This window comes from Rhamphochromis sp. 'chilingali', assembly GCF_963969265.1.
Source record: "Rhamphochromis sp. 'chilingali' genome assembly, chromosome: 8".
In the NCBI taxonomy this organism is placed as follows: domain Eukaryota; kingdom Metazoa; phylum Chordata; class Actinopteri; order Cichliformes; family Cichlidae; genus Rhamphochromis; species Rhamphochromis sp. 'chilingali'.
Window position 1 is genome coordinate 14,842,301 of NC_137935.1, and position 144,179 is coordinate 14,986,479.

Genomic DNA, 144,179 nt, shown 5'->3' on the forward strand with positions numbered 1-144,179 from the left:
CCTTGTTTCATCTTCAAAGTTCTCACTGATGGAAGGAGGTTTTGGCTCAAAATCTCATGATACATGGCCCCATTCATTCTGTCCTTAACACGGATCAGTCGTCCTGTCCCCTTGGCAGAAAAACAGCCCCATAGCATGATGTTTCCACCCCCATGCTTCACAGTAGGTATGGTGTTCTTGGGATGCAACTCAGTATTCTTCTTCCTCCAAACACGACGAGTTGAGTTTATACCAAAAAGTTCTACTTTGGTTTCATCTGACCACATGACATTCTCCCAATCCTCTGCTGTATCATCTATGTGCTCTCTGGCAAACTTCAGACGGGCCTGGACATGCACTGGCTTTAGCAGCGGAACACGTCTGGCACTGTGGGATTTGATTCCCTGCCGTTGTAGTGTGTTACTGATGGTGACCTTTGTTACTTTGGTCCCAGCTCTCTGCAGGTCATTCACCAGGTCCCCCCGTGTGGTTCTGGGATCTTTGCTCACCGTTCTCATGATCATTTTGACCCCACGGGATCAGATCTTGCGTGGAGCCCCAGATCGAGGGAGATTATCAGTGGTCTTGTATGTCTTCCATTTTCTGATGATTGCTCCCACAGTGGATTTTTTCACACCAAGCTGCTTGCCTATTGTAGATTCACTCTTCCCAGTCTGGTGCAGGTCTACAATACTTTTCCTGGTGTCCTTCGAAAGCTCTTTGGTCTTGGCCATGGCGGAGTTTGGAGTCTGACTGTTTGAGGCTGTGGACAGGTGTCTTTTATACAGATGATGAGTTCAAACAGGTGCCATTCATACAGGTAACGAGTGGGGGACAGAAAAGCTTCTTACAGAAGACGTTACAGGTCTGTGAGAGCCAGAGACTTTCCTTGTTTGAGGTGACCAAATACTTATTTTCCACCCTAATTTACGAATAAATTCTTTACAAATCCTACCATGTGAATTCATGGATTTTTTTTTCACATTCTGTCTCTCACAGTTGAAGTGTACCTCTGGTGCAAATTACTGACCTCTGTCATCATTTTAAGTGGGGGAACTTGCACAATCGGTGGCTGACTAAATACTTTTTTGCCCCACTGTATTTTAAATGTCCCAATAAATTCGCTGCAGTAGATTCAATTTTTTGAAGCCGTTAGCAACAACAACAACAACAACAACAACAAAAAACTACTCCACTCTCTTCTTAACCTATTATATCACAATAAACACTCCTAAAAAGAATATTTCAACTTTACAACTTTTACAAAACTCGGCAGCTCGTGTGCTGACGAAGACCAGAGGGCGGGCCACATTACACTGGTTTTAGAATCGCTGCATTGGCAGCCCGTGTGTTTCAGGATCGATTTTAAAGTTCTTTTATTGGTTTTTAAATGTCTTAATGGTCTTGGGCCTTCTTATCTCTCAGATCTGCTTTTACCATATTAACCCTGAGGTCCTCTTGTACTGGCCTTTTGATTGTCCCTAAAGTCAGGACACATACTCACGGAGAGGCAGCTTTTCAGTGGTATGGTCCTCATCTGTGGAACAGCCTGCCGGAGGAGCTCAGGGCTGCAGAGAACGTACATGTTTTTAAGAACAGGCTCAAGACCCACCTTTTTAATTTAGGTTTGACTTAACCTTTATGCATTTTATGCTTATTTATTCTATCCTGTTATTCTATTATTAATTTAGGCTTCACCTAATATTTATTGATTTTATTCTTATTCATTTTTTAATCTTCTTACTCTATTTATATTTATATTCATATTGTATCCCGTTCTTATTTGTTTTATCGTTTTACCCTGTATATATCCTATTGTGTCATATCTCCAGTGTTTCCTCGGAGGGCGCTCTCTGCACCGGGGCTGTGATCGACCGTGGCTGCTGGGGCTCTCGGGGTCCTCTCAGCCTGGCTGGGGGGCTTCTTTGCCTCCCTCCTGCTGTGTGCCCAGCCTGGAGGCTGCGGTCTGTGACCGGCTCCCGGTGCAGACGGCTCCCTGTTATAGTGTTTCCTCACTTGGCTCATGCGTACTCAGCCCAATTTTACTCTTTAAGTGTGTGTGTGTGTGGGGGGGATATGTGTGTATTCACATCGTTTATGTTAATGAAAGTGTGGGGAGTGAGTTGGAGGGTGGGGTGGGGTGGACAGCTTTTAACCATGTAAAGCACTTTGTGCTACATTTTTTTTGTATGAAAAGTGCTTTATAAATAAAGATTGATTGATTGATTGATTTATAAACACATGTCTTTTATGTTTGTGGTCAAATAGACCCATCCAACCATCCATCCATCCATCCATCTTCTTCCGCTTTATCTGGGCCCGGGTCGCGGGGGCAGCAGCCTAAGCAGAAAAGCCCAGACCTCCCTCTCCCCAGCCACCTCCTCTAGCTTATCCGGGGGAACAAAAAGGCGTTCCCAGGCCAGCCGAGAGATATAATCTCACCAGCGTGTCCTGGGTCTGCTCCGGGGCCTCCTCCCGGTGGGACATGCCTGGAACACTTCACCCATCCTTGTCAGATACCCGAACCACCTCAGAACTCCCGTAGCACCTGCCACAGGACACCCCAAGGGACACGGTCGAATGCCTTCTCCAAGACCACAAAACACATGTAGACTGGTTGGGCAAACTCCCATTTGCCCTCAAGTATCCTTGAGAGGATAAAGAGCTGGTCCAGTGTTCCGCAATCAGGACGGGAACCGCATTGTTCTTCCTGTATCTGAGGTTCGACTAGCGGACAAACTCTCCTTTCCAGCACCCTGGCATAGACTTTCCCAAGAAGGCTCTGTAGTGTGATCCCCCTGTAGTTGGAGCACACCTTCCGGTATCTTTTATGTTTGCAGTCAAATCGACCCAGGATTCAAAACCTTCCAAACACATTTCCCATATAATTTAAATGAATTAGAAAAATTTTATGATATTTTTTTAAGGAGCAGGTACTTAATATCGCACACAAGGGAATGCAGGTTCATTGTAAATGCATTGAAACAGATCTTTTTTCATGGGCTTGGCTCTGGGGACCCAGGGCTCATGTGCTTCATGGACTTCTGTATATTTGCTGGTCTGTCTTGGGCTGGTGGTCCTCACAGTGTGACCGCAGTGTTTATGCTTTGTGTTCTCGTGTTCCCCATTTTCCTGGTTTGTGTGTGTGTGTGTGTGTTGGGTGTTCTGGTTTCTCTGTGAGTCTGGGACCGAATAATAGTATACCTGCCATGGGGTCTCGCCGCACCTGGAGCGCAAACACATAACTGCAGCTGATTAGTCTCATCTCAGGAGCTTTGTTGTGAGAGAATCTTTAGTTTAGCTCAGAAGCTAATTATTGAAAGTGTTTGTTGTCATGGGTTAATCCTGCTAATCCGTCTCTGGTTTCCTGTTGGATTACAGAAACAGAGGAACGGAGTGGGTGCACCATGAACATTAAACAGAAGAGCGGAACACGGACCACTGTCATGGGAAGGGGACAATACACGGCAATCGGAGGACACACTCACACTCACTTGGAGCATGCACCGAAAATATTCTGCACCTTGTTGTCATTTTTGCTATAAATAAACGCACTGTCTTCATTCAGAAAGTCCAGCGTTTGGGTCCTATATCAGCTTCACTGACACCTTTATGAGACATGTGAGTGCTAGCACTGATAGATGCTCATATTAGAGATTGGAGATTGCTGTGTTTAAGGACCACAGTTCAAATCACCATTATGAGATTAATCATGCAGAGCAGCAAAAGCAACAAGGTCTTCTTACCAAGACCAGCATTCAGGGTTGGTGCACTCGAGACAAAATTTGTGATTTCCCACAAAATTGCAACGAGTTTTTGGTGAACTCTGCAATCTAATTTGCCGTGAGAAAAAAAGAAACATTGAAGACATTTCTGTATTTCCATTTGGCTCTGGATATTTGCTCCTTTGTGGAAGGAGGACCACTGCCAGAGCCCTACCAAATGACCTCCGGGTCATTGGTGTGAATGTCTCTGACCAAAACAATTGGACTTTATGAGGGTGGCTTGAGGGTAGGGATGTGCGGATCGATACTGAAATATCGATTTCTCCGATACCAGTCATTTATGTTGTAGAATCGATTCTCACATTAAAATATCGATATTTTAGTAATTTAGGGTAAATTTGTAGTTTATCATTAACAGGAACTGAGTGGAAAGAAACTATATTATTTGGATTGTCTACATTGGAAGGAACTACTTCCTCTTCTGCCTTTCATAGTCACGTGCAAAATACGGCTGTATAAATATATGGCAGCCCCTTGGCGTGTGCACTCACAACAATGGCTGAGCGTAAATGGAGTCATGTGCAGATGTATTTTACATCCACAAACAGCTGAGACATGGTTTGCGATACATGTGACAAGAAAGTTAGGTGTTGTGGCAACACCACTAACCTTGTCAAACACCTTAGAGTAAATCATATCACAGAATATGACGAGTGTATGTTGAGGCGAACTGAAGAGGAGCAGTGGAAAGGGACAGCTGCTGCTAGGGCGAGACAGACGTCTCTCACGGAGTCCTTTAGTGCTGCAGGCAGGCAAGGTGTTTTGTAAGTTTTTGTACAAAGTATCGGTATCAACTCAGTATCGTCGATACCACCCTGAATTTTACTTGGTATCGAATCGGAAAGGAAATCAGTGGTATCGCACATCACTACTTGAAGGCCCAACGTTCTTTAGTGGCCTGTGTGGTCACTGCCCAGCATCGTGGAGTCTGTTGGGCATTTCCCATATAGTACCAGAATTGGTATGTCCACCATTGGTGCCCTGTGGTTTTCACAGATGAGGTCGGTTCACCATGAGCACATGTGCTATGGGGAATGTTTTGCTGCCTGTAATGTCATTCAACATGACAGGTTTGGTGGTGAGTAAGTGATGGTCTGACAAGGTTATCCCTTTAGGAACTCACAGAGCTCAAATATAAAAATTTGAAAACAGCCTTTCATTTCCAGTATACTGTATTATGCAAAATACTATGCTATTACTATTTTTTTTAACCTCATAGGCATTGCTCAAATTATTGAGCATTATTACCGATTATTTTTTCTCATAGGCTAATAATAAAATGTATTGCTTGTAAATTATTTTTGAACACATTTCAAGATATTGTAAAATACAGATTATAGAACATAATGACTTTCTCAAAGACTGCTGCGTAAGAGCATGTCATAATAAAGACGTAGCACTGCCTTTGAACAACTATATAAATCAGTGAAAACACACCCATAACAGATGCCTGACATCAGGCAGGGATGGAGCTGTCAGCTGTGTTTATTTGTCTGAAATTATATCTGTATTTGGTTGAGCTGAAATCAGCTCTTGCCCTAGATCTATCTCTAGATGGTCTGGATCAAATGCCTACAGAGGCTCAGGATAGATCTGTGGCTTCTTCTGTGAAATGTAAGCTGCAGGGTAGCACTCGTATCCCTGCATTCTCAATGGATGGGGACTATGTTATTGGTGGTGTTTTCTCAATCCACTACTACATGCAAACAGTAAACCATGACTACACTACCATGCCTGAGCCAGTGAGATGCAGTGGGAGGTCAGTAAGTAAAAGGATTGGTTTACAAAACATGTTTGGTTGTGCTGGAATAGTATGACCTGACCTGTATGTTGTCTAATAATTTGTAAAGAATCAATAATTTTTTAATATTAGTGATACTGATACTTTATTTTCTTCAAGAGTGAAATTACACTTTGTAAATTTTCTTATGAATTTTTAACATGAGATAAATGCCTATATTATTATCACTGTTATTATATATTAATAATATGTCATTTTGCTTTGATATCAGTTACTAATCTTGTATGGTGAATTTAAGCCTTATATTTTATCCTCAGATGATTTGCAGTTATTAGTTGTTTGTGGCCCAACTAAACATTTTCCTTACTGTCTTTTTTTCTATTGAAGCTTAAAATATCTGAAATCTATGTAGTTTAAAATCGAATATTGAGTTGATGTTCTTTTTGCAGCATTAATACCCGTGAGCTGCGCTTCTCACGAGCAATGGTTTTTGCCATTGAAGAGATTAACAACAGCACAGAGCTTCTGCCCGGGATAAGGCTTGGGTATCAGATCTATGACTCATGTTCATCAGTGCCTGTGGCAGTGCATGTGGCATTTCAGTTGTTAAATAGCTTGGACACTGTGTTTTACACAGGTGGCAACTGCTCACTATCTGGTATGGTGATGACTATTGTTGGTGAGTCTGGGTCTACACCATCCATCAGCATGTCACGCATCCTTGGGTCTTTTAATATTCCTCAAGTAAATGGCAATCTTTGTATTTCTAATAAGCATGCAAATGAGTTTTTATTGTGCCATCCTTAAAAGAGTTTTGTTTCCTTTTTTTGCTTTAGGTGAGCCATTATGCCACTTGCGCATGTTTGTCTGACAAGCAGCAGTACCCGAATTTTTTCAGAACAATCCCCAGTGATCGTTTCCAAGCTGAAGCGCTAGCCAAGCTGGTAAAGCACTTTGGCTGGACTTGGATAGGTGCTGTTCGTTCGGATTCAGATTATGGAAATAGTGGCATGGCATCTTTTCTAGAAGCAGCACAAAAAGAGGGAATCTGTGTGGAATATTCTGTATCTTTCTATCGGACTCACCCACATAGCAGGATCCAAGAAGTAGCAAGTGTTATCCGCAGGTCTCTACATGACAGGTTTTGCTTAGATTGAGATTTGCTTAAAGAAATCCATCCATCCATTGAATTAGTTCTGCTTATTGTTTTGTGTTTTATTTACTGCTGTCTATTAGATTAAGAAAGTTAAATTAATACTGGATTAACAAAAGTTACAAGAAATTTCTTAATGTATTGCATTCTTTCTTAAGGTCTACAGCAGTGGTTATTGTGGCATTTGTTGCTTCTGGTGACATGAAAATTCTGTTGGAGGAGCTTTCACGTGAGCCTTCCCCACCTCGCCAGTGGATAGGCAGTGAGTCATGGATAACTGATTCAGAATTTAGAAGGTTTAATTTCTGTGCTGGGGCCATTGGATTTGGGATTCAGAAGTCTGTAATCCCCGGTTTCAGAGATTTCCTGCTTAATTTGTCTTCCTCTCAAGTAGCTACATCCCCTATGCTTACTGAGTTCTGGGAGGAATCGTTCAACTGCAAAATGAAAAAAAGTGAGAAAATCCTTTTGATCTTTAGCAACTTTTGTTTTGCTCAAATATAAGGTTAAATATTTTTTTTATTAATTCTTTATGTTCTGATCTCTGGGGTGAGGTTTAGGCACTCAGTTAATGTAGTGATTTTGTCCCATTTTAAAAATGTGATTTGTTGTCTATTAAGGAATTTTATATTAATATGATTTGGTAAATACATGACAAATGAAAATGCATTAATGAAATTTAAAATCTTGCAGTGATGAAACAGTCCCTGTGTCGTCTATTGTTTAGGTCCTGTTGTAGACAAGAAGATATGTAATGGAACTGAAGACATACAGAATCTTCAAATCCCGTATACTGACACATCTCAGCTCAGAATTACTAACATGGTGTACAAGGCTGTGTATGCAATAGCACATGCCATCCATAATACAGTGTGTCAGAGAACCAATGGCATAGCTAAGTGTGACAAACTAACCAAGTTAGAGTCCAAACAGGTCAGCTCAAATGTTTATGCTAATATAGTTTCTTTTGTTACCCCTAATGTATTCTTCATGAAATCAAATATTAGTGTAAGGCCTAATATTTTGGCATATCTTTTCTCTGCCTTCCATTCCTTTCTAACATACAGATCTTAGCAGAGCTGAAGAAAGTAAATTTTTCCCAAAATGGTTATGATGTGTCATTTAATGCTAATGGGGATCCTGTGGCGATTTACGAGTTGGTTAACTGGCAGAAGAGTGAAACTGGAAAAACAGAGTTGGTAACAGTAGGACTTTATGATGCATCACTGCCAATTGGCCAAGAGTTCCAGATTAACCAGAGCATAACCTGGATGGAGGATGGCACCCAAGTAATGAATCAAAAGACAAGAACCACACTGCACTTTGGAGGATTAAGGATTTATATATATATATTAGGGGTGCAACGATATTCGTATCGATATTGAACCGTTCGATACAGTGCTTTCGGTTCGGTACGCATATGTATCGAACAATACAACATTTGTAATTTATTTTATCAATTTTCCTTCTGACGATGCTGTCTGTGTTGAGCGCTCAGTGAATCTGTGTTCGACTACTCCGCCTAGGCTGCACTGTCGAGCGCAGATCCACTGAGCGCTCAACACAGACAGCATAGTCAGAAGGAAGAGCGCAGGGCACCTCCCCCACCCTCATTCAGATCTGGCGTTTGGAATTATTTTGGTTTTCATGTGACGTATGACCCTGAAGGTAAGCGAGTCATGGACTAAGGTAAAAGAGTATGTTGGATGTGCCATGCAATGCTCAATTACATTGGTGTGAACTAGTGTGCTAGCGCAGTTAGCTCGTTAACGTGTTGGCCGTCTAGCCCCATCCACGGAGCGATCGGCGGTAGCTCGTTAACGGAGATTTGCCGTGTTGTGGCGTTAAGGTCATTTCAACGAGATTAACCTGAAAGCACTAGTGGGAACACGACGAATATGACTGCACATTTACGCCGACATCATCCTAGTGCAAAGACAAGTGGAAGCAGACAAAAAAAAGCAAGCATGCTACTAACTTTAGCCGAGTCATTTAGACAGCTGTTAGCACTTGATTCTCCTTATGCTGCTGAGAATATAGCCCAGAAGAAGCGGATAGTATAGCTTTTATTTTGGAAAGAGCCATTTCTCTGTAATAAACTCTCTTTTCCAAAGATGAGTGATTCCTCAATCAGATACAGGGCTTGCAATATCGCTAGCCCGACGTCCCGGAGCTAGCGATTTTTTTCAGTCGGGCTACCAAAATCTATCTCTTCCCTGCCCGTCGGGCTATTGTAGGAAAAATATATGTCAATGGTTTTGCATTCTTTCAGAAATGTAGCTGGGTAATTATGTCATTGGCATTGGTGAGCCACTGTCAATATGTGACATATTGAAGTCGCGTTTGAATTTGCGCTTGTTTTTTTGCTTTCACTTTGCAATCGTGCGAACTGTGTATAGAGAGCGACAGCACTGATCTGTGAGTGATGATAATTTGTGCACCAATTCCTCTGACATCGTCTTATTAATCGTTAGCTTACTATGCAAACATGACAAGTGAAATCTCCCGCAGCAAGCTTAAACATGTGAGAGGTTGATCGCGCAGAGAATCGCTGAGCTTATGTGAGTGCGCGTGTAAAAGCATTTCAGTTCTGCTGAGCCAAATAAGACAGGTCAGGGTGAAGAAGTGACAGCCAAAGAAAAGCTTACCACAAAACGGAGAAGTTATGACAAATCAGACTATAAGGCAAAAAGAAAGTGCAGCTTTATGGTTTCATGGACAAAATAATTTCTGTGGCTGCAATATGACGAGCTAAATAACCAGGGCTGCACATAAGTGGTCCGCAGGTGCGCATTCGCTGTCAAAATAAAAAACACGCACAAGGGTTAGGCTTAAATTTAAAAACTGTACTTTTGAGTTAAAATATATATTTATAATTTTAATAAATGACAAATTAAAAATGCATGAACATTTTTTTGTATCGAAAAAATATCGAACCGTGACACCAAAGTATCGAACCGAACCGAACCGTGAATTTTGTGTATCGTTGCACCCCTAATATATATATATATGTCTTTTGTTTTGGCTTTATCTCTCACAGGTGCCAGTGTCAGTGTGCAGTGCCAGTTGTCCTCCAGGAACTCGTAAAGTGCTGCAGAAAGGAAAACCCATCTGCTGCTATGACTGTATACTGTGTCCTGAAGGAGAGACTAGTAATACAACAGGTAAAATAAAATGATTTTACATATATTCAAAATTATTTTAGTGTGCATAACAGTAGCAGCGGGAATGAAGATCAGCACCTCCAAATCTGAGGCCATGGTTGTCAGCCGGAAAAGGGTGGAGTGCCCACTCGGGGATGAGTTCCTGCCCCAAGTGGAGGAGTTCAAGTATCTCGGAGTCTTGTTTGCGAGTGTTCGGGGGAAGGGAGCTGGAGATCGACAGACGGATTGGTGTTGCGGCCGCAGTCATGCGGACACTGCACCGGTCCGTCGTGGTGAAGCGTAAAGCGTGCTGAGCTTAAAAGCGAAGCTCTCAATTTACCGGTCGATCTACGTCCCTACCCTCACCTATGGCCACGAGCTGTGGGTAGTGACCGGAAGAACGAGATCGCGGACAAAAGCGGCAGAAATGAGCTTCCTCCGAAGGGTGGCTGGACCCACCCTTAGAGATGGGGTGAGAAGTTCAGCCATCCGGGATGGCCTCAGAGTAGAGCCGCTGCTCCTCCACATTGAAAAGAGAGTTGAGGTGGTTCGGTATCTGACAAGGATGCCTCCTGGGTGTCTCCTGGGTGAGGTGTTCCAGGCATGTCCCACCGGGAGGAGGCCCCGGGGCAAACCCAGGACACGCTGGAGAGATTATATCCCTCGTCTTGCCTGGGAATGCCTTTTTGTTCCCCCGGATAAGCTAGAGGAGATGGCTGGGGAGAGGGAGGTCTGGGTTTCTCTGCTTAGACTGCTGCCCCCGCGACCCGGGCCCGGATATAGCAGAAGAAGATGGATGGATGGATGTGCATAACAAAAAAATTAACAAATTAATTGTTGAAGCCTTCTTTATGTCTCTCTTCTTTTTCTTTACATTCAGATTCTGCTGATTGTTTACCCTGCCACAAGGAATTCTGGCCTAATGCAAAGAGAGACACTTGTATCCCTAAGCCTGTAGAGTTTCTTTCATTTGAAGACATCCTTGGAATCATCTTGGCTACACTCTCTGTTCTGGGTGCTTGTCTGGCCATTACCACTGTAGCTATATTTTTTCATCACGGGACATCTCCAATTGTCCGAGCCAACAACTCTGAGCTGAGCTTCCTGCTGCTCATCTCACTGACTCTGTGTTTCTTATGTTCATTAACTTTCATTGGAGCACCATCTGAGTGGTCCTGCATGCTGCGTCACACTGCGTTTGGCATCACCTTTGTACTCTGTATCTCCTGTGTACTTGGGAAAACTATAGTGGTTTTAATGGCTTTTAAAGCAACACTTCCAGGTAGCAATGTGATGAAATGGTTTGGTCCTCCACAACAAAGAATGACTGTTGTGTCTTTCACCTTTATTCAAGTTTTAATATGTACTATTTGGTTGGTACTTAGCCCTCCATTCCCAATTAAAAATCTAACCGCATACAAGGAGAAAATCATACTGGAATGTGCATTAGGCTCTGCTGTTGGCTTCTGGGCTGTGCTCAGTTACATAGGCCTACTTGCTGCCTTTTGCTTTGTTTTAGCTGTTTTAGCCCGCAAATTACCTGACAATTTCAATGAAGCTAAATTTATCACCATCAGCATGCTGATATTCTGTACAGTGTGGATCACCTTTATCCCAGCATATGTCAGCTCTCCTGGGAAATTCACTGTGGCTGTTGAGATTTTTGCCATTCTGTCCTCCAGCTTTGGACTAATAATGTGTATATTTGCTCCAAAATGTTTTATAATTTTGTTTAACCCCGAGAAGAACACCAAGAAATATTTAATGAACAAAAATCCAACTTAGGTTTGTAATTTTTAATATTATAACAGGAAGATCAAATATTAGACACAATGAATTATTTATAACTTTACCTTATTACTTACTCATTTATTTCTCAGTTTTTGAATCTATGCCTATACATATACAGGGTGGTGAAAAAATATTTCTCCCTTTCCCAATTCATAGTTTTTTCACATTTGTCACACTTAAATGTTTCAGATCATTAAATACATTTTGATATAAGATAAAGATAATCCAAATAAATGCAAAATTTAGTTTGTAAATGATTAATTAAATTTAATGAAAATCATAAACCTGTTTAATGTCATGTCAAGCATCTTATTCAAATTTATATCAAGACTTTGACTAGGCCACTCAAATTTTTTAGATATGTTTTCTTTTGTTTGGTCTTTTGAGTCACTCGGGGGTAGACTTGGTGTTGTGTTCATGATCATTGTTCTTTGGTATAGCCTAAGTGAGCTTTTGGGCTTTAGGTCATAAACTCGTGGCCAGACATTCTACAGATTTTCTGGTAGAGAGCAGAATTCACAGTTCCATCAACTACAGTAACAATTACAGGAAATTGTCCTGGTCCTGAAGCATAAAGCAGCCCCAGATGATATTAAGACATAACTTTTTTCCATTAATAAATAAAATCATTATTGAAAAACTGCATTTTGTTTTTCCTAAATATTTTCATCTAATATTAAAGTTTTGTATTATATTTATCTATTTCTTTTCTCTCTCTCTCTCTCTCTCTATATATATATATATATGTATATATATATATATATATATATATATATATATATATATATATAAACACCCAGCACGCCCCTGCGGGCGGTTTATCCTTCAAGCTCGGGTCCTCTACCAGAGGCCTGGGAGCTTGAGGGTCCTGCGCAGTATCTTAGCTGTTCCCAGGACTGCACTCTTCTGGACAGGGAACTCCGATGTTGTTCCCTGGATCTGCTGGAGCCACTCGCCTAGCTTGGGAGTCACCGCACCTAGTGCTCCGATTACCACAGCGACCACTGTTACCTTCACCCTCCACATCCTCTCGAGCTCTTCTCTGAGCCCTTGGTATTTCTCCAGCTTCTCGTGTTCCTTCTTCCTGATATTGCTGTCATTCGGAACCGCTACATCGATCACTACGGCCGTCTTCTTCTGCTTGTCTACCACCACTATGTCCAGTTGGTTAGCCACCACCATTTTGTCCGTCTGTATCTGGAAGTCCCACAGGATCTTAGCTCGGTCATTCTCCACCACCCTTGGGGGCATCTCCCGTTTTGACCTTGGGACTTCCAGGTTATACTCGGCACAGATGTTCCTGTACACTATGCCGGCCACTTGGTTATGGCGTTCCATGTATGCCTTGCCTGCTAGCATCTTGCACCCTGCTGTTATGTGCTGGATTGTCTCTGGGGCATCTTTACACAGCCTGAACCTGGGGTCTTGCCTGGTGTGATAGACCCCAGCCTCTATGGATCTTGTACTCAGAGCTTGTTCTTGTGCTGCCATGATTAGTGCCTCTGTGCTGTCTTTCAGTCCAGCTTTGTCCAGCCACTGGTAGGATTTCTGGATATCAGCCACCTCCTCTATCTGCCAGTGGTACATACCGTGCAGGGCCCTGTCCTTCCATGATGGTTCCTCGTCTCCCTCCTCTTTCTTGGGTTTCTGCTGCCTGAGGTATTCACTGAGCACTCAGTCAGTTGGGGCCATCTTCCCAATGTATTCTTGGATGTTCGTTGTCTCATCCTGGACTGTGGTGCTGACACTCACCAGTCCCCGGCCCCCTTCCTTCCACTTAGCGTACAGCCTCAGGGTGCTGGACTTGGGGTGAAACCCTCCATGCATGGTAAGGAGCTTTCTTGTCTTTATGTCAGTGGCTTTTATCTCCTCCTTTGGCCAGCCTGTTACCCCAGCAGGGTACCTGATCACGGGCAGGGCGTAGGTGTTGATGGCCCGGATATTGTTCTTACCGTTCAGCTGACTCCTCAGGACTTGCCTGACCCTCTGCAGGTACTTGGTGGTTGCAGCCTTTCTAGCGGCCTCTTCATGGTTCCCATTTGCCTGCGGGATCCCCAGGTACTTGTAACTGTATATATATATATATATATATATATATATATATATATATATATATATATATCAAACCAGAGTCAAAGGTACAATAATGTTGACCAGAATGTAAGTATTGTGCAGAATCAACACAGGAAAAAAAAAAAATCAAAGAGTAGACATCTGTCTGATCTGTTACTCGAATGTAGTGGCAGACATCCTATACAGCCATGTTTAGATATAAGATTCCTGTTAAATGCTACCATTCACATCAATGAATATTTTCTATTTGGAATGTGATATCATCAGAGAATGTGGGTAAAACAGAAGTTACCTCGGCTTGGTTTACTTTTACTACATGGCCACTCTTACCTGTTTCTTCTTGCTTTCTCTCCTTTTGCTGTCTTCATCCTCTCTCTCTACTTCTCTCCCTATCTATCCTCTTCTTTCAATGTTTCTGCTGACACCAAAAGGTAAATGTAAGAGTGAAACAAAATTTACAGCCCGATAAGTGACTGGTTTACATCACCTTATAATGAAATTCTAATTGAATATGGGCTGTTGCTGCCCATTGAATTTTGCAGTTTTCACTTGTCTTTGCTAATGTTTCAGGTAAAGTTTGTTTTAACCCTCTTGAGGCAGGCGTTGCCGATTTGCAACAGTTAAAAATTAACAACCTGATTACCCCACATACATATTTTATGAGTTTTTTTCAGAAGTACCACTGCAGGACTTGGTTGTGCATTAGCAACAAAAAGTTTAATTTGAGCCTGAGAGGGTTAATGATCTTCATGACCACTTCACATGAAAGGGTGTAGTAATGTAGCAATACTGAAAAAATTCTAATATTAGAAAAATATGAAAAGGATGCACAAAATACAGAAAGAAAGTAACACAGCTGTTCCAAATAAGTCCAAAGTGCGAATTCACTGTTTTCTAATTTAGTATTAACAGCACTAAATGAATGTTCTTCGACCCGTAAGACTGGAAAAAAGTTTCTATTTAAAAAATGAATATTGAAAAGGGATGATCTGATATCCTCGTGTTGGTGTTGTTCCCAGACCATCATGAAAATGTTGTTCCAGGTTCAACATTGCAAGTGACCAATCACATTGTTGTGACGTTATTCTTTTGCGCGCCAAGCCATTCGTGCATTTATGAAATTCCAATGTTGCAAGGACAATATCAATTCTGCTTATTGTTTATTAAAGGGTTACGGTTAGGGTTAGGGTTAGGGTCAGGGCCCGTTGATCGGCGGACAGAGGCGGTTTCACGCAGCTTTAGTACAGTTTTTTGTTTTACGCCGGTTTTTCCCGAAGTCGCAAAAGTATGACGTCACAACATTCTGATTGGTCACTTGCAATGTTGATCCTGGAACAACATTTAGTATGATGATCTGGGAACAACACCAACACGAGGATATCAGATCAACCATTGAAAAGACAGTTTTATTATTACAGCCACTGCCTTTAACATTCTGAGATTAATTAAAAAATAAATACAAAAACTGATTTCAAAATGTGTTTACATGCAAATTGAATTTAAAATCAGCAACTTCAAAGGGATGCTCTGTTTTAGGCTCATATATTAAGAATTAAGACTTTATATATATGGATTAAGATAACAATAAAATTGTTGTAAATTGTTCCTGTCATGGTCCTGGGCCGTGTTGGCCCAGTATTCTTAGTTCTCTTGTATTTTTGTATTCAGTTCTCTGTTTAGGTTCTGTTTCCTGAGTTGCCCTGTTATGTTGTTCCCTGTGTGCTTTCCCTTTGTGACTCTCACCCCCTGTGTGCCCCTCTATGTATTCATGAGCCCTTGTCCCCTTTCGTGTTTTATTCCATGTTTTCCCCAGCCTGTTATGTCTGTTCTCCCCGTGCTCTCTCCTCCTGTCTGAACCTCTGTGTACTTCCTGTTGGACTCTGCCCGTCTCCCGTCAGTGTTATGTTCACCCCGCCCTGTCTCGTTATGGTTATCTGTGTCAGCTGTGTTCCCCGTGTGTTCCCACTTTCCTCGTTAACCCTCTGTGTATTTCTGTCTGCGTCTCCCTCTGTTCGGCGTCGCGTTCTCCCTCATAGCTGCGTGGATTTCCCTGTGTCTCTCTGCAAGTGTTAGTTATTGTTCCCGGTTTAAGTTTTGTATTTCTTGTGATCTGCCTTCCAGCATTAAAGCTGTGATTTTGAGTTTATCCCCTGAGTCCGTGAGTTTGCATTTTGGGTCCTCATCCTGCTTGCCACACAGCGATCCATGACAGTTCCCAGCCAATAGAAGAAAAAGCAAGTGATAAAGCTGCTTCTAAATGCAAAGACATTAAACACTACTGGAAAATCTCTCAGACTGTCATTAGAGAGCGGTCTGAGGGACCTTCAAGGTTTGTGATTCTATTTTTCAGAGAACTGGTTTGTCAGTAAGTAGAGTTGATCTCTAATCTGGATCACATTTGCAGCATGAGTTACCATGGTCATGTACCCTGGTAATAAGTAAACCACCTTCCACCAAGGTTCACCCTGAAGTTACCTGAATAAGACAAAATTCTGTAGCACAGGCCTCAGCTCTTTCTTACTAACAATGCTGCAATCATGGCTGGGACCAATGTGGTTTTTTTTTCTTTTCACGAATGTTCAGGAAATAATTACTAACTGTTAGTTAGTCTCTGCTTAACAACAGAGTTTTCCCTTTCCCCAAACCCCCCTGGACACCAAGCCCAATTCTTATTGTTAGTAATAAAGCATTCAATCTATCTGATTCATTCTCTGGAATCTGTTTGCTGCTTTTGGGTTCTCTCAATAACCGTTACCCTTAGGTCATCTTATATTTGACTCAATTCTCTCAATTTGTTGCCCAAACACTGACACTTGTGAATGGAATCTGACAATTTCACTACTCAAAGAAACATTAACAAATACCGTCATTTAAGATATTATACATCTATACAACAACTCAAAGCTATTGCATGGCATGTATAAATTATGTAGACAGTGAAATGGTCTACATCAGTTTTCCATATTTCCATATTTGGCCATCACTGAATGTTTTAACTCAGGGCGAGCCAACACCTCCTCAACTCACCCACAGGCCAACCTTATGTGATTTAGATGCAAGCAGGGGCGACTTTAGCCCATTTTGGGGGGTGCTTCAGCCCATTAACCTTATAACTCCTGTTGTGTGTGTGTGTGTGTGTGTGTGTGTGTGTGTGTGTGTGTGTGTGTGTGTGTGTGTGTGTGTGTTTGTGTACAGAGAGACAGCCAGGTTCATAATGGATATAAGGAAGTTTTTTCAAAAAAAGGAGCCACATTCAGGTAAAAGTGTAAAATCAGTGTTTCAATGTTTATATCTTTTATTAGATGTTCGTGTGGTTTGGTTATTTGCCTTTTGGTTGAAAGTAGACTGAGAGAGGACTTTTTGTTAGTGATCTTAATAGTATTTTTTTCATATTAATGTAATTTTTCATCTAATTGAATCTATTTGTGTATGATTGTCAGTCCAAAGAGGGAGAGAGGAAAGAGGGGAACGTGAGGAGAAAGGGCAAGATCAGGAAAAACCAGGTAAGAAAACAGACAGGGAATAGTGACAGGCAAAACAGAAACTGTTAAACTGACAAAGAGAAAAAAAATGATTTTACTCACACAATCTGGAGGTTGTGTCCTCCCTATATTAAAGCTGCTATACAGAATCTGCTAAACAAACTGGGTTGAAACATTTTTGACCCTTTTTAACATAACATTCCAACATAACATTATAATTGATTGGGGAGATTAAAATTAATGATATATTTTTATGTGGTTCAGCCACAACTCTACTAAAACCTCAGCCAGTTTTAGGTAGGCCAACTTTTGGACTGTCCAGTTGTCTGTATGACTGACACAGTACGTAGATCACATTTGCACACTATCAGAAAGTGCCAAACGGTGCCCTGGTGGAGTGAGGAGCTGTAAAGAGAAGCAGAGTGCTCTGTTTATATTCTAAAAATGTTTTAAGCTTGTTTCAAAGATTCTGTACAGCAGCTTTAAATGTTTTCCAAAAGCACACATACACTTATCAGTGTTTCTCAAACTTTTTACAGTGTGTACCACCTGATAAAAAATGTCAAGCTCTCCTAAGTACCACTATGAAAAAATGAAAATCATAAATCTTACAATGCAAAATTAGTATTATTAAATTAGTAAAACTAGTATCTGCAGTAAAGATTTTTTTCATGCATGGTATACATTCTACCACAGGCAAAGTTGCCTCCATTTTTATATATATTTTTTAAATATTTTGTAATAATTTATTTGTAATAATTTATTCTGTTTTGGAAGTGTTTTTTTGTGCATCTGTATTATATTATACATACACATTAAAATTGAATCTCTGTCCAAAAATCCACTCAGTTTACTTTTGACTCACTATGAGCATCATTCATAATTTTCCCCCAGTAATTAAGGAACTATATGTATTTTCTTTTCTTATTCCAATCCATTCTTCTTTTGCAGCATTTAAATAACCTTTATCAGATTTGATGGTTTTGTTACAGACTTTTCAAAAAAGTGTTTTGCATTTCTTTCACAAATGTGGGGATTAAATTGCGTTAAAATGCACAAAACAGTGATGTCATGTTTTGAGACGAGGACCCAGGCACAGAGAGACTTGATGAATTTAAGAATCTTATGATTTAATAAAGAAATTTGCAGACTTGCACAGAGATGGTAAAATTATGATGACTGATAACGGAGACGAAGACAACAGACGACGAGGACAGGGAGGATGCAGGGACTGACAGAGACAAGGAAGAAGTCTCATTGTGACGAGTAAAGTGTATCTTGGCCGGCTGGGCAGCTCTCTGGGTGCTCAGCACCCCCAAAGCTCTGATCCTAGAATCGCCCCTGAATGCAAGGTGTTGTCAAACCTTTGAGCCAAATTTCTCCTATGCAAAACATGCAGCAGTCTGTGCCAGGCTTACTTTAAGACTGTTGGTTCCTGTCGAGCCTACACAGTACTGGTCAGTGCTGTACCAAAGCTTTAAATGCTAGAAAGAAAAAAATAAAACTCTATGCATGGGTAGCATTTAGGCATTAATAATTGATATTTTACTATGACATGACACATGAGTTTTCTGACAAATATATAATAATGAAGGATTTAACATTTTGTGAGCAGAGGCCTGTGCTGCGAATAGAAATTAAACATACCCAGTGCATGAACTAGTGAGGCTATACTGTAGGACAAATACGTACTATAGGGAAAATATGAAATGATTATCTATACAGCAGAGCACTACATTTAAATATTAATGCTTATAGAACAACAACATTGTTTTGTGTGGTTTTTAGCACCAGACACAGGAGAATAATAATATATCAGAGGAAATGAAAAAATAGTATTCTTTTCTGTGTTTTGTAATGAAAAGTGTGTGACTCTAGGAAAACAGCTTAACAAACTTGAATTTAAAGCAGTGGTTCAACTTAAGAAATTAACGATTTGTTCAAGCAGTGTTATCCTCTCTCCTGTTGCACTTTGCTGTGATTGGGTGATCTAATGATGACTCATAAGAAACAATAAAATGACACAAGCACCAGATATATTAAAACACTTCACTGTGGTGTCATACACTATGCTAGAGGACCACTGGTTTAAGCACAAAGTTTTTATGAGTTTACCGTGAATAATGCATTCAACTCTTGTTGGTTATTTTCTTTGGGTGTTTTTTAATGTCTTCTTTAATACGATTTGTATTGTCTTCGTTGATGTTAACACTTCTAAGTCACTAAGTGTGGAGGGAGGTGTTGTGGAAAAAGAAGAAGCTGCGATGACAGAGCCAATGCATGGTTTAAAGATCAGGGGAACGAGAAGTGTTGATTCTAGTTTATCTCAGTGTGTAAAACTGGGAGGCAGTGAGCTCTCAGCCTTGCACTCTGATGGGGATGTTGTGATTGGAGGGTTTTTCCCTCTGCATTATGTTGTCACTGAGCCACAGCACAGCTACAACAGTAAACCTCAAATTACATCATGCAGCAGGTGAGTGTAGTATAGTGCTTTTTTTTTCTTCTTCCTTGTAACACAAAGTCAAAAAAGCATAAGCTTTGACCATATTGCCATGTTTCTATAAGACTGTTTAAATGATATTATTTTATTAAATGAATAAATATGTTATGGAGTTTTTCTTATCTACAGCTTTTATCAAAGAGCCTTTCGCTGGATGATGACTATGGTGTTTGCAGTGGAGGAAATTAACCATAATTCAAGTCTGTTACCAGGTGTTAAACTAGGCTACCATATCATAGACTGCTGTGACCATATCCCCACCGGCCTTCAGGCTCTTTTTTCGTTACTCAGACTCTCTAAAACTGTCGACAGTAAAGTTGAAAGATCAGAAGATACTGAATACAATGGTATCAACGGGGAAGGGTTAAAGACTGTAAGACTAACTACAAAAGAAATAATGACCTCATTGAAAAATAGAAATGAAATTTCAAATAGTGTTAAAAACACTGGATATTACCTAAATGAAAATACAAGAGAAGAAATAAAGACGAAAGAGTCTTCCACATGTCTGTATTATTCTCCGGTTCCTGCTGTGATTGGTCTTGCACCCTCTTCGTCTACAAGAGCTGTCGCTCACACACTTGGCCCTTTCAACATACCACTGGTAATATACTATACAACTTTATTTAATAGTGTTGTGTATTTGATTTGTGTTTTAGCTCAATAATACAGAAAGAAATCACTTTCTCTCTAGGTGAGTTATTTTTCCACCTGTACCTGTCTTACTGATAAGCATTTGTACCCATCATTCTTAAGAACTGTGCCAAGTGATCTCTTTCAAGTTAGAGGTCTCGTAAAGCTTGTCACATTTTTAGGCTGGTTCTGGGTGGGCACAATAGGAACTATGGTGAGATAAAAACTTTTTTAAATGCTACAATAAGACAGCTTTAGACAGCAACATGGTTTATAAATGCTTTCTGTATATACATTTCAGGATGACTACAGCCTTTATGGCATCCAGGCATTCTCTAATCAGTTTGGAAGGCAAGGTGGATGTGTGGCATTTCATCTCACCATCCCGACATCGCCCACAATGGCTGAAATACAAGAAATGACAGATACGCTGGAGAGTTCAACTGCTCGGGTTGTGGTGGTGTTTGCTACAGAAGGGAAGCTCCTAAATCTGTTCTCAGAAGTAAGTAGTGATATATAGTGTCATTATGCTCATAATTGTTTTCATGAAAATTGCTGCATTATTTTATCTATGATTTCCCAGCTAGCTCAAAGGAATGTGACAGGGATACAATGGATAGCCAGTGAAGCCTGGGTGACCTCGAGCCGACTGGCCTCACCCCAGTTTCTCGACATTCTACAGGGAACACTGGGCTTCACTTTCCCTGGAGTCAGCATCCCAGGCTTGAAAGAGTTTCTTTTGAATGTCCGACCCTCTCCCAAACCAGGAATGGAATTTTTCAATATGTTCTGGGAAGAACATTTTGGTTGTAAGCTGGAGTTTGAAAGCCAAAGAGCCAAAGACTATGAAGCAGATGATTTCAATGTTAATGATAGTTTTCGTTACAACTCAGGTTTCCAAAACAATTCTCTTTATATGGTCGGATTTAATGTGGGACAAAAAAGTTTATTTAACATGTCAGCTTATAAAGATGGTGAATATGCTTTTGAAAAGCCTGTATGCACAGGGTCAGAGGATTTGAGAAACACTGACAGCAGTTATAGTGATGTATCTCAGGTTCGAATATCCTACAATGTGTATAAAGCTGTGTATGCCGTTGCCCATGCTCTGCACACTTTTTTGAACTGCGATTCAGCAGGACCTAGCGGGGGATTGTGTGAGAAACACAGCTCATTTTCAAATGGTCAGGTAATTGAAAATATTATAAAATATTTAAATCAACATTCATGGGATTCATGTGTAGGGTTTTTTTTGCCATTCTTTTGTTTTTCTAATTCTCTTTTTTTGTAGTTTCTTCAATATCTGAAGATGGTCAATTTCACCAACCAGTTTGATGATAAAGTATACTTTGACTCCAATGGAGAGCCAGTCCCGCTTTATGACATTATTAACTGGCAGAAGGACAGCAAGGATAAAATCAGGTGGGATATAATACTTTAAAGTGCAAATGAACTGCATGTTGAAGTAATCATGAACAATAAACTATAGTTACATTTACTTTAGGATAACTGCAATTTTTGATAAAATGCTACAATACATAAATTCTTTGGCCTTTTGAAATATTTTATGCTACTTTGTGCTAGATTTATCAAAGTTGGAACATATGATGGTTCAGCACCACAGAGAGAGCAGTTGCAAATAAAAAAGAACACCATTGTATGGACAAAAGGACAGTTACAGGTAGGTCATAGTTATCCTCCACGTATTTGTTATGAAACTGTTCAAATTAACTTGATACACTATCTTAAATAGCAGAAACAACATATTGATGGCTATTTTACTTTTCTCTGTTCCTTGTTCAGGTTCCTGTATCTCAGTGTAGTGCTCCATGTCCCCCTGGCAGCAGGCAGGCCACACGCCAAGGAGAGCCCAAATGCTGCTTTGATTGTTTGCCCTGTGCAGATGGAGAGATCAGCAACCAGACTGGTAGCCCATATATGTTATTTATTATTATTTTTTTAAAGAAGATAAATAAATAAATTATTATGTAGTGCAATGAAGAAGGTCATTGAATTTAAAGATGGACACTTGGAGAACCATCAAGATATGTTGATATGCAAGGAAAACTTCCATAATGTTTACACACATATAGTTACGTTTTGTGTTCCCAAAGGTTCCACTGAGTGCACAAAATGTCCTGAGTACTTCTGGTCAGACAAAGAAAAAGTGAAATGTGTTGCAGGGGAAGAAGAATTCCTCTCTTTCTATGACACCATGGGAATCATCCTGGTTGCACTCACCCTGTTGGGATTCTTACTGACCACCATCATCACCATTGTGTTTCACAGTTTCCGCTTTACACCCATCGTCAAGGCCAACAATTCAGAAATAAGTTTCTTGCTTCTCCTGTCACTCAAGCTCTGTTTCCTGTGTTCTCTGGTGTTCATTGGTCAGCCATCTTGGTGGACATGTAGGCTCCGCCAGGCAGCATTTGGGATCAGCTTTGTCCTGTGTTTGTCCTGCCTCCTTGTTAAGACCATTGTGGTCCTCCTGGCTTTCCGGACTAATGTACCTGGTTCCAGGGGTCGGAAGCTGTTTGGTACATCCCAGCAGAGGATTCTGATCATCTGTGCGACAGCTCCTCAGGTAGGACGAACAGTCACTGTCATTTAAAGATCAGTTTGTGTGTTTCTGGTATTCTTCTATTATCCTATCCTCCCCTCAGATTTGTCTCTGTTCTGGCTGGGTGTTGGGAGCACCTCCCTTTCCATTCAGGAACCCAAACTACCAAGCTTTAACTGGAAAAGTGAGTATTAAATACTGAAAATATGACTTCTGTAATGTCTTTTCTTGATTTAGTTGCCATAAACCATCAGAAAAGATGAAAATGTCTTGCAAATGTATTCGGCCTCCTTGAACTTTTCCACATTTTGTCACATTACAGCCACAAACATGAATCAATTTTATTGGAATTCCACGTGAAAGACCAATACAAAGTGGTGTACACGTGAGAAGTGGAACGAAAATCATACATGATTCCAAACATTATTTACAAATAAATAACTGCAAAGTGGGGTGTGCGTAATTATTCAGCCCCCTGAGTCAATACTTTGTAGAACCACCTTTTGCTGCAATTACAGCTGCCAGTCTTTTAGGGTATGTCTCTACCAGCTTTGCACATCTAGAGACTGAAATCCTTGCCCATTCTTCTTTGCAAAACAGCTCCAGCTCAGTCAGATTAGATGGACCGCGTTTGTGAACAGCAGTTTTCAGATCTTGCCACAGATTCTCGATTGGATTTAGATCTGGACTTTGACTGGGCCATTCTAACACATGGATATGTTTTGTTTTAAACCATTCCATTGTTGCCCTGGATTTATGTTTAGGGTCGTTGTCCCGCTGGAAGGTGAACCTTCACCCCAGTCTCAAGTCTTTTGCAGACTCCAAGAGGTTTTCTTCCAAGAATGCCCTGTATTTGGCTCCATCCATCTTCCCATCAACTCTGACCAGCTTCCCTGTCCCTGCTGAAGAGAAGCATCGCCAGAGCATGATGCTGCCACCACCATATTTGACAGTGGGGATGGTGTGTTCAGAGTGATGTGCAGTGTTGGTTTTCCGCCACATATAGTGTTTTGCATTTTGGCCAAAAAGTTCCATTTTGGTTTCATCTGACCAGAGCACCTTCTTCCACATGTTTGCTGTGTCCCCCACATGGCTTTTGGCAAACTGCAAATGGGACTTCTTATGGTTTTCTGTTAACGATGGCTTTCTTCTTGCCATTCTTCCATAAAGGCCAACTTTGTGCAGTGCACGACTAATAGCTGTCCTGTGGACAGATTCCCCCACCTGAGCTGTAGATCTCTGCAGCTCGTCCAGAATCACCATGGGCCTCTTGGCTGCATTTCGGATCAGCGCTCTCCTTGTTCGGCCTGTGAGTTTAGGTGGACGGCCTTGTCTTGGTAGGTTTACAGTTGTGCCATACTCCTTCCATTTCTGAGTGATCGCTTGACCAGTGCTCCGTGGGATGTTCAAGGCTTGGGAAATCTATTTGTAGCCTAAGCCTGCTTTAAATTTCTCAGTAACTCTATCCCTGACCTGTCTTGTGTGTTCTTTGGACTTTATGGTGTTGTTGCTCCCAATATTCTCTTAGACAACCTCTGAGGCCGTCAAAGAGCAGCTGTATTTGTACTGACATTAGATTACACACAGGTGCACTCTATTTAGTCATTAGCACTCATCAGGCAATGTCTATGGGCAACTGACTGCACTCAGACCAAAGGGGGCTGAATAATCATGCACACCCGACTTTGCAGTTATTTATTTGTAAAAAAATGTTTGGAATCATGTATGATTTTCCTTCCACTTCTCACGTGTACACCACTTTGTACTGGTATTTCATGTAGAATTCCAATAAAATTCATTCATGTTTGTACCTGTAATGTGACAAAGTGTGGAAAAGTTCAAGGGGGCTGAATATTTTTGCAAGCCACTGTGTATATCTATATGTAGGGATATATGTATAAAGAGAGGAATGAAAAATATTCATACAAAATCTCTCTGTATTCATACTTTTTAACATCATTAGATTGTTGTGGAGTGTAAAGAGCCATGGCCTCCTGGATTCTATCTGGTCCTCGGTTACATTGGCCTACTGGCCTTTGTCTGTCTTCTCCTGGCATTCTTTGGACGAAAGCTACCGGACACATTCAACGAAGCAAAGTTCATCTCCTTCAGCATGCTGATTTTCTGGGCTGTGTGGATTTCTTTTATTCCAGCTTATGTCAGCTCTCCTGGGAAATTTTCTGTGGCAGTGGAAATATTTGCTATATTAGCATCCAGTTTTGGATTGTTACTATGTATATTTGTCCCCAAATGTTACATTATTTTACTGCACCCTGAAAGGAATATTAAGAAAGGCATGACTGGGAAATATCCAAGATGAGCATTTTGTATTTTCAGTGTTTTTCAGAGTAATTAATAAAGTACTCACATTTGAATTTGAAGCTAAATAAAATACCCTATGAGAGATGTCTTTTTTGTGTTTCTGAATAGTATTTTCCTTTTAGGCCTTTTTTAAAAGAAATATTTACAGTATGAGTACAAGTATAAAAAAGGACATGTCTAGAAATTATGAAAAATAACATGAAATAGGTTATCATAAAATAAAATGACAGTGCACTGCTGTTATTGAATATCAGTGATGGGTCAAGGATAACGCAAATATAAATATACAATTAGAGCTGAGTACTATCATAAAAAGAGGAGAGAAGACAAAGACAGCAACAACCAAGATACGTGAAACCAAATATCACAATCAAACAGGAAATGATGAAAAGAGAAATAATTAAAAACAGAGACAGGAAGACTAAAACTATATCAATTATATATATGAACACCGCACTGTATAGAAAACATCACCGCAATGAAATAGCCATAGAGTCAGCAATGGACCAGACCAGATCTGGTTCTGAGGGCCTCAGGGATTGTAAAGTTGGAAACTAAGAGACAGATTCACTGATGTTTTGCACCAATACAAACTGAGTTTTGGTGTAAAAGAAAAAAAAAGAAAAGAAACTACTCTGGCTACTGAAAAAGAGAGCACATTGAAAAGCGGTAGGAACTGACCATCTCACAAACACATTTCTGGGAGTTTCTTTCTTGAGACCTAAAATATAGGGAGGGCAATATTTACTAACGTTTGGCATATGCAATTTACTCCTAATCTTGCCAATATTTAATGTGAAATAAAGCATGCTGGAGTTTTTTTACGCTTAATACAATGGCAGCTACTGTATTTCTGCACAGAGGAAGCACTGAAAGGATTTAAGAACTTGTGCTGAGAGTGAGATTTTTCTCCCAATCACAGGTGCACTCATGTCAGTTTATTTGGAATGCAAGATGAAGATGTGTTTTAAAAAGTGTCAGCTGCACGCTGATCAGCACTTTCTATCTGTTACTCTCTCTCTCTAACACTCTCTCTCCCCCCTTCTCTCTCGCCGGGGCGGAACTCACTGTGGGTTCACGCCCTCGGCCCACGCCCTCGGCCCACGCCTTCGGGAAATGAGACACCTGGGTCTCATCAAGATGATCAGTATTTAAGCCTTGAAGTGACTGCTGTTCGTCGCTGGATCGTTGTCGACCACGCGCTAGTGAAAGCCAAGCTACAGCAAGTTCAGCTAAGTGTGTTTTTGGTGCATCGTATTTAATCACGTCTCCCTGTCTGCAGAGTTCCCTGGATTTCTCCCCATGTGATTCCCAAGTGGCGAGTGTTGGAGTGAGAGCATGTGATCGTGTGTATGGATTATCTGAAGAACGTGTGCTGTTCCCCTGGACTTCCCTGGAACCCCTTTTCCCCCACTCAGCTGTACATAGCACTCCTCCCGCACCTTCTTGTATATACACCTGGTGAATTGTAAATAAACCTTTCTTGTGTGCATCCGAGCCTGGAGTCCTGCGCTTGAGTCCTCCTTTGAACCGTAAACAAAAAGGATAGGTTAAAGAAGTGACACGATTCAATTCAATTCAATTTTATTTTATTTATGTAGCACCAAATCACAACAAAAGTCGCCTCAAGGCGCTTCATAGATACAGAGAAAAACCCAACAATCATATGACCCCCTATGAGCAAGCACTTTAGCGACAGTGGGAACGAAAAACTCCCTTTTAACAGGAAGAAACCTCCGGCAGAACCAGGCTCAGGGAGGGGCGGCCATCTGCTGCGACCAGTTGGGGTGAGAGAAGGAATACAGGATAAAAGACATGCTGTGGAAGAGAGACAGAGGTTAATAACAGATATGATTCAATGCAGAGAGCTCTATTAATACATAGTGAGTGAGAAAGGTGACTGGAAAGGAAAAACTCAATGCATCATGGGAATCCCCCGGCAGCCTACGTCTATTGCAGCATAACTAGGGGAGGATTCAGGATGACTTCAAGCTAAAACATATTCAGTTGAAAACTGGAGAAAGTGAAAGGTGAGAGCTGACGAGAGAGAAAAGTATTTTTATAAACTGCGACCACTCCTCCACCTTGGCCCGTAGTCCTCTGTGAGTTAAAATATGAATGGTCTGGCGGTAACAGTTCTGAGAAATAGCTAAACTCAACGTCACCTAGTCAGGTTTCTGTCACACAGAGGAAATCCAGATTATGATAAGTGAAAAAATCCTTCAGTATGAAAGTTTTATTTGTGTTAACCAGGGCAATCCAAGCAGGGTCCATCAGGCTGGTGACAGCCACCCAAGGAACCTGTGTTACTGGCCGAAGATTCCGCAGATTCACTCCACTGCTGCCAAGAAAATAGAATAAACGTACATGTGTGGGCAGCATTGTTTATTGTTGTGTGAATATGTAGTTTCTAAATTTTTATTTAACTTTACTATGACTGCTACCATGACTGCTACCATTATATTGACTAGCAAAACCTCAGCCTACAGGCAGTTTTTGCCAGTGCTGCAGTGCTTTTTCAAAGTCTTCATTCCATATTTAAGGTTGACTCTAACAAAGTGGGTGACTTCACAGATGCAAATTAAGTTACAAATGAACAATGTGCATTGTAGTTGAGATGTGAATAAAACAAACAGAGAACATAAGGTCACATTTGCGGATGATGATGATGAAATGAACATTATATATATGAAAATCAGATGAATTGAGATTTATATATTTTTTTAACTTATAGATGTTAACAAATGCTTTATGTGTAACCACGTTTATGCAAAGTTTGGATCAGATGGCACACCCGTTATGGAAGGTATTTTATACATACATACACGTTCATACACTATGATCATTGTAATTGCGGCACTCTGGCTCTGTTTCACTCTTCTGTACCACCTTTAGGAGTCAGTCCAGAAACAGGTATTTGAAACGCGAGCAAGACTATGGGCAGAAATCTGTGCCATCAGAAACTGAATTTGAATAAGTTAAATTTGAATTTGAATTGCTCAGACTGAATCTGAATTGTAACTTGAATAAATGCTTTTGAAAACTGAATTTGAATTAGTCTAATTTGAAATTCAATTTATGGTTTGAAAATGATCATTACTAAATTGAAATTCAATTTTATATTTTGAAAAATGAATTCATTTGCTTTGAAACGGCATTTTATCCTTTAAAAATTCAGCTCTCGAATAATTTCAGTTTCACTTCTCACCATTCAGTTTCAGTTCTACAATTCAATTTCAGTTCCAAAATTCAGTTTTTTTGGAACTTACATCCGGTTCCGGTTCAAGCGCAGATTAATAGAACTACGTTTTACTAGCGGACCGAAAGTGTTACTGACGGGAATCTATAGCGTCTTGAGCAGAATTAAGACTTCAGAAGTCATTCATCATGTCGAATGACCAGCGGATAAACTCTCAGTGTTGTGATATTTTGATACCATGGTAGCATTTACAGGATATTGTTTTATAGTGATATTATACAGGAAAACTGTTACTCAATAAGGCCCATTTACTAGTTGTTTTTCTCTTTCTCTGTGACCCAAGAATTGATGTGTAAGACTCACAGGCTGGTACCCCAAGGTCGAAAATACCACAGAGACGAGACCACTTCCTTACTCCCATCCTCCCTTCTTTATCTCCTAGAAAAGAGCTTGTTAAAGGCCAGGTGGTTTGTTTCAGAATTCACTAATGAAAGAACTCTGTATTCTATGTCTAGGAGTGTATTTTGCTGGAATGATCATAAATTGTAGCTGAACTGATAAACTACACAAAGGATACTTCTTTGCTCAGAAGGCAGGAAGACGTTTCCTTATTTGGTCTGTACCGGTTTGAACTGAGAATCTGCTGACACACGAACCTTTTTTTTCCTCTATATAAACTGTTGTATACTGAATAAACCTTTGAGTTGATTTTGGAAGAGCAACCTGAAGCAGTTTCTAACCTGCTGAACGGCATACCTGAGCTTACTTTGAATAATTAATTTTATACAGAACTCTGCTTATCGGTGCTCACGCCTTGGAGGAAACCCGATCCATGGAGAAACCCGGGACGGAGATTTCTTTCAATTTGGTGTCAGAAGTGGGATCCGCTGACGAAGGTAAATACACGTCTTTAATATTTATATGGGACTGTATTATACCTCTCTCAGTGATTGATCTATAATGAAACGGGATATGCTGACGAAGTTTCACTTAGTGATCCAGAGAGATACACTGACGACTTCCTTAGTCCCCGAATAAAGTAAATTAAAAGCAGAAAGACACAGGAGATGGCCTGTTGTATTGCGAGAAGTTGCTCGTTAAGTGAGAAATTGCTCACCCAAACAAAAATTGCTAGCTAGCGATAAGATTTAAAGTAACCTCAGCTGTGCCGCAGAAAAATACTAACAGAAATTCTTCAAGCGTGTAAACCCCTCTGGAAATCACTGAACATGGGTCAGAATAATTCAAAGACCACAGACAGGTCCGATAAAAAATCGAAATTACCTGTAAAACCAAAAAATAATAAAATAAAATATAAAATCACAAATAACGGCTCAGTACAACTCCCACTTCCGGTGACGTGTAACCTACGTCCGCGAATCGGTGAAGACTTCCATGATTACGTATCCAGAACATGCGGAAGTACTTACGTGACTGACTTTGTTTACAACTTAAGAACTGTAAGTTCAATGCATTCTAATTTATTTCCGGAACCCTATCCCGAACGATTATCGCCAGAAAACAGGTCAGTAAAACTGAAGTCTAGTGCAGATCTTTTCCCTACTACCACAAAAGCTAAAAGTGTTAAGATGATGTTGAATTTTGATGTTGAAGGCTCAGAGGAAAGTGAGAAACTAATGTATGCAGGATCATCCGCTCCAGCACAGCCAGGAAGTTTCAGAGGACGGAAAGATAAGAGTAGAGATATGTGTTTTTTGCTGTGGGAAGATAGGACATTGGTCTAGGGAGTGTCGATTTGCAGCTTCCAACAGGGCACACGCGCCTCGACCACAGAACGCAGTACAAGTTCCTGCCACTAGGCGTCAGCGGAGCTCTTCCAGTCAAGGTAACTGGCAACCACAAGAAGCACGCAATAATGGCTCCACATCTAGGCAGCCTTACAACCCGAATTTTAACCCACAAGGTAGACAAGCTAGAGGTGCAAATTTAGCTCAGTTTTCCAGCAGCCGCAGACACCCAGAGCAAAAATGAATTTGTGTATTTCATTTAACACAAAGGGTGAAATGTTTGCTGACACTGATAACAGCTTATGTTTTTTCTTTGCTATGCACCGACATCATGGAGAAGGAACAGCCTCTGTGTCAGCTGGACGCCTCAGCAGAGAATGAACTCAACATCCTTTTTGTCCGGTACTCTATGTCACACACTGTGCCAAAAAAAAAAAAACGTGTACAGACGCCACTACCAGGTAATCCCATGACTGGGAGCCACACTTTTGTCTCTCTCACACTGTTCAACAACATGATAACTGCTCACACCAGTGATTTATTGACTGCACACCTTATCACGCACAGCTGAAAAACAACAAGCCAGTATATGTCAAGCAATGTCCCATTTCTGCCGAAAAAGCCTCAGCCCTAGATGTCATCATAGGAGATTTATTGACTACAGGAGTAATAAAGCCCACAGTATCTCCATATAACACTCCTGTCAATCCTGTGCCAAAGCCTAACAAACCTGGCGTATGGCGTTTCATACAAGACTTAAGGCAAATTAATGCAGTCATTATGCCTCTGCCACCTCTCAGACGTTCCCAGCATATTGACATCTATTCTATCCACAGCTATACATTTTACCGTGGTGGACCTGTGTTCCGCCTTTTTCTCAGTACCTGTGCATGAAGACACACAGCCGTTATTTGCATTCACACACAGAAATAAGCAGTACACTTGGACTCGTTTGCCCCAAGGCATGATAGACAGCCCTGCGGCTTTCTCAATGGTGGTCCGTGCTACCCTGGACAGCTTCACTCTCCGGAGGGCTGTACTGGATGACCTCCTCCTCTGTGCTCCGAGTGAGGAACTATGTCAAACTGCTACACACATGCTTCTCCAGCACCTCCAACAGACTGGCCACAAAGCATCAGCAAAGAAAATGCAGTACTGTCAGACTTCTGTTCAATATTTGGGATTCACACTGTCTCACGGAAAACGTTCCATGACTGCAGACAGGGTCAAAGCTGTGACCTCCGTCCCTCGGCCCACTACACAGAAGGAAATGTTGTCCTTCTTAGGCATGGTGAACTATTGCAGACAGTGGATACCAGACTGTTCTTTTCATGACCACATTCTGCGTGACTGTTGTAAAAAAGACAAGCCTCCTCGAATACTGTGGTCCACAGAAATGACTGCCTCTTTCAATGCATTAAAGGGAGCGCTGACCTCCGCCCCTTGTTTGGGTCTGCCTGACTACCACTTACCATTCCATCTGTATGTCACAGAGAACGGCACAACCTGCACAGGTGTACTGGCCCAAGAGCATGGCAGTGGCTACCGTCCAGTAGCCTTCTACTCAAAGGTGTTGCCAGCAGTAGTTCAGGGAATGCCGGCCTGCCTAAGGGCAGTAGCAGCTTGCTCTATCATGATAAGGGACTGCGAGAAGCTCACACTCTCACATGACACTATTCTACACACCAATCACCAGGTCACGACCATTCTAGCAAACATAACTACACAACATATGACTGCACAACGTCGCTCAGGTTATGAAGCTACACTGACCTCCACAGCAAACCTCACCATAAAAGCGAGCAGCACACCCAATTCGCCAGCACATTTATTGATCCATATGCTGTGTTCTTCTGACCGACAGGATGGCTCAGACAGGCTTGACGATCATGACTGCATGACACGTATACAGGAATCCACAGCACCAAGTCCAGATTTAGAGCAAACACCTATCCCAGACTCAGCCACGGTTTATGTGGACGGGTCCTGTTCAAGGCCGAATGACAACTCATTTCTTTGTGGCTATTCAGTGGTGACATTGCCTGACATCATACTAGAGGCTCACTCATTACCATTTCACTCAGCACAAAAAGCAGAGCTCATGGCTTTAATACGCGCCTGTGAGCTCCATGTGGATAAGCGTGTGACAATTTACACGGACAGCCGCTATGTTGCCTCCTGTGAGATTCCTGACACCCCTCCCCCACCCATCACCTTCACTCAATACCAGGTTGAGATGCAAATGAGGAGACTTCACTCAGGCAAGTCTGCTGGACCAGACGGAGTGAGTCCCCTTGTCCTCAAGACCTGTGCCCCCCAGCTGTGTGGAGTCTTTCATAAACTGTTTATGCTGAGTCTGAGTCTGCAGAGGGTCCCGGTGATGTGGAAGACATCATGCCTCGTCCCTGTACCAAAGACGCCTCGTCCCAGTGGCCCCCAGGATTACAGGCCCGTGGCACTGACCTCCCACATCATGAAGACCCTGGAAAGGCTCATCCTGGACCAGCTGCGACCCATAGTAAGACCACATCTGGATCCCCTTCAGTTCGCTTATCAGCCTCGTCTCGGAACAGAGGACGCCATCATCTACCTGCTCAATCGTGTCTACACCCATCTGGACCAGCCGGCGAGCACTGTGAGGGTCATGTTTTTTGACTTTTCCAGTGCTTTCAACACCATCAGGCCGACCCTCCTGGGTGATAAGTTAGCAGCGATGCAGGTGGATGCTTCTCTGGTGTCCTGGATTGTTGATTACCTGACAGGAAGACCACAATATGTACGTCTCCCACAGTGTGTGTCTGACAAGGTGATTAGCAACACAGGGGCACCACAGGGGACTGTCCTCTCCCCCTTCCTCTTCACCCTCTACACCACAGACTTCAGCCACTGCACAGAGACCTGCCATCTTCAGAAGTTTTCTGATGACTCTGCGGTGGTTGGATGCATCAGCAGGGATGATGAGACAGAGTACCGGGCTGTGGTCGACTCCTTTGTCACGTGGTGTGAGCAGAATCATCTGCAGCTCAACGTGGCAAAGACCAAGGAACTGATCGTGGACTTCAGGAAGACCAGGAAACACTTGACCCCTGTTTCAATCCAGGGGGTCAGTGTTGACATTGTGGAGGACTATAAATACCTTGGAGTACACATTGACAATAAACTGGACTGGGCTAAAAACACCACAGCACTTTACAGGAAGGGCCAGAGTCGTCTCTATTTTTTGAGGCGACTGAGGTCCTTCAACATCTGCCAGAAAATGCTGAGGATTTTCTATGAGTCTGTTGTGGCCAGTGCGATCCTCTATGCTGTTGCATGCTGGGGGAGCAGGCTGAGGGTCGCAGATGCCAACAGACTTAATAAACTGATCCGTAAGGCCAGCAATGTTGTGGGGATGGAGCTGGACTCCCTCAAGGGGGTGTCGGAGAGGCGGATGCTGTCCAAGATAAAGACAATGTTGGATAACACCTCCCACCCACTCCATGACATGTTGGTCAGTCACAGGAGCTCGTTCAGTGAGAGACTGAGATTACCGAAAAGCACCACTGAACGACACAGGAAATCATTCCTGCCTGTGGCCATCTCCCTGTACAATGCATCCACTTAACACACTGTTTGCTGCTACAGCTACACATGTTTCTTTTCCAACTATTTATTTATAAGTGACTTATGTATGTATGTATGTATATATATGTATATATTGTACTATTCTTAGTTAGCGTATTGTCTGTCTTGTCTTAATGTTGGTTTAAAATGGAGCACTGTAACAAAAAATAATTTCCCCCAGGGATCAATAAAGTATTCTGATTCTGATTCTGATTCTGATTATGTGTTTGGCGTTGTACATGACTTTGGCACATTGTGGAGACAAAGAGGATTTAGATCTGCTGATGGAAAACCGATTGCTAATTCTGATCTTGTGCAGAGACTTTTGCAGGCTATACAGCTGCCATCGGCTGTTGCAGTTGTAAAAACGAAAGGACACAGTACAGCTGACACAGACGAAGCAACAGGTAATGCCTTAGCAGACGTGACAGCCAAGGCTGCAGCTGCATCACAGCTCCCACCTCCACAGGAAGTATTATCTGTGCCCCTACAGCTGCCACTTGTTACACTCCCAGACTATTTAGACACAAATGTTGATTTAAAATTCATACAAGAGCAAGCCTCTGCATGTGATTACACCTATTGGGAGAATAATGACTGTACCTTAGATGACAGAGATGGCCTATATAAAAAATCTTAAGGGTTTGATTACCCTCCCATCTTGCCTACTGCCAGTCCTTGTCCGACATTTTCACGGTATGAGTCATGTCGGACAAAGAGGGGTAATAATGGCAATAAAATCAAAATCAAGATTTGTAATTGAGAAAACATCACATGCAGTAAAAAGCATATTAGCAACCTGTCTAACATGTGCACGAACTAATGTAGGGAGACCAAAAGCGAAACATCAGCATTTACCACAACCAGATTTTCCATTTCATACATTATGACTCCATCTGCAGTAACCAAATTATCTCCATTTGAAATAAGACTATTTCCAACACCATGGTCAGCTTCCAGAGGGGCACCGCTAGTAGAAGGTGATGTATATTGCATTGTCCGACTATGTTCACAATCTGGTAGAAACACTGAATAATAACTATCAGAAAGTTTGTCTTTCTCAGCCTCTCCCCTCCACAGTTCCACCAGTGGAGACAAGGAGATGCGGTGTTGGTGAAGTCGCTAAAACCAAGGACACTCAGGGAGGCCGCGCGTTTTCCAGCCCCCAGACTGTACTGGCAGTGACGAAGAACCAGCATCCTCACAGACGGACAACCTCAGTGGATTCATGCCAGCAGGGTTAAGACCAGCCCAACCAGACCATCTCAGGCGTCGGATCAAGCAGACGACGTCTCCGGCGAGCCAACGCCCGGAACCAAAACAAATAAACACACAACGGGTAGATGACATCTCCGGCGAGCCAGCGCCCGGATCCAATACACCTACACACACGCAATCACTGATTAACACACAACGCCTGAAAGAGCCAAGACTCAGAGAGCTCTTTGATGCTTCACCTGAACAACAACAAGGTACTCAAACATCCAGCAGGAACAGAAAGCCGAGAGTACCACAGGATGTCTAATCTGATAAAGCTAGACTCATTCCATCCTGATAATGGAGAAAATGAAATGCCCATTGTCATCATACGACGCTTATTCTATGTCTCTCTAACCTGGGACCAGGCCAGAAGACGACTGAAGAACTGTTTTTCTTATATATTTAGGTTATTTATCATATCTATCGCATTAACTTTAGGATTTTTCTTTGCTATTTTGTATTGGAGACTGCAACCATGTTCACATTTCTGCAGGTCGTATTTTGCTGACAATACCTCATGCTCCATTTGGCAAGACACCAACCTAGTACGCTCCTTACGTTCCCTAAAATCAGTAAATGGCAACATAGACGCCACTAATAAACCATTTTATGCGCCCTCTAGAGCAGGAGTCAACTCCTGGTATGAAAATGCCAGAACAGCCGCTCGTGATTTAGGAAACAGTAACTGTTATGTCTGTTCAAAGGGTAATCCAGAACAGGTAATAATAGGATACCCCATATCCGGTTTCCCCCTCACTGAGGGACTAGAGAAAATCGGCGGAGATAATGCTCTCCTTAAAGACACTTTACAGTTGACTCTGAGCCCTCTCGACTGCTTACTTAGACACACACACACACCAACTAACCCTGAGACTCCATTAGGCGAATTATTGAAGTTATCTGATGACACGGCAGGGACCTGCGCCCCAATGAAACGCCCTAAGACTAGGTTAAAGCCCTCACTACCCCTAGGACAGATCCCTTTCCATTTTAATACTAGTATGATATGTCTGCGCAGACTAAAGTTAACTGGCCCAGACACACACATAGATTATACAAAGGATAACTATACATTTTTCTCTGACTCCCCAGGTGCACGCTGTAATGAGACATGGCTAGCTGTCTCTGTGGCTGAAGTTTTATCATATCTGGAGGAACACACACACAGTTCAAGTTTGAGCGGAGAATCGATCATTGTTCCCCCAGAAGGTGTATTAAATGATACTGACTGGGGGGAGTTAGTTAAATCACACATGGTCACGCACCTAACTAGAGCAATCCCTAACGGTTATTGGTTGTGCAACAATACTCTTAGACTAGCCTTACCTGTTAATTGGACCGGTACCTGTGGTCTAGTGACCGTTGATGTATGCTGTACTTTCATTCCCAATAATACCGCCCCTAACGGTTCATTCACACAAGCTATGAATAGACTTGAAGCATTGAAGATAGAACTAATTGCCAATACAGGCCACGGTCAGTGGCTAGATAAGTGGCTACAGGACACGTTTGGAAAATGGAAGGAACTAATTGTAGCCTTTGTAACCGTTGCCGCATGTTTTCGATAATTATTGTCTGTTGTGTGATACCATGTATACGCTCTCAGAATTTTTGATATTAAGCTTACTCGAAGGACTAGTTACATTTATGATTTGTTTCACATTTATGATTTGTCTTTATATTATGTTATTACATTCTGTCTTTATACTATGTTATCATTTCATGATAAAAGGAGGGAACTGTTGTGATATTTTGATACCATGGTAGCATTTACAGGATATTGTTTTATAGTGATATTATACAGGAAAACTGTTACTCAATAAGGCCCATTTACTAGTTGTTTTTCTCTTTCTCTGTGACCCAAGAATTGATGTGTAAGACTCACAGGCTGGTACCCCAAGGTCGAAAATACCACAGAGACGAGACCACTTCCTTACTCCCATCCTCCCTTCTTTATCTCCTAGAAAAGAGCTTGTTAAAGGCCAGGTGGTTTGTTTCAGAATTCACTAATGAAAGAACTCTGTATTCTATGTCTAGGAGTGTATTTTGCTGGAATGATCATAAATTGTAGCTGAACTGATAAACTACACAAAGGATACTTCTTTGCTCAGAAGGCAGGAAGACGTTTCCTTATTTGGTCTGTACCGGTTTGAACTGAGAATCTGCTGACACACGAACCTTTTTTTTCCTCTATATAAACTGTTGTATACTGAATAAACCTTTGAGTTGATTTTGGAAGAGCAACCTGAAGCAGTTTCTGTGTCATTTTGTTCTCCCAAGCTACTCCCGGCGCTGTAACTAACCTGCTGAACGGCATACCTGAGCTTACTTTGAATAATTAATTTTATACAGAACTCTGCTTATCGGTGCTCACGCCTTGGAGGAAACCCGATCCATGGAGAAACCCGGGACGGAGATTTCTTTCACTCAGGTTGGTAATAAATGTATTACATGTATAAGAACAAGCGTCATGTTAACAAATGATAGCCGTACAGTAACTTTTATGCTTATTGTAGCTGTTAGCTAAAAACGCTAATTTAGCGTAGTTTGCCCTGGATTCAGCTTTGACAAACAAATATGATCGACTGTTTCTAGTAGAATTCCAAAGTTGTCATCTTCTACCCTCTCAGAGTACCCCCTCTGTATGCTTGCAGAGACCCCTACAGTAGGGAAACATGCAAAACGGTGTCCAAACCTTTGTGTTTTAGCTTTATTTATGTCTTACACAGCATCCCAACTCTTTAGCTAACTTAATAACATTAGCTAAAGTGAATAGTTAGTATAATTCATTAGTGCAGCATTACTGGATCACCTCTGTTTGAAGTGATATAATATGATATACAACTATCACTGTTTAACTACCATAATAATTCTTAGAGTACTGAGTGCATGCTTAATTAGATTTTTTTTTTTTAAAGCATACTGCTCCATTACTATGTTTGACAGGCTGAAGTTGTCGGGTCACCTCCTAAATCGACCATCTTTTACAGGTGTTTTGTGCCAGAAATGGAGTGTCCACTGAAGACTGAAGATACTGAATCTCTACGCCTTGCCATTGATCCCTCTTGTGCCTTCATCTAGACAAGAGACATTAACTTAACCACTGTCATATGCTCTGTACCTACATCACCTTCCCTGACAGTTGTAGCTTGGCTCATCTGAGGGTGAAATTATAAGAATGTGTTATTTTGCAAAGTGCTCTCTAGGGTTCCTAAATAAAATATGGCATTGAAGCCATTTCTTTTGAATTAATCCCTTCTTCTTAAATATAAGAACCTCTTCTGGTTTTAATGGCACTTTGGATTTCCTTACTTTCTGTTCCACTTCCAAACCCAAATAGATGCTGACAAGCTGCCACAGTAACATGGAAGAGGGAAAGAAGTTGGAAAGGACTACAACAAATAAACCTAATGCCTAACAATGAAAAATGTAAAATAAGAACAACAACAATAATAATAATAATAATAGTAACAAGTTTTTAGTTTCTTGTTTATTCCAAATGATCATCCAGATGTCTGTGACATGTGATGACAAACACCATAATGGAAGGCCTTAGTCATCACATGCTTAAACTCATCATATATTTTTGCATATGCTGAACAGGCAGTCAGACATGCTGTAACTGTGTGGTAGAAAACAGCATGAACACCATACGGCAGGGGTCTCAAACTCCAGTCCTCGAGGGCATGGAAAAGTTGCATGACACTGGCCCTTGAGGACTGGAGTTTGAGACCCCTGTCATATGGAATATGACAGGTGTGGTTGAGCTGCATGAAGACTCTGAAGTTTCTGTTCTCTTCTGGCAGGACAGTAATGTGGCCTTGTCCTGTGAGCCACTGTAAGGATGTTCTTAGAGTAGAACTGGACTGTCACCGGCCTCAGGCTCTTCACCCTTTTCAAAGACAAAGCAGTCATTTAGATAAAATATTAGATATTGTTTACCTGTAAATGCACAAAGAGAATTTAGAAATGTAATTATTGTCAAGAGTGAACAAGCGCTGACAGTGTAATCTATAGCTGTGGCCAAACGTTTAGAGAATGAGAAGTGTTGTTTGCTTATTTACAAAGTTTACTGTTTCAGTTATAGTTGTATATCATATTATATCACTTCAAACAGAGGTGATCCAGTAATGCTGCACTAATGAATTACACTTTAGCTAAAGTTATTAAGTTAGCTAAAGAGTTGGGATGCTGTGTAAGACATAAATAAAGCTAAAACACAAAGGTTTGGACACCGTTTTGCATGTTTCCCTACAGTAGGGAAACATGCAAAACACCCAGTTTATCTGCAAGCATACAGAGGGGGTACTCTGAGAGGGTAGAAGATGACAACTTTGGAATTCTGCTAGAAACAGTCGATCATATTTGTTTGTCAAAGCTGAATCCAGGGCAAACTACGCTAAATTAGCATTTTTAGCTAACAGCTACAATAAGATAAGATAAGATAAGATAACCTTTATTAGTCCCACACGTGGGAAATTTGTTTTGTCACAGCAGGAAGTGGACAGTGCAAAAGTTATGAGGCAAAAATTAGAATAAGCATAAAAGTTACTGTACGGCTATCATTTGTTAACATGACGCTTGTTCTTATACATGTAATACATTTATTACCAACCTGAGAGTTTATCTGCTGGTCATTCGACATGACTAATGACTTCTGAAGTCTTAATTCAGCTCAAGACGCTGTAGATTCCCGCTAGTAAAACGTAGTTCTATTAATCTGCGCTTGAACCGGAACCGGATGTAAGTTCCAAAAAAACTGAATTTTGGAACTGAAATTGAATTGTAGAACTGAAACTGAATGGTGAGAAGTGAAACTGAAATTATTCGAGAGCTGAATTTTTAAAGGATAAAATGCAGTTTCAAAGCAAATTAATTCATTTTCAAAATATAAAATTCAATTTCAATTTAGTAATGATCACTTTCAAACCATAAATTGAATTTCAAATTAGACTAATTCAAATTCAGTTTTCAAAAGCATTTATTCAAGTTACAATTCAGATTCAGTCTGAGCAATTCAAATTCAAATTTAACTTATTCAAATTCAGTTTCTGATGGCACAGATTTCTGCCCATACAAGACCAGGTACTTTTGTTCCAGAAAAGATTAAAATGGCAACACACGGTCAAAAAACTGTGTTGCTTCTAGCTTATCCGACTCCCCGACTACTTAAGCATAAATACTTAACAACAAACATGTATATTTCTTCTTTTAATCATTTTACCACTACCAATAAACTATTCTTTAATTGCTCTAAATTGCTTCATCTTACCATGATGATTGTAAAACTCAGAAAAATGGATAGAACAAACGGAATCATTCTTATTAATTTCCTGTGTTTTTGTTTTAATATGTATGACATATTTTATTTTTGTTACCCCTAGGATGACAGTGTTTCAGTTTAATAACTCAAGGTTCAGGTGAACTGTGTTGCATGCAGTTTGCTGTGATTGGGTCATCTTGTGATGACTCACACGAAATGATGTAATGTCAAAAAACATGGCAGTTTTTAATGCACCTCATGAGCCTGTCACAGACTCTGTTGGAGGAGTATTTTTCTCAGCACACATAGTTTTTATGGGGTTACAGTGGATTATGCATTGCACCCTTTTTGATAATTGTGTTTGGCTGCTTTTTTGTATCTTTACTTGTCTTTGTATTGTTTGCGCTGATGTTCCTCAGACTGTAGGTGAAAGAAAACTACTGAGTGTGGAGGGAGATGCTGTGACACAGCCTGGTTTAAGGATCAGAGAAGTGAGAAACGTTAGTTCTAATTTACCTCAGTGTGTAAAGCTGGGAGGCAGCGAGCTCTTAGCCTTGCACTCTGATGGCGATGTTGTCATTGGGGGTTTTTTTCCACTGCATGTTGCATCTAATCCACAGTACAGCTACAACAGCAAACCCCAAACTACACCTTGCAGCCGGTGAGTGCAAAGGTACTGTTAATATCTGCTGATTTTGATACTATTTCCATGTTCCTATGAGGTTGATTTCTGTATGATAAAATAAATACTTTTTCCACTTTTAATTAATTAATTCATTTTTTTAAAGCTTTTATCAACGGGGCTTTCGTTGGATGATGGCTATGATATTTGCAGTGGAGGAAATTAACTGTAATTCAAGTCTGTTACCAGGTGTTAAACTAGGCTACTGGATTATGGACAGCTGTAACCACATCCATAACAGCCTGCAGGCTCTTCTGTCCTTACTCGGTCACTCTAAAGCTATCAGCAGTGTGGTAGAAAACACAGCAGAAACTGACAGTGGTATTGAAATGGAAGCATTAAAGACTGGTGAAACAACACAAAAGGAAAGAATGCTAACACAAAAAAAGGGCTGTATTAAAGCTAATACCACAATGCTGAATAGTCTTAAAAAAACTGTAAATGACATAAAAGTAAATGCAACAGAAGAGACAAAAGCAAACCAGTCATCCACATGTCTGTATTATTCTCCTGTGCCTGCTGTGATTGGTCTTGCATCCTCTTCCCCCACAAGAGCTATAGCTCAAACACTTGGACCTTTTAACATACCACTGGTAATACACCACACAGCTTTGTTTTTTAATGTTATATACTTGATTTGTGTTTTCTCTCAATGATAAAAATGAACTCACTTTCCATCTAGGTGAGTTATTTTGCCACTTGTACCTGTCTTACTGACAAGCGCTTGTATCCATCATTCTTGAGAACTGTGCCAAGTGATGTCTTTCAAGTTAGAGGTCTTGTAAATCTTGTCACTTACTTTGGTTGGTTCTGGGTGGGCACACTAGGCACAACGGTGAGATCAAAATCTTTTTTAAGTGCTATGACATGACTTATAAATCTTTCATATATATATATATATATATATATATATATGTGTGTGTGTGTGTGTGTGTGTGTGTGTGTGTGTGTGTGTGTGTGTGTGTGTGTGTGTGTGTATTTATTTATTTATTTTTTCAGGATGACTACAGCCTTTATGGCATACAAGCATTCTCTATTCAATTTAGAAAAGAAGGTGGGTGTGTGGCATATCACCGCACTATCCCAACATCACCCACAGTGGCTGAGATAAAAGAAATAGCAGACAAGCTGCAGAGTTCAACTGCTCGGGTTGTGGTGGTGTTTGCTACAGAAGTGGAACTGCTAGATCTGCTTTTAGAAGTAAGTATGTTTGTTGATTTATTATGTGATTTAAAATAAAACTTTATACTCACATTTTTTTCACATTTTTGATTTTATAAAACTATTATAAGACAGAAACTGCAACATAAATTGTGTCTGTTTTCATGATTACATAATATTATCCAGCTTGCTAGGAGGAATGTGACTGGGATACAGTGGATAGCAAGTGAAGCTTGGGTTACCTCTAGCCGGCTAGCCTCACCTGAATTCCACCCTCTCCTAGTGGGAACACTGGGGTTCTCTTTCCCCGGAGTCAACATCCCAGGCTTTCAAGAGTTTCTTTTGACTGTCCGACCCTCTCCCAAACCAGGAATGGAATTTTTCAATATGTTCTGGGAAGAACATTTTGGTTGCAAGCTAGAATTTGAAAGCCAAAGACCCAAAGACTATGAAGCAAATATTGTTGATAACTTCACTGATATGTATAGTTTTCACTACAACAGGAACGGAGATGATTGTTTATTTAATGGGAGAGTGGAGGAAAAACCCGTGTGCACAGGTTCAGAGGATTTGCGATACACTGACAGCAGTTATAGTGATGTATCTCAGGTTAGAATTTCCTATAATGTGTATAAAGCTGTGTACACCATTGCTCATGCTCTTCACAAATTTTTGAAGTGTGACTCAACAGGACTAAATGAGGGATTATGTGAGATGCACAACTCATTTGCAAATGGTCAGGTAAGTGAAATTATAACAAAATATACCATGAGGATAATGTATACTTTATACTTTATTGATCCCCGTAGGGAAATTCCTCTCTGCATTTAACACATTCACTCAGGGAAGCAGTGTTAATGTGATCTCATGTGTTTTTGTAGGTTTTTAAAATATTTTCTAATGATCTTTTCTTGTAGTTTCTTCAAGATCTGAAAATGGTGAATTTCACTAACCAGTTTGATGAGAAAATATACTTTGACTCGAATGGAGAGCCAGTCCCGCTTTATGACATTGTTAACTGGCAGGAGAGCAGCAAGGATAAAATCAGGTGGAATGTAATACTTCCGCATATAATTGAACAGTGAACGTAATCACCAAAAATATGCAATATTTCTATTTCATGATGCAGTTCTATTGCATGTATTATTTGGTTAGAATGCATTTTGAAATAATTTACCGTTTTTTATCATAGCTTTATCAAAGTTGGAAGCTATGATGGTTCAGTTCCACAAGGACAGCAGTTGAAGATAGTGAAAAACACTATTGTTTGGACAAAAAAGCAATCTCAGGTACGTCAGAGTTAACCTCAAAATATTTATTTTTGTGCCTTTAAATTATTTTTCTTTTACTCTGGACAACAATCTCATAATTCCACTATGTGAAATAATGAAGTTTCCAATCCAATCTAGGATTTCCAATCATGCCAAAAAGTTGGTTCTGTTAATCTGGACATAGTGTTTTTAGTGGGAGAAATGTTTCATCACTCATCCAACTGACTTCTTCAGTCCCACCTGACTGCAGGTTTCCTTACATCTTTCACCATTTTACAATGCTGTGATTGCAGCCATTCCCCAACTCTGCGAATAGTATTCATGGCCATTGATCAATGATAGACAATTATTTGATCAGTGGTTGTTGATCAATTGTGAACAACCACATATTGATGATCAAGAAACTGACCTCACAGCTCGTTGTTCATTCAGTGGGCTAGTTTCAGTCATTGTGCAAAGGTACTGTTTACAAGGTAAGGAACCCTGCAGTCAGCTGAGACTGAGTGACAAAACTTTTCTCCCACTGAAAACGTTACATCCATGTCAACTTTTTGGAATTTACATACCTGGATGATTGAGCATACATCAAGATATTTCATTATGTCAACTCTTAAGGACAAAACAGACAAAACAAAACAAAAAAAACAAAAACAATACTCATTTCTTCATTTGTTTTTTTTTCTACTTTAAATGGGGAAAAGTCTTTGATACACCATGTCAGTTTGTTAGAAACTGCATATCAATGCCCGTTATTAAACCTTTCTGTGTTCCTTGTTCAGGTTCCTGTATCTCAGTGTAGTGCTCCATGTCCCCCTGGCAGCAGGCAGGCCACACGCCAAGGAGAGCCCAAATGCTGCTTTGATTGTTTGCCCTGTGCAGATGGAGAGATCAGCAACCAGACTGGTAGCCTATATAAGTTCAAACACACAAACAAACAATATCCTCCTTTAGCATTATGTAGTGCAATCAAGAAGGTCATTACAGTAACAGAAATGTTGCAGAGTGGAAAAATTATGAAAACGTGATCATATATCTGTTTTATTTGTTCCCAAAGGTTCCAGTGAGTGCACAAAATGTCCTGAGTACTTCTGGTCAGACAAAGAAAAAGTGAAATGTGTTGCAGGGGAAGAAGAATTCCTGTCTTTCAGTGACACCATGGGAATCATCCTGGTTGCACTCACCCTGTTGGGATTCTTACTGACTACCATCATCACCATTGTCTTTCACAGTTTCCGCTATACACCCATTGTCAAGGCCAATAACTCAGAAATAAGTTTCTTGCTTCTCCTGTCACTCAAGCTCTGTTTCCTGTGTTCTCTGGTGTTCATTGGTCAGCCCTCTTGGTGGACATGTAGGCTCCGCCAGGCAGCATTTGGGATCAGCTTTGTCCTGTGTTTGTCCTGCCTCCTTGTTAAGACCATTGTGGTCCTCCTGGCTTTCCGGACTAATGTACCTGGTTCCAGGGGTCGGAAGCTGTTTGGTACATCCCAGCAGAGGATTCTGATCATCTGTGCGACAGCTCCTCAGGTAGGACGAACAGTCACTGTCATTTAAAGATCAGTTTGTGTGTTTCTGGTATTCTTCTATCATCCTATCCTCCCCTCAGATTTGTCTCTGTTCTGGCTGGGTGTTGGGAGCACCTCCCTTTCCATTCAGGAACCCAAACTACCAAGCTTTAACTGGAAAAGTGAGTATGAAGAACTGAAAATCTGAATTCTGTAATTTATGTTTTCATATTGCCATCAACCATCACAAAAGCCAGTAACACACAGTAACATAGAGGAACCAAACATAATGATTTAAAATCTCAGTGTATTCATTCTTGTTTGAAATCCTTAGTCTTGTAATTTATTTTCTTGATTTAGTTGATATTGCCATGAACCATCCAAAAAGATGGAATTATCCATATCTGTATCTATATTTATATATGTGGTAAGAGACAAATAAAAAATATTCATAAAAATATCCCTGTTTTTATACTTGTTTAACATCTTTAGATTGTGGTGGAGTGTAAAGAGCCATGGCCTCCTGGGTTCTATCTGCTCCTCGGTTACATTGGCCTACTGGCCTTTGTCTGTCTTCTCCTGGCATTCTTTGGACGAAAGCTACCGGACACATTCAACGAAGCAAAGTTCATCTCCTTCAGCATGCTGATTTTCTGGGCTGTGTGGATTTCTTTTATTCCAGCTTATGTCAGCTCTCCTGGGAAATTTTCTGTGGCAGTGGAAATATTTGCTATCTTAGCATCCAGTTTTGGATTGTTACTATGTATATTTGTCCCCAAATGTTACATTATTTTACTGCACCCTGAAAGGAATATTAAGAAAGGCATGACTGGGAAATATCAAAGATGAACATTTATATTCTCAGTGTTTGTGAGAGTAAACAATTTATACAGTTATCATATTTTAATGTGAAAAAAAATTAAATGTCATATTAGCATTACACTATTGTTAAAAGCTTTTACTTTCCAACCTTGATTTCAGCATTTACTCTGTCCTTCAGGGAGCATTGTTTAAATGAAAAGGGGGGTTAAGCCACCATAGAGTAACCTTTTTAAAAAAAACAAAAAACATTTGAAACCAGGCCAATTTTCTAATTTAGTTATTGTTATATGAACTCACAACTGGTATTGATACTGCACAAACATTTTTCTTTAACTATTTTAAAATTTACTGAAGTCTTTCAAACACAGAAACCATTTACTTCTCTAAAATAAAAGACTAGATATGATGTCTGTTGACAACACCTCTCAAGATTTTCACAATGTGTTTTTTCCTATATACAAATAAAGAATTATAAGAAATGTTATACATTAAATAACCTTGGACGTTTTCCTTATGACAGCTGGGATAGGTTCCAGCACCCCCAGCGACCCTGAAAAGGATAAGTGGACATGAATGGATGAATGGATGGATGGATTTTCCTCATGATGTGTCTTTTCTTTTCGGTCAGCACAGACGAATTTTTAAATAAATTAACCCAGTTATTAAGTCTATACCACTAATATTCTTTTCTAGACATTCACTGCGGAACAGCTATATGTCTTCAAAATATAAAATAAGCTTCTTGTTATAATACATATTTATGCACTTTATCTACTTGTACACTGTACTCCAGTTATTATAACATAATTTACCTACAGCTTAGTCAATACAAAGCTAAAATATTATTATATAATAATGTATTTGAATTAGTCAAGAAACACTCAACACTGAATAACTGACTGGAGAGACTGACAGCGGTGTTTCGGAGGATCACCAGGAGGCAAAGCAAAGTGGTGATCTTACCAGGAGACTGGCAATAAAACTTTTCTGGAAATTGATAACAGAGGCAGGTGTCCTCCTCTCCAACTGGGGAAGCTCAGACTGACACTGGGGAAATGGAGTCTGTTCAGACTCTGCAATAGCTGGTGCTGACTCTATAACTGAAGTTGAAAACTTTGAGGTTGTAGGAGGTTGGCGATCTTTCTGGGTTCTGGAGAGAGACATTTGGGAGCACAGATAGTTTTAAAAGAGCTCACCAACAATCCAGTATCACAGCAAAACGTGTAATAAACATGCCGGGGTCCATCCCTCAGGTCATCTTTCAGTAATAAGAGCAGAACCCCCTGCTCTTTACACAGTGAACCAAATTTCCATTTGGTATTGGGTGGGTGTGGCCTTATCTTCCGTAGCTTTATTCTACAACACCTATTTCTATAGTAGAATGTGTAAAAATGTGTGTTTAAAATTATGAGGTATTTGTGAAATATATAAATAATGATGTACACCTGTATTAAAGATAAAAATTCACTTCTAACATGAGCCAAGCATTTCTTTAAACTTGATTAAATAGCAACCTATTTTCTAAAGTAAATTTTTTTAATGCTCTAACTTTTATTTTTGTCTTTGTCAGTCAATTGTGATTTCCCCCCCTTCATTTTTGTTATGTTTGTCTTTTTAATGCATTAATGAACAGCATTAATGGTTACTATTAAGAGCAAGTAATACAGGAAGCAAGCCATCCATCCAACAAATAAAAGCTAATGTTGACTACTTAACACATGCCACACAAAAGAAAAATAATTGCAGCAAATGTGCCTCATATCAGGAGTTTAGTTTTCACTGACAGTATAGATCAATTCAGCTACAGATACAACTTGTCGTATAAGTTAGTCAGCTATGCGATGCAACATTTGGGTCTCATTTAAATCACACAGCACTTGTAGCCAGTGTCAAGCTGACTTATGGAACTCTGCTCTATGTCTCGCCCACACAACAATAAAATAAGCAAAAAATAATCCAGACTTTTTGGGACTTGCTCTGTGTCTTTGGCTTTCTGAAAAATATGACATAATCAATATATTAACATTTACTGCACATGTGTGAGCAGAATTGTTCATTACTGTGTGAATATGCAGTTACATATTAATTTACTATTTTTGTTACAGTTAAATGAAGTAAATATATACTCAGAAGCCATGAATAGAATAAATATTTTGTTATTAACTTCCCATAGCTTTAAAATAAAATATTTGTGACTTTGTCTTTTATTCTTCTAGGAAGACAGTGTTTGAGTTTTGTAACTTAAGGTTCATGAGAATCATGTCAACCTATCTCTGATTGGGTAATGTCATAATGACTCATCTGGAACAATGCAGTGACACAAACATCTGAGCTTTTAACTCACTTCATTGGCTTGTCACAGATGCTGTTGGAGGGCCATTGTTTTCAGCATACAGTTTTTTATGGGGTTACGGTCAATTATGTATTCAGCCCTTGCTGGTAAATGTCTTTTAATGCTTTATCTGTTTTGTAATCCTGTTTACATTGTGTTCTCTGACGTTTCTCACACTGTAGATGAAGGAAAACCACTAAGAGTGGAGGGACACTCGATTAGAAAAGAAGAGGTTATGAGAGAGACACAGCATAGTTTAAAGATTGGGGATGTGAGAAGTTCTAAATCTAGTTTACCCGATTGTGTAAAACTGGCAGGCAGTGAGCCCTTAGCCCTGCACTCTGACGGTGATATTGTGATTGGAGGATTTTTCCCTCTGCATTATGTTGTGCCAAAACCACAGCAAAGCTATAACAGTGAACCCCAAATTCCACCTTGCAGCGGGTGAGTGTAAGGGTATTATTAATCTATGCTGGATCTTCATTTTGGTTTTTTTCTCCCTTAGATATGAATGAATGAAATATCAGTATTTTATAAAAAACTATATCAGTTGCTATGCTGCTATGCTATGTTTACATGGAATTGTGGCACTGTGACTGATGAACAAATGTAAATTATATTTATATTACATAATTTTTTATCATAATTTTTTTAATTAATTTAATTTCTTTATACTAAAAATTTAAATACTTCCATCCATCTTCATCCGCTTTGTCCGGGGCCGGGTCGCGGGGGCAGCAGCCTAAGCAAAGAGGCCCAGACCTCCCTCTCCCCAGCCACCTCCTCCAGCTTATCCGGGGGAATACCAAGGCGTTCCCAGGCCAGCCGAGAGATATAATCTCTCCAGCGTGTCCTGGGTCTGCCCCGGGGCCTCCTCCCGGTGGGACATGCCTGGAACACCTCACCCAGGAGGTGCCCAGGGGGCATCCTTGTCAGATGCCCGAACCACCTCAGCTGGCTCCTTTCGATGTGGAGCAGCAGCTGCTCTACTCTGAGCCCCTCCCGGATGGCCGAACTTCTCACCCTATCTCTAAGGGAGAGGCCAGCCACCCTTCGGAGGAAGCTCATTTCTGCCGCTTGTATCCGCGATCTCGTTCTTTCGGTCACTACCCACAGCTCGTGGCCATAGGTGAGGGTAGGGACGTAGATCGACCGGTAAATTGAGAGCTTCGCTTTTACACTCAGCTCCCTCTTCACCACGACGGACCAGTGCAGCGTCCGCATTACTGCAGCTGCAGCCCCAATCCGTCTGTCGATCTCCGGCTCCCTTCTCCCATCACTCACGAACAAGACCCCGAGATACTTGAACTCCTCCACTTGTGGCAGGAACTCATCCCCGACCCGGAGTGGGCACTCCACCCTTTTCCGGCTGAGAACCATGGCCTCATATTTGGAGGTGCTGATCCTCATTCCTGCTGCTTCACACTCGGCTGCGAACCGTTCCAGTGCGAGCTGGAGGCCTTCACCCGATGAAGCCAACAGAACCACATCATCTGCAAATATCAGAGATGAGATTCTGAGGCCACCAAAGCGAAAGCCCTCCGCCACTTGGCTGCGCCTAGAAATTTAAATACTTTTTAAAAAAAAAATGTCTGCAGCTTTCATGAAAGACCCTTTCGATGGATGATGACAATGGTGTTTGCAGTGGAGGAAATTAACCAGAATTCAAGTCTGTTACCGGGTGTTAAACTAGGCTACAGGATTATAGACAGCTGCAACTATATCCATAACAGCCTGCAGGCTCTGTATTCTTTGCTCACTCACTCAAAAGCTGTTAGCAGTGAGGGAGAAAAAACAGCAGAAATTGAAAACAGTGGTATTGAAACAAAGCAATCAAAGACTGTGGCAATAACAGCCAAGTCAAAAATACTAACCATACTGAAAGAGAGAAGTGCTGAAGTTAAGACAGCAATTCAGCACAATCTTGGAAACACTGAAAATGACATAAAAGTAAATGCAACAGAAGAGATAAAGGCAAGACAATCTTCCACATGTCTGTATTATTCTCCTGTGTCTGCTGTGATTGGTCTTGCATCCTCGTCCCCTACAAGAGCTGTAGCTCAAACACTTGGACCTTTCAATATACCACTGGTAATTATCTGTACAACTTTGTTTAATAATGTTATGTGTTTGGTTTGTGTCTCAATAATATAGAAAGAACTTGCTCTCCTTCTAGGTGTGTATATGGTGGTGGGAATGCACGTTTGTGTCCGCGTGCGCCTGTTCGTCTGTGTCTATATGTCAGGTTGGGTCTTAGACTCAACCTCTCTGGGTACATCTCATCCCTTCCAAAGTACGGATGCCTATCTCCCCTCACCACACTCCCTGCCGGTGGCTGATGCCCTCAGACGTTGGTGTGTTGGTGGTTCTTGTCGACTGGGGCTGGGTGCTCACGTATGTACCGGCTCACTCCTGGTGGTCGATTGGCAGGGCCTGGTGCCTGTGGCCTGGCTGGGCCCCTTCCAGGGGGTGGGGTGCCCTCAGGCCTCTGGGCCTGAAGCTCGGTCCTCTCTGGCACAGCTGGCTGCCGGCAGAGCCCGCAGGCACGCCACTGCAACCCCCTCTGGCCTCTGCTCCGTAGCTGCTGGGTGACCTCTCCTTTGGGGTTCTACTCAGCTCTTCCCAGGAGGGTGGCACGGTTCCTCCCCCTTTGATGGTCCTCCTCGGGTCCTCGTACTCTGAGGCCTCTGGATGTCTGGAGCCTGGATCTCCTCCATACCTGCTTCATGCCCTGGGGGACAGGGCTATGGCTCCCCACACTCCCTAGCAGATCGTTACATGGAGAAACCTTTGGAATACAAGCATGCTGATCCACACAGGTGTGCACACAGGTGTACACACGGGTGTTCACAGACACGGACTACACCTTTCGTGGCTGCTGCCTCAAAGCACATTGTGCGCTGTCTATCTTGCGTGCTGCACAATAGCGTTTAATATTTAGTATCTACTGTTATTTTCTGCTAGCTAGTTTATTGTGATGGTGCTGTATTTATTATGTTGCTTTTTTTTGTTTGTTTTCTCTTCTGTTTTTTCTCTCTCTCCATACAGGTGATCCAGGTGTTTTGTTTGTTTTTCTTTCTTTCTCCCCCCCCCCCTTCTCACCGTCTCTTCTCCCCTTTGGTTTTCTTTCTCTCCCTCTCTTTATTTCATTCTTTCTCCCTGTCCTGTCCCCCAGTCATGTCTGTCCCGTTTGTAGCAACCGAAAATAAAATAAAATAAATACATAATTATAATAAAGGTCAATCAAATGGACCAATATAGAAAGGCCATGATGATCCACTTGGTAAAATAAATCCGCTTGACATCTTTCTTGGCCTTAAGACAACAATTCTGATGGCTAAAGATCCAAATGGAACAAAAAGAAAAAATAAATAAATAAATAAAAAAACAAAAAAAAAACAAACACCTGTTGCTACAGTTATAATATTACCACATTATAGTATGAGGTGTCAGGTGTCCTGTAACATTTGGACCGCATTTAGCTACCATAACACTTTCTGTACCTAGTGTTTAGCTCACTGCATGATTTCTGCTGTGCATCTGGCCATAGAACCATAGCTGAGCAAACATTAACAAGACATTATGGCACTTGTGGAGTGTGACTTCACTTGGGTTTTCTAAAAAATATAATGAGATGAAGACATTAACTTTTGCTGAGTACATGTTGAGCTATCCTCTCTCCCATGTGTCTGTGTCACTCTGATTGGTTAATCTCATGATGACTCATATGAAAAAATGTACTGACAAATGCATTGAGTTTTTAACTCTCCTCATTAGTCTTTTACGGAGTATGTTAGAAAACCAAAGCCAGGAAACTGTTTTCAGCACACAAAGTTTTTATACAACAGAAGATGCATTCAATCCTTTTTAGTAATTGTCTTTGGCTGCTTTTTTATCTCTTTTTAAATCCTGTTTGTATCATGTTCTCTGATGTTCCTCAAACTGTAGTTGAAAGAAAACCAAAAAGGATGGAGGGAGATGTTATGAGGAAAGAAGAGGCTGTGAGAGAACCACTGAGTGGTTTACGGAAAGGGGAAGTGAAAAGTGAGGATTTCAGTTTACCTGAGTGTACAAAACTGGCCAGCAGCAAGCCCGTAGCCTTGCACTCAGATGGTGACGTTGTGATTGGAGGATTTTTCCCTCTGCATTATGTTGCATCTAAGCCAGAGTACAGTTACAACAGTAAACCTCAAGTTACATCTTGCAGTGGGTGAGTGTTAATATTTCTATCTTATTTTTTTCTTTCAAAAGTTTCAATGTTTAGAAACAAAAAAGAAAGAGAAAAAAGATTTGGGTTTTTGATAATATTCCTGTGATTTCTGTATCACTTTAGATAATTTATTCATTTTAATTCTTTATATTTTGTCAGCTTTGACCATATAGCGTTTCGCTGGATGATGACCATGGTTTTCACTGTGGATGAAATTAATCGTAATTCAAGCCTATTACCAGGTGTTAAACTAGGCTACAGAATTATGGACAGCTGTGACCATGTCCACACCAGTCTGCAAGCACTTTTTTCCTTAATCAGTTACTCCAAAACTGTGAAACAAACAGCAGAAACTGAAAACAGCAGAATTCAAATGAAGGGGATAAACATGGCAGGGATAAAAAGGAAGCCTGGGATCCTTTTCTCTGTAGAAAAAAGACATGCTGAAGTTAACATGTCAAAGCCTAGGACTCTTAAAGACGCAGAAAATTACATGAAAGAAAAATTAACAGTAGAAATGAAGACAAGGGAGTATTCCCCCTGTCTGAATTATTCTCCGGTGCCTGCTGTGATTGGTCTTGCATCATCTACCCCTACAAGAGCTGTAGCTCACACGCTTGGCCCTTTCAACATACCTCTGGTAATAAATTGCTTAATCACGTTTAATAATAATTTATGTTTAGAGTTTGTTTTAATTCAATATCATAAAATAACCTGTCTCCTTATAGGTGAGTTATTTTGCCACTTGTAGCTGTCTTACTGACAAGCATTTGTACCCATCATTCTTGAGAACTGTGCCAAGTGATCTCTTTCAAGTTAGAGGTCTCGTAAAGCTTGTTACTTTCTTTGGCTGGTTCTGGGTGGGCACAATAGGAGCTACGGTGAGATAAAGACTTTGATAAATCTCCAGCTAATCAGTCATATACAGGGCACAAAAAGAATCGTTAATATACACAGACATGACTTACAAGTTCTTTTTGGGGATACATTTCAGGATGATTACAGTCTTTATGGTATCCAAGCATTCTCTATTCAGTTTGGACAACAAGGTGGGTGTGTGGCATTTCATCTCACGATCCCGACATCACCCACAGTCGCTGAGATACAAAAAATGGCAGACAAACTCCAGAGGTCAACAGCTCGGGTTGTGGTGGTATTTGCCAAAGAAGTAAATTTGCTAGATTTGTTTTCAGAAGTAAGTATCTCAGTTTTCTGTGGCTTTCCCTATATTGTGACACATTTTGTAGTGTTTTAAGCTATATTATGAAAAGATAGGTATTTCAAATTAATTGTTTTCACATTAATCATAATTTCTTTCTGTTTCATCCAGCTTACTCAGAGAAATATGACAGGGATACAATGGGTAGTCAGCGAAGCCTGGATGGCCGCTAATCAGCTGACCACTCCTGACTTCCATAATCTTCTAGAGGGAACACTGGGTTTCTCCTTCCCTGGAGTCAGCATCCCAGGCTTGAAAGAGTTTCTTCTGAATGTCCGACCATCTCCAAAACCAGGAATGGAGTTGGTCAATGTGTTCTGGGAAGAATATTTTGGTTGTAAGCTAGAGTTTGAAAGAGACAAAAGTGAAGAATATGAAACTAATGCTTTGAAAAACTACAAACTAGGCTCTCAAAACAATTCTGGTTTCATGGTCGGGCTTACTGTTGGGCAAAGTTCATTTAATATGTCTGTTGATAAAAGTAATGAAGGCGCTCTGAAAAAAACTGTATGCACAGGTTTAGAGGATCTGAGTTACACAGATAGCAGTTATAGTGATGTATCTCAGGCCCGAATATCCTATAATGTGTATAAAGCTGTGTATGCCGTTGCCCATGCTCTGCACACTTTCTTAAACTGTAACTCAACAGGACCTACCGGGGGATTGTGTGAGATGCACAACTCATTTACAAACGGTCAGGTAGCTGAATAGGTTCATTTGTATGTCAAATAATGTTAAATATGTTAATCAAGCTTCACATGTTTGGTTTTTTTTTTTTATTTCATGATGAATTTGTATCAGTTTTTATTAACATTTTTTTAAAAATCTTTTTTATGTAGTTTCTTCAATATCTGAAAATGGTGAATTTCACCAACCAGTTTGATGAGAAAGTATATTTTGACTCCAATGGAGAGCCAGTCCCTCTCTATGACATCATTAACTGGCAGAAGGACAGCAAGAATGAAATTAGGTGAAATGCCATACTTCAAGCTAACTTTTTAACTTTTTGTGAAGATGATCATAAGTCAAGAACTACACTTGTTGTATACATTTAAGGATACCAATATTGTTTTTTAATGTAATGTTTTTACATTTATTGTTTTGACTGACTGCATTGCATTGAAATTATCTCTTCTTTTTTCTACTAGTTTTGTCAAGGTAGGAAATTATGATGGTTCAGCTCAGCAAGGACAACAGCTGCAGATACTGAAGAACACTATAGTATGGACAACAAGACAGTCACAGGCAGGTCATAGTTATCCCAAACCTATTATTTATGTTACTTTACATGGTGAAAAGTCTTTGGTAACCATGTCAAACAACCTATTGATTCACATTATTATATCTTTTTTCTGTTTCTTGTTCAGGTTCCTGTATCTCAGTGTAGTGCTCCATGTCCCCCTGGCAGCAGGCAGGCCACACGCCAAGGAGAGCCCAAATGCTGCTTTGATTGTTTGCCCTGTGCAGATGGAGAGATCAGCAACCAGACCGGTAGCCCATATAATTTTTTTTTCCAAAATGCTATTAAAGTTATTTAAAATTACAGATATGTAATGAATAGTTTCTGACTGTTTACATGCATATTTCTGTGTTTTGTGTTTTCAAAGGTTCCACTGAATGTATTAAATGTCCTGAGTACTTCTGGTCAGACAAAGAAAAAGTGAAATGTGTTGCAGGCGAAGAAGAATTCCTGTCTTTCAGTGACACCATGGGAATCATCCTGGTAGCAATTACCTTGCTGGGTTTCATACTGACCACCATCATCACCATTGTGTTTCACAGTTTCCGCTTTACACCCATCGTCAAGGCCAACAATTCAGAAATAAGTTTCTTGCTTCTCCTGTCACTCAAGCTCTGTTTCCTGTGTTGTCTGGTGTTCATTGGTCAGCCGTCTTGGTGGACATGTAGGCTCCGCCAGGCAGCATTTGGGATCAGCTTTGTCCTGTGTTTGTCCTGCCTCCTTGTTAAGACTATTGTGGTCCTCCTGGCTTTCCAGACTAATGTACCTGTTTCCAGGGGTCGGATGCTGTTTGGTACATTCCAGCAGAGGATTTTGATCTTGTGCACTACAGCTCCTCAGGTGAAAGGGAGAAAAAATGTCTGCAACTTTCACATCAGTTTGTTTACATTGTATAGTGTTAGATTGTGTTCTTCTGTTGTTTTACCCCAACCTTTAGATTTGTCTCTCTACTGGCTGGGTGTTGGGTGCACCTCCCTTTCCATTTAGGAATTCAAACTACCAAGTTATAACTGGAAAAGTGAGTAAGAAAACTGTTTCTGTATTTTCTTACACAGCCTGCCCAAAATATTGTAAACGGACATGGGAAATATTTTTCAAATATATATTTTTAATCAAAGAAAAAACAACCAAAAAAACATTTTGCTAATTTTGTATCTGAAAAACATTGGGATGGGAGGAACAACATTTCTTGCAATTTCAGATATACATCTGAATACACTGACGATGTCATAGCCACTATAAGTAGGCCTGTCCCAAATTTTGTGAAATGCATTTATGTCATTAAATTTAAAATAAGCTAAAATGGTACATGTGATCAGTTTAAAGATTCAATATATTTTCTAAATAATTCTATATGTTCTACTGTGAATAAAGTGTTAGTATGTTTTAATCTATAAGATTCATAAATTAAATTCTTTCATCTACCCTTATTTACATTTTTTTATAATCAACTCTTTGGGAATTGGTTTTGTATTTATTTTCATATTTTCATTAACCATCAACATAATAAAATCATATACAGTGGCACTTTAATGGGTAAAGTAGACATAAAAGAGTAAATAATTATAATCACCTAAAATGTACCATCTCTCAAAATCCATTCTAACAAATTTCTGGACATCTTTAGATTGTTGTGGAGTGTAAAGAGCCATGGCCTCCTGGGTTTTACCTGCTCCTTGGTTACATTGGCCTGCTCGCCTTTGCCTGTCTTCTCCTGGCATTTCTTGGACGAAAGCTACCAGACACATTCAACGAAGCAAAGTTCATCTCCTTCAGCATGCTGATTTTCTGGGCTGTGTGGATTTCTTTCATTCCAGCTTATGTCAGTTCTCCTGGGAAATTTTCTGTGGCAGTGGAAATATTTGCTATCTTAGCATCCAGTTTTGGGTTGTTACTTTGTATTTTTGTGCCCAAATGTTACATCATTTTACTGCACCCTGAAAGGAATATTAAGAAAGGCATGACTGGGAAATATCAAAGATGAACATTTATATTCTCAGTGTTTGTGAGAGTACAGTTATAATATTTTAATGTGGAAAAAATAAAATGCCTTATTGTTAAAAGCTTTTACTTTCCAATGTAACCTTGATTTCAGCATTTACTCTGTCCTTTAGGGAGCATTGTTTAAATGTTAGACAATCTGAACAGGAGGGTTAAGCCACCATAGCCACCGTTTTATTTTTTTTTTATTTTTTTTTTTTTTTTAAACATTTGGAAACAGGTTAATTGTCTAATTTAGTTATTGTATTATGAACTCCCAACTGATGTTGATACTGCACAAACATTTTTGCTCTATTTTAAAATTTATTGAGGCATTCTTACTATTCGGTGCCATTTGAGTCCTAATGACATAATATGGTATATTTAGTGTAAAACTTGTCTAATGCTTATTTCTAAACCATTTTCTTGTATGTTTAACCCCCCTCTACCATAGAACACATTGATATATACACAGGATAAATACATTAAAAGTAAATTACTTTTATTTTAGCACAAGTCACTAAAGTACTATGTCCCCAGTCATGCTTGCTCGACTTCAGTTACAAATATAACTTAAAAAAAAAAAAAGAAATCTAGATTTTTCATCATTTCTGGATTGTCTTATTTCTAATGTTCCTCATCAAATGTTCTTTTTTATTATTAATGCATGTTTAATACTTAAAATCTTTAAAAAATGTTGTGTCCCTGAATCAACTGTCACCCCTGTTACTCTGATAAGAATTCCATAGAACACATCACCTGATTATTCTTTTAGTCACATGACACTCCCGGATGTAACATATTTTGGAGGGAAAACTTTCAAGAAGAAGACGAGTAAGTACCACTCTTTAATCAACCCTTTTTTCAATGTTTTAGCAAGATTTTGTAATGTGGCAAAGCATAACACGTCCAACCTGTTACGCTTATTAATAGTGGAAACAATTTTTTTTTTGTAATTTTTATAATATGGCTAATAAACATGTTAAAAATGGTTCTTAGTGGTCACCATGTACTAGCTTGTTGTTCATCATACTAGTAGTAATGGCTAAGTTTAGCATAAAATCTCCCCCCTGATACCGTCACCCCTGTTATTGCTATGCACTGTAACAGGGGGGACACATGGTAACAGGGGGGACGTAAGATGATAGAAGTTTAGTGTTTAGGGTTATTTATACAAGTGTGTATTGGTAATTATTATTAACCTGTATATATATACTTTTAGAAGATTTTGAATAGTATACATTTTTCAGGGAATGGCACCAATGTCTGCTGCGGAGAAGCAGCGGCGCTACCGAGCACGTCGTGATGCTGACCCTGAGAGAAGACAGATATATCTCAATAAAGAGAAAGAGAAGTGGAGAAAGGACAGAGAGGAAGGGGAAAAAAAAGAAAGTGGCAGATCTCAGTGAACGACAGAAGAGAGCACAGAGAAAGCAGTGGCGAGAAAGGAAAAGAAAGCAGAGGGCTAGTGCCAAAGGCAGGACAGAATTTGAGGCTATGAATACTCCTCCCCTAAGTCCAGAATATTCCCTAGAGCCAGAAAATGCCCCGCAACCAGGACCCTCAAGGTTAGAAGAAGAGTTGACAGTTCAATGCTTTGCTGATTAGGTAGATTTTGTATTTGAATGATAAAACGTGATTTTGCCCTAAAAAGAGAGAGAGAGAGAGAGAGAGTGAGTGTGTGTGTGTGTGTGTGTGTGTGTGTGTGTGTGTGTGTGTGTGTGTGTGTGTGTGTGAGTCTACCTGCCTAATACATTATAAACATATAATATCCAACGTCTATCTTATACTGTATCTAAACATTTATCTAAACATATATATATAATAATTGTGACAATATTTCCTGTGTTGTAGGCAATACATTGTTGGACGAAGGAATATTAGACAGGGAAGAAGGAGACTCAAGAATGAAATTAAAGAGCTAAAGGCCTTGTTGGAAAAGGAAAAGAGAAAAAAAGAAAAATACAAGAAGAGGTGCCAGCGTTTGGGTGGGGAAAAAAAATCCCCACGTTCTAAAGTGGATGCACTGCTGCGTCATGAAACAGTTAGCAACACAATTAGGAAAAGACTATTACTGCAGGAATCAATTATTGAGGAAATCAGGAATAAATACAAAAACACCAAAAAGGAACGAGAGAGGCAAATTATTGCAAAAACGACAATAGGAAAAATTATAAAGAAATACAGGCTACAGAGGGCTGCACAGACAGCTCTAGGCTTTTCAAAAAAGCGTGGTCAAAGACAAGATGGAGGGCTCATAACCTTTGAAAGAAAGGAAAGCAATAGATTACCAGTTGATTGCAAGCAGAAAATAAAGGCCTTCTTCTTAAGAGATGACGTCAGTCGGATGACAACAGGACGAAAGCAAACTGTAACTCAAAAGAAAATAAAAAAACAGAAACGTTTGCTAACTGATTCACTGAAGAATCTGCACCATAAGTTTCTTTCAGAAACTGAGCATCAGGTCTCATATTCTTGTTTCTGCACCTTAAGACCATTTTGGGTTGTGGTGCCCACAGAAGCTGATCGTGAAACCTGTCAGTGCAGGACACATGAGAACTTACAGTTCATGGCCAATGCCCTGTATGTCCAAGGTCTGTCAGCAACAAAACACATTGAAGAGATGGTAGATGCAACAATGTGTGATGCTAAATCCAAAGTCTGTGCATACGGTGAGTGCAAAGACTGTTTCAGTACAACACACACACTCTTGAGACCTCCTAACAACACAGAGATAGCCTTTACCAAGTGGTCTCTAGAAGAGAATGAAAAATTAAATGATGGAGAGGTATCTGGTAAAAAGTCAACAATTACAGTGAAGACAACTGTCATGACAACAGAGGATGCACTTGCAGGGGAATTTCATGACGGACTACTCAGATTTAGGCGGCACGTCTTTAATATCCGATGGCAGTATAGGGCCTACAGACAACTGAGAGAAAATCTGAGAAACGATGAATGTCTGCTACATGTAGATTTTTGAAGTTTCTTTAAGTTGGTATTTTTTGTCACTGATGTTATGTCCACCCTGTTACCTCCTGTCCACCCTGTTTCTCCTCTGTCCACCCTGTTACCTGTGTGTTTCTTTTGTTAATTAAATCAAATCAACAAACATAATGCATGTCTCTTTGGTTATTGGGAGGGAATGAATCAGCAAAATTAAGTTACTTAAAAATGGAGCCAATTTTTTTTAATATTCCCTTTGAATCTAAAAACAATCTTTTGAAATTACACTGTGTCTTAAAACTGAACCTGTCTTCTTTCAATATAATGCTTGTTTAAAATACTTCCTTGAAATTTCCTTGCAGATTTTAAAAAGGGACATTGTAGCTTTTAGAAAATGTAAATATTACTATAACTGTGCATTCAAAACAGTTATTAATAGAAAATTGAATGTCCTGTAACAGGGTGGACATTTGGCACGTCATGGTAAAGACTTTGATTTTAAAAAATATTATAATATAATATCCTTAGCTGGACCAATACATTTTTCTTATAGGTTGAAAATCCCTCTTTTAGATGAAATGTTAAAATAATTCAAAATTTTGTATTTTTTGATGAAGAGTGATCACACTGAAATGGCACCGAATAGTAGGAATAAAAGACTAAATATGATGTCTGTTGACAACACCTCTCAAGATTTTCACAATGTGTTTTTTCCTATATACAAATAAAGAATTATAAGAAATGTTATACATTAAATAACCTTGGACGTTTTCCTTATGACAGCTGGGATAGGTTCCAGCACCCCCAGCGACCCTGAAAAGGATAAGTGGACGTGAATGGATGAATGGATGGATGGATTTTCCTCATGATGTGTCTTTTCTTTTCGGTCAGCACAGACAAATTTTTAAATAAATTAACCCAGTTATTAAGTCTATACCACTAATATTCTTTTCTAGACATTCACTGCGGAACAGCTATATGTCTTCAAAATATAAAATAAGCCTCTTGTTATAATACATATTTATGCACTTTATCTACTTGTACACTGTACTCCAGTTATTATAATATAATTTACCTACAGCTTAGTCAATACAAAGCTAAAATATTATTATATAATAATGTATTTGAATTAGTCAAGAAACACTCAACACTGAATAACTAACTGGAGACTGACAGCGGTGTTTCGGAGGATCACCAGGAGGCAAAGCAAAGTGGTGATCTTACCAAGAGACTGGCAATAAAACTTTTCTGGAAATTGATAACAGAGGCAGGTGTCCTCCTCTCCAACTGGGAAAGCTCAGACTGACACTGGGGAAATGGAGTCTGTTCCGACTCTGCAATAGCTGGTGCTGACTCTATAACTGAAGTTGAAAACTTTGAGGTTGTAGGAGGTTGGTGATCTTTCTGGGTTCTGGAGAGAGACATTTGGGAGCACAGATAGTTTTAAAAGAGCCCACCAACAATCCAGTATCACAGCAAAACGTGCCGGGGTCCATCCCTCAGGTCATCTTTCAGTAATAAGAGCAGAACCCCCTGCTCTTTACACAGTGAACCAAATTTCCATTTGGTATTGGGTGGGTGTGGCCTTATCTTTCGTAGCTTTATTCTACAACACCTATTTCTATAGTAGAATGTGTAAAAATGTGTTTAAAATTTTGAGGTATTTGTGAAATATATAAATAATGATGTACACCTGTATTAAAGATAAAAATTCACTTCTAACATGAGCCAAGCATTTCTTTAAACTTGATTAAATAGCAACCTATTTTCTAAAGTAAATATATACTCAGAAGCCATGAATAGAATAAATATTTTGTTATTAACTTCCCATAGCTTTAAAATAAAATATTTGTGACTTTGTCTTTTATTCTTGTCACCTCTAGGAAGACAGTGTTTGAGTTTTGTAACTTAAGGTTCATGAGAATCATGTCAACCTATCTCTGATTGGGTAATGTCATAATGACTCATCTGGAACAATGCAGTGACACAAACATCTGAGCTTTTAACTCACTTCATTGGCTTGTCACAGACGCTGTTGGAGGGCCATTGTTTTCAGCATACAGTTTTTTATGGGGTTACGGTCAATTATGTATTCAGCCCTTGCTGGTAAATGTCTTTTAATGCTTTATCTGTTTTGTAATCCTGTTTACATTGTGTTCTCTGACGTTTCTCACACTGTAGATGAAGGAAAACCACTAAGAGTGGAGGGACACTCGATTAGAAAAGAAGAGGTTATGAGAGAGACACAGCATAGTTTAAAGATTGGGGATGTGAGAAGTTCTAAATCTAGTTTACCCGATTGTGTAAAACTGGCAGGCAGTGAGCTCTTAGCCCTGCACTCTGACGGTGATATTGTGATTGGAGGATTTTTCACTCTGCATTATGTTGTGCCAAAACCACAGCAAAGCTATAACAGTGAACCCCAAATTCCACCTTGCAGCGGGTGAGTGTAAGGGTATTATTAATCTATGCTGGATCTTCATTTTGGGTTTTTTTCTCCCTTAGATATGAATGAATGAAATATCAGTATTTTATAAAAAACTATATCAGTTGCTATGTTGCTATGCTATGTTTACATGGAATTGTGGCACTGTGACTGATGAAAAAATGTAAATTATATTTATATTACATAATTTTTTATCATAATTTTTAAAATTAATTTAATTTCTTTATACTAAAAATTTAAATACTTTTTAAAAAAAATGTCTGCAGCTTTCATGAAAGATCCTTTCGATGGATGATGACAATGGTGTTTGCAGTGGAGGAAATTAACCATAATTCAAGTCTGTTACCGGGTGTTAAACTAGGCTACAGGATTATGGACAGCTGCAACTATATCCATAACAGCCTGCAGGCTCTGTATTCTTTGCTCACTCACTCAAAAGCTAGCAGTGAGGGAGAAAAAACAGCAGAAATTGAAAACAGTGGTATTGAAACAAAGCAATCAAAGACTGTGGCAATAACAGCCAAGTCAGAAATACTAACCATACTGAAAGAGAGAAGTGCTGAAGTTAAGACAGCAATTCAGCACAATCTTGGAAACACTGAAAATGACATAAAAGTAAATGCAACAGAAGAGATAAAGGCAAGACAATCTTCCACATGTCTGTATTATTCTCCTGTGCCTGCTGTGATTGGTCTTGCATCCTCGTCCCCTACAAGAGCTGTAGCTCAAACACTTGGACCTTTCAATATACCACTGGTAATTATCTGTACAACTTTGTTTAATAATGTTATGTGTTTGGTTTGTGTCTCAATAATATAGAAAGAACTTGCTCTCCTTCTAGGTGAGTTATTTTGCCACTTGTACCTGTCTTAGTGATAAGCATTTGTACCCATCATTCTTGAGAACTGTGCCAAGTGATCTCTTTCAAGTTAGAGGTCTCGTAAATCTTGTCACTTACTTCGGCTGGTTCTGGGTGGGCACAATAGGAGCTACGGTGAGTCCAAAACATTTTTAAATGCTACAATGGGACACTTTTAGACAGCAACATGGTTTATAAATGCTTTCTGTATATACATTTCAGGATGACTACAGCCTTTATGGCATCCAAGCATTCTCTAATCAGTTTAGAAGGCAAGGTGGATGTGTGGCATTTCATCTCTCTATCCCAGCATCACCCACAACGGTTGAAATACTAGAAATGGCAGATAAGCTGGAGAGCTCAACTGCTCGGGTTGTCGTGGTCATTACTGCAGAAGTAGATGTATTGCATCTGTTCTCAGAAGTTAGTATCTTGATTGATGTATTTTGTAAATAATAACATCTTAATTAATAATGTAACGAATCCTATTTTGGGTATTTTTAAGTATATACGTGAATAGTCTTCACAGTTGTTTATGTTTGCCTTTCCAGCTAGCTCAAAGGAATGTAACAGGGATACAGTGGATAGCAAGTGAAGCCTGGGTGACCTCGAGCCGGCTGGCCTCACCTGACTTCCACTTTCTCCTGGAGGGAACACTGGGCTTCTCCTTCCCTGGAGTCAGCATTCCTGGCTTGAAAGAGTTTCTTTTGAATGTCCGACCCTCTCCCAAACCAGGAAAGGAATTCATCAATATGTTCTGGGAAGAGCAGTTTGGGTGTAAGCTGGAGTTTGAAAGAGACAGAGCCAAAGAATATGAAGTGAATACTCTGGAAAGATTGAATTATATGGATACTTTGAATTACAAACTAAGCTCTCAAAACAATTCTAGCTATATGGTTGGGCTTACCGTTGGACCAAAAAGGTTGTTTAATATGTCAGCTGATAGAAATTATGCAGGTTCTTTGGCAAAACCTGTATGCACAGGTTCAGAGGATCTGAGACAGACTGACAGCAGTTATAGCGATGTATCTCCGGTCAGAATATCCTATAATGTGTATAAAGCTGTGTATGCTGTTGCCCATGCTCTGCACACTTTCTTAAACTGTGACTCTGTGGGACATAATAAGGGGTTGTGTGAGAAACACAGATCATTTTCGAATGGTCAGGTAATTGAAACAATCACAAAATCATAATTCATGTGATTTTTTTTCTTTCGATTTTGTAATTTTTAAAAAATATATTTTTTATTTGTTTCGTTTAATATTTTATTTTTTATAATTCTCTTCTGATGTAGTTTCTTCAACATCTGAAGATGGTCAATTTCACCAACCAGTTCAATGAGAAAGTATATTTCGACTCCAATGGAGAGCCAGTCCCTCTCTATGACATCATTAACTGGCAGAAGGACAGCAAAGACAAAATGAGGTTTAGTATAACTTTTAAGTGAACATTACATGTGAAATACTGTATGTATTAATCCTAATTTGAACTATAAGCACCTACTCTAAAAATTGTCGTAGATTTAACTGTCCATTAAGCTGGAGTGAATAAATAGGTGTTTTAAATTACAGTTTTTATAGCGCAGGTAGTGTAATCATTCCGGGTACATAATTTAATGTCCATAACTAGATTGGTTGCTGCTAATAGTTCAATGATAGTTTATGTTGGTTAACTTGTGACAGAACCAACAGCTCAATGTTAAGAAGGAAACTAAACCAAAAAACAGTTTTGGGGAGGTCACTTTAGGCTTCAGCAACGAATATAATGTTACAAACATGGAAAGACTGTCATTTCACTTTCACTCATTGTATCTTTTAATTCAATAAAAGGACTAGATGTTACAATCCCTGATAATGCATTTCTTCAAATGGAGAAAGTCTTGAGGGATGGCTACTATGAGGAAAGGCAGCCTGGAAACTTTACCAGCGGGACACATCGTTGTGTGCCTCAACTTCACAGGGTGTTTCATTATCACAAGCTATTTTGCCATTTTTCAGTAAAAATCAATCATATCATATCAAAATCATATATAGATACATATATAGATATATGATTGATTTTTACTCTAATCTTTAAAATGTATTTGTTATTGTCACTGTAGAGGGTGTTCAAAAGGGTGTAACTAATGCACTGTGTACTGTGAATTCATGGACAATTTTAAATCTGTGACACTTTGTTAGAATAGGTTTCTGTGGACAAAGTCTTTTATGTCCCTTTGAAAGATCTGTCTGTTACAACAACCATGAACAAGAAGTTATGGGTATTTACTTTATAACCCAAAACTTTGGTTTGGTTTTATTCTGAAATATTTCAAGCTAGATTTATCAAAGTTGGAAACTATGATGGTTCAGCTCCCCATGGCCAACAGTTGCAGATAATGAAGAACACTATTGTATGGACAAAAGGAGAGAGGGAGGTAGGTTATAATTATTGTAAATGTATTTCTTATGCCACTTTAAAATTAAACATTTTTAAGCTGTTGAAAATTATTTGATCAACTATGTCAAATACTCAGTAAGAAAATATTACAACCTGTTGATTCACATTATTATATCTTTTTTCTGTTCCTTGTTCAGGTTCCTGTATCTCAGTGTAGTGCTCCATGTCCCCCTGGCAGCAGGCAGGCCACACGTCGAGGAGAGCCCAAATGCTGCTTTGATTGTTTGCCCTGTGCAGATGGAGAGATCAGCAACCAGACTGGTAGCCCATATCATATTAAAGAATGAAAATGTTGCACTGTTAAAAAGTATTGAAAAAATATTGATTAGTTCCTGAATTTTAATCCACATATGTCTTGTTGTCTTGTGTTCTCTGCTCCCAAAGGTTCCACTGATTGCATAAAATGTCCTGAATACTACTTGTCAGACAAAGACAAGGTGAAATGTGTTGCAGGGGAAGAAGAGTTCCTCTCTTTCTATGATGCCATGGGTATTATCCTGGTTGCACTCACCCTGCTGGGATTCATCTTGACATCCATCATCACCATTGTGTTTCACAGTTTCCGCTTTACACCCATCGTCAAGGCCAACAATTCAGAAATAAGTTTCTTGCTTCTCCTGTCACTCAAGCTCTGTTTCCTGTGTTCTCTGGTGTTCATTGGTCAGCCCTCTTGGTGGACATGTAGGCTCCGCCAGGCAGCATTTGGGATCAGCTTTGCCCTGTGTTTGTCCTGCGTCCTTTTTAAGACCATTGTGGTTCTCCTGGCTTTCCGGACTAATGTACCTGGTTCCAGGGGTCGGATGCTGTTTGGTACAGCTCAGCAGAGGATTCTGATCATCTGTACCACAGCTCCTCAGGTGGGAAAGATATCAAACTGTCAGCAAATTATAATGTCAGTTTTTGTAGCCACTTTCTGTAACTATTATTTTATGCTGCTCCAGATTTGTCTCTGTGCTGGCTGGGTGCTAGCCGCACCTCCGTTCCCATTCAGGAATCCAAACTACCAAGCTTCAACTGGAAGAGTGAGTAGGAAGTACTAAAACACTAATTGTTGCAATTTCTATTCTTGGCCGTTAATATCACTAAGTTATACAGTAAGATGTCTTCAAATCCTATAGAAGGGGACTTCAGTGATTAGTGTAGACATCAGAGCAGAAACAAATAAATCATATAAAATGAACCATTTCTCTGTATACATACTAATTGTTAGATTATATTAGATTGTGGTGGAGTGTAAAGAGCCATGGCCTCCTGGATTCTACCTGCTCCTTGGTTACATTGGCCTGCTCGCCTTTGCCTGTCTTCTCCTGGCATTTCTTGGACGAAAACTACCAGACACGTTCAACGAAGCAAAGCTCATCACCTTCAGCATGCTAATTTTCTGGGCTGTGTGGATTTCTTTCATTCCAGCTTATGTCAGCTCTCCTGGAAAGTTCTCTGTGGCAGTGGAAATATTTGCTATATTATCATCCAGTTTTGGATTGTTACTATGTATTTTCATCCCCAAATGTTACATTATTTTACTACGACCTGAGAGAAATATCAAGAAAGGCATGACTGGAAAATATTCAAGATGAATTTTTTATTTCTATTTCAGAGTAAAAATAAATAAATTCTTATATTTTAATGTGAAAAAAAGAAAAACTTTGTGTTTATTGTGTTGGAAAACCCAGTTGTGTTTAAGTTTAATACTGTAGTAATCACTTATAATGTTTGAATGTGAAAGTAAATAAAATATCATCTGAAACATGTTTCAGTGATTCTGGATGTTTTTCTTCTCTTGTTAGTTCTGTTACTTGTTTTAACTAAAATTATTTGTTAAAAGCTATTATTTTCTACCTCATCTACAGCCCAACTGTGTGCAACACGATCCTGCTTACACATGGATTCAGTCAGCCCCAAAGTGATTAAACCACCAACAGTCTCTGTACTGTCCACACACGTCTTAGATAAAACAAAAGCCCTGCCTAGTGAGGCAAACACTGTGTTAAACACTAACATGGTTAGCATGTTGGACTGTTCTTGGTGTTGGTATGTGTGTGTCTGTGTGTGTCTGTGTCGGTGTGTGTTTGTGTGTGTGAGATATCTGCAGATTCTGGTAAGAGGAAGCCTGCAGCTCCTTTCAGATCTCATGAGTGGAACAAGCTCTAACTGCAGCCCAAATGTGTAACATGGGAAGCAGTTGAGTGATTTAGAGCACTGCAACAATACAGGCAAGCCAGCTGTGAAAAGTGGATATAAAAAGTTCCAGTTCTAGCCATTTATACCTAAATCTTAAAATCTGTGTGTGGGAAAAACTGTTTCTTTGTTATATATGTCAAAAACATGATTTTTAGGCAACCTGACTGGTTCTTAGGTTGTTCTTCTGAGTTGCAAATAATGATTTTGGGTTTAATTGTCTAAAAGGATGTCTAAACACCTGGAACTATGTTGTTAAAGTTAAAATTCTTAAGATTGTTTTTTTAATGCCACAGTTTATGACCATTTATTCATTGCACTGATTGGCTGTAACAATCAATTTATTTTTCAATATATATATACTATATATATTACTTCAACTATTACTGGATAAAAAAGATGCTTTGTAAAAAGCATTTTTAAAATGTAAGCAATGAGCTGTTTAATTTGGTTCACAGTACACAGCTCTACCTGCTGTTAGAACATTCAGCACAGAGGGATTTTCAAATACAGCTTATTGAATAAATGAGTCAATATTTACCCCAAATTTTGAGTTTTGTCTAGTTTTTACAGTTGTTGACATCAAATCGAGGTTGCAGGTTATTTAGCAATTAAAGAAAGGCTTTTCTCAAAAACGTAACCAGAGAAATTAAAAGGAATATTTAGTGTTGAATTTCTATGTTACCTCCAAATATGGATACGTTTTAGCTGATTATACATATTTATTTTGTTGTACACTTTAATACACTTACTATAATACCAGTTGTATACAACTGTCACAGTTCATTCAAATCCAAAATATATTAGAACTGATGAAGAAACCCTTAACATTAAAAGACAGTTATTTTAATGACAGCAAATGCATTTTAGAGACTGACCAAGAGGTAAGGCAGACTGGAAAGCCTGATCAGGAGGTTCGATCAAACTTTAGCTATTGGACACATGGCCTCACATTTGACTCTAGAATATTTTTGTTACGGTTCTGGGTCCGTTGGACCCAGTATGTTGAGTTTATTCTATTTCGGTTTAATTCTGCTTCATGGATTGTTTTCTTATTCTCGTAGTAATGATGATGATTATTATTAGTTTCTTGTTTCTGTTTATCCCTGCTTAAGGATTTGTTCTCGGTTATATCTCACGTTTAGTTTAGTTCACGTTCCATGTGTCATTCTGTCTGTCTGTCTCACAGTGTCAAGTCTGCGTGCTTGTTTAGTAATTCATGTTTCCTGTTTTATTGTGAAAGTCTTTGTCTTATGTTAGTGTGTGCAGCTTGGTTCCCCCCCCCCCCCACCCCGTCTCGTTACCCTGATCTCTCCCAGCTGTGTCTCCCTCCTGTTGCCCATTCCCTGATTACCACCCTGTGTATATTAGCCCTGTGTTTTCCTGTGCTCAGTGTCATGTTGTACCCTCAGATTATGCCTGTGTGTTCCTGGTCTCCGGTTTCAGTGGTCACTTCACATTTGGTTTTCATGTCAGCAATAAAGCTAAGGTTCTGATTCACAATTCTGTGTTCGAGTCCTATGCTTGGATCCTCCTCTCCGCCTGCCCGCACACAGAGCCCTGACAATTTTAGGGCCACTTGCCCCTCCCTTTCTTCCCTCCCCATCCTCAGCTGCCTCCCTATTCCCGCTCTACCACACCCACCCACACACGCAGGGTTTGGGGTGCAGGTATGTCACCAGGGTGCAGGGGAGGCACTCCCCCTCTTTCCCCTTCTGGCCGCCTGTGCCTCAATTTTATTCTGCAACCTAGACATCCACATTACTCACACTCTCACATAACACATACATATAGGGCCTTGGGGGTGGGCACGTTTTACAGCATCCAGAGGATAGTAGGTGTATTCCAACCCACCTCTGGCGCTGGTGCCCTACCCTCATTTTTAAATGCATATAGACACTGAGGGTTTTCGGGAGGAGCCGTGCTGCTCTCTGATAGGAAGCAGGAACCATGCTCTCCTGTGGTTTAAATGCACTTTAGAACTGCACACAGCAACACTACATATGGTGGAGGGAGGTTTGGGGTCTTCACTCACCCCGGTTCTGTTAGCCGTCAGGGCTGGGGGGCTAGGAGGAGGTGCTGGCCGTCAGATTGGAGTCTGGGATGTGGGGCATCCCTGCTACTGCAGATAAGGGGGTGGTCCGCTTGCCTCCACCCCAGAGAGAAGGGTTACATCTCCTGGGTCTAGGTGCGGCTTGCCCCTCTGGGGGCGGGGTTTACCTGGACCTGGGATATAGAGTATGTTTGGGGAGTGTGACTGTCTGTGCAGTGTCTATTTGTGTCTGTCTACATGTTGGGTGAGTGCTGAGTATTTGGTTGTGTATATGGTGGTGGGAATGCACTTTTGTGTCCGTGTGCGCCTGTTCGTCTGTGTCTATATGTCAGGTTGGGTCTTAGACTCAACCTCTCTGGGTACATCTCAGGCCCTCTAAAGTACGGAGGCCTATCTCCCCTCACCACACTCCCTGCCGGTGGCTGATGCCCTCAGACGTTGGTGTGTTGGTGGTTCTTGTCGACTGGGGCTGGGTGCTCACGTATGTACCGGCTCACTCCTGATGGCCGATTGGCAGGGCCTGGTGCCTGTGGCCTGGCTGGGCAACCCCCTCTGGCCTCTGCTCCGTAGCTGCTGGGTGACCTCTCCTTTGGGGCTCTACTCAGCTCTTCCCAGGAGGGTGGCACGGTTCCTCCCCCTTTGATGGTCCTCCTCGGGTCCTCGTACTCTGGGGCCTCTGGATGTCTGGGGCCTGGATCTCCTCCATACCTGCTTCATACCCTGGTGGACAGGGCTATGGCTCCCCACACTCCCTAGCAGATCGTTACATGCAGAAACCTTTGGAATACAAGCATGCTGATCCACACAGGTGTGCACACAGGTGTACACACGGGTGTTCACAGACACGGACTACACCTTTCGTGGCTGCTACCTCAAAGCACATTGTGTGCTGTCTATCTTGCGTGCTGCACAATAGCGTTTAATATTTAGTATCTACTGTTATTTTCTGCTAGCTAGTTTATTGTGATGGTGCTGTATTTATTATGTTGCTCTTTTTTGTTTGTTTTCTCTTCTGTTTTTTCTCTCTCTCCATACAGGTGATCCAGGTGTTTTGTTTGTTTTTCTTTCTTTCTTCCCCCCTTTCTCACCGTCTCGTCTCGCCTCTGTTTTTCTTTCTCTCCCTCTCTTTATTTCATTCTCTCTCCCTGTCCTGTCCCCCAGTCATGTCTGTCCCGTTTGTAGCAACCGAAAATAAAATAAAATAAATACATAATTATAATAAAGGTCAATCAAATGGACCAATATAGAAAGGCCATGATGATCCACTTGGCATCTTTCTTGGCCTTAAGACAACAATTCTGATGGCTAAAGATCCAAATGGGACAAAAAGAAAAAAATAAATTAAAAAAAAAAAAAAAAAACACCTGTTGCTACAGTTATAATATTACCACATTATAGTATGAGGTGTCAGGTGTCCTGTAACATTTGGACCGCATTTAGCTACCATAACACTTTCTGTACCTAGTGTTTAGCTCACTGCATGATTTCTGCTGTGCATCTGGCCATAGAACCATAGCTGAGCAAACATTAACAAGACATTATGGCACTTGTGGAGTGTGACTTCACTTGGGTTTTCTAAAAAATATAATGAGATGAAGACATTAACTTTTGCTGAGTACATGTTGAGCTATCCTCTCTCCCATGTGTCTGTGTCACTCTGATTGGTTAATCTCATGATGACTCATATGAAAAAATGTACTGACAAATGCATTGAGTTTTTAACTCTCCTCATTAGTCTGTTACGGAGTATGTTAGAAAACCAAAGCCAGGAAACTGTTTTCAGCACACAAAGTTTTTATACAACAGAAGATGCATTCAATCCTTTTTAGTAATTGTCTTTGGCTGCTTTTTTATCTCTTTTTAAATCCTGTTTGTATCATGTTCTCTGATGTTCCTCAAACTGTAGTTGAAAGAAAACCAAAAAGGATGGAGGGAGATGTTATGAGGAAAGAAGAGGCTCTGAGAGAACCACTGAGTGGTTTACGGAAAGGGGAAGTGAAAAGTGAGGATTTCAGTTTACCTGAGTGTACAAAACTGGCCAGCAGCAAGCCCGTAGCCTTGCACTCAGATGGTGATGTTGTGATTGGAGGATTTTTCCCTCTACATTATGTTGCATCTAAGCCAGAGTACAGTTACAACAGTAAACCTCAAGTTACATCTTGCTGTGGGTGAGTGTTAATATTTATATCTTATTTTTTTCTTTTAATGTCTCAATGTTTAAAAACAAAAGAGAAAGAGAAAACAAGATTTGGGTTTTTGATAATATTCCTGTGATTTCTGTATCACTTTAGATAATTTATTTATTTAAATTTATTGTTTGTCAGCCTTTACCACACCGTGTTTCACTGGATGATGACCATGGTTTTCACTGTGGATGAAATTAATCGTAATTCAAGCCTATTACCAGGTGTTAAACTAGGCTACAGAATTATGGACAGCTGTGACCATGTCCACACCAGTCTGCAAGCACTTTTTTCCTTAATCAGTTACTCCAAAACTGTGAAACAAACAGCAGAAACTGAAAACAGCAGAATTCAAATGGAGGGATTAAACATGGCAGGGATAAAAAGGAAGCCTGGGATCCTTTTCTCTGTAGAAAAAAGACATGCTGAAGTTAACATGTCAAAGCCTAGGACTCTTAAAGACGCAGAAAATTACATGAAAGAAAAATTAACAGTAGAAATGAAGACAAGGGAGTATTCCCCCTGTCTGAATTATTCTCCGGTGCCTGCTGTGATTGGTCTTGCATCATCTACCCCTACAAGAGCTGTAGCTCACACGCTTGGCCCTTTCAACATACCTCTGGTAATAAATTGCTTAATCACGTTTAATAATAATTTATGTTTAGAGTTTGTTTTAATTCAATATCATAAAATAACCTTTCTCCTTATAGGTGAGTTATTTTGCCACTTGTAGCTGTCTTACTGACAAGCATTTGTACCCATCATTCTTGAGAACTGTGCCAAGTGATCTCTTTCAAGTTAGAGGTCTCGTAAAGCTTGTTACTTTCTTTGGCTGGTTCTGGGTGGGCACAATAGGAGCTATGGTGAGATAAAGACTTTAATAAATCTCCAGCTAATCAGTCATATACAGGGCACAAAAAGAATCGTTAATATACACAGACATGACTTACAAGTTCTTTTTGGGGATACATTTCAGGATGATTACAGTCTTTATGGTATCCAAGCATTCTCTATTCAGTTTGGACAACAAGGTGGGTGTGTGGCATTTCATCTCACGATCCCGACATCACCCACAGTCGCTGAGATACAAAAAATGGCAGACAAACTCCAGAGGTCAACAGCTCGGGTTGTGGTGGTATTTGCCAAAGACGTAAATTTGCTAGATTTGTTTTCAGAAGTAAGTATCTCAGTTTTCTGTGGCTCTCCCTATATTGTGACACATTTTGTAGTGTTTTAAGCTATATTATGAAAAGATAGGTATTTCAAATTAATTGTTTTCACATTAATCATCATTTCTTTCTGTTTCATCCAGCTTACTCAGAGAAATATGACAGGGATACAATGGGTAGTCAGCGAAGCCTGGATGACCGCTACTCAGCTGACCACTCCTGACTTCCATAATCTTCTAGAGGGAACACTGGGTTTCTCCTTCCCTGGAGTCAGCATCCCAGGCTTGAAAGAGTTTCTTCTGAATGTCCGACCATCTCCCAAACCAGGAATGGAGTTGGTCAATGTGTTCTGGGAAGAATATTTTGGTTGTAAGCTAGAGTTTGAAAGAGACAAAAGTGAAGAATATGAAACTAATACTTTGAAAAACTACAAACTAGGCTCTCAAAACAATTCTGGTTTCATAGTCAGGCTTACTGTTGGGCAAAGTTCATTTAATATGTCTGTTGATAAAAGTAATGAAGGCGCTCTGAAAAAAACTGTATGCACAGGTTTAGAGGATCTGAGTTACACAGATAGCAGTTATAGTGATGTATCTCAGGCCCGAATATCCTATAATGTGTATAAAGCTGTGTATGCCGTTGCCCATGCTCTGCACACTTTCTTAAACTGTAACTCAACAGGACCTACCAGGGGATTGTGTGAGATGCACAACTCATTTACAAACGGTCAGGTAGCTGAATAAGTTCATTTGTATGTCAAATAATGTTAAATATGTTAATCAAGCTTCACATGTTTGGGGTTTTTTTTATTTCATGATTTATTTGTATCAGGTTTATTATTAACATTTTTTTAAAAATCTTTTTTATGTAGTTTCTTCAATATCTGAAAATGGTGAATTTCACCAACCAGTTTGATGAGAAAGTATATTTTGACTCCAATGGAGAGCCAGTCCCTCTCTATGACATCATTAACTGGCAGAAGGACAGCAAGAATGAAATTAGGTGAAATGCCATACTTCAAGCTAACTTTTTAACTTTTTGTGAAGATGATCATAAGTCAAGAACTACACTTGTTGTATACATTTAAGGATACCAATATTGTTTTTTAATGTAATGTTTTTACATTTATTGTTTTGACTGACTGCATTGCATTGAAATTATCTCTTCTTTTTTCTACTAGTTTTGTCAAGGTAGGAAATTATGATGGTTCAGCTCAGGAAGGACAACAGCTGCAGATACTGAAGAACACTATAGTATGGACAACAAGACAGTCACAGGCAGGTCGTAGTTATCCCAAACCTATTATTTATGTTACTTTAAATGGTGAAAAGTCTTTGGTAACCATGTCAAACAACCTATTGATTCACATTATTATATCGTTTTTCTGTTTCTTGTTCAGGTTCCTGTATCTCAGTGTAGTGCTCCATGTCCCCCTGGCAGCAGGCAGGCCACACGCCAAGGAGAGCCCAAATGCTGCTTTGATTGTTTGCCCTGTGCAGATGGAGAGATCAGCAACCAGACCGGTAGCCCATATATTTTTTTTTCCAAAATGCTATTAAAGTTATTTAAAATTACAGATATGTAATGAATAGTTTCTGACTGTTTACATGCATATTTCTGTGTTTTGTGTTTTCAAAGGTTCCACTGAATGTATTAAATGTCCTGAGTACTTCTGGTCAGACAAAGAAAAAGTGAAATGTGTTGCAGGCGAAGAAGAATTCCTGTCTTTCAGTGACACCATGGGAATCATCCTGGTTGCACTCACCCTGTTGGGATTCTTACTGACTACCATCATCACCATTGTGTTTCACAGTTTCCGCTTTACACCCATCGTCAAGGCCAACAATTCAGAAATAAGTTTCTTGCTTCTCCTGTCACTCAAGCTCTGTTTCCTGTGTTGTCTGGTGTTCATTGGTCAGCCGTCTTGGTGGACATGTAGGCTCCGCCAGGCAGCATTTGGGATCAGCTTTGTCCTGTGTTTGTCCTGCCTCCTTGTTAAGACTATTGTGGTCCTCCTGGCTTTCCAGACTAATGTACCTGTTTCCAGGGGTCGGATGCTGTTTGGTACATTCCAGCAGAGGATTTTGATCTTGTGCACTACAGCTCCTCAGGTGAAAGGGAGAAAAAATGTCTGCAACTTTCACATCAGTTTGTTTACATTGTATAGTTTTAGATTGTGTTCTTCTGTTGTTTTACCCCAACCTTTAGATTTGTCTCTCTACTGGCTGGGTGTTGGGTGCACCTCCCTTTCCATTTAGGAATTCAAACTACCAAGTTATAACTGGAAAAGTGAGTAAGAAAACTGTTTCTGTATTTTCTTATAAAGCCTGCCTAAAATATTGCAAATGGACATATGATATATTTTTCAAATATATAATTATTATTTTAAAAAAAAAAAGTATCTCAAAAACAATAGGATGGGGGCAAAAAAAATGTCTTGCAATTTCCTTATACATTGATGATGTCATAGCCACTATAAATAGGCCTTTCACAATCTTTGTGAAATTCATTGTTGCCATTAAGTTTATAATTCGCTAAAATGGTACATTTGAGCAGTTTAAAGAATCAGTCTTTTTTTTCTATATAATTCTATATGTTCTACTGTGAATAAAGTGTTTGTACTTTTTAATCTATAAGATTCATAAATTAAATTCTTTCATCTACCCTTATTTACATTTTACATAATCAACTTTTTGGGAATTAGTTTTGTATTTATTTTCATATTGTCGTTAACCATCAACATAATAAAATCTTACACACGGGGACTTTAATGGGTAAAGTAGACACAAAAGAGTAAATAATTATAATCACATAAAATGTACCATCTCTCAAAATCCATTCTAACAAATTTCTGGACATCTTTAGATTGTTGTGGAGTGTAAAGAGCCATGGCCTCCTGGGTTTTACCTGCTCCTTGGTTACATTGGCCTACTGGCCTTTGCCTGTCTTCTCCTGGCATTCTTTGGACGAAAGCTACCGGACACATTCAACGAAGCAAAGTTCATCTCCTTCAGCATGCTGATTTTCTGGGCTGTGTGGATTTCTTTCATTCCAGCTTATGTCAGTTCTCCTGGGAAATTTTCTGTAGCAGTGGAAATATTTGCTATCTTAGCATCCAGTTTTGGGTTGTTACTTTGTATTTTTGTGCCCAAATGTTACATCATTTTACTGCACCCTGAAAGGAATATTAAGAAAGGCATGACTGGAAAAAATCCAAGATGAACGTTTATATTTTGCATTCTTTCTCGGAGTTAATAATTTATAATTGTATTATGCCACATGATACCACATACCATACCACATGAGATGTGTCCCCCCCCCCCCCCCCCCCCCCAATACTTATATTATTCAATTACTTGTGACTTCAGTCGCAAAAAGCTTATACCTTATCTGTAATGTAATGTGGACTTTAATGTACTCTGTCCTTTAGGGGGCATTTTATAAATGTTCGATAACCTCAACAACAGCATTAAGGAAACTTGTAAATATCCCTCAAATCTTCCCTCTTTTTCATTCAATAATGTCTCAAGTTGATGGTGCATGGGTTTTGAAAATTCATATTACTTTCACATTCAAAATTTTCCTGATTCCCCTATCACATGAGAAACTTTGCCTAGTGTCTTGTTTTAAGTTCCACAGCCTTACTCCCATCAGCCATGTATGGAAGCTTTGCTCCCTCTGGAAGGAAGGAAGGAAGGAAGGAAGGAAGGAAGGAAGGAAGGAAGGAAGGAAGGACGGTTCTTTCAGGTCCCTTGGGTTGCAACAGTGGATGGAGCCACATATTTGATTCAGGACTTGTTTACACGTTCCTAACACAACCCTCCTGCTGCCAGTCTAGAACCTTCTCCTTGTTAGGCAAATGCATTGTCAGATCTTTACCTTTACCCACTGTGAAAACTGAACTTAACTAAATTGAATTGAATATGTAACACTGTGGAGCCAATTAATTAATCAATACATACATACAGTGCTTAAAAATATTTCACAATTATACAATCTGTAGAAATCTGTCAAAAACCTTTTTAAAGCTAAAAATGATATTGTTGTTTATTAGGCAAATAACAAACTTAACTACATTTCTACATCCAAATTTGGGACAGCACATTAGACTTCTCTGAGAAGTCAGAAATCAATCTATCATAACCTTCAACCTTTTGCTCAGGAATGCAAGTAATTAACTATAATTTGGCATCTCAATAATAATAAAAAATAACTATGTGCTTTACTGTTGCGTCTGCTTTTTTGTTAAACAGTAAATTTGAAACGGATTCATGGATAACAATTTTAATTAATAGCTTGCACAGGAAACCGTCCTGTTAATTCAGGACAGCTGTGGCAAAAACTTACATTAGGTGGTGGTCCAAAAAATTTATTAAACACTCTACATAAATAATAACTTTATTTGTATATCACTTTTCAGAACAGAGTAACATAGGTCTTTACAGTTTGAATAAAAGCCACATATTAAAGATAAGTATACATGTTCCAACACATACAACTTCATATATGCAATAAAGATATAAACTAAGGCACAAAATATTGAGGAAAAGATTATGTTAAAGCTAACCTATAAAAATGTAATTTTAGCAGTCCATTGAAACAAATCACAGATTTAGCCAAACTAACAGGGTGATGAAGACTGTATGAGAGGTTGTGTGCTACAACCTCAAAAGTTGACTGCATGTGGTTTTAAAGTAACAGAGTGAGACAATTACCATTTATCTTGCTAAGACAATCTGAGAAGTCAGCTGCAATGATAATGTTTCAGTAGCTCTGATATATAAGCAGAGGCCTCTTCGTGTAGACCTTTATATGTTAATAACAGGATTTTAAAACTGTTTTAAAACAGGTGTCTGTGTCCTGTGCAGAGAACACAGGGCACACAGCAAGAAAGAAGATGCAACAAAGAACAGAACAGTATAAATAGACAGGTAGAGATTAGGGCAGAGTAGATACACTAAAGAAAGGTGATTAAAGAAGAAACACTCAATGCATCATGGAAATCCCCCAGCAGCCTACATCTATTGCAGTTTAACTAAGGGAGGATCCAACTCTAACTATATACTTTATCAAAAAGGAACATTTTAAGCCTAATGTTAAAAGTAGAGAGGCTTTCTGTCTTCCGAATCCAAACTGGAACTTTGTTCCACAGAAGCGGGGCCTGAAAGCTGAAGCCTCTGCCTCCCATTTTGCTATTAAATACTTTAGGAACCACAAGTAAACCTGCAGTCTGAGAGTGAAGTGCTCTAATGGGGTGATACTCTAGTATAAGGTCATTGAGATAAGATGGGCCTGATTATTCAAGATCTTATATTTGAGCAGCAGGATTCTAAATTTGGGTTTCGATTTAACAGGGAGCCAGTGAAGGAAAACCAATACAGGAAAAATATGCTCTTAGAAAGAGAGACCCATTCTGGACCTCAGGGACCATCAATATCTTGCATTTCAAGGGCCAGAGATCACTGTTGAGGTCCCTGAGGTCCAGAATTGGTCAAAATCCACCACCCAAAAAATAAATAAATTGTAAAATGTAAAAATAAATGTAAAAAAAAAAAATAGTGGGAAGCCTGGAAATGTCTGGCCTCCACATCCTTTATGTTACTTTTGCCTGGGAAGTTGGCGAGTTCTTCCTGCAGTATTTGAGCATGCTAGGGTGGAGTAAAGGTGGGAGTAGTTGTTACAGGGGTTCTGCGTGAGAACAATAGGTGGTAGCCATGGGTCATGGTGGACAGCACCTTTGGGACCGCTCCTATTGACAATTTTGCTGCCCTGTGCTGAGTTGACAGATGAGGGGGCTGGCCAACCTGGGTTCAGGAATAGTCAGGAGGTGGGGGGTGCTTGGGCACCTCCAAACCTTAAGTTTGTCCTCCTCCTCTTCTTTATTGGCAAAAGGCCAGCTGAGGTCTCCCAATCCCAATGTTGGGACATTAGTTGCTGGTTGAGATGCAGATGACTTGGTCCTTTTGGAACCAGAAGTGTGTCTGGAAAGGACACTTGACATTTCCTGCACACAGCAGTGACTGTCCTGAGCCTTTTGCAACAGTTGAGCTGCTCCTGAACCTGCAAGGTTTACCCTGAAAAGACAACAGCAGGTTGCTCTAGTTGATGCAGGGATAATAAAACCATCTATTCAGAAATGTGGAAAGCACACATTTATTATGTCCATCCTCCAGGGGCATGAAATACACACACAGTTGGGAATCTCACGGGATCTTTAATTCAAGGGGTACAATGTTTTCCTTCCATCATGTCACGTCAAGCTCAGGTACTTCATGATTCGGCTCAGGTCATGCTCATGTTACATGTTCATGTTTTTTCCACATTCCTCGCATGCTCTGGTCTTGAATCTTGTTCATGTCCTTTTTGTCACAGTTATCATAGTGTAGTTTTTCCAGTTTAGGTTTTAGTTTAATTTACGCCCATATTTGCTTTGGCAATGTTAAAAAAATATTTAAAAATACAGTAGGGTTCATCAGTATGTAAATTAAAGTCACCTGCCAAAATGTTGGGGTTTTTTTGGGGGGGGGGTTGGGTTTTTTTTTTTTTTTTTCAAATTTAACAACAGCACTTAAAAGCAGATGAGAAAATTCATTCATGAAATCATTTTGGAAATCATTTAATTTGGGAAGTCTGTTGATAATACAGAAATGTAGCCCAATTAGCAATTGATTAATTGCTGTTAAGTAAATAATTGCTTATCTGGCATGCTCATTATTATTATTAAGTCTGGGTGTAGAAAGAAAAAGGTTGTTGGGTCAATTCAAGCAGGAGACATTAATCCCAGTAAGGGTATCCAGCATAAACCTCTAGCAAATCAAACATGTGGAGATACCTGCCGTAGCAACTCGTGACAAGACCACACATGTTCAGACACACACACACACACACACACACACACACACACACACACACACACACACACACACACACACACACACACACACACACACACACACATCCAATACACCATGGTAACCTTCACTTATGTGCCCTTATGTGCAATATTACTAAGTGCATCTCTTCTGATGCAACGTAGTACTTTTTTTAAATTCTGTTTTGTATAGTATGTTTTTTCTATTTTATCTTATTTTATTCTTGTATTTTTCTTCATTTTGCTGCTCTTATCTTGTATATATTTTCTGAATTTATAGCTGAATACATTTAATCAAGGTATGTGTTTTTGTTTCATTTCCTTGGCACATGCAAGGTCTGTGCAATTAAGACTTGACACAAACCTAATACAGTTTGTCATCTTACTGGTTGAGACTCTCCCATCTTCAGAGGAATCATCTTAACTGGTGCTAAATCTTCAAAATTTTCTTTTGTTTACTTGCAGTATACTATCTGCCTGACACACCTCTAAACTGCAATAGATGTTTTTGGCCAGCCAGTTAACGTGGGGCACATTTGGCCTTCACTGATAGTGAGTCGAGCTGTCTAAACTTATAATCTTATAGTTAGGTGGCAGCTGTGCTGTGAGATTTGGGTCACATTTGAGCTCAGAAAATTTGATATAGTCAGTGTTAGACTAACTTCATCATATCAGCTTTAGTGTGGCCCACTCACCCATAGCTGTGCCACAAGTATCAATAACGACCCAAGTTGTTGCCAACTGTGACTTTTTGGGGTGGCTGTAGCTCATGAAGGTCATCTACTAAAACAGTATGTTGGGGGTTTAATCGCTGGCCTCTGTAAGCCAGAGCTCGATACTGAACCCTAAATTGCTCTCTGATGTGTTATGTGAATGTTAGATATACTTAGGCATAGAAAAACTGTGTTTCTTGAAGTTGTTGTTTAAAGTGCTTTGAGTGCACTAGAAAAGTGGAATAGAGATATATAAGAACCAGTCCATTTACTTTACTTGGGTTTTCTGACAAATATAATATAATATAATATAATATAATATAATATAATATAATGAAAAGATTAATATTTACGTGGTAGAAATATGGTATGAGCATCACTATTTGTGGAACATGGTTATGGATATTTCCACATAACTTTGCTATTGAAACAAACATTATATTGAGAAAATCAATTCAAACTCAGCGGCAAATAGAATCATTGTCATTACTTATGTTGTGTTTTTTAAATGAAATATGTGTCAGTTTCTTTCTTTTTCATTATTATTATAATTTTATTAAGATGGTTTAAGACATTTCATAACTTTGAACAATAATATTCACTCTCCTTTTGCATTTCACTCTGATTGGGTGATCTCATGATGACTCATATGAATAAGTGCAATAACATAACCATCATAGTTTTTAATGCACTGCATTAGACTCTTAGAGATTATGTTGGAGATGCATTGTTGTCAGCACAATTTCTATAGGGCTACAGTGGATTATGCATTATGAATTCAACCGTTTGTAATTATCTTTGGCTGCTTTTTTGTGTCTTTAAACTTGCTTATATTATGTTCTTTGATGCTTCTGTAGCTGAAAGACAGCTCCAAAGGACCTGGTTTAAAGAACCTGGTTTAAAGATAGGGGATGTGAGAAGTGGTTCTAGTTTACCTCAATGTGTAAAACTGGAAAGAAGTGAGCTTCTAGCCTTGCACTTGGATGGCGATGTTGTGATTGGAGGGTTTTTCCCTCTGCATTATGTTGCCAGTGATCCACAGTATAGCTACAAAACTAAACCAGAAACTACATCTTGCAGCGGGTGAGTATAAGTGTACAGTTTATATCTTTTGAGTCTTCATTTTTGTTTTTCTTCCCCCACTGTCTATGGTTCAGAGAGATAATTTACATTGTGTGTTTGTGTTAATGTGATTGCTTTATTGCTAAAGAATACTCACCTTATTTCTCGACAGCTTTGACCTCAGAGCCTTTCGCTGGATGATGACCATGGTGTTTGCAGTGGAGGAAATTAACCGTAATTCAAGTCTATTACCAGGTGTTAAACTAGGCTACCAGATTATGGACAGTTGTGACCATGTCCACACCAGTCTGAAAGTTCTTTTTTCCTTAGTCAGTCACTCTGAAGCAGTGAAAAGTCAGGTTAAAGAAATACTTGAAACTGAAAACAGAGGTACTGAAATGAAGACATTAACAACTGTAGGAGTAACAACAAAACAAATGAAAAATAGAGGTACTAAAGTTAAAACCATAATGCATAACAGCCTTAAAAATACAGAAAAATATATAAAGGAAAACACAACAGAAGAAATAAAGACAAGAGAGTCTTCCACATGTCTGTATTATTCTCCGGTGCCTGCTGTGATTGGTTTTGCATCCTCTTCCCCTACAAGAGCTGTAGCTCAAACACTTGGCCCTTTCAACATACCACTGGTAATAAATTGCTTAATCACATTTAATAATGTTTTATGGTTAGAGTTTGTTTTAAGTCAGTTTTATAAAATAACCCATCTCTCTATAGGTGAGTTATTTTGCCACTTGTACCTGTCTTACTGATAAGCAATTGTACCCATCATTCTTGAGAACTGTGCCAAGTGATCTCTTTCAAGTTAGAGGCCTTGTACAGCTTGTCACTTTCTTTGGCTGGTTCTGGGTAGGCACAATAGGGACCACGGTGAGATAAAGACTTTTTGGAAATATAAAATTAGTTAGATTTAAATAACAACATTATCTTAAAGTCATTTATGTATATATATTTCAGGATGACTATAGTCTTTATGGGATCCAAGCATTCTCTGATCTATTTGGACAACAAGGTGGGTGTGTAGAATTTCATCTCACTATCTCAAAATCATCCACAGTGGCTGAGATACAAAAAATAGCAGACAAATTACAGAGTTCAACTGCTCGGGTTGTGGTGGTCTTTGCCACAGAAGGCCAGCTGGTAGATTTGTTCTCAGAAGTAAGTATCTCAGCTGTTAAGTCTGCCAGTGTGTGATTAGGCATATAGCATGAAATATTTTGCAGTACTTCCATAATAAAATACAAAAATCAAATGAAACTGATCATAAAATATTTTTTGTTTGTTTGCTTTTCCTTTGTTTGTGCCTCTACAGCTTGCCAGGAGAAATGTAACAGGGATACAGTGGATAGCCAGTGAAGCCTGGGTGACTGCTAGCCGACTGGCTTCACCAAATTTCCACTCTCTTCTGGAGGGAACACTGGGCTTCTCCTTCCCTGGAGTCAGCATCCCTGGCTTGAAAGAGTTTCTTTTAAATGTCCGACCTTCTCCCAAACCAGGAATGGAATTTGTCAATATGTTCTGGGAAGAGCAGTTTGGTTGTAAGCTAGAGTTTCAAAGAGACAGAACCAACAAATATGAACAGGATACTCAGGATAACTTTAAAGATCCAAATACTTATCAAATAGACCCTCAAAATAGTTCAGGTTACATGGCCGGACTTATTGTGGGACAAAAATATGTATTTAATGTGCCGGATTATATAGATTATGCAGGTGTGGTTGAAAAGCCTTTATGCACAGGTTTAGAGGATCTCAGATATGTTTACAGCAGTTATAGTGATGTAACTAAGGTCAGAATATCCTATAATGTGTATAAAGCTGTATATGCTATTGCCCATGCGCTGCACACTTTTTTGAACTGTGATTCTGTGGGACCTAGCAGGGGATTATGTGAGAAGCACAGCTCATTTTCAAATGGTCAGGTAATTGAAATTATGACAAAATATGTTACACAAGGTTTGTGAACGTTCTTTTGAAATCATCTGTTTTGTTTGTCAGTGTTGATTTTTTTTTATTCTATTTCATGCAGTTTCTTCAACATCTGAAAATTGTGAATTTTACCAACCAGTTTCATGAAAATGTATATTTTGACTCCAATGGGGAGCCAGTCCCTCTCTATGATATCATTAATTGGCAGAAGGACAGCACAGATGAAATTAGGTAAAACATAATAGTTAATGATGCAATTGAAGTGTGAGTATTCATAAACAAGAAGCTTTATTTATATTCATTTTACTCTATTGCTATTATTTGGCCTGATTGCAATTTTAAATAATTTATTGGGAATTTTTTTTATGCCAGATTTATCAAAGTTGGAAGCTATGATGGTTCAGCTCCTCAAAGACAGCAACTGCACATAGTGAAGGACATGACTGTATGGACAAAAGGACAGTCACGGGTAGGTCATTGTTACCCCAAACTCCTTATGCCACTTAAAACTAAACATTTTTAAGCTGTTGAAAATTATTTGATAAACTGTGTCAAATTCTCTAAAACAATCTATTGATTCACATTATTATATCATTTTCCTGTTCCTTGTTCAGGTTCCTTTATCTCAATGTAGTGCTCCATGTCCCCCTGGCAGCAGGCAGGCCACACGCCAAGGAGAGCCCAAATGCTGCTTTGATTGTTTGCCCTGTGCAGATGGAGAGATCAGCAACCAGACCGGTAGCCCATATATATTTTTTGTTTTTTTCAAAATGCTATTAAAGTTATTTAAAATGACAGATATGTAATGAATAGTTTCTGACTGTTTACATGCATATTTCTGTGCTCTGTGTTTTCAAAGGTTCCACTGAATGTATTAAATGTCCAGAATACTTCTGGTCAGACAAAGAAAAAGTGAAATGTGTTGCAGGAGTAGAAGAATTCCTGTCTTTCTATGACAAAATGGGAATCATCCTGGTAGCAATTACCTTGCTGGGTTTCATACTGACCACCATCATCACCATTGTTTTTCATCGTTTCCGCTATACACCCATCGTCAAGGCAAACAATGCAGAAATAAGTTTCTTGCTTCTCCTGTCACTCAAGCTCTGTTTCCTGTGTTCTCTGGTGTTCATTGGTCAGCCCTCTTGGTGGACATGTAGGCTCCGCCAGGCAGCATTTGGGATCAGCTTTGTCCTGTGTTTGTCCTGCCTCCTTGTTAAGACTATTGTGGTCCTCCTGGCTTTCCGGGCGAACGTACCAGGTTCCAGGGGTCAGATGCTGTTTGGAACATCTCAGCAGAGGATTCTGATCTTGTGCACTACAGCTCCTCAGGTTGGAAGAATATGAAACTGTCTAAATGTAATGGTTTTTGAATATTGCACATGTTTGGTACTTCTTGTATTCTTCTATCATCCAATCCTTCCCCCCAGATCTGCCTCTGTACTGGTTGGGTCTTGGGCGCACCTCCCTTTCCATTCAGAAATCCAAACTACCAAGCTTCAACTGGAAAAGTGAGTAAAGCACCAAGACTGTACTTTATTTCTTTATTTTGATATTACCATCAGCCATAACCATAGTCTTAAATGTTCTAATCCTTATAGTTCAGGACTTCAGGATTAGAACATAGTTCAATGTAGTAAGTGAGTAATCAGTTGTTAAAATATAACACAAATCATCTCTCTGTACTAATATTAAAAAATGTTGAACATTATCATAAAATAAGTATAATCACATAAAATGTACCATCTCTCAAAATCCATACTAACACATTTCTGGACATCTTTAGATCGTTGTGGAGTGTAAAGAGCCATGGCCTCCAGGGTTTTACCTGCTGCTTGGCTACATTGGCCTACTGGCCTTTGCCTGTCTTCTCCTGGCATTCCTTGGACGCAAACTACCAGACAGGTTCAATGAAGCAAAGTTCATCACCTTCAGCATGCTGATTTTCTGGGCTGTGTGGATTTCTTTCATTCCAGCTTATGTCAGTTCTCCTGGAAACTTTTCTGTGGCAGTGGAAATATTTGCTATCTTAGCATCTAGTTATGGGTTGTTGCTCTGTATTTTTGTGCCCAAATGCTATATCATTTTACTGCACCCTGAGAAAAATATTAAAAAAGGTATGACCAGAAAATGTTGTAGATGAACATCTATATAACATATGTTTTTCAGAGTAAACATGTTATGTCATCTCAGTTAAAAGAGAATAAAACAAAATACTAAATAAGAGATCTTTGTTTTGTTGATTTATTTTTTAAGCTTATGTTTTTATCACGCACAGGTGGATTAGTACATCACTTAACAGTTGTAACGGCAGTCTGGCAACAAAGGAGCGCCTAGCAGGTCCAGCGGGCATGTGGTGTGGAGGTTAGCCGGATAACTCGAAGCCAGTCAGTTAAATCGAACAACAGACCTTTATTCCTTTTTAGCAACATAAAACCATACAAGCCAGGTCTCCACGGCTCTACTCTTTCTGTACATAGATGTGTGGGGATCGGTAGTCGCCAGCGCCAGTCCGTTACAATGATGAGGTCTCTCTCTGGACAGCCACGCGAGCAACATGTAACAGCTGCCACTATACTCACACACAAACTAGAGCCGTGTCCAAATTCATAGGCTGCATACTCCTGAGGACTCTGCCTGTCTACGCGGGCCGGGTCCTCCGAGGGCCAGGTAGGCCGGAAGTGAGTGGCTGAGGAATTGGACGGTCTAGCCTTCAAATTTGCATCACCAGCTGTCTCGTTGGAGTTTAATAAACTCAGCCGTCTGCTCCTTGCTATCTAAAATATAACAGGACAGTGGCGTAAATTCTCGATCATCTCACACTACTGTTTAATAAGTTTTCTGTTTGACGTTTATTCTAAGTGACTTATATATAATGTTTAACCTGACTGGCGAAAGACCACACGGGGTCTGAAAACAATGTGCTGGGAGTCCAGTGTTCTCTCCGGCTCTAGTGAGCCTCAACTTTCCAGTTAGCTATCAGGCTGATGGGTAACAGATGTCTCTGAAAACGTCGGAGCACTTTTGCAAATATGTGATGTCTTGATATTTGAAGTTTACACAATTACATTCTCGCCTGAAAATATCTTAAAAGTTTATTTTGTGATCCAGAAAGAGTAATATGAGTAATATTAAAACTAAGTAGCTGCTGTCATTGTTGGAAACTGGAATTGGCTGGGTTGCGCTATGACTTCTGGGATATGGTGGGCCACGAAGGGAACACCTGACCCATCCTTCAAATCTGGGGAAAATAAGGACGCATTTGTCGGCTGTATTTGGAAGAGTCTGTGAATTTGGACAGCCTTCGTCACATTGCCGTTGACGTAATCGTCTTACAAATGCAGCCTCAGGAGGATGCAGCCTATGAATTTGGAAACCCCCTAGGAGACTCCCCCCAAATACTACCATAGTAGGACAACCTCCCCCCTAGTAGTGCTATAACACAATAAGGGTTGTTACACAGTGCATCTTTAAAAATATTTTAATTACCCAACTTACTTCTTGTATTGTAAGCTACTGACCAGCTACTGAAGAAACTACAATTAGTTGCCATTTGAAACTGCACCACAGTTTATAAAGGCCAATGACTTCTCTAATAAAAAGCACAGTTTACCATCACAAAAATATTTGATACTGATACTGGCTGATACTAACTATAGTTAGCCTACACATATGAGCATGTTTATTTCTTTGTCCCATAGTCTTCAGATTTGGAAGGATAGCATATTAATATATATGAATATATACAATAACATACTGGCTTACATACAATAAGTGGGCCAGTTACAATGTTCCCTCTAATTTTTCATGTGTCTGAGCGAACACACAAACTCCCTGAGCGGTCCCTTGGACCACTGTGAGCGACAGCAGACGTGTGTACTGTGGTCACGCCAGCATCGAATCCATCCAAGTCACATGGTTTATTAAAATAATCAAATTACAGCATTGTAGTGTTCTGTTGCAGAGTGTAGCAACTCTGATTAAACACCAAGCTAAACCTCTGTCAATGAATACACGAGTCTGAGTAGAGTTGACTTTTTACTCACAATTTTCATTTGACAAGCTGTGAAAACTGTGGTTGAAAAGAAATACAGAATAGAAAAAATGATTGTGTTTACATAAATATTGTATCACGAAATAACTCAAAATATGACTTTACATCTTTGTGTTAGCTTGAGCAACAGTAATGATCATCAAAATGAATGCCTTTTTTAACATATACATATCAACCCTCATGAACGACAAATAAAATATAGTTTTTAAAAAACACCTCTATTTATGCTTTTTTTAACACCTTCATCATGACATATATACACTTACGTGTATGTAAGGGAGGTTATTAGCAAGTTCACCTTCAAAATTAAATCTTCTTAACATTTTTAACTCTTTTTACTGTTCTTTTTAACTTAAATACATACAAATGAATTGTTATAAAGCAAACATTAAAGATAAATGGCATAAATGCCTTTAAGGCATCACAAGCATTTACATTTATGTTAGACTACTTTTAATTAACTGCTTTAGCCCACTTACAATGAAAATTTAAAAAAAAAAGATCTTGTTCATGACCTGTGTAGTATGTTAACGCTATTGGAAGTAAAAAATAACTTGAACTCCAATTTATACACACAACTTTCTTTCTTTCTTTTTTATAAAGCTGTGACTTGTATTATGAGTGGTTTGGGAGTGGTTTGGGAGAGAGTCCGGTAACTCTCTGTCTGCAAAATACAGTATATAATATCCAATGTTGAGTTATGCAAACAACAAAGTTTTTTGCAGATGTTTACCAAAAAATGCAGCCAAGGCATTGTTTTAAACAAACCTTTCAAACTATTTACAAAACAATCAGGTGCTCTGCATGAAATTTGATGCCACATAAATTATTTACTCCAAAAAATAATTTCTTTCCACTATGAGATAAAGGAGAACATCACAAGCCTGATATCTGCAGCCCTGACAACAGGAGATGTATCACTCCTGTAACACCTGTAACATTCAGCAGTCGCCTCATTGTTCTGACACACACAACAAAACTATTGACTACACTACACACTAACTACAGAAGACAACACACTAAGTACATAAGATTTGCACTAAACGTCGCAAATCTCTCACATCTCAAAGCACCCCCTTCACTCCTAAAACTCCCCCCCCCCCCTCCTAAACAACTAAATGCCATGTTGCCATATCATTTTTTGATTTTTGTTAACATAACTCTGGTTTTACATGGCCCATCAACACAATTTAAAAACTGGTATAAAGTCCACACTTTTTCCGTCAATTGTTCCGTCTGTCCTGCTCACATCTCCAATGGTTGTGCACGTTGTCATTAACGTGGCTTCACTCCACATTAGCCACGCCGCTTTGCTAACTAAAACACTGGTGTTGGCACATAAGGAGCCTGTCAACGACGTTGATTAGCTGCGTATATACGAATGTGAATCGCATTATTGGCTGGACTATGGGATGGGATGGCATCGTTCTAATCCCATACGGGAGCAGCCAGTCACTTACTGACTAACACTGCAACAGAATTGTTGAAGTTTTAATTTTAATTTCAATTCAGGTTAGATTTTTTTCTGTGCGCAATGCAGATTTTCTGTGAGCAGAGACCATGCCAGCAGTGCGCAACTGTGCACGCGTGCAGCTTAGAGGGAACATTGGCCAGGTACCTACACATTTAATGAGATATCACATTATAACTAAAAGAGGATTACGTTCAACAGCAGGTCTCAGTTTTTCTATATAATAAATTAACAATGTTTTAGTAAATGAAAGAAACCTGTCAGCACCAATCTTTTTGCTTAAACTGTAAGAAATAAATGAAAAAACTGATAGACAATTCTGGTAGTGTATTCCCCAGACTGCCCTGTAATTATGAAGTAGAATGTTTTTGTTAATTCATAGAAAATGTACTATTTTTATTATTTATTTTACTTTGTACATATATATTGTACAAAGTAAAAAAAATTTGTTCTTTTCAGTCATCTAATTATTCATCTATTACTTTATTACTCTAGCATGAATGGGTGAGGACTTTATCAGCGTGACATGTTGTAAAATTTATTAAATAACAGTTTTCCATAGCTATTTGTGTGGCCAAATTGGAGCTACCCCTGCTTTACTGGGTTGTGATGGGGTGCTACAAAGGGGGCAGATCTCTCTGCCAGTACCAAGAAAGAAAACCATTAAGTTTTCGAATCAGTCGTCTTTTTCATTAAGTGGCCTGATCAGAAGACCAAGAACACTTTGGAATCACTGGTGTAGAAGATGTTCAGCAGGTTTGGGGAACCAGAATCACACAGACCAGGGCAGGAACTCTGAAGACCCAGCCAGGTGGGCAATGAAGAGACGCTCTACTTTTACAAGTCCTCCCACAGACAATGTTGTCTCCCCCCAACTTATTATCAAATTTCTTTAACGCTAATATAACATTTTCTTTTCTTTTCTTTTAAAAAAAAAAAAAAAAAAAAAATATATATATATATATATATATATATATATATATATATATATATATATATATATATATATATATATATATATATGTTTGTTTTCTTCTACAGTCTACTACACTATATTCCCTGTTCTAATAATCTAATCTAATAATCCAAACCAAATCCAGAAAAAGTTGGGATCTTGTGTAAAGTGTAAATAAACAAAATGCAATAATTTGCCAATCTCTGTTTTATTCCCAGTATAACACAGAAAAACATAACAATTTTTTAAATTGAGAAAATGCACTGTTGAAAAAAATATATCAACTAATTTTTGATGGAAGCAACCCATCCCAAATAAATTGGGACAGGCCCATGTTTACCACTGTGTAGCATCCCCTCTTCTTCCAACAGCAATGTGTAAAGGTCTGGGAACTGAGGAGACCAGTTGCTGGGATTTTAACTTGTCTTTGGCCCACAGGAGAGAGTGGCCTTTTTGAATCATGCTAACATATAGTTTCTTCTTGCAAGATAGAGCTTTAACTCACATTTGTAGATGATATGGGAAACTATGTTCTCTGAGAAAACATTTGATTATATTGCATACATTGACCATATATTATGGGTGACATATTCAAATTCCACAAAACTTAATGTTGAAGAATATTATTCTTAAATTGTTCAACAATGTAGATGCAGAATTTGGCAGTTTGCCATACCCCTGATCATCTATAGTTCTGAGAAACTCTGTCTCTCTAAGATGTTCTTTTTATAACTAATCAGGTTACTAACCTGCTGCCAGTTAACCTAACTAGTTGCAAAATGTTCCTCCTCCTTTCTTCAGTACCACTTTCTTCTCCAGCCTGATCACGACTTTTTGGGAAATAGATTTGTATATTAGAATTGGTCAAGAAATAATATTAAACAGTGAATAGAAATTTCAAATCAAACAACTTTAAAATGGTTAACTGATTACTTCTTTTCTTTTCCCATTAGGTGCTGTTTTGTATTTTTTTCTGGTTTTAATAAAATTATGTAACACTTTGGAGCAAACAGACAGAATAGCAAGCCAAAGCTGGAGGCCAAAATGGCAAAGGATTCAACTGCATCTGCATAATTTCCAGGGGAGCTGATATAAGCAGGAATAAATGCCAGCCACACAGCACAGAAGATCAGCATGCTAAAAGTGATAAACTTGGCCTCATTGAAGTTGCCTGGCAACTTGCGTGCCAGAAATGCCAGTACAAAGCAGAGACAGGCCTGGAGACCAATATATCCTAAAACACACCAGAATGCAAGGCTTGATCCTACGCTACACTCCAATATGATCATTGAGCGTTCGTATTTAGTATTTTGTGAAGGATAAGGGTGTGCATCAATTAGCCAAGCGCCACAAATAACTACTTGAACAAGAGTGCAGCTGAAAATAATGGCCCTCTGCTGCTTGGGTCCCAACCACTTCATGATGTTTTCCCCTGGACGGGTGGCAGTGAAAGCAGCCAGCACCACCAGTGTCTTTCCCAGGATGCAGGAGATGCAAAGTGAAAATGTAATGCTAAAGACAGTGTGACGCAGCATGCAGGACCAAAATGTTGGCTCTCCAATGAAAACCAGAGAACAAAGGAAACACAGTGTTAAAGCAAATAAGATAAAGAAACTAAGTTCAGAGTTATTGATACGGACAATGGCAGTGTTTCTGTGGTAAAAGAACACTGCTAAAACAACTATAGTGAGACAAGCTCCCACCACAGAAGTGACTGTCAGGGCTATACCTAAGGAATCATAGGCCAAAAACTCCACTTTTTTGGCGATACAGGCTGTTCTGTCTTTGTTTGACCAGAAGTCCTCGGGACAAAATGTGCATTCTATTGCATCTGAAAGACAGAGAGTCAAAAAGCAAGAGTTCATTTAAATATTGCCTAATTGTATCAGAACATTACATTTAAAATGCTGCGACTTGTAATACTTAGATTTAAACTCACTTGTCTGATTGCTAATCTTGCCATTGTCACATGGTACACAGTCAAAGCAGCAGACAGGCTCCCCACGACGGACAGCCTTCCGGGACCCTGGAAGACAGCTGGCACTGCATACAGACACTGGCACCTGGCAAGGTAGAAAGCATATGAATCCCAACTCTGATGAGTGAAAGAATGTCCTACGAATATAATAGTTAGTTACTGAATTATTTGCTTGGGCCAATGATCATACAAACAATTAAATAAAGGCTAATTGCTTAATCAAATAAGAATCAAAATATGTATTCCTCAAATTCTTCTGTTTAAAGTCAGTGTAAATAAATGCCTGGATTTTATAATGTAGGTTATAATGTAGGTTAAAATTTGTGTCAGTTTAACCCCTGGAAAACTATGCTCAATATTTTCTCCTTCCTCACTTATTAAATAATAGAACCATACTTTTTTCCCCTTTATTCATTTAGTCAATGTAACCAGGAAAAAAAATTGAAAAGGCTTTGCTGTCATTTGCCCACAGAGAAAGGAGTTACTACCTACAAATTTATTCCCTGTAATATTTATGCATCTATCATCAAAACAGAAAAAAGTTATTGTAGCTTCAAGGTATTTAACTTAGCTGCTTTAAAACAGTCATGATGGAATTTGAATGTAGAATTACAAATGCCTTTGATAAGTTGTGCCGTAAGGATTACAGAGAGGATTGAGTATCAAACATACCTTAGCCTTATGTCTCGTTTTGAATACTGACTGTTTACTATCCATGTATGCAAAGGGATGGACATCAGATCCAAACTGTCCTGCACACCTGACTTACCTCCATCTTAACCTACAGAACTTCAACAGTTGACATCTGAAGGTAAAAACACAGTGTGAGCAGCTTGCCTCACTCTGATCCCCTGCCCACATTATCATGTCCTCCTGGATCACCAGCTCCTCTCCAGCAGGTTTGGTTCCATCAAACAGCCCCACGTTGACAAATTCAATGTTCCCGCTTGTGCCTCGCTGCCAGTTGATAATATCATAATAGGGTATAGAGTCACCCTTCAAGTCAAAGTTTACCTCTTCCCCAGCAATTATAAATTTCACTTCCTGCAGGTAGTACTGGAGCTTGAGAAACCATTACATAACATGAAACACTTAAACAGACATACAGCAGACAAGACTTTAAGTGGTATTAACTAATGGTAAGTATTCTGGACTATACCTGCCAAGGCAGTACATTGTCACTTTGTGCACATGACTGGTTCTTAAAAGGCCCACTGCCTGGTTGACACATGAGAAGGTTGTGCAGGGAATGAGCAATTGCATATACAGCCTTATATACATTATAGGCCACTCTAGGGCTTGATGTATTCAAGTAGGCTGAATGCTGTTTCAGTGGTGACTCTTGCCCTGAGCAAGGTGGCAACTGGGAGGCAGAAGACAGTGAAGGACTACAGCCATACAGAGCCTCCCACAGCTCCTTTACCAGCATATTATTGGGATACCTCTGTGGGTTTACGGTTTCCAAGTAGTTGCTGAGTCTTGAGATATAACCTTTTCTGATGCCAAACCCGACTGTACCTCCCAGATAGGGGTAATACTCTTTCCCTGTAAAGACAGATGCTGTGACCCAGGCCTCACTAGCCACCCACTGGATTCCAGTGATGTTCTGCTTCATGTAGTCTCTCAAGAAAGGCGTCATTTCCCCCTCAGCTGAAAATACTACCACCACTCTTGCCAAAGAGCTACGCATTACCTTTTATAAAGATAATGCATGAGGAAGAAGGAAAGAGTTTGCAAGGAAGAGGGAAGGCAAAATACATCATTTTAAAACATGGCGACAGGAAAAGGCACATTGATATGATTTTAGATTTTTGTAATAATCTCATCTGTTGGCATTTGGGGTTAGATTGACTAAAGGCCTGTGCCAGTCTAAAAACACTATTTTGGGATTAAAAAGCAGCTTTTGTAAGGATTTTTGTTCCTGATATACTACAAGTCAATGTTGTTTTGGTAACTGAAAATCACAGACAGGGCTATTTTTTTAATGGCTGGCCTCATGGCATACTCTTTTTTTTTAAGCAATTCTCTTGCAGAGTGCAAAATTTGCTGTCACAAGTATGTAAACATATCACACCGGTGTGATGTTTGCATATTTCCTTAGTTAAATTTAAGACAGAAAAAAATTCTTATTTTGTGCCTGATGGAGTAGTGCTGTTGGTAGAAGCATTCATGTATCAGTAGTATACAAAAATGTAACTAGCGTAGTGTCCGAACCTTGGCTCTGTCTACTGATTTTTTCCTTTACAATACGGGTATTTTGAATCAAACTGAGCAGTTTAAACTCTCTTTTTACTTTAAATGATCAAACTGCATTATATTTGCAAACCTCTTTCAGCATTAGGAATTCAGAAGTTTTCAAGTGAAAAAGGAAAAACAGCTTTCTAATAAAAGTCATATCAGGGATGGTCTCTACCTACCTGCATGATCTCCAGTGCCCTCTGTTGATTGTAGAGCAGAGGAATCATTTCTTGGTATGCCACACACACGCTGGTACCCTGTAGTTCTCTCATTAAGCCTTGCACAGCAAAACGGCCATATTCATGATCTCCTCGCACCACCCCCACCCAAGTCCAGTTAAAGCGTACCAGCAGCTGAGCAATTGCTTTCACCTGGGTTCAACAGAATAAATTCAGCTTACTCAGTTCACTGACATATTTTAAAAATGTTGAAGTCTTAATATGCTATTTAGACTCTGATGTAGTATATCAGTGGAAGACCAAATTAATTAATTACATTACTGGTATTTAGTCTGAATATTTTAAATCTTACTTATTTACTTAATATTCAGTGTAGTGATTACCTGCAGTGCAGTGTAGTTTCAAAACTACACCACAAAATGCCATGGTTTGTAAATCACTACATTGGTTATACATTGTGGTTATTTCAGTAAGGGAACAACTGAAAATACATAAAGATTCAACATCTATATTTTAAATGATAGAGCACTGACAAATCATTCTGTTTGTTTTGTTTTCAGGCCCTTACCTGATAATCATCATTAGGGATTACCCTGAAAAAGGTAGGGTATTTTGTTCTGTCAGTGAAACATGCACATGAAGAAAAGTAACTGATCTGTGTAAAGCAAAAAAAAGGAGAGGAGAGTATAACAGATCATAATGATGACTTGCAGGTTTGGAGGATTTAGAACTAAAAGAGGCATTATTACCATTGGGATTTGGAATGGCTGGAGGATTCTTGACACCACAATGGACTGAGCAGAACCAGATTCACCAATTACAGCAAGGAGTGGAGAAGCACCGCTACACATGGGAGAGTCATCTTCACTCATCCCGTTTAGTACAGCCATAGCAGCTCTCTGGCCAGTCAGTGGATATGCACACGAATCAAAGATTTTGTACCCCAGGGTGTAATTTGGCAAAAGCTCCAGATTCTGGTTTACCTCCTCAACTGCCAGCCTCATCGTTTGAGCCCAGCGGAAAGCCCTGGGATCAAATCTGTGGCTCAGAAGACAGAAAAATACAATACACATTACACACAACAAGAGTGGAGAAACACTGAAAACAGTGTTTTCGTTTCGAGCGTTGTTCTGATTTAAAATTAGTAGTAATTTGACTTACAGCTGTCTTGTGCATTAGCACAGTAGATTACTTTTCCCCTGTTTTCTTACTCTCTCTTTCTTACAGCAAGTTAGGCATATTGTCTAAAACTTTAGATAACATTAACACTGTATTGTAGTAAATAGCATGTATAAATACTCCATATAACAATACAGTCCACAGGCAGTGCAACAAAATGACACATTATTCAATAAATAATAGATAGACAGAAACAGTGTACTATGCTCACCCATTACACTTCACTGGCGGTGGTTTGTAGGTACAGTTAAGGTCTGGCATTTCTTGGTTATAATGAAGGGGAAAGATTCCTGCAATAATGTAGTCACCCTCAGCTATAAAGCCTGGCTCAAAGCTGTTTTGAAGAATGCACACTTTTCCTGCAGATGTGGCTGAAGAGGTAAAATTAGAGGTTTGTATGTAAACTAAGGTAAGTATACCAACATGATAAAGCAAAGGAAGAAAGGTAAGTAGATGCATAGTGTTACACATTCCCACAAAAACAGGAAAAGTTTTTAGGCAACGTTATATACTGTATCTAAAGTCAGTATATGGCCCTCCCATTATCAGTATATCCAATCCAGAGCTGTGTGGTTTGGTCATCAGCAGCCCCACCTCATTTACTAAAAATGTTTACTGCACTCTGAATGGCATTGTACTGGAGTTAGAATATATTTTAAATATTTTATTGGGAAAACATACATCAATTAAACGCCAATACATTTTAATATATTAAATTATGTTTAGTCTTTAAAGAAAGGATTAATTAATAAAGTTTACTTATGATGACCAGTAAGGTTTTCTTGTGCGTGGCTGTGTGTCATTTTGTCTGTAAACGTTTTGATTGAATTTCCATAAATCGTTGTAGGGGGTGAGGTCATGTTAACATATCCAGCATGATAACATATCCCAAGGTCTATTAGCGATTATAATGCTATATAGAGTGATTTAAAACTATGCTTCTTACTGCCATTGTTTGTATTAACAACATACAGGCATATAGGGAATGATATATGGGAATTCTAAATATAACATTATGTTGGATCTCTGACCTCTTCCTCAAGGTCAAAAAAGTTTTACCTTTTTTGACCTTGAAACCTACATAATGTTTATATAGAATTTATATAAACATTATGTAGGACGTTAAGAGTAAATACTGTCCAGACACTGAGTTGCCTTGGAGGAGGTTTGCAATCTAGGAGTGGTTCTTGTTTAACTGAAAATTTCCCTGCCCTTTTGCAGGGAAATTTTAGTAGTATAATTACAGTCTGTTATGCTCATTTGTTTTGAGAAGTGAGTTACCGTAAGTGTTTGCATTGGAACAGAATATCTTTTGTTTTGTCACATGTCAGAGAAGACTTACATAGCAAAGTGATAAACAAAAACAAAGGTGTGCCTCTGGGTAATTTCTAATGCTAGAATAACAATTTCTAATGCGGAAAGGATCCATAAACTGCAATATGTAAGTAGTTTTGGTCCTTTACACAACTTTGTTTGTATATTCAAGAAAAAAATGCAAAAATAAACAAAAAAATGCAAAAATAAACAAATTTAATTTGGTTCAAGTAATTTCTTCAACAACTGTGCAAAGGTGCCCCAGAGCATATTCAGCAGCAGTAAGATATAAGATGAAAGGTGGGGCACACACCCTGAAAAGCACAACCAAAGAGCTTGGATTGCATACAGGAAAATTGGTGATGCATATGGATTAGAAATCCCTGACTTCCAATGGTAAAGTCCAAAGTGTCTGAGTGATAACAGGAGCATTAATGGCCAAGATGGATAGCATATCCAGCCTATTCAAAGCAAAACATTAGTGGTCTCTGTCCTGAAGATAAAATGCAAAACCCTGAAACCCTCTGGTAGAGGACCAAGCTTGAAAATAAGACACAGACAAAACCCAAGGGGGTGAGAGGGATACGTATCCAATTTAACTCAATTCAGTTAAATTCAATCCACTTCAATTCATTTCAGTTCAATGGTGTAAAATATTCCGCCAGTGAACCCAAGAGCATTGGAGACATGTTCTCTGGAATGACAAACCATGCTTCTCTCTCTTGCAGTTTAATGGATGAGTCTAGGTTTGGCTTTTGCTAGGCAAACAGTACTTGTCTGACTGAGTTGAAGAGTTAAAGCTGTTTTAGTTGTATAGAGTGGGACAATATCATATTAAAGCTATGGGATGTCAGTCAAATTAATATTATTAATGTGTGTGTGTGTGTGTGCGTGTGTGCGTGCGTGCGTGCGTGCGTGCGTGCGTGTGTATTTCACCCAATAGCATGCTCTAAATTACCTACTGGTTACCTTAAGTGATGTTTCAGCCCCTTTGTGGGCAGTCCTCTCAGATCTGTGTCCCACAGTATATAACTAAACTGTGTCTGTAAATATCATATTTCTTGTTTTCTTTTTATGTATTTTCTATCATTAAGGTTTTACAGCATTCCTTCAAACCTGAGTTAGCTATGACATTGTTGATTGCATGGCTTTTTATATTTCTTTATCTTATGAACAACAAACATGGCTCAGCTGCTGTTTTGGATAACTGTGTTTTTTTGGGAGAAGAGGATAAAAATAGTCTTTACGAGGATGGAGATGTAGTTATAGGGGGTTTATTTCCTTTACATTACAGTCCTGTGTTTTCTCATTCAACCTATAAAGAAAAACCAAAAACTAATATGTATAAGTAGTAAGTGATTATTATTCACAGTAGTTAACACACATTTGCTACTGTAACACACAAACTCATTTATGTCTGTTTACGGTTTACATGTGTGTGTTTGTGTGATGTGTATCGTATGATTAAATGTTTCTACACTTCTGTATAGTTTCAGCTCTCGTGCCTTGCGGTGGATGCAGACCATGACTTTCACAATTAAAGAAATCAATGGCCGCAGTGATCTCCTGCCACACCTAAAGCTAGGTTTTCACATCCATGACAGTTGTGATGACATACCTGTTTCTCTGAGAGCTTCTTTGTTGTTGGTTAATGGGCAGCCAGACAAAGGCTTCAGAGCCGAGAGTTTCTACAGAGACAAAGTTCTAAAAACCAATGGCTATAACGTAGGCTGTGATGCTGTTCGCCAAACTGTGTCTTCAGTAATCATAGGAGATGCTGGCTCTGGGGTGTCTATGGCACTGCTTCGAAGTCTGGGTTGTTTCCATATCCCTCTGGTGAGACAGTCTGACCTGCATCTGCTAGTGCTGAATGTAATACTCCTGTGTTTGTAATTACACCTTTATCAGGTTTTCAGTGTCGATTAACTAATTATATTTTAAGAAATATATAAATACATTCAAATGTAAAAACATTTTCAACTTACCCTCTTTTTTTTAATAAGTAGTAGACTTACAGCTCTCTCTTTCTGCATTTTAAATAGTGTGAAAATCCTATATCAGTGGATCATTATGAGGGCAGTGGTATTATATTGTTGATCCTTGTTTCACAGCCCTTTCAGCAACTCATCATGCTAATGGTTAACTAATGTTTGCTGTAAATCTAGGTGAGCTATTTTGCATCCTGCAGCTGTCTGAGTAACCAAAGGGAGTTCCCTACCTTTATGCGCACCATGCCTAGTGACACCTTCCAGATTAGAGCTCTGGCTCAACTGGTTAGTTATTTTGGCTGGACCTGGGTGGGAGTGATTGGTGTGGAATCTGATTATGCCCGTTTTGCCATCCAGCTCTTCCTTCAGGAGTCAGTGCACTATGGTGTGTGTGCTGCCTACACACATTTCTACCCTGTAGTGGTCAGTCAGCAGGCTCTAGATGACCTACTGAATGTCATTCAGGTACCTCTGCATCTATGTTAATATATTTTTATATCTATATATTTGTAGAATTAGTAATAAAAATGACTTGTTTCATATTTATTATATTTAAAATATTAACTTTAAGAAAGAAGAATATTCAAAGAGGACCTAGTTTCTACATACAATCCATTATTTAGGATTTTTACAATTAATTAAGTATTAAATATATCTAAATTTCCCATTATTAGTTTTCATCCTCAAAGGTCATCATTAACTTTTCTGGTGAGTCGGAGATGCAGAGTATTCTGAGAGAGATCATGCGTCGGAACATGACTGGCCTGCAGTGGATTGCAAGTGAGGCATGGGCCACTGCCAAGTCACTCTGGGAAAAGTCTGGAGATCTTCTGATGGGAACATTAGGATTTGCGATCAGGAGAGCTGCCACAATTCCTGGGCTTAAACAACATCTCACCAGTCTTACAGCATCCTCTCTTCATAAATCAGCTTTCCTGGCAGAATTTTGGGAAGAGACTTTTGACTGTCGACTAAATGGGTCACTGAATACCCATTCTCATGGCTCTGACAATTTCTTTGACAGACAGCCATGTAAAGGGACAGAGGATTTAAATGATGTTTACTCTCCTTATTCTGATGTGACACAGCTAAGAGTGTCATATAATATCTACAAGGCTGTGTACCTAGTTGCCTATGCCCTACAAGATTTGAGTAATTGCAAAGTAGGAAAGGGGCCTTTTCTTAATGGCACGTGTGCAGACCCCAAAAATTTTAAACCGTGGCAGGTGAGTCAAATTATGGGTTCAATGTTATCTTAAAATACTGAAGTCAAATGTCCCATATATTTTCTTTAAATAACATTTTATTTCTTTTTGTTACAGCTCATTCACTATATGAAACATGCAAATTTCTCAGCACTGGGAGAGAAAGTCAATTTTGATCAAAATGGTGACCCCATTGCTTATTATGATCTAATGAACTGGCAGAGGGCGCCTGATGGCTCTCTTAATTTGGTGAAAGTCGGCTTCTATGATGCCTCATTACCTGGACACAGCCTAGTTATTAATGACTCAGTGATCCAGTGGCCTCTAGGAAAGAAGGTGTGTTCTCCGAAAACAGGCCTGAGACCATGTTCACCTTTTAGACTGTTGTATGCACTGTTGATCAAAACATCAACTTATTTGTTCTTATTAGTGTGCAGCATATTTTGTTGTTAACATTAGAATTACCAAGGGGTCGTTTTGAAACCCTGGAATTTAAAAATCAAATTATTCTGTTAAATTAACAGCCCATCTTCTCGCATTTGGTGACTTTTCAAGTTGATTTATTACTGGATGCGTGGGATAATAAAATAAATAAATTATGACCACTTATATCTGGAACTTGACACCATAGAAATATGTAAACAACAACCCTGAATGCTGAATTGCCTAGCAGCATATTTTATTTACAGACATTTAAATATGAAGGCTGCAATAACATGAGCCAAGGCTAGCTAGATCTGATTGACAGATAACTATATCAGGGACTTTTATTAGATAAAAGGATGGGTTTTCGAGTTGGGTCAGAGTTGGGGAGTGCATGACGGAACAGGAGGAGAAATGTGTGGGTTGTTGGCTGAGCAACAGAGAAGCCATAGCTGAATTGAGCAGAGTCCAGAGTGTAGAGTGCTAATCAGAGACCACAAGAGCCAAATCAGACAGGTTTCAGGCCAGAGGAGCATAGCTGAAGCAGTGAAGCGCTGCATACTCAGCAGACCAGTATGGACACTCAAAGAGAGCCAGGGGCTGAGAATGTAGGCTGTGACAAACTTTCACCATTGTATGTTTACAATAATGAATGTATTGAAGTTATTAATGTTGACCTCATATTAATGACCATAAGTTGCAGTTGAATGCATATACCATAGTAATATACATACATTTGTGAACACCACAAATTATTTACAAAGTTAGCATTTCACTTTATTTCACTTTAATGTAATTCATGGCTATGCTGATCTTTTCTTTTTTTAAAGACATAATATAGCTCAAAAAAAAAACCCCAAACATATAGCGCTCATAATAAAAATTATAATTGGTACCCTTGTATTCGTTGCTTGAAGTTTTATTAAAACTTTATTATTCAGCTTTTTCCATAATACCTGTAAGCTTGACTTGGGTTTACTTTGTAAATCTATAATGCATATTTATTCTCATATAGAACAAGTTACTTTTGGATTTGTGTATAAAAATAAAATTTGACTCTATAGTTTCTGAGCGATTAAACTCCCTGTCAGGCTATCCAGTCTGTATGCAGCAGCAGCTGTCCACCAGGTACTCGCGTCGTCAGGAGAAAGGGGGAACCCATCTGCTGTTATGACTGTGTTCCCTGTACTGAGGGAGAAGTTAGTAATAAGACTGGTATGTTTTCCTTCTTTATTTTTAATCCAAACATATATTTTTATGTTGGCATTTAAAATTTGGCTTTAATAAAGTAAAAGTTATGTTCTCTGTTCATCACCAGATTCTTTGGAGTGCTCACACTGTTCAGCAGACACATGGTCCAATACAGCCAGGAACCTCTGTATACCAAGGACTACTGAATATCTATCTTACTATGAGTTTATGGGTATTCTATTATGTGTTGCATCTGTTTTTGGAGCCTGTCTTTCCCTTTTCATCATCACCATATTCATTTCATTTAAAGACACACCACTGGTTCGAGCCAACAATATGGAACTGAGTTTTCTCCTCTTGGCATTCCTTGCCATTTGTTTCCTTGTTGGCTTGCTGTTTATTGGTGTGCCTTCAGACTGGCTTTGCCGTATTAGGTACCCAGCATTTGGGATCAGTTTTGCCCTCTGCATATCATGCCTCCTCGCCAAGACAGCAGTGGTTCTGATGGCATTTAGATCCACACTACCAAGAAGTAATGTTATGAAATGGTTTGGATCTAACCAGCAGAGAGCCAGTGTGCTTTTAGGAACAGCTGTCCAGGTAGAAATCTTGACGCTATCAATATTGATTCATAGTGTCACTTAAAAATGACCATTCTCCTGTTATTTTTGAATTCTTTCAGGTAATAATCTGTTTTATCTGGCTGCTCACTAGTCCACCTCATGCCAACAATAATACAGATTACCACGGGGCTACCATCATCAAGGAGTGTGTCCCCGGTTCAGAGGTCGGCTTCTGGTCTGTTCTTGGATACATTGGCATCCTGGCTTGTGGGTGCCTTCTAATGGCTTTTTTAGCTCGAAACCTGCCTGATAATTTTAATGAGGCAAAGTTCATTGCTTTCAGCATGTTAATATTTTTTGCAGTGTGGATTACTTTTATCCCAGTCTATGTGAGCACAGCTGGAAAATATACAGTAGCGGTTCACATTTTTGCCATTTTAGCTTCAGCTTTTGCACTTCTTTTTTGCATTTTTGTTCCAAAGTGCTATATTATATTGCTAAGACCAGAAAAAAACTGCAAAAAAAAAATCATGCAAAGATGAAACTACATTTTTTGGTGTTAAAAAGTGTAATAAATAAGAAATAGATTTTAAACACATAAACCTACGCTTGTGTTGCTAAACCTGGAATTTAAATTAAAAAAACAAAAAAAACTAAACAAATTGAAATTCTCTTGCGTCATATGAACAGCATGCAACAATTATACAACCTACATGCGCTGACCTGTAAGAACTTTCTTATTTGGAGAGTCGATAGACCTGGGTACATGCTTGTTGTAACATCTTTTCTCTGATTGTCAAGTGATAGTCCATAATAAATTTATATCTACTTTTCACTGCCTCTGTCTCCTTATGAATTATTTCTACCTGAAGTACTCTGAAGAGATCGTATCTTTAATTTTCTATGTCACACTGAATAACCTGGAAAAATAAATATAGAAAATATGTTTTATTTTAAAATGATAATGAGACAGTTTTTGGAAGAACTTCCCATTACAGCTTGGTAATTTGGTAACAGTGAGGTAACCGGTGAAAAAAATATTTTAATAATAGGCCATTAAATTCAATTACCAAAGCAATAATCAAGGAAAAATATGAATATATTCATAACAATATGGTAGATAGATGATATGGTAGATTGTAGACAAAATTACAAAATGTAAAATGTAAGGATAGTCATGTTGGTTTTTACATTTTATTGCTGAAGTCTGTTCTCACAACAGAAACAATTCCAAAAACAGTTGATTCTCTTCATCTGGACATAGTGTTTTTTTAGAGGGAGAAACGATTCGTTTACTCCAAGGTTATTATCGTTAACGAAAACTAACGAAATAATGAAAACTAGAAGTGAAAAAACATTTTCGTTAACGGAAATAAATGTAAAAAACAAAAAAAGGAAAACTAACTAAAACTGTAATGAGTGTTCACAAAACTAACTAAAATTAACTGAATTTATAGCAAAAATGTGTTTAGTTTTCATTGATGTGTGTGTGTCATACAATAGTCAAGGGTGAAAATGAATTTTAGTTTCCAGATTTTTTTCTTGCTGTGTCTCATTATGCCAGCAGGTGGCAGTACGTTAGTCGAGTCGTCTGTGTTGCTGCTCCGTCCACACGCAGAATCATGTCAGGAAAAGTCTGGAGAAAGCGCCAGAGTCCAATTTGGGATTACTTTGAATATGACTGTGTTTTGGATAAAGCAAGTGTCTTGTAGTGGAAAGAGATAAATTATGAGGGACATTTCTAAAGGGAAAAAAAATCCCACAAACCTTAAAGTGCACTTGAAAAGCTGACACAAGAAGGCTAACCTAGCTTACCTTGAGAAGGTAAGGGAGCACACTCAACCCTCATCCCCAGAAAACAGAAGCTAACCCCAGGCAAGGCAGCGTGATGCATCCCGAGACAACAGGACGGGGATATCTACATAACTGTGTGAGTCAATTGCCTTCAAAAAGTTTATCAATTCACTTGAACCAAAATTACGAACACCCGGTGCTGCAAGAGTTAATAGTCTCATTGGGGCCAAGATATACATTTTATAGTTGCCTGGTATCAATGGTTGTTCATCTGCCTTTATTTATTTATTTATGTATGTATTTATTTATTTATTTAAAGAACCCATAGGTGGGAATGTGAGTTGTCTGTCTCTGCGTGTTAGCCCTGCGACAGACAGGCGACCTGTCCAGGGTGCAGGGTATGGTAGCTGGAATAGCAACATACCCAAGGATAAGCAGAAGAGAATGACTGATATGATGAAACTGGGATTTTGTTACACTTAATTTTTGCAAACACAAATAAAACTATAACTGAAACTAATCAAAACTAAACTGAAACTAAGGATTTTCAAAAAAATAAAAATTAAACTAAACTAGCAAACAATTGGTAAAAACTAATTAAAACTGATAAAAAATTGAAAATCTGAAGTCAAAACTAAATAAAAATAAAAACTAATGAAAATTGCAAAACTATTAAAACCCTGGTTTACTCATCCAAGTGACTTCTTCAGTCTCAGCTGACTGCAGGTTTCCCCAACTTTAAACAGTACCTTTGCACAATGACTGAACTAGCCCACCGAATGAGCGATGGGCTGTGAGGTCAGTTCCTTGATCATTAATATGCAAATTGTCATGACCACTGATCACCCACCATTGATCAATGACCATTTCACAGGGCATATAGCCAGTTTGTTATTACTTAGCTTTGAAATGCAAGAGAAAGACCAAAGACCAAGACAGACTTTTAATTAATTTGAAAGCCTGATGCCTAGCCTTGTACTTTTTATCTGATTTAGTGCTCAGCTCAGATAAAATAATTATTGTGGGTGATTTTAACATCCATGTAGATGTTAAAAATGACAGCCTCAACATGGCATTTAATCTGTTATTAGAATCAATTGGCTTCTCTCAAAATGTTAAAGAACCCACTTTAATCACACTCTAGATCTTGTTTTAACATGTGGCATAGTAACTGAACATTTAACAGTGTTTCTTGAAAACCCTCTCCTGTCTGATCATTTTCTAATAACATTTATATTTACAATCATTGAGTACACAGCAGTGGGGAATAGACTTCATCAAAGTAGATGTCTTTCTGAAAGTTCTGTAACTAAATTTAAGAATATAATCCACCCACTGTCATCATCTTCAATGCCCTGTACCAACATAGAGCAGAGCAGCTATCTGAACGCTGCTCCAACAGCGGTAGATTATCTTGTTAATAATTTTACCTCCTCACTACGTACGACTCTGGATACTGTAGCTCCTGTGAAAAATAAGGCCTCAAATCAGAAGTACCTGACTCCGTGGTATAATTCTCAAACACCTAGCCTAAAGCAGATAACTCGTAAGCTGGAGAGGAAATGGTGTGTCATATACATACATACTATATGGAAGACAAATATATGAATTTAATGCTAAAATAACAATATTTCATTATCACTAAGAACTCGTGAAAGTATACGTGTGGAAAGACTTTTCTGACATTCACTGACATTTTGTGGTCGTGATCATTTGTCATGGAACTGAAACCAGCAGTACTGGATCCAAAATGTAGGACTCTCAGAGACGGGACTGAACTCAAAATGCAGCTTTATTGCAAAGGAGGAATGAGCGCTGGGAAAACAGATAGAGATGACATTAGTAGACAGAAGCAAGGAGCACAAGAAGCAACTGAACTGAGCCTGGTTACCACTCTTAAGGGCAGATAATCTGGCAGAGACTGGATTGATGAGCTAGACCATTTAGATTTCAGATGATGAGGTTGATAAGACACAGGTGATTCAGCCAGGGTATGGGAAGGCTCTGAGCTCATGGTATCAATTTGAAAATTCTAGACGACTTCTTTCTAGAGTTTGGCATTCACAATATTTTCAGAAAACTTGATCTGAGGTTACTGAGATTCAAACTAGTCTAAGATTGTTAGTATTGCAAAACCAAAATACTCGCCACCCAGTTGATATCTTATATCAGTGAGTTTCTGTCAAAAAATTCATTTTCTGGTTTGATTTAAGGTGGTGAATGCTGGGCCTAAGCCTGAAAATCTCTCTCAACAGTCCTAATGAGAATTCTCAGGAAAAACTCATGTCTAAAAGGCAGTGGGCAAAGAACCAGCAAATTATTTAGAAACTGATTTCATTCTTAATGTCTGTGTGACCATTACATTACGAAGACTATAGCTTCCAACATAGAACGTCAATGTAGCAAATTAGACTGGCGCATATGGTACTCCAGTACAAAAATTTTATGGACAGGATTTCTAGGCGCAGCCAAGTAGCGGAGGGCTTTCGCTTTGGTGGCCTCAGAATCTCATCTCTGATTTTTGCAGATGATGTGGTTCTGTTGGCTTCATCGGGTGAGGGCCTCCAGCTCGCACTGGAACGGTTCGCAGCCGAGTGTGAAGCAGCGGGAATGAGGATCAGCACCTCCAAATCTGAGGCCATGGTTCTCAGCCGGAAAAGGGTGGAGTGCCCACTCCGGGTCGGAGATGAGTTCCTGAGATCCGGAGCCGGAGATCGACAGACGGATTGGGGCTGCAGCTGCAGCTACAGTAATGGCCTCTCCCTTAGAGATAGGGTGAGAAGTTCGGCCATCCGGGAGGGGCTCAGAGTAGAGCAGCTGCTGCTCCACATCGAAAGGAGCCAGCTGAGGTGGTTCGGGCATCTGACAAGGATGCCCCCTGGGCGCCTCCTGGGTGAGGTGTTCCAGGCATGTCCCGCCGGGAGGAGGCCCCGGGGCAGACCCAGGACACGCTGGAGAGATTATATCTCTCGGCTGGCCTGGGAACGCCTTGGTATTCCCCCGGATAAGCTGGAGGAGGTGGCTGGGGAGAGGGAGGTCTGGGCCTCTTTGCTTAGGCTGCTGCCCCCGCGACCCGGCCCCGGATAAAGCGGATGATGATGGATGGATGGATGGATGGATGGATGGATGGATGGATGGCATACGGTACTTATAAACAAAATGATATTGTTTGGTTAGATATAAAAACAACTTGCCACTGTTGCTGGAGAACATAAAACATATGCCACACAAGCATGTTCACAAGCAAATCCTTCAATCTATAATAAATGACGGGGTCACCAATACATGTAGCCAAGAAGTTAGGTGCTTGTATTAATGTGCTGGGTTGAGTTTGGCATTTTTAAACCTTATTAATTGCTCTTCTGCCAAAGGGAGACTGCATTTGTCTGTTTCTCTAGAAAGTCATGTAATAATAAAATAAAATAACATGAAAATGTCAGATGATTTTATTTAAAGTTATTATGACATTTATATAAATAAATTATTCACACAACATTTATGTGTTCCTTTCAACATTCCTGAAATTATTCAGAATTTACCATACAGGTCACTTTAGTATTAAATCTAGATGGTACGAAGCACTATATCATTTCCAGAAATGGCCCACTACATTACACAAGTAGTGCCAACATATTGCCAAACAGCAGTTGCCTCAAGAGCTGCTTTACCCTTCAAATGGAACTAAGAGCATGTGGTAGAAGGGAAAGTTTACGCCAGTTTTGTTCATTTATTGGGAAAGGCAGGCACATAAAATGTTATTCTTACTTTACTGGTGTAAATCAATGACCCACTAGAAATCACACAACAGCTGCAGCAGGGCTTTGATAAATGTTTACTTTTACAGATGTAACTGATGTAAGACTTCACATTATTCCTCATTTTAGGAAAGCAGAAATCTTTAGTGGTTGATTTGTTAATTTTACACAGTTTTTTACATTTATGGATCACAGACATAGGACATATAATTATTCCCCTGATAAGTAGTAAATGTAGCTTATTTCTTCCTTTTGCATTTCATGTCATATTTCATGTTTTTTCAATGGAACACATGATTATTTCAAAGGATTTACTGTGTTTTGTTTAGAATAGTGTTACAGAGACTGATAAGCAGGCAACAGTTTATTTTTTTAATCTTAAATTGTGTTGCATGTGTGTGCATGTCTATGTTTAGATGGACAAAATTTGCATACAATTACTGTCATACATTTCTTTCAGCAGCATAGAACATATCTTTCAATTTACTGAAATGTTAATTATAAATCCTTTATCAGTCACAAATTACATTTAAATATGTATATACCCAAACTCTGTTATTTAATGTGTTGCAGACTTTTGACTCAGAATGTTTACTAAAGTAATATACATGTAAACAAAAAAAAAAGACATAACTTTAAATTGTTAAGGTTTTTTAATCTTTTAGTTTATAGTTTTTCCCATAATATGTTTCTTGGTATTTTTTTCTGGCTTAAGAAATATTATGTAACACTTGGGTGCAAAAATGCTACTTAATAGGCCAAAAGCTGAAGACAAAATTGCAAATATTTCTACAGCTACAGTGAACTTTCCAGGAGAGCTGATGTATGCTGGGATGAATGTAATCCACACAGCACAGAATATCAGCAGGCTGAATGTGATCAATTTGGCTTCATTGAAATTATCAGGAAGTTTTCTTGCCATAAATGCCAGGATCAAACAAATGATTGCAAGGATCCCTATGTATCCCAACACTGCATAAAAAGCAAACTCAGAGCCTGTGTTGCATTCAAGAACAATCATGTTGTTGCTGGATGTGAACAACTTGTGTGGGTGAGGTGGGTTTGAAGTCAGCCATAATGCACATATTACCACTTGAATCAAAGTGCAGGAGCAAACAATGATTCTTTGTTGTGCGTGACCAAACTTTCCAGCAACTTTGTTACCAGGAAATGTGGCTTTGAAGGCTGTGACAACAACAATGGTTTTTCCCAAGACACAGGAAATGCAAAGGGCAAATGTCACACCAAAAGTGGTGTGACGCAGCATGCATGACCAGACTGTTGGCTTACCTAGGAAAGTGAGAGGACAGAGAAAGCACAGAAAAAGAGAGAATAATAAGAGAGAGCTTAGCTCAAAGTTACTGGCTTTCATCACGGGCGTTTCTTTGTTGTGGACAAAAACCACCATTGTGGCAAGAGATACTGAGGCCCCTAACAGGGATACAAATGTTACAGCTATTCCCATGGGCTCCTGATATTTCAGGAACTCAATAGTTCTAGGAATGCACTTATCTTTTCTCTCATTGGACCAGTATTCCTTTGGACAAGGTGTGCAGTCTGCTGCACCTGTTGAAGATAAACAGAACACATGAATGATGGATCTAGATGCCATTCTAGGAGAATAGCAAATTATAATATATTAAAATTGTAATTTAAAAACTCAGTTGAAAAAAGATGCAGTAAAACATTGATATTGCAAATATTATATATATGGAGACACTGAATTTGTGGTTTTACATTGTGTGCAACAGAAATGCATAAACACTTTACCTACCTGTTGAGTTGGCAATAGTTCCCTCAGCACAGGGTACACAGTCAAAACAACATATAGGTTTTCCCTGAATTTGAGCTTTTCTGGTTCCAACTGGGCAAACATTAGAACATACTGATGTGGGCACCTGTGACAAAAGAAACTTGTATTGTATCAATGGCAGACTATGTGTTAACAAAAGAATAAAAAGGTGAGATACTATAAGTGTACAGTATTAAAAAAAAGAGAGAATTACTGTTTTCCCTGTCCTCCACACTATCTTTTCCTCCTCGATGCTGAGCTTGTAATCACCATTTGCAGCAAATGTCAAATTACCAAGTGTCACATGATGCACTTTTCCATTTATCAACTGCCAGTTAATAATTTCATAATTAGCAGGAGGATCACCATTCTCATCAAAATACACCTCGGCACCAAAGTGATTTGTGAAATTTACCCTTTGTAAGCTTTTACTGACCTAGAAAGGAAGAGATTATGTATTAGATACAATAATAATATAAATGCTGGATTTTTGTGGGGTTTTTTTTATTTTTTCAAATTTAAACATGATACACTATTTCACACCTCCTTGTGCTGCATTTCTGAAAGATTCAAGCATAGCGTTACAGGTTTTTCTCCAACGGGTTTGCAAAATATCAGCTGATGCAGGGCGTGTGCGATAGCATAAACTGCTTTATAGACATTATGGGTTCCTCTGAGCTCTGTGACATCGAAGAAATCATGGTCGGAATTCATGAATGTTTCATTGCCTGTACATCTTTTTAATGTGGCCTCAGTACCTGTATTTCCAGGTAAAATAGGTGTGCAACCCACCATATTCTCCCAGAAATCCCTCATAAAAGGTGCATGTGGATCTGTATATGGATTTATACTTGTAAGAAATTGTTTTAGTTTAGGAATAGCCTTCTTCTGCATTACAAATCCAAGGGTTCCACCAAAAGCTGTGTAGATTTCAGGTGTGGAGGGTCGAGGTGCTGTTATCCAGGCCACACAAGAAATCCACTGAATTCCTGTAATGTTCTGGTTCACAATCTCTTGCATCAAAGGATAAAAGTCACCCTCAGCAGCAAAAGCCAAAATTACTTTGACAGATGACTGTTTTATTATTTCCACAACTTCTAGAAATTTATCTCTTGTGTACGTGCGTAGAACTGATGCAACAAAAGCAACACAAACCCCAAACTTTTCAACCTTCTCCTTAAAAGCAAGAATTCCATTACGTCCAAAATCATTGTCTGACTGTATGGCTCCAATCCACTGCCATCCAAAATGTTTGACTAGTGCAGCCAAAGCTTTTGCAAGGTAGTAGTCACTGGGGATTGTTCTAAAAAATGTAGGATATTTAGTTCTGTCACTCAGACAAGCACACGTTGAGAAGTGACTTACCTGTAGAAGAGAAAATAACACTGAAACAGTGTGCAACAGCATACAATGCCAAAACATCAAATATCACTTAGCATCATAAAACATAATTGTATCTCTTACTACTGGCACATGGAATGTTCCAAAAATTCCTGCCACAGCTATTGACTGAGTTGATCCTGCCTCTGCTATGACTGCAGTTACAGCTGGTGGGCAATGAGAAGTCACATCTACCTCCTCTGCTCCACTAGCCAGTGTTAGTGCGGCGCGTAAAGCATTTGTAGGAGAATCACAAGAGTTAAGGATCCTATAGCCAAGAGATATGTTTGGAAGGAGAGCTGGATCATTGTTGATTTCTTCAATAGTAAATATAACTGCCTGGGTCCATCGAAAAACTCTCCAGTCAAACCTAAAAACATTATAGTGATTGATAACAGTCATAAAGTAACCAAGCTACTGCTTCACATATAAAGTACAATGACAAGAATTTAAACAAAAATAAACATCCATGCATGACAAACGAAAGCCACTTGTGTTAAATCATACCCTTCACACTGCACTTTAGGTGGCTCCTTATCGAATGCAGAAGTGCTGATTATTTCTTTGTTGAAAATCGGGAAGATTCCTCCGATCATTATGTCACCTTCCTTAAACAAACTTGGCATATCAAACCTGCCTAACAGTTCACATCCAGATACTGTGTTCGTGCTGAGAACACAGAGAAAAAGAAGGATACCTCTTTGCATGTTTGCACTGTATTGCCACATATGCATGAGAGCACAGTTCTTATAACAACAGTATTGGATGAACTCAGATGATCTATCATTTCCCAAAGGGCATAGTGATCTCAGGTTGGAAAGCTTAGGACAACACTGAAATGCTCTACATATGACCTATAGTCATATACTCAAGATCCACTTTGCGTGGCGCTGTCACTTGGTGTTCGCTCTTTGTGCGGTAGAGTATCATCTTCTGTTCTAACACACAGTGGTGTTTTTGTGAAGCTTATCTGCCTAGCAGTTTTGTTAAAACACTTATAGATAACTTATTTTTTCATGGAGTAATCTTCACATGCTTTATTCGAAGCACACTCTCCTTGTAGTCACTTGCTAATTTATAGTCAAAGTATTCACTCACTGTCTTTAGGGTTTCTTTTTTTCTTGTCTTTAGGGTTTTACTAGCTTATTTTAGCTCGTAGCCACCTTGCTATCAGCATGGCCTCTTCACCTGTCCCTCCTGCACTTTCCTGCTCATTGTGTCAGATGTTTAGTTACTCCTCAGCCTCTAGCAATTATGTTGCTTGGAATAAATGTAACCTATTTTTAACTCTGGAGGCCATGATCAATGAATTGGAGACTCGGCTTCGCACCCTTGAAAACCACATAGCTAGCCAGTCCCCTGTAGCAGACTATCCCAAGCAGCCAGGGAAACAGGCTGGCTGGGTGACGGTAAAGAGGAAGCATAGTCTTAAACAGATGCCCCATCAACCTGTTCATGTGTCCAACCATTTTTCCCCACTCAGCGATACACCTACTGGGGATCAGACCCTGGGAATTGGAACTTCTATTCTAAGACGTGAGGCTGTCATATCGCGCCATCAGCCATCACCAGTAGGCAGTAGGTGAAGTGTCTTGCCCAAGGACATAACGACCGAGACTGTCCGAGCCAGGGCTCGAACCGGCAACCTTCCGATTACAAGACGAACTGCCAACTCTTGAGCCATGATCGCCTTGGTATTGTGTGGGCTGTCCTTTTCTGTGCCCACAGAATATGGGCTTTGTATATCTAGATTATATCCTGGGGACCAGCATCTCGGAGGAACAGCACATGTCCCACCTGCATCAGGTTTTTTCACGCTTGGCAGCACATGCCCTGATCATTAACCCATCTAAACGCCAGTTTGGTTTGCCAGTTCTGCCGAGAATAAAGTTGGAGTAAAATATTGGGATCTCTCGTGTCATCCTTACATACCTCCTCAACATGAACATATCAGATGATTTTATTTAAAATTATTATGGCATTTATATGAAGAAATTATTTGCACAACATTTATTTATGTGTTCTTTTCAACATTCCTGAAATGATTCATAATGCTTTGTACCATCTAGTATGAAATCTAGATGGTACAAACTGTCAGGGACCTGGGTCTGAGCGACCCAGGGTCCATGAGCAGTTGTTCGCCTTTTTTATGTTTTGTGAAGATGTGTGTGCACTGTTCTACTGTCTGGGGGTTTGTCCATGTGTGTATGTATAGGGAGGTGTGTGTGTGGCTGTGGCTGTAGCCAATGTACTGAAATGTGCTACAGGCACAGTCAGGCCTGAGGATGGCTGGCCACGACCGAGGAGGATGCGACACACCTTCTGTGGATCAGCGTGGGCGGTTTAGTGTCAAGTCTAGTGTGTGTATGCCCGCAGTAGTTAAGTGTCTTGATGGCCGCTTCTATCATTTCCTGCAGGAGTAGCATGGAAAACCCGAGTACTGCGAGCACGAGCAGTGCAGACACATGGAAGCGGAAAGCACAAGACACAGACTTATTGGGAAGGAAGACACAGCACAGGAGTCAGGGAAACTCATGGGGATGGTTTATGTGAATATCTACTGCACTGTAAATAAACGCACTGCTAAGCACACAGAGTCCAGCATTTGGGTCCTCCCTCCCGTACTTTCCCAGAATAATCCCGCCAGACATGGACCCAGCGGACTCCGAGGAGAGGCTTAGGAGGAAGGTCACGGACAAAGTTAACTCATTCACTGCCATTGACGTCTATAGACGTCAATTGAAAAACTTACGTTGACTGCCATTGACGTCTATAGACGTCAATTGAAAAACTTACGTTGACTGCCATTGACGTCTATAGACGTCAATTACGTTTTTCAATGGGAGGGGCTAGAATACAACCTCGGGCAGCTGGTCAGTGAAAACTGAAGCCCACCAGCAGTAAAAGTAGACCTGCAAGGAGGTGCAGGGTTTGCGCACGTAAGGGATTGCGCAGTGAGACAAAAATGTGGTGCAAGTCTTGTTGTGTGCCCTTGCATCCCGGAAAGTGTTATAATGATTACCACACAAAAGTGAATTATTCATTGTGAATAAATGTTTCACTATGTACATTTTATTTTTTCATATATTTGTAAATAAATTGTTTTGATAAAACATAACCTTTCTCAGTGTTATTTCTGTTTTATAGAAGTGAAAAACTATTTTATATGTTAGAGGTGTCACAAAGCAAGAAATATTAGTGTCAAAGGCACTTTTCTGCTTGAAATGTATTTTTCACAAAAAGCTCGTTTTCTCCCTTTTTTTGGTCAAAACAGGCATTTTTGGTGGAACCCACCTCTCTTCTACAGCTGATTACTAAAGAATGGAAAATGGTAGAAACAAGCTTTTTTTTTTTTGGATGAAAGAAGAGAGTCTGTTCTTCATTTTGGTAGGTTCAGCGTTTATATGATCATAACACACAGTTTTCTGTGGCTCTTCAAAAATGAGTAAAAATGCTCAAAAACCCTGGCAGTGGGGAGTTACCTGATTTGAAAATGGCTGGCAGTGAATGAGTTAATAGACTCTGCGACCTATGGCTGAGGGCGCACGGGGATGAATCTGTGGAAGATCGGCTGAAGGACACGCTGTCTTGTGTTCCCTGGGTATTGGATAGGCTTTACCCGATCGTCATGGACTTTCTCATTAACACGCTCAACCTCCACTCTCCATCTCAGGCTGCTCTCCAGCCCGGCCAGCTGGTGGATCCTCAGCCTGACACGCCGGCCCCGGCATCATCTAAGAAGCGACGCTCGTGCCGCTGGCGCTCCTCACCACAGCTGGATTCCTGGACTTTCCAACAGCTAGCTGTGATGAGTAATATGGACAATTTTTCTTTACTAACCTCATCTGTGTATCCGACCACGGACTGTGTGAATGTTAACACTGTACTAAGCCCACTACTCTACTCCCTCTACACATATGACTGCAGTCCCGCCCGCCCAGAGAACATCATTGTCAAATTTGCTGATGACACAACAGTGATGGGGCTGATCACAGGGGGAAATGAGGCGGCTTAAGGGGAGATGAGGTCCTGAGACTGGGAGAATGGTGTGCATCAAACAACATGGCACTTAACATCACCAAGACCAAGGAACACATCCTGGACTTCAGGCAGAACGGAACTGCCCCTGCCCCCCTGCACATCAATGGAGAATGTGTAGAGCGAGTGGAGTCTTTGAAATTCCTTGGCGTCCCCATCTCTGCCGACCTCTCCTGGGCAGCTAACACCACGGCCCTAGTCAAGAAAGCCCAGCAGTGGCTACATGTCCTAAGGGTGCTCAGGAAGGAGCAACTAAACACCCCGCTGCTGGTGACCTTCTACAGATCCACCATCTGACCTATGCAGTGACATAATATAAAAATTAATAATAACTATTAATTAACAAAAGACCAAGACAGACTTTTAATTCATTTGAAAGCCTGATGCTTAGCCTTGTCCACCCCAGCTGCAAAACTCTGTAAAACCAGTCTTACGTGTTATCGTCTATTGTCCACCTGGGCCTTACACAGAGTTTCTGTCTAATTTCTCAGACTTTTTATCTGATTTAGTTCTCAGCTCAGGTAAAATAATTATTGTAATGTAAATGTAATGTAAAAGAACCCACCCACCACTTTAATCACACTCTAGATCTTGTTTTAACATATGGCATAGAAACTGAACATTTAACAGTGTTTCCTGATAACCCTCTCCTGTCTGATCATTTCCTGATAACATTTACATTTACAATAATTTAGTACACAGCAGTGGAGAGTAGACTTTATCAAAGTAGATGGTAAATGGTAAATGGCCTGTATTTATATAGCGCCTTACTAGTCCCTAAGGACCCCAAAGCGCTTTACATATCCAGTCATCCACCCATTCACACACACATTCACACACTGGTGATGGCAAGCTACATTGTAGCCACAGCCACCCTGGGGCGCACTGATAGATGTCTTTCTGAAAGTGCTGTAACTAAGTTTAAGAATATAATCCACCCACTGTCATCATCTTCAATGCCCTGTACCAACATAGAGCAGAGAAGCTATCTGAACGCTACTCCAATGGAAGTCGATTATCTTGTTAATAATTTTACCGCCTCACTACGTACGACTCTGGATACTGTAGCTCCTGTGAAAAATAAGGTCTCAAATCAGAAGTACCTGACTCCGTGGTATAATTCTCAAACACGTACCCTAAAGCAGATGACTCATAAGCTGGAAAGGAAATGGCGTGTCACAAATTTAGAAGATCATCATTTAGCCTGGAGAAATAGTTTGCTGCTTTATAAGAAAGCCCTCCGCAAAGCCAGAACATCTTACTATTCGTCACTGATTGAAGAAAATAAGAACAACCCCAGGTTTCTCTTCAGCACTGTAGCCAGGCTGACAAAAAGTCAGAGCTTTTTTGAACCAACTCTTTTGAACTTTTTCCAACCATCCCTTTAACGTTAACTAGTAATGACTTCATGAACTTCTTCACAAATAAAATTTTTATCATTAGATAAAAAATTACCAATAATCATCCCACAGATGTAATATTATCTACAGCTACTCTTAGTACCATTGATGTTAAGTTAGACTCTTTTTCTCCAATTGATCTTTCTGAGTTAACTTAAATAATTACTTCCTCCAAACCATCAACGTGTCTTTTAGACCCCATTCATACAAAACTGCTCAAAGAAGTCCTGCCATTAATTAATTCTTCAATTTTAAATATGATCAACCTATCTCTAATAATCGGTTATGTACCACAGGCCTTCAAGCTGGCTGTAGTTAACACTTTACTTAAAAAGCATCTCTAGACCCAGCAGTCTTAGCTAATTATAGGCCAATCTCCAACCTTCCTTTCATATCAAAAATCCTTGAAAGAGTAGTTGTCAAACAGCTAACAGATCATCTGCAGAGGAATGGCTTATTTGAAGAGTTTCAGTCAGATTTCAGAGCTCATCACAGCACAGAAACCGCTTTAGTGAAGGTTACAAATGATCTTCTTATGGCCTCTGACAGTGGACTCATCTCTGTGCTTGTCCTGCTAGACCTTAATGCAGCATTCGATACTGTCAACCATAATATCCTATTAGAGCCATTAGAACGAGCTGTAGGTATTACAGGTACTACGCTGCACTGGTTTGTATCATATCTATCTAATAGACTCCAATTTGTGCATGTAAATGGAGAGTCCTCTTCACACACTGAGGTTAATTATGGAGTTCCACAGGGTTCAGTGCTAGGACCAATTCTGTTTACACTATACATGCTTCCCTTAGGCAGCATCATTAGAAGACATAGCATAACTTTTCACTGCTATGCAGATGACACCCAGCTCTATCTACAGTGGGGCAAAAAAGTATTTAGTCAGCCACCGATTGTGCAAGTTCCCCCACCTAAAATGATGACAGAGGTCAGTAATTTGCACCAGAGGTACACTTCAACTGTGAGAGACAGAATGTGAAAAATAAATCCATGAATTCACATGGTAGGATTTGTAAAGAATTTATTCGTAAATCAGGGTGGAAAATAAGTATTTGGTCAATAACAAAAATACAACTCAATACTTTGTAACATAACCTTTGTTGGCAATAACAGAGCTCAAACGTTTACTATAGGTCTTTACCAGGTTTGCACACACAGTAGCTGGTATTTTGGCCCATTCCTCCATGCAGATCTTCTCGAGAGCAGTGATGTTCTGGGGTTGTCGCCGAGCAACACGGACTTTCAACTCCCGCCACAGATTTTCTATGGGGTTGAGGTCTGGAGACTGGCTAGGCCACTCCAGGACTTTCAAATGCTTCTTACGGAGCCACTCCTTTGTTGCCCGGGCGGTGTGTTTTGGATCATTGTCATGTTGGAAGACCCAGCCTCGTTTCATCTTCAAAGTTCTCACTGATGGAAGGAGGTTTTGGCTCAAAATCTCACGATACATGGCCCCATTCATTCTGTCCTTAACACGGATCAGTCGTCCTGTCCCCTTGGCAGAAAAACAGCCCCATAGCATGATGTTTCCACCCCCATGCTTCACAGTAGGTATGGTGTTCTTGGGATGCAACTCAGTATTCTTCTTCCTCCAAACACGACGAGTTGAGTTTATACCAAAAAGTTCTACTTTGGTTTCATCTGACCACATGACATTCTCCCAATCCTCTGCTGTATCATCCATGTGCTCTCTGGCAAACTTCAGACGGGCCTGGACATGCACTGGCTTCAGCAGCGGAACACGTCTGGCACTGCGGGATTTGATTCCCTGCCGTTGTAGTGTGTTACTGATGGTGACCTTTGTTACTTTGGTCCCAGCTCTCTGCAGGTCATTCACCAGGTCCCCCCGTGTGGTTCTGGGATCTTTGCTCACCGTTCTCATGATCATTTTGACCCCACGGGATGAGATCTTGCGTGGAGCCCCAGATCGAGGGAGATTATCAGTGGTCTTGTATGTCTTCCATTTTCTGATGATTGCTCCCACAGTTGATTTTTTCACACCAAGCTGCTTGCCTATTGTAGATTCACTCTTCCCAGTCTGGTGCAGGTCTACAATACTTTTCCTGGTGTCATTCGAAAGCTCTTTGGTCTTGGCCATGGCGGAGTTTGGAGTCTGACTGTTTGAGGCTGTGGACAGGTGTCTTTTATACAGATGATGAGTTCAAACAGGTGCCATTCATACAGGTAACGAGTGGGGGACAGAAAAGCTTCTTACAGAAGACGTTACAGGTCTGTGAGAGCCAGAGATTTTCCTTGTTTGAGGTGACCAAATACTTATTTTCCACCCTGATTTACCAATAAATTCTTTACAAATCCTACCATGTGGATTCATGGATTTTTTTTTCACATTCTGTCTCTCACAGTTGAAGTGTACCTCTGGTGCAAATTACTGACCTCTGTCATCATTTAAGTGGGGGAACTTGCACAATCGGTGGCTGACTAAATACTTTTTTGCCCCACTGTATCTATGAAGCCAGATATCCATCCATCCATCCTCATCTGCTTTATCCGAGGCCCGGGTCGCCCAGGGGGGGAAACAGTTGACAGCTCAGCCCCTCTCTTTACCCGAGTGTCCAGAACATATAGTCGCAGTTCTGGTGATACGATTACAAAATCGATCATCGACCTACGGCCTAGAGCGTCCTGGTGCCACGTGCACTTATGGACACTCTTATGTTCGAACAAGGTGTTCGTTATGGCCAAACTGTGATTAGCACAGAAGTCCAATAACAAAGCACCGCTCGGGTTCAGATCAGGGAGGCCATTCCTCTGAATCGCTCTTTGTTTGTCTGGTCCCTCACCCAGGACCAATTTGCCATGGGAGACCCTACCAGGGGGCAAAAGCCCCCAGACAACATAGCCCCTGGGATCCCTGAGACACACAAACCCCTCCACCACGATAAGGTAGCGATTCAAGGAGGAGAAGCCAGATAACACACACCAATTAGTTAAACTGCAGGAATGTCTTAAAGACATAAAGACCTGGATGGCCGCTAACTTTCTGCTCCTTAATTCAGATAAAACTGAGGCTGTTGTACTCGGCCCTGAAAATCTTAGAAATATGGTATCTAACCAGATTCTTACTCTGGATGGCATTACTTTTGCCTCCAGTAACGCTGTGAGGAACCATGGAGTCATTTTTGACCAGGATATGTCCTTCAACGCACATATTAAACAAATATGTAGGACTGCTCTCTAAAGTTAGAAATATCCTGTCTCAGAGTGACGCTGAAAAACTAGTTCATGCATTTATTACTTCCAGGCTGGACTACTGCAATTCATTATTATCAGGATGTCCAAAAAACTCACTGAAAAGTCTTCAGCTAATCCAAAATGCTGCAGCAAGAGTACTGACAGGGTCTAGAAAGAGAGAGCATATTTCTCCTGTTTTGGCTTCCCTTCATTGGCTTCCTGTTAAATCCAGAATTGAATTCAAAATCCTGCTCCTCACATACAAGGTCTTAAATAATCACGCCCCATCTTATCTTAATGACCTTGTAGTACCATATCACCCTATTAGAGCACTTCGCTGTCCCACTGCAGGCCTACTTGTTGTTCATAGAGTATTTAAAAGTAGAATGGGAGGGAGAGCCTTCAGTTTTCAGGCCCCTCTTCTGTGGAACCAGCTTCCAGTTTGGATTTGGGAGACAGACACTATTTCTACTTTCAAGATTAGGCTTAAAACTTTCCTTTTTGCTATAGTTAGGGCTGGACCAGGTGACCCTGAATCCTCCCTTAGTTATGCTGCAATAGACGTAGGCTGCCGGGGATTCCCATGATGCATTGAGTTTTTACTTTCCAGTCACCTTTCTCACTCTCTATGTGTTAATAGACCTCTCTGCATTGAATCATACCTATAGCGGTAGACTACTGTTCCCATAAGGCTGTGTGTGGGGGGAGCTTCCGGGTTACGAGTAAAGTTGGAACACATCACCCGAACACGCTGCGTCCAGTGTCATCATTTATACGTGGTGTCAGAAGTGCGAATAGCGGTCTCCACAGTTTTTTTTTCTTCTTCTTTTTTGAGTACAGTACAGTGCAGTTAACTGCGAGAGAAGTTTTCGCATCGGTAACCCGAACAAGACCGGCATGCAGGTGAAGCGTGTCCGAGGCTGTGACCGGTGCTAGCAACAGGGCGTGTGCGCAGTCGAGCACGAGCTTCACATGTCGGAAGGAGGAGACGAGGTCGGCGCACCGGAAAGCTTGGATTCTGAACGCGAGGAAGCCAGGGATCCACACGTCACGATGGCGACCACGGTACAAATAACACCCCCAGAAACATTTGACTTTTCTCATCCTGCCGAATGGCCAAAGTGGGTCAGAAGGTTCGTAAGATTTCGCATTGCAACTGCTCTTGATAACAAATCAGACGAGTATCAAGTTAATGCACTCCTGTACGCTATGGGAGACGCTGCTGATGATGTTTTGGCAGTTTTACCACTGTGCGATGCAGATAAAAAGAAATATGCAACTGTCAAAGAGGCATTTGGCAAACATTATGTAGGAAAACACAACGTAATTTTTGAAAGAGCACAGTTTAACTCCAGACGGTAACAGGAAGGGGAAAGTACAGAGTCGTTCATCACTGCTGTGCACAAACTTGCAGAAAATTGTGCATTTGGAGCACTCAAAGACGAACTCATAAGGGACAGAATTGTAGTTGGCAAAAGACAAAAGACTGTCGGAGCTGCTGCAAATGGACTCAGAGTTGACTCTTGCTAAAGCCATTGAGAAGGTTAGGCAGAGCGAAACGGTAAAGAAACAACAATCAATACTTCACAGCAGCGCGGCAGTGGAGAAAACACTGAACATGGACACAATACGGACAAATACAACACGCGGGAAAACGCAGATGTGGCAGAAGAAAAAACAAAAGCCAATCAAACAAAGTGGAAAGGAATGTGGCTGCTGTGGTCGCAAGAACAAACACTCATGGAAAGAATGTCCAGCCAAAGAGGTACAGTGTCGAAAATGTCAGAAAAAAGGGCACTTTGCTGCGGTCTGTCGCAGTAGTGAAGCTACAGCACTACGCAAAGTGACAGAAAATCAGAAAGATGCAGACAGCGAGGATTGTGTGTTCTTGGGTGAAGTAGAGACTGGGAGGTCACAGCCCTGGGTGCAAAAGATCAAGTTAAATGGGGAAAATGTATATTTTAAACTTGACACAGGGGCGGATGTTACATCTATTCCAGAGGGTTTGTACAGTCCAGACAGGGATGGTAAGCTGCAGAGACCCAGAAAGAAGTTACTAGGGCCGGGCAGTAACCCACTCAATGTTAAAGGCTGCTTCGAGGCACAGCTAGCAGTGAAAGGGCGCAGTGTTTCTCAAGACGTCTACCTTGTGTCAGGTCTAGTACAGCCATTGCTAAGCAGGCCAGCGTGTGAGGCTCTGGGTCTTGTGTACAGAGTAAGCACAGTAACGGAATCTGTGACAGATTTCAGGGCAGCATACCCAGACGTTTTTAAAGGTTTAGGCATGCTGAGGGAGCCTTATCATATTGAGATAGAGCAAGGAGCTGTACCAATAGCCCTATCTGCCCCAAGACGCGTTCCTCTTCCCCTCAGAGATGCAGTGAGAAATGAGCTGCACAGAATGGAAGAAATGGGTGTTATCTCCAAAGTCACTGAGCCTACAGAGTGGTGTTCTGGCATGGTAGTGGTCCCCAGACCAGCAGGAAAGCCCCCCAGAATATGTGTGGACCTCACACCCTGAACACAGTAGTCAAAAGAGAAAGACACATCCTCCCAGCAGTAGATCAAACACTAGCGATGATGAAAGATGCTAAAGTGTTCACAAAGCTGGTGCCAAAGTGGCCTGACCTACAGGCTTTTCGCAAAAAAGATGAGGAGGGGAGGCGTGAGCAGGCAAAACACTACAACCGCAGACATAGAGTCAGACCACTTCCGGAACTATCGTCAGGACAGAAAGTGTGGATTACCACTGAAGGAACTACCGGAGCAGTAGTTGGACCTGCCAGTGCTCCCAGATCCTATGTGGTAGAGACAGACAGGGGTTTTCTGAGGAGAAATAGGAGCCACCTCAGACCAACAGGGACTATTACCAGATCTGGTCGAGTGGTGAGACCTCCTGAAAGACTGGATGTGTAATTCTCTGAAGTTATCCATTCATGCCCTATTCAAAGATGGGTTAAGCTGTTAGAGATGTTTACAATGTGTTTTGTTTAAATGTAAGTGAACAAATGAGGGATGTGTATAATTTTCACGTTTCATGATGTTCCCCATTTCTGTTCTAGTGAGCTGTTTGAGACGTTATGAAGTATGTCTTTAGCTAAAAGGATGAGGTGTAGCGGTAGACTACTGTTCCCATAAGGCTGTGTGTGGGGGGAGCTTCCGGGTTACGAGTAAAGTTGGAACACATCACCCGAACACGCTGCGTCCAGTGTCATCATTTATACGATACCTGTTATTAACCTCTGTCTCTCTTCCACAGCATGTCTTTTATCCTTTCTTCCTTCTCTCACCCCAACCGGTCGCAGCAGATGGCTGCCCCTCCCTGAGCCTGGTTCTGCTGGAGGTTTATTCCTGTTAAAAGGGAGTTTTTCCTTCCCACTGTCGCCAAAGAGCTTGCTCATAGGGGGTCATATGATTGTTGGGTTGTTCTCTGTATCTATGAAGCGCCTTGAGGCGACTTTTGTTTTGATTTGGCGCTATATAAATAAAATTGAATTGAAATTGAATTGGCTGCACGGAGGCAGACAGGAAGAGACTGCAGAGGGTGGTAAACACAGCACAAAAACTCATCAGCTGCCCCCTGCCCTCCTTGTCTGTCGTCTACAACTCCCATTGTCTTAGTAGGGCCAGAAACATTTTAAAGGACACTACCCACCTCGGCTACCATCTTTTCAACCTAATGCCCTCTGGCAGGTGCTATAGATCCATAACGGCCAGAACAAACAGACTCAGGGATAGCTTCTTCCTCAAAGCCATTACCATATTCAACTCAAACTTGAACAAAAGCAATCTGCACTGAAATATCATCAATTCTCTGCCTGTCTGTCTCTGTGTCAGCACTGTACTGTGTATTTATATTTATAGTAAGTGTATAGTTAAATTATTGTATAGTTTTTATAATGTGCTATAAGCACGTGTGCACTTGTATAGAGCTGTTTCCAATTTTGTTATACCATGTATAATGACAATAAAGGCTTTCAATTCAATTCAATTTAAGTCCCAACTCAAAACTCACTTGTTCAAAATAGCTTATCCCACATAACCTCTCCACTCTGCTATTTTAAATTTGTTTTATGTCTTATGCTTTTATGATTGTGTAAACTGCTTGCTTTTATGTTGCTTTTATTATTCTACCATGTACAGTGTTCTTGAATGTTCTGAAAGGCGCTTTCAAATAAAATGTATTATTATTATTAATATTATTAATATTATTATTAAATCACAGTAGATGTCTTTCTCAAAGTGCTGTAACTAAGTTTCAGAATTTAATCCACCCACTGTTATCATCTTCAATGCCCTGTACCAACACAGAGAAGAGCAGCTACCTGAACGCTACGCCAACAGAGGCCGATTATCTTGTTAATAATTTTACCTCCTCACTATGTAAAACAGCCTTATTTTTCACTGTAGTTCCTGAATCAGAAGTACTTGACTCCCTGGTATAATTCTCAAACACATAGCTTAAAGCAGTAAGCTGGAGAGGAAATGGCATTTCACAAATTTAGAAGATCAAGAGAAACCTGAAGATTCGATAGACTTTGCAGAACATTTGTGCACAAAGAGAGGATTAAGCCATTATGCTTGTTGTCTTTCAGAAAAAAATCCTGTAAGGGAACAAGGATGTCTACTGGTCTGTGATATCACGTAGTAGGGATAGTTGGAGGATGAGCCACCAGGTAAGTTATAGAGGTGAGTATCTAATGAATATTAAGGGAGACGACCAGCTATTGCAAGGAACAAGAATCCAATTCTTGCAGCCAAAGGAGGAATGAGCACTGGGAAAATGGGTAGAGAGGACATTAGTAGACATGGAAGCAGGAGAAAAAGAAACAACTAAACTGAGCCTGTTTACCACTCTTGAGAGGAAGATAATCTGAAAGAGACTGGATGGAACAGCTATTCCCTTTATATTGGAGATGATGAAGTTGAGGAGACACAGGTGATCCAGTCAGAGAGTGGAAAAGCTCCGAGCTCAACCCAAAGGGGTTGGAAAGACCTGCTCAACATTTCCTGGCTCAGAGAGCTAGAATTACAAATAGAAATAAGTCCAAATATCAGGCCTCTTCATTCACCTCTTCCTCCGAGCCTTGCCAACTCCCCGATGCTGGCCACGAAGAAGTACAACTTACTGGAAGAATAAGCAGATTACATTCTCCTGGTTGCTAGGAGCTTCGGCATCCAGACGATAGTTCCTGACTCACCGGCGGCATCTCCCTTGCCCCCATCGATTCTTCTGGGGGCCTCTGACTCATCGATGGTGTCTGGGATTGCTGCATGGCGGCACCGCAGAAAAGGGTAGTTTTATGCCATCAGTTTTTTCTGTTTTCATGACATCCGGTGGAACTATGTAGTTGCCGTTAGCTCCGTGACTATAATAGGGGAAGATTTTCTTTGTGCTCCCCTACTACTGGTTGATGTTGCTAACAGATATTTGATTGATGCTGAGTCATTTTCTTCACTACCCTGTTTTACGTGGGGTACCAAGCCCATAGTACATGCTAATTTTGTTGCTTTGGGAAACGTTTTTAATGTTTGCTTTCTGAGTTTCCCTCACTAACTGTCCCTACTTTCTCAAACACTGTGATTCAGTAATTGCACATGTACGCGCCACCTTGACCCCACTAAACTGTCTGTCGCTCGGGAGGAGTTTGCGACTATGGAGCACCTGGTCATTGTGGAGCATTTGAATAGTCCCTGGACTTCCCCATTACACAAGGTACACAAATCTGATGGTTTGGGCACCACGGAAAAGATCTAAATAACGTCACGGAAAACAATCGTTATCCCATTTCCCACATTCAGGATTATTCCACCCATCTCGCGGTGACCCTGATTTTTTCTATGATTGATTTAGTACAGGGATATCAGGTATCAGGATCTTGTGCACGTTGAGGATTTTGGCCTTTTTGAGTTTCTGCGCATGCCCTTCGGCATGAAGGGTGCAGCCCAAACCTTCCAGCGTTTGATTGACTTGGTATTGCGCGGGCTGTCCTTCATTTTGAATATCTAGATTATATCCTGGTGGCCAGTAGCTTGGAGAAATAGTACATGTCCCACCTGCTTCAGGTTTTTCAGTGTTTGGCAGCACATGGCCTGATCATTAACCCGTCTAAACCCGTTTGGTTTACCAGTTCCACCGAGACTAAAGTTGGAGTCATAGCTGGACTGGCCATCGGGCAAACCGGGCCGCTGGTAATTTTTTGTTTATATGGGCCGATGGATTTTATTTTATTTTTTAGGAAGGGTATATATAATGAAAGGTGTTGTATTGGCCAGTTGGTCATGATCGACTCTGGGCTGGACCAATTACAGCCGAGGAGGCCGGATGCACCCTCCCCCTTGTTTAGCAATCACGTGATTTTCGCGCATTGCATGCCGGGAACTCGTGGCAAAACAATCCATGTACCGCATCAAATGCAAGCATTTGCAGCAACGCAAAACGTTCATTCTCCAGTTCCAATACCTTCTTGTTTTTTCTTTGCCGCACAAAAAAGTAATGTACAAAACAAAAGGAGAACAATGCCGGTCCGTACAAAGACAGACTCGACGAAAAGACAAAGAAAAGATACGAGGAAAAAATCAAAGGAGTGAAAGGGTCAGATCCTTACGAGCACACATGTGTGCTCGTAAGGATCTGCAGAGGGACAAAAGACGTTAGCGTGCTGCCCAACTTTCACCACGCTCAGATTTATAATTATACGGTTCTTGGAGTGAGTGCATACACTCGTGAAGTTTAGTAACTTCAGGTCACTGCAACAAGCCCAGGTACAGTTTACCGACGGATGGGTGCAGGACCTTGAAATGCACCGTGTAGAATGAAAGACCATCGTACGAACAAAGGTAAGTTTACCAGTCTCACAAATCGTCGTCATAAATACACATTCGTTAACAGTTTATTAATATAACCTTTGAGCTCAACGGTAATTAATTAGTAGTGGAAATAATTTCTGGTAGCATTACAGAAATGTAGCAGTGACAATAATATTGTATGTTGTAATCGCACTGGACAATTAGTGATACAAAACAACTGTTTTATCCTGTGAGTAAAAGTATATGTTTTTGTCAATGTACCATAATAACAGAAGCGAAACGCAATATTGTGTCAGGGCAATTCACTATTTATGCACAATAAACAAAGGAGCATAGCGCGACAATTTCTGTTCAGCGCCAGACTTGCTTGTAACCTAGATCACCAATTATGTTAAGAAAAATGACGTATTAACTACTACAAAACTCTGACCTTTGTGGGAATGCTTGGAGCAGACTAACCTGTGAGCTGGAGTGTTCTGAGACGTTATATTTGGTATATCCAGACCATCCGTCGGCTCTTACTTCGGAAACATGGCTTAAAAAAATTCTCTTCAACGACGTAATCCGATTAAAAAAACGATCACTTTACCCGTCGGCTTCCCGTGGCTGTCATGCGACCGGCTATTAAAGTTAATAATACAGCAGCTTCTTGCCATTTTTTTGTGTTTCTTTTTATCGCTGTGTAACTGAGTTCAATTGAAAGCCTGCGTGCGCTAGTACCTCTTGCCACAAGTTCCCAGAATCCTTTGCGGTTTTACCCCTGAATGACGTCACATTTATCCTGGTGGGCCGGTCTCTAGTCAAAATGCCCAGGCCGATTTTTTGTCCCAGTCCAGCCTTGGTTGGAGTAAAATATTGGGATCTCTTGTGTCATCCTTACATACCTCCACAACATGAACATTTCAGATGATTTTATTTAAAATTACTATGACATTTATATAAAGAAATTATTTGCACAACATTTATTTATGTGTTCTTTTCAACATTCCTGAAATTATTCATAATTTACTATATAGGTATTAAATCTAGATGGTACAAAGCACTATGCCATTGCCAGTAATGGGCCACTACATTACATATAAATGCAAACACACTGCCAAACAGCAGTTATCTTTAAAGTTATTTGCAACTACACATGTGGTGAAAAGTGGAGAGAAAGAAAAAAAACTTAGGAACCCCCCCCCCCAAAAAAAAAATAATAATAATAATAATTTACTGTCTAGTCACCTGCAGATTTTTTAAAAAAGAAGATAGAGAAGTGAACTCCCATCCTCACTTCCTAATTACCTGGAGGCACCCTAAAGACCGGCCCCTCTCAAAAGTTAGGACAAATCAGTTGGTAACTAGATAAGACAAGGAGACCAAACATTGAGGGACAAATTATCATTTTCTCCTAAGATAGCAGCAACTCTTTCATGAGAAATAACTTTAGACAATTCCCCTTACCACAAATTAACAGTGGGACGTTTATCCTTGACCCAGTTAATTAGAATACATTTCCAAGCCAGCAACAATATTTTATCTAATACTTTGCGCTGCAAATAAGTTCATAAAGATTCTTTTGAAAGTAAACCAAGAAGAAAATATCCAGAGTCCCTTTAGATCTAATTCTTAAAAATATTGCTCAATTCTTGAGATATGGAACTCAAAAATCTTTTGATTAGTTTACATTTCCAGAAGTAATGAAAGAGGGTACCAGTTTGTTTTGGACATTTGGTACAAAAAGGGGAAACATGAGGTGTAATCTTATGCAAAACATTAGGAGCTATATATAGGTAGGGTTAAATTTTGTATTGGGTTTCACAAATGGTTGCAAGAAAAAGTAGATCTAGCTATCTTAATGGCTCCTTTCCAATCCTCCTCAGAGGATTATTAACATGATTATTAAAATCTCTCTCCCATTTATGAATAGCACTCAGTGTACTGCATGGAAAAGATGATTCAAAGGAATTTACTGTCTCTTACCTATGATGTTGTTATAGAGTGAAAAGGAGGCAAGAGTTGTTTTTTTTTTCTTAAATTGTTTTGCATGTGTGTGCGTGTCAATGATTAGATAGACAAAATTTAAATATATTTACTCACATACATCCATTTCTTTCAGCAGCATAGAACATATCTTGCAGTGTACTGTAATCCATGCATCCATTTGCTTCCGCTTATCCTTTTCAGGGTCGCGGAGGGTGCTGGAGCCTATCACAGCTGTAATAGGGCAAGAGGCGGGGTACACCCTGGACAGGTCGCCAGTCTGTCGCAGGGCTAACACACAGAGACAGACAACCGTTTGTGCTCACATTCACTCGCGCATTCACAACTATGGGCAATTTGGATTAATCAATTAACTTATCCCTACAAGCTGCATGTCTTTGGACAGTGGGAGGAAGCCGGAGTACCCAGAGGGAACCCATGCAAACAAGGGGAGAACATACAAACCCCACACAGAAAGACCCCGGTCTGATGGAGGACCTTCTTGCTATGCGGCATCAGTACTAACCAACAGGCCACCGTGCTGCACAAGTTAATTATAAATCCCTTATCAGTCAAAAATTAGATATAAGTATGTATTTTTCCAAAACTCTGTTATTTAATGTGTCACAGAATTTTAACTCATTCACTGCCATTGACGTCTATAGCCGTCAATAGCAGTGAATGAGTCAATGGGTTTAACTCATTCACTGCCAATGGCTGGCAGTGAATGAGTTAAGTGACTCGTAATGTCTACTAATGTAATAATACATGATGTAAACACAAAAATAGCAAAATAATTTAATTGGTTAATGTTTTTGTTTTTTGGTTTTTTTTTTTAGTTTATAATTTTTCCCATAACATGTTTCTTGGTATTTTTTTCTGGCTTAAGAAATATTATGTAACACTTGGGTGCAAAAATGCTACTTAATAAGCCAAAAGCTGAAGACAAAATTGCAAATATTTCTACAGCTACAGTGAACTTTCCAGGAGAGCTGATGTATGCTGGGATGAAGGTAATCCACACAGCACAGAATATCAGCAGGCTGAATGTGATCAATTTGGCTTCATTGAAATTATCAGGAAGTTTTCTTGCCATAAATGCAAGGATCAAACAAATGATTGCAAGGACACCTATGTATCCCAAAACTGCATAAAAAGAAGCCTGAGAACCTGTATTACATTCAAGAACAATAATCTTATTGCTGTATGTGAACAACATATGTGGGTAAGGTGGGTTTAAACTCAGCCACAACACACATATTACTATTTGAATCAAAGTGCAGGAGCAAATGATGATTCTTTGTTGTGTGTGACCAAACTTTCCAGCAATGTTGTTACCAGGAAATGTGGCTTTGAAGGCTGTGACAACAACAATGGTTTTTCCCAAGACACAGGAAATGCAAAGGGCAAATGTCACACCAAAAGCGGTGTGGCGCAGCATGCATGTCCAGACTGTTGGCCGACCAAGGAAAGTGAGAGGACAGAGAAAACACAGAAAAAGAGAGAATAATAAGAGAGAGCTCAGCTCAAAGTTGCTGGCTTTTATCACAGGAGTTTCTCTGTAGTTGATAAAAACCACCATTGTGGCCAAGGAGAGAGAGGCCCCTAACAGGGATACAAGTGTTAGAGCTATTCCCATGGGCTCATGATATTTCAGAAACTCAATAGTTCTAGGAATGCAATCATCTTTTCTCTCATTGGACCAGTATTCCTTTGGACAAGGTGTGCAGTCTGCTGCACCTGTTGAGGATAAACAGAAAGGGTAAGTGATGTATGTAGATAACATTTTAATAGAATATACAATTGTACTTGGAATAGAAATAAATTAAAATTACTTTTAATAAAATCATATCATGCAGTAAGTCAATATTTTAAATATTAGTTATATGTAGACACTAAACAAGCATGTTAAATTGTACACTTTTAACTTAATATGGGACATGCACTCTTGTTATTGATCCCTTGTCTACCTGTTGAGTTGGCTATAGTTCCATCAGCACAGGGTACACAGTCAAAACAACATATAGGTTTTCCCCGAATTTGAGCTTTTCTGGTTCCAACTGGGCAAACATTAGAACACACCGATGTGGGGACCTGTGACAAAAGAAATATTTAAATATTGTAGCTGTAAATGATTATGTGTTAACAAGAGAATACTAAAGGATGAGATACTAAAAGTGTACTGCATGTAAAATAGAGAGACATCATGATTACTTTTTTCCCTGTCCTCCACACTATCTTTTCCTCCTCGATGCTGAGCTTGTAATCACCATTTGCAGCAAATGTCAAATGACCAAGTGTCACATGTTGCACTTTTCCATTTATCAACTGCCAGTTAATGACATCATAAGAAGCAGGAGGATCGCCATTCTCATCAAAAAACACCTCATCACCAAACTGATTTGTGAAATTCACCCTTTGTAATTTTTTACTGACCTAGAGAGGAAAAGATAATGCATTAGATACATATAAATATTCAATTATTGGTTTTGTTTAAACAATTTCAACGATTGTAGCTTTCAGGTGCACTATTTCTCACCTCCTTGGGTTGAATATCTGTCAGGTTTAAACATCGCTTTACTGTTTGTGCTCCAACTGGTTGGCAAAATACCAGCTGATGCAGAGCATGTGCAATAGCATAAACCGCTTTATAGACATTATAGGTCACTCTGAGCTCTGTGACATTGAAGAAATCATTCTCGGAATTCATTAATGTTTCATTGCCTGTACATCTTTTCGTTGTGTCCTCAGTAGCTGCATGTACCCCTGGCAAAACAGGTGTGCAGCCCACGATAATCTCCCAGAAATCCTTCACGAAAGGTGCATGTGGATCTTTATAAGGACTATTACTTGTAAGAAAGTGTTTAAGTTTAGGAATAGCCATCTTCTGCATTACAAATCCCACTGTTCCACCAAAGGATCTATACATTTCAGGCGTGGATGGTCGAGATGATGTTATCCAAGCCACACAAGAAATCCATTGAATTCCTGTAATGTTCTGGTTCACAATCTCTTGCATCAAAGGATAAAAATCACCATCAACAGAAAAAGCTAAAATTACTTTGACAGACGACTGTTTAATTATTTCCACAACTTCTAGAAATTCATCTCTTGTGTACGTGCGTAGAACTGATGCAACAAAAGCAACACAAACCCCAAACTTTTCAACCTCCTCCTTAAAAGCAAGTATTCCATTACGTCCATAATCATTGTCTGACTGTATGGCTCCAATCCACTGCCATCCAAAATGTTTGACCAGTGCAGCCAAAGCTTTTGCCTGGAAATAGTCGCTGGGGATTGTTCTAAAAAATGTAGGATATTTAGTTCTGTCACTCAGACAAGCACACGTTGAGAAGTAGCTGATCTATAAAAGAGAATAGAACACAGAAAGAGTGTACATGCAATGTTACATCATACAATGCCATAAAACCAATATCACTTAGCATCATAAAATAAAAAACTTTATCTCTTACTATTGGCATATGAAAGGGTCCAAGAATTCCAGCCACAGCTATTGACTGAGATGACCCAGACTCTGCAATAAGGGCAGATATAGCTGGAGGGCAATGAGAAGATACATCTACCTCCTCTGCTCCACTAGCCAGTGTTAGTGCAGCACGTAGAGCATTTGTAGGAGATGCGCATGAGTTAAGGATCCTATAGCCAAGAGATATGTTTGGAAGGAGAGCAGGATCATTGTTGATTTCTTCAATGGCAAATAACATTGCCTGTGTCCATCGATAAATTCGCAGGTCAAATCTAAGGACATTTTAGTGATTGATCAAAGTAACCCAGCTATTGCTTCACATGTATATAAAGTACAATGTCAAGAATTAAAACACAAATAAACATACATGCATGACATATGAAAAAGCCATTTGTGTTAAATCATACCCTTCACACTGCACTTTAGGCGGCTCCTTATCAAATGTAGAGGTGCTGAGTATCTGTTTGATCAAGATTGGGAAGATTCCTCCGATCATTATGTCACCTTCCTTAAACAAACTTGGCATATCAAACCTGCCAAAAAGTTCACAGCCAGATACTGTGTTCGTGCTGAGAACACACAGAAATAGGAGGATACCTCTTTGCATGTTTGCACTGCATTGCCATATAGGCATGAGAGCACAGTTCTTATAACAACAGTATTACATGTAGCCAATGTGCTATAATTTCCCAAAGGGCTCAGTGATCTTAGATTGGCAAACTTGGAATCAGGAAAGTAATGCTTTACACGTATTGTTAAATGTCAGTAAACTATCTTGTATCGAAAAGTGTCTAAAACTACTTTTGCAATGCACATTAATCATAAAGAAATTTGAAAGAGACTTTAGAAAACTCTTTAGCTAGATAATGTATAAGTTATCCATAGTCTTTCAGTTTTGAAGATCACAGACAGGGTAAATACAATTATTGCCCCTATAAGTACACTGTAAGAAATGTACATAAAAATTACAGTTAATAACTGTAAAATAGCAATGGTAAATTACCATTAAATCAAAAAGAGTAATTGACTGTAATATGGAAATTACATTTCTGTAAATTGAAAAATTGTGATTTGCTTTTATTTTTACACTGCTGATATGTTGAAAATATATTAATGTACTGTAATATGGCACATTGTCTTTGAAAACAACAGGGAAAATCTGTAACATTATTTACAATTAATCACCCTACAATTTACATAATAAGATTGAATGACAATCTTTCCTGATTTTTTCATTTGAATTTACGATTTACAACTGTATATTAATTACCTAAAACATACCGTACTTTTAATTTTAACAAAATGTCAAAACATTGCTTGAATTATTGTGAAAATTACAGTGAAATGTTTTTAATATTAACAAGCTCAGGCTCAGTATATGTTAACAGTACATACAAAAAATTACTAATAATAAAAAAATATGTATTTTTTTTTAAGTTCTAGAGTCTCACCAAGTATAACACAGCTATTTATAATGAAACATAAATATTTTGTGGTATAGGGAGGTTTAAATCATGGATTTACCACTGTTCAGTCTGTGTTCAATCTGTTTGAGTGTGATACCACCTGCTTAAATTAAAATTAATTGATCAAAATGAAATACAAAAAATAATGAAATAATGTTACTAAATTGGTGTAGTTTGCAAGGTCAAGAGCAGTCAACGAATGTATTATAAAAGCTGTAACAATCAGTTTCCTTAAAGTCCATGCACGTTTGGGAGACAATGCATCACGTGTCTAAACCGTCACCTATACACACACATATATATATATACGTCCACGGCCGGCACCTGCTAAGCCATCAGCTGGACTTCATTGTCAGGAGCCTCGCAGAGTAATCTGGGTCCAAAACTCCATTTACTTTAGGTCCCAAAGTCAAACGAGCACTGCATCATCACTGAGAGTTAAAAACAGTCTAAATTCGTTCATCTGTAATAAAATGATCAGCGTTGCTGCTTTACCAGGTGTAACAATTAAGTTTAACGTCCAGGCATCCAAGAAAACAGAATTTATTAAATTTAACGGAGTTAAAGTTAGCAGGAAGTTAGCTCGCTAGTTTCCACCTAAACATGATAAACCATGTTCTGACTGAGAGATTTCTGAAAAAATTTAAACGCACAGCTCTGCTATCACTTCCAACATAAATGAAGACAGAAAACTAAACAGCAGTGACGTTTTTAGGGTTACTGAAGTGGGACTAGCTGGTATAGAATGAGCACTCCTTCAGTGGGAGACTGTGGCACCCACGGTGTGGGACGGAGAGATTTCGCAGGTCTTTCCTCCCCACTGCTGTCAGACTCCACAATAAAGACTTTAACTGATCAAACACACACATCCACACATGTGCAATAACACTAAGTGCAATACTTTTCTGGCATCGTTGTATTTTTACTCAGCTGTATATTGCATTTGTATTCTATTTTTATCTTATTGTATATTTTATTCTATTTTATTCTAATGTATATAGTATTTTATTTTATTCTATTCTGTACAGTTGTGTACTGTATTTATCCTTATTGTATTCTAATTTTTGCTTCATAACTTTTGTACTGTCCACTTCCTGCTGTGACAAAACAAATTTCCCACGTGTGGGACTAATAAAGGTTATCTTTTCTTATCTTATCTTATTATCGCTAGTGACACAGCTATATTAGCAAAACATAAACACAGTGAAGCTGTAGGATGAATGCTAACTTTTTTCCACTCGATAAAAGTTAATGTGAGGGTTCCCCATGGTTAGGGACTAATGCTATCGCATGGCAGGATGCTGTAAACAGACCAAACTTCAGTCAGGTGAACAACTGAGATAATCCATCCACAATATGAGGTTGGCTAAAGTTTGACTTATCTAACTGTTTTGTTTCGCTTAATGCGCCTTATAATCCAGTGCGCCTTATGTATGAAAACAGACCCGTTCATCGACAGTGCGTCTTAGATAAGATAACCTTTATTAGTTCCACATGTGGGAAATTTGTTTTGTTACAGCAGAAATTGGACAGTGCGAAGTTATATAGCAAAAATTAGAGAACACTCGAATACAGAATAAGATACTGTACACAACTGTACAGAATAGAATAGAATAAAATAAAATACTATATGCAATAAAATAAAATAATACATACAATAGGATAAAAATAGAATACAAACGCTATATATAACTGAGTAAAAAATACAACTTATAAAAAGATTGTTGTTACGGTTTGGAAGAGAACTCAAGCGCAGGACTCCGGTTCTGATGCTCACAAGAAGGGTTTATTTACAAGTCACCAGGTGTATATACAAGAATGTGCGGGGGGTGTTATATACAGCTGAGTGGGGGGAGAAGGGGTCTCCAGGGAAGTCCAAGGGAAAGCACGCGTTCTTCAGAATATCCACTCACACGATCACAGGCTCACACTCCAACACTGCCACACGGGAATCACACGGGGAAAAATCCAGGAAGCTCTGTAGACAGGGAGACAGGGTTAAGAACGACGCACAGAGGAAAACACTCTTAACTAAACTTGCTGTAGCTTGACTTCACTAACGCGTGGTAGACAACGATCCAGCGACGAACAGCAGGTGGGCGGTAGAATGGGAGAGTCCCGAGTTGCGTCTTCGGAGGCGGCAAATTGGCGTGAGAGGGCGTCTGGCTTGACATTACGGGAACCGGGTCTGTAAGTGATCGTAAACTGGAATCTAGTAAAAAACAGGGCCCACCTGGCTTGCCTGGCGTTGAGGCGTTTTGCCGATCGAATGTACTCCAGGTTCATGTGATTGGTCCAGACCACAAATGGCTGGGCAGTGCCCTCTAGCCAATGGCGCCACTCCTCCAGGGCTAGCTTGATGGCTAGTAGCTCTCGATCTCCCACATCATAGTTGCTCTCTGCAGAGGTGAGACGGCGTGAAAAGTAGGCACAGGGATGCAGCTTACCTCCTTGCTGCTGGGAAAGCACCGCCCCCACTCCAGCGTCCGAGGCGTCCACCTCCACAATGTCGAGATCGGGTTGGACGAGAATGGGCGCCGAGGCAAAGCGGTCCTTCAGATGGGCAAATGCTCATTGAGCCAGCTCATCCCAGCAGAAGGGAACCTTGGGAGAAGTAAGACGGGTCAGAGGCAGGGCCAGTTTACTGTAGTTGCGAACGAAGCGCCGATAAAAGTTTGCGAACCCCAGAAAGCTTTGAAGCTGTCTACGGTCGGAAGGGGTCGGCCAGGCGACAACGGCTTGAACCTTTGCAGGATCAGTCTTGAGGTTACCCCGATCGATGACGTGGCCCAGGAAGGAAACAGTTGAGACATGAAACTCACACTTCTCCCCTTTAACAAAGAGACGATTTTCGAGGAGACGCTGAAGGACTTGCCTGACATGGCGTTTGTGGTCGGCGACAGATCGGGAGAAGATGAGGATGTCATCCAAGTAAATGAAAACGAAATGGTCGATGAAATCTCGGAGCACGTCATTCACGAGAGCCTGAAACACAGCTGGAGCATTGGTGAGACGGCATCACAAGATATTCGAAATGGCCCAGGTGAGTATTGAAAGCCGTCTTCCACTCGTCTCCCTCCCTAATCCTCACCAGATGGTAGGCGTTGCGCAGGTCCAACTTTGTGAAGATGGTGGCACCCTGGAGAAGCTTGAACGCGGAACTCTGCTGAGTTCCGCGTTCTTGGTGACAAAAGAGAAACCAGTGGCAACAGGTGAGGACGAGGGGCGAATGAGACCAGCGGCAAGTGACTCATTGATGTAGTTTTCCATGCTTTCCCACTCCGGTCGAGACAGGCTATACAACCTACTGGTCGGGAGCGGCGCGCCTGGGAGGAGGCCAATCCCACAATCGTACGGCCGGTGAGGGGGAAGGGAGCGTGCCTTATCTTTACAAAACACTTGCGCCAGGTCGTGATAAACAGACGGTATGGAGGACAGATCAGGCGGTTCTGAAATAGTTTTATTGGGTGGTAGGCTCATGGCGGGGGTGGCGGCCTTTAAACAGGACATGTGACACTCCTCCCCCCACCCCGAAATACTTTCTTTCCTCCAATTAATCACAGGGTTATGTTGACATAGCCAGGGATAGCCCAAGACTAGTGGTGTGAGTGGGGCTTTAAAGACGTACAACTGTATGGTTTCAACATGATTGCCAGAAAGAGACAGGGAAATCGGTTCTGTGACATGAGTAATGTCTGGAAGACACTGGCCACTAAGGGCTGTGACTTGGAGTGAATGAAACAGAGGCTCCGTGCTAAGACCTAATTTTAGCGCCAGCGAGGCATCAATAAAATTCTGTTCTGCCCCGGAATCGATCAGAGCGTCGAGAGAATGAGTCTTGAGACGAACCGTTAGCTTAGCCGCAATCATGAGACGAGGAGGAGACTGAGAACAGGTGACCTCGCCCACCCGTACACTCCTCGCTACTGGCGGGCGCTGTCTTTTGGCCGCGCCTGGCAATCCATGGCAATATGGCCCTTGCGGCCACAATAAAAGCACTCACCGGCTCTCCCGCGACGATACCGCTCCTCGGGCGACAGTCTGGAGCGGCCCAGTTGCATGGGCTGTTCACTTTCTTCCATGCTGTCCGACGAGTGACTGCCGCTAGATGCGCCCCCACCTGACGTCTCCATGTGCCCCGGGGGCCTCTGGGAAATGTAGTTTCCGGTTCCCCGACGCGCCCGTAGGTGCTCATCCAGCTTCACACATAGTGTAATCACATCAGACAGGGTCTTAGGAACATCTCTCATCATCAGCTCTCTCTTTAACTCATCACAAATATTATTCAAGAGAGTACTTATCAATGCCGACTGCCCCCAGCCAGTTTCTTCGGCCAAGGTCCAGATTTCGACCGAAAAATCCGCCATACTCTGCCTCCCCTGCTTCAAATTTAACAGTCTGTGGGCAGCCGCCTCCGCTCCGGTGCCTCTTTCAAAAACACTTTTAAATTTGGTGAGGAAGTCCTCGTAAGAAATGTCTGGGGCTGTTCTTAAAACAGCTTGCACCCAGTTTAATGCCGGCCCACGTAACAATTGAACCATAAAGGCGATTTTGGCCCCATCTGTCTCATATGTTCTTCGTAACTGATGGAATTGTAGGGTGATCTGAGTCAAAAATCCACCACATTTATCGAACTCACCCGAGAAAGGCTCCGGCGCTGGTAACGATCGCTCTGGAGGTTCAGTGGAAGCCGGCGTGGGGGAGACAGGCGGAGCGGCTGCAGATGGATTTGGAGCCGATAGCTGAGGAGGAACAGACGGAGGGGGTGAGGTTGGGCTTACTGACGGTAGACGTTGAGCGAGGGCTTGAGTGAGTGCGGCCAGTTGTTGATTTATGTGCTGAAGCATGTGTTCGTGGCGTTCCAGAATTGCCTCCGGGGTGAGGACGGGTTGCTGGGTGGGATTTGAGTCCGCTGAGTCCATGATGGCTGGATCGTTATTGTTACGGTTTGGAGGAGGACTCAAGCGCAGGACTCCGGTTCTGATGCTCACAAGAAGGGTTTATTTACAAGTCACCAGGTGTATATACAAGAATGTGCGGGGGGTGTTATATACAGCTGAGTGGGGGGAGAAGGGGTCTCCAGGGAAGTCCAAGGGAAAGCACGCGTTCTTCAGAATATCCACTCACACGATCACAGGCTCACACTCCGACACTGCCACACGGGAATCACACGGGGAAAAATCCAGGAAGCTCTGTAGACAGGGAGACAGGGTTAAGAACGACGCACAGAGGAAAACACTCTTAACTAAACTTGCTGTAGCTTGACTTCACTAACGCGTGGTAGACAACGATCCAGCGACGAACAGCAGTCACCTCCTGGCTTAAATGCTGCTCCCCTTAATGAGACCCAGGTGTCTCATCTCCCGAGGGCGTGGGCCGAGGGCGTGAACCCACAGTGAGTTCCGCCCCGGCGAGAGAGAAGAGGAAGAGAGGGAGAGAAACAGAGGGCTGATCAGCGTGCAGCTGATCCGCCTGGCCGTGACAATTGTTGCACTTCGTCTTATTGCACATGTGTGGATGTGTGTGTTTGATCAGTTGAAGTCTTTGTTGTGAAGTCTGTCAACAGTGGGGAGGAAAGACCTGCGAAATCTCTCCATCCCACATCGTGGGTGCCACAGCCTGCCACTGAAGGAGCTGCTCAGTGGTGTCAGAGTCTCCTGCATGGGGTGGGAGATGTTGTCCAACAGGGATGACAGCTTAGCCACCATTCTCCTGTCACTCACCACCTCCACTGAGTCCAAAGGGCATCCCAGAACAGAGCTGTTCAGTCTCTACCTGTCCCCGGCAGAGATGTTGCCACCCCAGCAGACCACACCATAAAAGATGGCTGAGACCACCACAGAGTCATAGACGGTCTTCAGAATTGGGCCCTAAACTTCAAAAGACCTGAGTCTCCACAGCAGGTACCAGCTCCTTGGTTTTATTAGTGTTGATCTTGAGGTAGTTCTGCTGGCACCCGTCCACAAAGCCTTGGGGTCAGTTCTCTGTACTCCTTGTCGTCCCCATCAGTGATGAGGCCGACTATTGCAGATTCATCAGAGAACTTCTGCAGGAAGCACTGGGTGGAGTTGTGGGAGAAGTCTGCAGTGTAGATGGTGAAGAGAAACGGAGCTAGAACCGTTCCCTGTGGGAGCCCCGTACTGCAGACGACCCTGTCCGACACACAGCCCTGAGTTCTCACATACTGTGGTCGGTTGGTGAGGTAGTCCAAAATCCAGGTAGTGAGGTAGTGGTCCACTCCTGTGTTTTCCAGCTTGTCCTTCAGGACCGTGGGCAGAATGGTGTTGAAGGCACTGGAGAAATCAAAGAACATGATTCTCACAGTGCTCCCAGCGGTCTCCAGGTGAGAGGGAGAACAATGTAGAAGGTGAATGACGGCGTCATCCGCTCCGATGCCAGGCTGGTAGGCAAACTGAAGTGGGTCCAGTGATGAGCTCACCAGGCGCCAAAGCTGAGCCAGGACCAGCCGCTCCAGGGTCTTCATCAGGTGGGATGTCAGAGCCACCGACCTATAGCTGTTGAGGTCCTTGGGGCGTGAAGTCTTTGGCCCTGGTACAACACAGGAGGTTTTCCAGAGCTGTGGGACTCTCCCCAGCCTCAGGCTCAGATTGAAGATGTGCTCCATCACTCCACACACTTGGTCTGCGCAGGAGCTGACAACCCTTGAGCTGATGCCATCTGGACCCGCTGCCTTCTTGCCTTTAATCCTCCTCAGTTCCCTCCTAACCTGTGTGGTTGAGAGGACAGGCTGTAGCCTTGTGTTGAGTGTGTATTGGATGCTGTTGTTGGGGGTGGGGAGGAGTGAGCAGGGTGAGTAGAGGAGGTGTGAAGTGTCTGAGGTGTCAGAGGTGAAACAGCAGCAGTGGGTGTGGGTGAGTCTGCAGCCGATGTTGAAGACTGCCTCATGGATGAATCAAATCTGTTGAAGAAATGATTCAGTTCATTTGCCCACCTCACATCCCTCCCAGGCAGAGAGTTCTGAAGTTTGTGGCCCAAGATGGTTCTGAGGCCTCTCCAGATTTCTCCAATGTTGTTTTGCTGAAGCTGGTTCTCCATCTTCTGCCTGTAGCTGTCCTTCCCATTCTTTATACAGTGGGGCAAAAAAGTATTTAGTCAGCCACCGATTGTGCAAGTTCCCCCACTTAAAATTATGACAGAGGTCAGTAATTTGCACCAGAGGTACACTTCAACTGTGAGAGACAGAATGTGAAAAAAAAATCCATGAATCCACATGGTAGGATTTGTAAAGAATTTATTGGTAAATCAGGGTGGAAAATAAGTATTTGGTCACCTCAAACAAGGAAAATCTCTGGCTCTCACAGACCTGTAACGTCTTCTGTAAGAAGCTTTTCTGTCCCCCACTCGTTACCTGTATGAATGGCACCTGTTTGAACTCATCATCTGTATAAAAGACACCTGTCCACAGCCTCAAACAGTCAGACTCCAAACTCCGCCATGGCCAAGACCAAAGAGCTTTCGAATGACACCAGGAAAAGTATTGTAGACCTGCACCAGACTGGGAAGAGTGAATCTACAATAGGCAAGCAGCTTGGTGTGAAAAAATCAACTGTGGGAGCAATCATCAGAAAATGGAAGACATACAAGACCACTGATAATCTCCCTCGATCTGGGGCTCCACGCAAGATCTCATCCCGTGGGGTCAAAATGATCATGAGAACGGTGAGCAAAGATCCCAGAACCACACGGGGGGACCTGGTGAATGACCTGCAGAGAGCTGGGACCAAAGTAACAAAGGTCACCATCAGTAACACACTACAACGGCAGGGAATCAAATCCCGCAGTGCCAGACGTGTTCTGCTGCTTAAGCCAGTGCATGTCCAGGCCCGTCTGAAGTTTGCCAGAGAGCACATGGATGATACAGCAGAGGATTGGGAGAATGTCATGTGGTCAGATGAAACCAAAGTAGAACTTTTTGGTATAAACTCAACTCGTCGTGTTTGGAGGAAGAAGAATACTGAGTTGCATCCCAAGAACACCATACCTACTGTGAAGCATGGGGGTGGAAACATCATGCTATGGGGCTGTTTTTCTGCCAAGGGGACAGGACAGAATGAATGGGGCCATGTATCGTGAGATTTTGAGCCAAAACCTCCTTCCATCAGTGAGAACTTTGAAGATGAAACGAGGCTGGGTCTTCCAACATGACAATGATCCAAAACACACCGCCCGGGCAACAAAGGAGTGGCTCCGTAAGAAGCATTTGAAAGTCCTGAAGTGGCCTAGCCAGTCTCCAGACCTCAACCCCATAGAAAATCTGTGGCGGGAGTTGAAAGTCCGTGTTGCTCGGTGACAGCCCCAAAACATCACTGCTCTCGAGAAGATCTGCATGGAGGAATGGGCCAAAATACCAGCTACTGTGTGTGCAAACCTGGTAAAGACCTATAGTAAACGTTTGACCTCTGTTATTGCCAACAAAGGTTATGTTACAAAGTATTGAGTTGTATTTTTGTTATTGACCAAATACTTATTTTCCACCCTACTTTACGAATAAATTCTTTACAAATCCTACCATGCGGATTCATGGATTTTTTTTTCACATTCTGTCTCTCACAGTTGAAGTGTACCACTGGTGCAAATTACTGACCTCTGTCATCATTTTAGGTGGGGGAACTTGCACAATCGGTGGCTGGCTAAATACTTTTTTGCCCCACTGTAAGTACTCTCAGCTCTCTCTGCACCCTTTTCAACTGCTCTTTGTCTCTGGATTTGAAGGCCCTCTTCTTCTGCTTGAGGACGGCTTTAATTTCTGTGGTAATCCATGATTTGTTATTAGAGAAACACCGCACAGTCCTGGTAGGTATGGTATTATCCACACAGAAGTTAATATAGTCCGTAATGCATGTCACAAGGCTGTCGATGTCCTCTCCGTGGTCGTCACAGTTCACCTCCCACACAGTAGACTCAAAACAATCTTTAAGAGCCTCCTCGCTCTCCTCCGACCATCTCTGCACTGTGCGCATGGCTGGTGGCTCCCTGCGCACTAAGGGCTCATACACATGGACAAGGTGCACCAGGGTGTGATCAGATCTGCCCAGGGGAGGTAGAGGTGATGAAATGTATGCCTCTTCAGCACTGGCATACAGTATGTCCAGTGTTTTCTTGTCTCTGGTTGGGCATGTCACATACTGGGTGGGCAGCGTGGAGTCCAGTGAGACATGATTAAAGTCCTCTGATATTAAAAGAAGGGCTCTTGGAGATTGCATTTGCAGTCTGCTGACCACAGAGTGGAGAGGGTCACATGCTGTATCTATGTTGGCTGAAGGGGGGACATACACCCTTATTGCGATAACATGTGAGAATTCCCTGGGGAGGTAGTACACACACATGCTAACGGCTAACAGCTCAATGTTGCAGAGTTCTTCTTTCACAGTGATGTGCCCAGGGTTACACCATCTGTCATTCACAAACACTGCCATCCCGATAGCGTCACGCTCGTGTCCGGAGTTAGCGGTGTTAGCCTGGACTCTGTTAGCATTATGATGCTACATTGCTGATACTCCCTCTGTGACCAGGTTAGCGACGTGAGGTCATCCATCTTAATGGGCAAAGATCTTACGTTTTCGATGATTACAGAAGGGAGAGATGGTCTATAACATCTCCTTCTCGGGTGACGGCGCTCCCTCACAGCACGACACCCCCGTCTTTTCTTCCTCGGCTCACTGGGAATGTCAAGTCTGTCTGCCGGCAGTACTGCTGTGGGACGCAGCGCTAACAGCTGATCCCTACTGTAAACAAAGGATTCCTGCAGTGGGTCCCCAAACACGGGTGAAAAAAGTAGAAAAAAACCAAGAAAAATGACCAAGACTAGCACAAAACGGTAGAACATGATTGCAGAGTCTAATTGCTAATACTTTAGTTATAAAAATCCATCCATCCATTCGCTTCTGCTTCTCCTTTTCAGGGTCGCGGGGGGGCGCTGGAGCCTATCCCAGCTGTCATAGGGCGAGAGGCAGGGTACACCCTGGACAGGTCGCCAGTCTGTCGCAGGGCTAAAATAGTTATAAAAATTACGAGAAAAAAAGATGAGAAAGAAAGAAACTCAGAATGAGCAGAGGTGCTGTAACAGGCTGCCACACACGGGGGGCGCCGGAAGTACCTGTGCACCTTATGGTCCCAAAAATACGGTAAGTCAGGCAAACTGACCTCAATGACCTTAAGGTAAATGTCACCAGGATTCAAACTATTCCAATATTTTTAGTAAATGCAGCTACGGTATCAATTTAAAAAGGTGACTTCCTACTAGAGTTATAGCCTTCACAATATTTTCCGAGATTAAAGTTGGATTAAAATGTTCGGATCTCTCGTGTCGTCCTTACATACCTCCACATTGGTGACCCCTGAGGCGAACATGCTAAGGTAAAAAGAAAAAGCCAGCTCCTGCCTGGAAACATCAGTGGCTGCCAGACTTCCACCTCCACCTATAGCTGAGTTTGCTGTAGCTTTTAAACTACTTGGATCTTTGCCTTCATGATGCCCCTTCATGGTTCGTGTGCATCAAAGTTCAGTTTGCTCTTCGTGGCATTTCATCTGATGACACAAAATACCATCATGTGATCTCATACACTGATCTCAAGGCGCTGCTTGTGCGGCGCTTCTCCCTTTCCAACGTGAAATGGTCCTAGAAACTCCTCCCTCTCTCGGGCCTGGGTGAATGTACTGCTCTTGAGCTCATGGAGAGCATGCTGTCCTTGCTAGGAACATATGATGGATGATTCCTCTTCTTTCAACAGCTGCCAGCTCTCTCAATGCTGTCATTTTCTTCACAACCCTGTTTTACTCGGGGTGCCGAGGCCTTGGT

General features: G+C 40.4%; 11 protein-coding genes and 1 long non-coding RNA gene across 12 annotated transcripts; 9 read left to right on the plus strand and 3 right to left on the minus strand.

Moving 5' to 3' along the window:
- Window positions 1-5,419: 5,419 nt before the first annotated feature.
- Window positions 5,420-11,586, plus strand: LOC308401090 (extracellular calcium-sensing receptor-like; the record flags this gene model as incomplete). The annotated part of the gene is made up of 8 exons (XM_080889151.1): window positions 5,420-5,523; window positions 5,955-6,249; window positions 6,342-6,631; window positions 6,817-7,112; window positions 7,386-7,591; window positions 7,726-7,947; window positions 9,699-9,822; window positions 10,682-11,586. The coding sequence occupies exons 1-8, from the start codon at window positions 5,465-5,467 to the stop codon at window positions 11,584-11,586; spliced, it is 2,397 nt and encodes a 798-aa protein (XP_080745277.1). The 5' UTR covers window positions 5,420-5,464.
- Window positions 11,587-20,557: 8,971 nt separating this feature from the next.
- On the plus strand, window positions 20,558-25,163 carry LOC308400664 (extracellular calcium-sensing receptor-like; the record flags this gene model as incomplete). Its single annotated transcript, XM_080888500.1, has 8 exons — window positions 20,558-20,782; window positions 20,864-21,469; window positions 21,572-21,702; window positions 21,865-21,961; window positions 22,084-22,207; window positions 22,395-22,867; window positions 22,947-23,027; window positions 24,807-25,163. 8 exons carry the CDS (start codon window positions 20,558-20,560, stop codon window positions 25,161-25,163), a joined length of 2,094 nt encoding a protein of 697 aa, XP_080744626.1.
- A 15,888-nt stretch (window positions 25,164-41,051) lies between these two features.
- Window positions 41,052-45,706, plus strand: LOC308400657 (extracellular calcium-sensing receptor-like; the record flags this gene model as incomplete). Its single annotated transcript, XM_080888494.1, has 9 exons — window positions 41,052-41,513; window positions 41,920-42,120; window positions 42,268-42,822; window positions 42,999-43,129; window positions 43,274-43,370; window positions 44,132-44,255; window positions 44,407-44,879; window positions 44,959-45,039; window positions 45,350-45,706. The coding sequence occupies 9 exons, from the start codon at window positions 41,052-41,054 to the stop codon at window positions 45,704-45,706; spliced, it is 2,481 nt and encodes an 826-aa protein (XP_080744620.1).
- A 3,928-nt stretch (window positions 45,707-49,634) lies between these two features.
- LOC308400656 (extracellular calcium-sensing receptor-like) lies at window positions 49,635-56,664 on the plus strand (the record flags this gene model as incomplete). Its single annotated transcript, XM_080888493.1, has 9 exons — window positions 49,635-50,102; window positions 53,216-53,416; window positions 53,552-54,139; window positions 54,280-54,410; window positions 54,589-54,685; window positions 54,808-54,931; window positions 55,048-55,520; window positions 55,618-55,698; window positions 56,308-56,664. The coding sequence occupies 9 exons, from the start codon at window positions 49,635-49,637 to the stop codon at window positions 56,662-56,664; spliced, it is 2,520 nt and encodes an 839-aa protein (XP_080744619.1).
- A 380-nt stretch (window positions 56,665-57,044) lies between these two features.
- On the plus strand, window positions 57,045-58,730 carry LOC308400680. The gene is made up of 3 exons (XR_013972400.1): window positions 57,045-57,494; window positions 57,911-58,228; window positions 58,515-58,730. It is a non-coding gene; the product is annotated as an uncharacterized lncRNA (long non-coding RNA).
- A 3,613-nt stretch (window positions 58,731-62,343) lies between these two features.
- LOC308400655 (extracellular calcium-sensing receptor-like) lies at window positions 62,344-66,927 on the plus strand (the record flags this gene model as incomplete). The annotated part of the gene is made up of 9 exons (XM_080888492.1): window positions 62,344-62,808; window positions 63,134-63,338; window positions 63,467-64,077; window positions 64,206-64,336; window positions 65,231-65,327; window positions 65,488-65,611; window positions 65,735-66,207; window positions 66,292-66,372; window positions 66,571-66,927. 9 exons carry the CDS (start codon window positions 62,344-62,346, stop codon window positions 66,925-66,927), a joined length of 2,544 nt encoding a protein of 847 aa, XP_080744618.1.
- Window positions 66,928-71,507: 4,580 nt separating this feature from the next.
- Window positions 71,508-76,155, plus strand: LOC308401091 (extracellular calcium-sensing receptor-like; the record flags this gene model as incomplete). The annotated part of the gene is made up of 9 exons (XM_080889152.1): window positions 71,508-71,749; window positions 72,704-72,941; window positions 73,077-73,664; window positions 73,805-73,935; window positions 74,114-74,210; window positions 74,333-74,456; window positions 74,572-75,044; window positions 75,142-75,222; window positions 75,799-76,155. The coding sequence occupies 9 exons, from the start codon at window positions 71,508-71,510 to the stop codon at window positions 76,153-76,155; spliced, it is 2,331 nt and encodes a 776-aa protein (XP_080745278.1).
- A 5,630-nt stretch (window positions 76,156-81,785) lies between these two features.
- On the plus strand, window positions 81,786-85,671 carry LOC308401092 (extracellular calcium-sensing receptor-like; the record flags this gene model as incomplete). Its single annotated transcript, XM_080889153.1, has 9 exons — window positions 81,786-81,813; window positions 82,535-82,758; window positions 82,913-83,521; window positions 83,629-83,759; window positions 83,901-83,997; window positions 84,143-84,266; window positions 84,388-84,860; window positions 84,959-85,039; window positions 85,315-85,671. 9 exons carry the CDS (start codon window positions 81,786-81,788, stop codon window positions 85,669-85,671), a joined length of 2,124 nt encoding a protein of 707 aa, XP_080745279.1.
- A 5,266-nt stretch (window positions 85,672-90,937) lies between these two features.
- LOC308401093 (extracellular calcium-sensing receptor-like) lies at window positions 90,938-96,053 on the minus strand (the record flags this gene model as incomplete). The annotated part of the gene is made up of 9 exons (XM_080889154.1): window positions 90,938-91,839; window positions 91,948-92,071; window positions 92,824-93,048; window positions 93,146-93,679; window positions 94,404-94,595; window positions 94,972-95,058; window positions 95,153-95,441; window positions 95,794-95,953; window positions 96,050-96,053. The coding sequence occupies 9 exons, from the start codon at window positions 96,051-96,053 to the stop codon at window positions 90,938-90,940; spliced, it is 2,517 nt and encodes an 838-aa protein (XP_080745280.1).
- A 2,094-nt stretch (window positions 96,054-98,147) lies between these two features.
- LOC308401094 (extracellular calcium-sensing receptor-like) lies at window positions 98,148-102,808 on the plus strand (the record flags this gene model as incomplete). The annotated part of the gene is made up of 9 exons (XM_080889155.1): window positions 98,148-98,155; window positions 98,387-98,732; window positions 99,062-99,349; window positions 99,559-100,110; window positions 100,207-100,425; window positions 101,604-101,727; window positions 101,831-101,890; window positions 102,014-102,303; window positions 102,386-102,808. The coding sequence occupies 9 exons, from the start codon at window positions 98,148-98,150 to the stop codon at window positions 102,806-102,808; spliced, it is 2,310 nt and encodes a 769-aa protein (XP_080745281.1).
- A 5,668-nt stretch (window positions 102,809-108,476) lies between these two features.
- LOC308401095 (extracellular calcium-sensing receptor-like) lies at window positions 108,477-111,917 on the minus strand (the record flags this gene model as incomplete). The annotated part of the gene is made up of 6 exons (XM_080889156.1): window positions 108,477-109,381; window positions 109,590-109,713; window positions 110,193-110,972; window positions 111,072-111,357; window positions 111,495-111,656; window positions 111,835-111,917. The coding sequence occupies 6 exons, from the start codon at window positions 111,915-111,917 to the stop codon at window positions 108,477-108,479; spliced, it is 2,340 nt and encodes a 779-aa protein (XP_080745282.1).
- A 17,325-nt stretch (window positions 111,918-129,242) lies between these two features.
- LOC308401545 (vomeronasal type-2 receptor 1-like) lies at window positions 129,243-136,840 on the minus strand (the record flags this gene model as incomplete). The annotated part of the gene is made up of 12 exons (XM_080889816.1): window positions 129,243-130,147; window positions 130,378-130,501; window positions 130,622-130,843; window positions 130,947-131,771; window positions 131,881-132,166; window positions 132,302-132,427; window positions 135,274-135,338; window positions 135,422-135,548; window positions 135,594-135,759; window positions 135,808-135,913; window positions 135,965-136,356; window positions 136,480-136,840. The coding sequence occupies 12 exons, from the start codon at window positions 136,838-136,840 to the stop codon at window positions 129,243-129,245; spliced, it is 3,705 nt and encodes a 1,234-aa protein (XP_080745942.1).
- Between the last annotated feature and the right edge of the window lie 7,339 nt (window positions 136,841-144,179).